Source organism: Lygodium microphyllum, chromosome 11 (assembly GCF_053477565.2).
Source record: "Lygodium microphyllum isolate KBCC chromosome 11, Lygodium_microphyllum_v1.1.10, whole genome shotgun sequence".
Classification (NCBI taxonomy): domain Eukaryota; kingdom Viridiplantae; phylum Streptophyta; class Polypodiopsida; order Schizaeales; family Lygodiaceae; genus Lygodium; species Lygodium microphyllum.
The window spans coordinates 99,961,234-100,105,412 of NC_141145.1; the positions used below are offsets into that span (position 1 = coordinate 99,961,234).

At 41.0% G+C, this 144,179-nt stretch overlaps 1 protein-coding gene across 2 annotated transcripts; it reads left to right on the forward strand.

The window, feature by feature from the left end:
- Nucleotides 1–9,412: 9,412 nt before the first annotated feature.
- Nucleotides 9,413–96,887, forward strand: NRPA2 (nuclear RNA polymerase A2). Of its 2 annotated transcripts, none has more exons than XM_087687910.1 (27): nt 9,413–9,673; nt 29,334–29,422; nt 29,546–29,665; nt 29,800–29,876; nt 30,049–30,112; nt 32,157–32,227; nt 32,312–32,389; nt 32,500–32,545; nt 32,643–32,823; nt 32,916–32,968; nt 33,189–33,262; nt 33,343–33,460; nt 37,647–37,734; nt 39,221–39,336; nt 55,081–55,208; nt 55,286–55,365; nt 80,977–81,230; nt 81,329–81,490; nt 91,664–91,825; nt 91,896–91,970; nt 92,090–92,193; nt 92,293–92,368; nt 93,532–93,672; nt 93,890–94,033; nt 94,266–94,478; nt 94,605–94,868; nt 95,200–96,887. In XM_087687910.1, the coding sequence occupies exons 1-27, from the start codon at nt 9,469–9,471 to the stop codon at nt 95,599–95,601; spliced, it is 3,585 nt and encodes a 1,194-aa protein (XP_087544036.1). In that variant the 5' UTR covers nt 9,413–9,468; the 3' UTR covers nt 95,602–96,887. The 2 variants fall into 2 exon arrangements, with proteins under 2 accessions (XP_087544036.1, XP_087544037.1); XM_087687911.1 differs by having other exon boundaries at nt 80,977–81,218.
- Nucleotides 96,888–144,179: the final 47,292 nt, after the last annotated feature.

Consider the following 144,179-nt stretch of genomic DNA (forward strand, 5'->3'; position numbering starts at 1 on the left):
AATAGGTGGCCATCACAATCATGAGAAGGGCAAAGTGATTTAAACAAAGGTCAAGATGCTTCACTTCATGATTAGGGGGTTCGAGGCTACGTCACAATCATGAAGCAACTTGCCCCTAATTTGGATAAGGCATCCAAGGCGAGTCATCAATAAGATGAGCATTTAGAATCATAGGGAGAATGAATCTATGATGATGATATATAGGGAGACGAAGGCAATCCTATTCTAGCACATCAAAAAAAGAAACCAACAAGGAGATAATGAGATTGTACATGCAAGTCTAAAGTTGAGATATGGGGTGCATGTTTTCCCCTAAGCTCTATATTCTTCTCTCTACTCTTGGTGCCTTCTCTTCTTACTAAGGCAATGCCAAATAGCATTCTTCTATGAGGTCCTTCTTGGTTATGTTGATGAAGGTTGCCCAAAAAGTAATAAATAAAAACACAAAAAAGCACTTTAGTACCCTTCTCTCTATCCTATCTGCCCCCTTAAGTCATGGCTACCCCTCTTTTTTCTAACCCCCTTAAGTCGTGATTTTCCCCATCGAGATCTTGATTGTCTCCCTTGAGGTCTTGAAATCCCCCCTTTTGCATGTCTACACCCTTTTTTGTCTGTCTAGGGTTTTATATGGAAAGCTAAGTGAAATGAAATAGCAAGGTTCATTTTATGTGTGTGCGTGTGTGCTCACTTTCAAGTTTAGTTTTGGTGTTTTCATTCTCCCTAATCCTATCTTATCCCACTCAATCCTTCCCAATATCAATCCATCGAATTGACCCCTCACTGATCTAGCCTTCCTTAACTTGTTGCATGTGTTTTGGAGCTAGTGAGTCATGAGCACAGGAGACGGTTCCTTGTTGTTCCATCCCACATTTGAGTAGACAAGCCTCATACTATGCCATTGGGTAAGAGTGTAAGTATCTTGATAGTCAATTCTGCCCTTGGTCCCATCAACGAAACCAAAATTTTAGCTATGCAACAATGGTACTTTGGATGGAGCTCTTATTGACTAAAGAGCTTCAACTACTTCATACTTAGTAATCTCTTACCTAGATTTCTTACACTCAATCTCCAAACCAACCATGCATTCTCTCTGCCTATCCAAGAAAGCAAGGATACATGACTAGCCTTGAGTCATAGCAAACTCACCTACTTACCTCCCATGTTATACTTGAAGCTTGAAAGATGTATAAATAGCACCACAATCCACATGATGTGTTTATTGAATATACACCTCACCTCCTTCATATCCACATCAGGCACACCATCATCAAGAGAGTAGGATGGAGAAGAAGAAGGAGAAGAAGTCATCGTGGTAGAGCTTTTCCCTACTTAGGTATGTTACTCTCGCACACAACTCTCCCCATGTGTAACTCAACTCTCAAACTCTCACCAATTGGGAAGAAGAGATGAGAAATAAGAGTTTTGGATTCTCAAGCCTACATACACACTCTCACTCTCTCCTTTGCTTGTGGTAATTGTAGGGCAAGATAGGGAACAAGAAGCAAGAAGAAGAGATTTCTCAAAGTTGCACACGTTTGAATGAGGCCTCTATTCACTTTTTTGACTTTATATGCTAGGGGTAGGGCTACGGTTTTCACCAAAGTTTGGACACCCTACCCACTTTCATGGCTTATAACCAGTCCTTCTAATGTTGCACACATATGACTTAGGTTAATTGATCCTAATTAGATAAAAGGTAAATAGAACTTCCATGCACACAATCCTAACATCTATTGTTGTAGGGGTTCTATCTTTGGAAAATATTATAATTTGCATGAGGGTGAGTTCAACTCTCAAATTTTATTACAAAATCACATTGTCATCATACTACAAATTCCTAAAGAAACTTGATGAAGCCTAAGCAAATAGTCTAACTTTCAAAAACATCTTTAACACTTGTCCTTGACCTTCTTTGACTTGTCTTGCTTTACCTTTGGCTTACTTTGTCCTTGTTACTCTTGTCTTGCTATTCACACTCACGCTCAATAAGCTCTCATAATTTCACTTCATCAAACTCACCAAAGCTCAAGCTATGGTGGAAGAAGAATAAAGAATAATATCAAGAAAGAGAGCCACTCATTAGTTTGAAAACACAAGCCTAAACTTTCATTACCTCTTTTGAACTTTATATACAAGAGTGATTAAGGGTTTAACCTTCTCACTTTAGCCTTTTAGATCATTTTATTTGAGTTTACCATTTAACTCTTAACCTAGGCATCCAACGGTGTTTGCTTGTGGGGTTTTACAAAGTTGAGAGAGAGAGAGAGAGAGAGAGAGAGAGAGAGAGAGAGAGAGAGAGAGAGAGAGAGAGAGAGAGAGAGAGAGCTTAGTGATCAAATTTATAATGGATTTTCATAGTTGTTGTGGGACCCACCAATAATAGAGATAAATAGCCAAAATAAATAGGCAAAGTTTAGGCTCCATGTTCCATAACGATGCTCTTGTTGCATTTAAATTTCATATCCACATTCGCCTCTCTTTTACTGCATTTTGTGTGCATCGACTTCTCTCTTGCCTTAGACTTTCTTTGTCTTGCACCATAGATGGGTTAACTTTCTTTTGCACTTGCGTAAAGTTCCATTCTCTTTGGGTTTAAAATATAGTGGTCCAATTCCATTCTTCCCAACTAGTAAATATAGTCTCTATTTTGACTACAATTTTTATGGACTTGCTACTCATGGGTAGATGTTATTGTTAATTGTGGGAGATGTGAAAACACCATCATATTGTTCCGATGGACATCTTTATTGACCATTGTCCTAGTTGTATAGGGGATTCTTCACCCTTCATTTCAATGTTGAGGACTTCTATATTTTAATACATAGTAGGCTATAGTTGTTTTAACAAGTTTCCCAAGGTGGCACATGGTGACTTAGTGCTTCTCCAATAAGCCTAGTACTTTATAGGTGTTTCTTAGTTGCTCATTCTTCATTCATATATTTATATGTGATTGTGTATCTACTTTAGGGGATTATGTCTATGTACAAAAGATTCTTTGCACTCTTATCCTCGAGCATGGGATGACTATTGATGTGTCCTTCTTCATTGACCACATGACCCTAGTCGAGCATTTGCATGTCCATTATGATAAGGAGGGACATGTAGGTAGTGGGTGTTTCCCCTTGGTGCCGATTTTTGGAGGTCTTTGGAGTATATTTTTATAATTGGCCTTGATCTCACATTTGCTACTTTGTTATTGAGACCCCATCTTTTGGAGTGGTCATTTGGGAGCATCCCAAAACATATCTACTTGTGAGCCCACAAGAGTTTAGGGGGGCATTGGGTCTAGGGTCTCTTTTTGGGAACTATGGTTAGTTGTTCAGTTGCCCATCTAATGCAACTAGTTAGTCACATGTGGCATCTTGATTGATCTTATGTGGCATCTCGCTATTGTCTATCAATAGACACCCTTGTACTATCTCACACCCCCATCGAGTTCATTGTTCATTAGTACCACTACTTGTCTCTTTTTGTTCTCTCCCTATTTGAATTGTGCTCTTGTGGCTTCCATCAAAAGGGTAGCTAGGAGAGGAAAGAGAGGAGGAGGCAAGGAAGAGAACCTCAAGTTGTAGGAAGATGTACCATAACCATTTGGAGGGCTATAATTTGTAGTGTTATGGTCATTGTACGAGATATTGATAGTTGTAAATGTAGAGCTAATTTATCCTAACAAGTCTATTACCCCCATGATCATCCTTTCCATAGTTTACAAAGGGATTTCAAGTCCCTCCATGTAATGCGTCCGCCTATTGGTTGTCCATCACATTTTTAGCGGTCCATCGAGAGACGAATCTAAGCAACGCTATCACTAAATTGATTGCTTATTACACATTCTCTATTTAGTAAATTTATATCAATAAACTAATGACTCACTTTTCTTTAAGTGTTGATGATGATCTAGCGTGGCCATGAGACCATTGAGAGACGAGTATTCCTAGTGCATCACTTAATGGGGTGATCAGAGCACTATGATGGGGATATTTGGTACAAGCAGTACAAGTTATGAAGGGGGAAGGAAGTGTCTACCAAGGGTAAAGAGTGCACACAAGAATCAAGGAGTTACACATAAATGAAGATGGATTGAGTTCTAAGAAGAGAAAGTACATTAGCATTGTGTATATATATTTATGTGTGCATCCGGGGACGCCTAGGAACCTTGTGTATAATGAGCATTGTATCATTTGGGGTCATTCTCTCCCTTACAAGTCAAGGTTTAAGGTCTTTTCTCTCTTAATGAATTAAGGAGAGAAGTAATTATTTCACTAAGAAAAACAAGAGAGGTAATTCTCTCACTAAGAAAGACGAGAGACGTGATCCTTTGGAAGTAAGGAGAGAAGTGATTTTCTCTTTCTAAGGTCTAAGATGACACAAGCTTTTGTGTGCAAGTCAATCTTAAGGTTGAGGCCCAAGGCAATCTAATGAACTCTCCTTATCTATGGCTCAAAGTGGTTGCATGGACCATAAGTTAAGAATAGAGTTTAAAAAGCTATTTTTCTTAAAATAGACATGGTGAATCCATTTTTGAAATATCTCGCAATAGAAATCCAATCTCTAAAAATGGTCCGCAAGTATCATAAAAAACGGCGAGACCTACAACTTTCATGTTGGACGTTTTTCCATCCAAGCAATGCACAGAGAGCTATTTCGAAATTGGTGTTGCAGAGTAGGTCCTGGAACAGTCACATCTTGCATGAAGATCAACCATTCCAATCTTGGCACTCAAGTCTCTCTCCAAGAAGAGAAGCTCTTGAAGCCTATAAAAGAGGAGGCTCCCTTTGGGTGTGAGAGAGGTGAAGGAAGCATCACTTTGCGTGCATGCAAGAGGAGGAGAGAAGGTGCAAGTGCTGCGGAAGCTATGCTGAAATCAAGCTCCAAGAGGAGATCCCTAAACATCTTGTGTAGGAGAGAAGGAGAGACTCAAGAAGGATCAAAAGGTGCCAACTTCCAAGTTGTGCAAGTCTTAATAGGTTGTTTACTATGCAAGGAACCGTGATCTTGTTCCCAAGATCTACAAGTTAAGAATTGGTTTATGTGTAACGGAGGAGCTTGATCCTTGTCAATAACATAACTCCACAAGAGGGGGGACTGGCCTATCTTCCAGTCCCTAGTGTGTTGTCAAACTCTCTCTCTCTCTCTCTCTCTACATCTTTCTTTTCTCTCACACATTCTTTCTCTATGCCAACATAATATTTACCATGTATCTTTTAAGTATATAAGAAGGTCGAGTGTGTATCTTAGATCTTATAACAAACGCTACCCGGCACTCCCATGGAATGTTATGGGGTTTGTTGCCTAGGGTTTCTCGAGTCCCTGCCTCGCAACAGAACATTCGTGGACAAACCCACTAGGATTGCCTTGAAATCTGGGTTCCTAGTGGTCAAGGTCTCCTAACAGCATTCTAGCATCGGGTTTTGGACATCCTACTTTACGTAAAGATACCCAAGCCGAAGCAGATCCATGCCGCACTTGGTTCAAGGAGAATGGAAAATGAGAGGGAATGCACTGCTCAACCTCTCTACCCGTGGGGCATAGTCCCATTTTGATCCCCTAAAATGGCACGAATCGGGTTTTTAACCTAATACTTTCTAAGGGTCGGGGGCACAGGTAAAACCTTGTGAGAAGCCTCCCAATTCTCTAAGGGTTTTCAACCTAACACTTTTTAAGGGTCGAGCGCTGGTAAAACCTTGTGAGAAGCCTCCTAGTTCTCTAGGACCACCCTGCCGTAGGATGGACCCGTTGAGGATTTCGCCCACGTGCTTCCCTTAGCTTTAGTTTTTTAATTAGGTCTTATCACATTTATGTGTGACATTCAAAATCAACTTCCTTAATTAGGCCTTTAAGGGAATAGGGTTTGTTCGCGTAACTTATAGCACCGACACGAAAACAAAGCAAGCAATCCTTTTGGCAAACAAATTCCTTAACTTATCCTTAAGTTAATCTTTGTCTCCTGCCCATATAGGAGAAATTATATGTTCCCTTCTGCCCTACAGAAGTACCCGGTCCAAATCACATGGCACCATAATTTCCATCCTTATATCTAGAATAGGATCTTCCAACGCCTCAGACGTTGGGCCCACGGCAGTCTTCAACTTCATTCAGGACTAGACAAGGGGTATCCAGAGGTCCACCTGACCCACAAGCGGCCTAGGAGTGAGACATCATTTCTGTGGTTTACCTTTTCACCACTCGACCTTCGGCCCGTGAATCGAGCAATGCCCTTCCCGGGTTGAAACGCGGTGTGACCTTGGAGATGTTCCACCTGTGCAAAATATCATTTCCTTAATTAATCCAATTAAGAATCAAGCACAATTAAGGCAATCAACCCTAATATCATTTTCTAAGAAAACATTTCTTTACCCTCATGACAATTTGTCATCACAGATCCTTGCCATGAATTTTCCAATAATCACAAGCACTTGGAATAATCATCCAAACCGCAATCCAACAAACTGTTGAATGTAAAAGCATGCTTTAACAACCAAAAAAACCAATTGTATTTTGAAACAATGCAAGAATAGACGTGATAACATTTCCATCGCACATCTGCTCTCCCCCATGGGATCAAAGACCGATTCTATGTAAAATTTACTTAACACACCCTTCTTTCGGCTAAGGCATATGCTAAGGTTTCAAACACTGTACAAGACGTAAGTCCTATCATTTCAATGCAAGATAATCAATCTAGCAAGAGCATTTATGCCTCTTCTCTAAGTGATATTTATCTTTTAGTCTTTCCCTAGCACAATACTATGCGAAACTTTTAACTTGACCTTATCTTCCTTTCTCCCAAGGCAAGGAATGTGAGACAAATTTGTAATGATGCAAGACTATCTTCCAATGTAAAATAATTCCCTGAATTATTGTGCGAGTTGTAATCAACTCATGGTTTGGCAGCACAAGATAAACTCCTTGACCATTACTTTATGCGAAACCTTCATAGGATGGATGCAAGACTTTAATACAAGATCAATTCGTGTACCATCGATGTATACTTTCGTATAATCCTTTCCATGCATGTACCATCTAGGTGCATAACCCTCAAGGTGACCTTACATGCTCTTCACGCTACATATGATTTTGTTGCATAGCACTGGGATGCAATGATTGTGTTTGGGTACAAGGGTTTGTGCGAACCTCAATGCGCCATATGTATAAATCTATGCAAGGTCATCTATGGTTGGGGAAAGAATTATCCTTTAATCCCATATGAGTTCATTAACTATTGAAAAATAAATTCATATTACTTGTTAAAATGAACTCATGTGCATACCAAATTGATATAACCTATGTCTCAATGAACAACGGAGATGGCAATTAGTACCTGGATATTCGGATACGAATTATCCATCCTCGATGTTGTATTCGTATTAGCAATAACACCTTGGTTGGTGGCTACATTGTTGGATGTAGGATTACCATTGGTGCCTGTCTCCCTCCGTTTGGGGGCCATATTTCCGACTTATAAATCTCTCTCTCTCTCTCTCTCTCTCGTCGGAGAGATAGCATGTCAGGGTGACTCTCCTCTATTGTGATGGGGGGTTAAACTCGCAGGAAAAAGGGGAGAAGAACAAACACGTGTGGTCACCCTCTAAGGAGAGGAAGAGAAGGACCTTGGAATATTCCTCTCTCTCTCTCTCTCTCTCTCCCTCCTCTCTCTCTCTCTCTCTCTCTCTCTCTCTCTCTCTCTCTCTCTCTCTCTCTCTCTCTCTCTCTCTCTCTCTCTCTCTCTCTCTCTCTCTTTCTCACTCTCGCTCCCTCCCTCCCCCTCCCCTCACTCACTCACTCACTCTCTCTCTCCCTCTCTTTCTTTCGGCAGCAAGGGGGAAAAGGAAGTAGTATATTCTTCTTTCTTTACGATTGGTGGGGGGTAGGCGTGACACTGGGCCCCTCCTCTTACTCCCTATCTGGGCGAGGTGGCTTGGGGGGGGGGGGGTGGGCCACGTGGCCTCCCCCTCGACATCATCGCCACCATTGTCTTCTTTGTCTTCTTTAGTGTCGATTCCTTCCTCCACGTCGACTACTTCCTCCCCGTCGTCTTCCCCTTCCTCCACGCTGACTACTTCTTCCTTCTCGTCATCTTCCCCTCGTCCACGTCATCTGCCGCCTTCTTCTTCCTTCCCCCTGCCACATGTCTGGCGATGATGGGGGGAAGGATTTAAAAAAATCTGAATTTCCTTTAATAAAAGGGGGGGGGGGGGGTGGTGGTTCCTACGCGGGAGCGCGGACATTACACTCCACATGCATACCAATGACCCTATGCTAGGGCCAAGTGCATTAGAGCTTTGGCTATCCAAATACCATTCAAATTGTCAGTGGAGTCCATTGACAAAGGAGAGAGAAGGACCAATAGGTTGTAGTGAAAGGGGAAATAAAAGGGATAATAATATTTGCATACAAAAGAATTAGGGATTTTGAAAATTGAATCATGATCATTACAACATTGAATGCTAGAGTGATGATGTTCTTAGGCATAGTGAAGGTGTTGATTATTGCCAAATCATTTTTGCCACCCTCTTTCAACAGTCAACAGTATGAAAATTGTGGACACCCAATCAATATACTAAATTAAGACATGGTTTTCAATACAAAAGGGTAGCCATCTTGAATGGTTGTTGTGTTTAGTTTTTTGAGATTTGGTAGATAAACTTTGACTGTTGTTGTCCTCTTTCAATATGAAAATTAGGGACACATGATCAATATAAATGATCTTGTATATACAATAGCAACTTTGATTTGTTGTCTAATTTGTAGACTTGATTAAATCTTTTGATAATGTGATTTTCATAAGGTGGTCTAGCTATAACCTTAATTGACTTCTTGGCTAATGATATTTATAGAATTGACATTAGGCTCTTAACCTTATATGGTTAATTAAATGGGAATATCGAATCCGTGTGTTTGATCTTGTATATAAAATACTAGCTTTGATTTTCTAGCTATAACCTAGATTGAAGCCTTAGCTAATGACATTCAGAGATGTGACATCAACCTCATCCTAATCTTACATGTTGAATTGACCTTTCAAATGTGCGGAAAATTGATTAGGCTTTGGCTAATGAAATTCATAGAACACACATTGAGATTTCTCACCTTAACTATAGGCTTGGCGAATGAAGTTCATAGAGCTGACTTTAAGTCTCCTAACCTTGAAATTAAAGGCTTGGCTAATGATACTCATAGAACTGAGATTAGCATGTGGTATGTTGATTAAGTCTCCTAACTATAGGCTTGGCGAATGAAGTTCATAGAGCTGACTTTAAGTCTCCTAACCTTGAAATTATAGGCTTGGCTAATGATACTCATAGAACTGAGATTAGCATGTGGTATGTTGATTAAGCCCTTTCAAATGTCTGGTTAGACCTTCTTTCCACAACGAATGCGATAAAACCTCTCGAAGGCTTTAAAACCTCCTTTTCAAAAACGTTTGTCACCTCTCGAGCCTTAAACCTCTGTTGAGAGGAGTCCTGTATGGGGGCCACGGGTAAGAGGCGCGGCGGCGACGGATATGGCGGTTATGAGGGCTTCTCTGGCGACGCGACAGCCGCGATGCAGGAGCTGGTCCGGCCTCACGTCGAGTCCTTCAATTATTTCGTGGAGCACGGGCTGCAGCAGTCAGCCCTTCGCCTCAGGCCCATCGAAGTCACCCAGCCTTCCACCAACACCAAGCTGCGCAATATCCTACCTGAGTACCTTCCTTCCTGCATTCTCTAGGAAATACACGATTTTACATGCTTCGAAAATAGGGAAAGAAGATGAAGATCAAGTATCAGTATACGCATTTGGTAAGGGCCTGCATCAGCTCAAAGTCAGCCGTTTGAGAAACTTTCTAGCTCCAGAAACCTTTTCCCCCCCTTCCATAAACATCTGAAAATGAAGATCAAGCTTGAAAAATAAGGAAACACATGATTTCACAAGCTCCAAAATAAGTTAAAAAGATGAAGATCAAGTATCAGTAAGCGCATGTGGTAGGATTGTGCATTTGCTCAAAGTCATCTTTTTGAGGAGTTTGCTAGCCTCAGAACTTACCCCCTTCCAAAAACACCTGAAGATGAAGTTCATACATAGCTCAAGCATCAATAAGCACATTTCGTTTGATTATATGCATTAGCTTGAGCTTTGCAAGCATAACTTTTTATATTTCTCCGCACATTTTTGTCAAAGATCACAGGTAGCTTTAGTATCGATAGGCTGGGTTTGGTGTGTACATGCATAAAATGCTCATAAAGATTCTTTCTCAGGCTAAGAGACCTGTAAAGTCAATGTGAAATTGTTCATTTGCAAGCAAAATGATTGCCATTTTGAAGTTTCCGAATGTTTAATTCTAGAAAATTGCCATACTTTTGCTTGTTTTGTTTGGCAAAAAAACCCGCCCAAGAAGTGAAGAAGCCGAATTGGGGTTTTTCATTCCTTACTGTGGCATAAAATAGTGGTAATTGCAATTTGGTTACCCTTTGTACCGATTTTTCTTTTGTTTTTTGGTGGGGGGATATATGTCTTTTTTTGTTAGTTTGGGGTATTTTGTTGTATCTCTCTCCTTGTGAGATCATACATCAATGCACTGCATACACACAAGAAAATGGAGTTGTTGAGGGCAAGAATTGATCGCTAATGGAGATGGCTAGATTATGTTGAAAGGGGAGTCTTGGCCTAACAAAATTTGGTTGGATGTGACTACAATAGCTTGTTATAAGCTGAATTGTCACTTAATGTGGTGCATGCATCAAATACTATTTTGTCCTACAAGGGATGGAATGCCTGAAAGCCAGCTGTCTCTTATATGCAGATAATTGGGTGTCTTGCTTATAGATTTGTGCTTTTAGAATAGTGAGAGAAACTTTAGGAAAAGGAAATCAAATGCATATTGATTGGGTACAGTTCAGAAAGCAACGGATATCTATTATAGCACCTTGCCATAGGAAAGGTTATTGTAGCAAGGACATTGAAAAAAAGAAAAAGACAAAACGCCTTTCCTGGAATGTAAGAACAGCCAATTGTTTGCTGTGAATATGTATTTGGTACATTGATGCTTTGATTTCTGATTGGCCTTTGAGATTTTTAAGCAGGTTCCAGCACATTTGGCAACTTGCCGTTGCTGATGTATGCCTTGATGTATCACCACTTGATCAAATTGAACATAATGGTGTAGGAGACCTAAGAGAGAGTTGCTATTTGGGAAGCAAATATGTAAAGATACCTCAAATTGCCTTTCATGCCTTCCGAATTATCATATTGTTTTGGCCCTGAAATCAGTCCCAAAAAGGGTTTTTACATTTTAGATGCCACTTGAGTAGGACAATTGTCTCATAATGTTCTATAAAAGGGGACTCAGTGCACTTTCATCTCAATTCTCTCATCTAAGGCTGCCAACTTTTCTTCATCATCTTCATCTTCACCTTCCACTAGCTACTGCCCCCTACCAAGCAATGCTATCATCATAGTTACCTAGAATGGGGAACGGGAACGGGACCCTTTGGAACGTGGGGAACGCCCAAGGTGGGGGAACGGGAACGGGGGGAACGTCACATGTCTTAAGTGCCCCAAATATGTCCTGCATGACCCAACCCAAAGAACGTCCCATTAATTGCCCCAATACCCCTCAATGCTCTAAATTGACCCAAATGTCCCAAAATTGACTCAATTACCCCCATAGCTCCAAATTGCTCTGAATTGCTCCAACTATCCCAGTTTCCCTTGAAATTAGACAATATGAATGGATGATTACCTTGGAATTGAGAATAGGCAGAAATTTGATTGTGATTTGCAAGAGTTCATAATGCATCAAATTTGAACTTTGCATGGACTCCTGATTGGCTTGTGGGCTGTCTTGACACTTTGAATATTCAGTGAGAGCGAAAGAGAGAAGGCCATTCTGTATTTGCCCAAAATAAGAGTGGGAGATGATATAGAGAGGTTGTTTAGAAACCTGGTAGCTTACGAGAGCCACTTAGTAGATAAGCTTCCTCTCTCTCTTTCTCTCTCTCTACATTTCAACATCAACATTACTTTTGGATGTTGATATTGACATGCTTCATGATGATCGTCCTTGTTCGTTATTCCATTGATGAGCATCTATATTCTAGCTGATGATACATTGTTTCGTTTATATTCTCTCCAGCTGATGAGCGTCTATATTCCAGCTGATGACAAATTGTTTTATTTATATTCTGTTCATGGGGCCCCACGTGTTATGTTGGGGAGAGAGAGAGAGAGAGAGAGATTAGTGTGTATGGGAGATTAGTGTGTGCACATTAGGCGCTGGAGATGGGTGAATATGTGGTAGGAGTGTGATACAAGCACAAAGAAAAAATGTAAAAAAATGTAAATTTTTGGTCAACAGGCGTGGAACAGCCGTTCCAAATAGGGAACGACAGGGAATGGTAGGGAACGGCAAGGAACGTTCCTTGGTTGTTTCACCTTCTCCAAGGGTCTGGAACGCGTTAGGCCGTTCCCACAGGCCAGAACGGCCGTTCTCTGTTTCTATGGCTATCCTTAATCTCCAGGTTGTCACCATCATCTTCAGCCTCTGCCCTGTAACTTGGATCTACTTCTTGTTGCTATATCACCTCAGGAGGTTGTGTTTGCATTAGCTGCTTGTCTCCATGCTACTGGTGCTTCATTTGGAGGCCGTGTTTCTTGTATATGCTGCCACCCAAGTGCTTCCACCTGCTAATTAGTGTCAATTCAAGGGCTAATAAATGCTTAGGAATACTTGGATGAAAATTGGCCTAGACAATTGAATTGTTGGTGGTAAAATTATTTTCTGAGAAAGAACTAATAAATTCTAGAATGCGTTAGGCAATTAGAAGGCTGCCACTTGGCAAAACCTTCTCATGGAAGAGAGGAAAGGGCTTTTTTAGGTTGTTGGAACCTCATTTTAGCATTGTGGAGGTTAGGAGAGGAGGAGAGAGCTGCTGTTGCAATTTTTGAGCTAGTGGTGATTAGCTTAGCCATTGGAGCTGTCAAAGAGAACACCATAAGTGAGAATAAAAGAGCTAATAGAAAGCATAGAGAGTACACCAATGAATTTATCATGAAGAGAATGAAATGAAATGAGCAATTTACAATGAATGCTCAAGCGAGCCACTTTCAATGTAGTTAGAGTGGAGTTGTAGACTTGATGAAAAAAGGGAGCGGGGGGGGGGGGGGGGATTTGGGTGCTGGAGGATGAGATGATACCATGAACAACAGGTTGATGTATATTGACACTCATATGGATCACAATGAAGAGCAGCTGGCCAGTACAAAATTGACCTTCAATCATTGAGGAATTGGCTCTCCCAAAAGAACAATTAAATTCAGATTAAATTGAGTCTTGAGGAGTTTTCTCAAAATAGTTAACCTGCCATGCTATTGCCAATTGTAGCTTGTGACAGCCGGGTTCGATTACTCCAACCCCTCCAACTGCTGCCACCCTTTTACTGCTCCAAACAGCATGCATTGCTGCTTAGGCACCCACGTGGCTGCATCGCACCTAGATGCAAGAGTTCTCAGCCATTCTACTTCCCAAAGACTGTTCCATACTGCCATGCTGATGTATGAAGCTTGTTGCACAGGCATCTCCATGAGATATGCAGCATTCTGCCCTCCAAAATGCGGTGTTGCTGCATTGGGACAGGTCACTCCAGCTAAATGCAGATCTCCTTTATCATTTTCCATAGAATTACAAACCTTTCTCCTTCCTAGTTTTGCATAGGCTAAGATGGGGTGAATCATGTGGTGTGCCTTGTTGGAAGCATCAATTGGAGTGGAAGAGAGAATGCTTGAAGGTTGATGGAGTCCTCAAGGAAGATCACATACATGCTTATAGAGATTTGATCTGACCTTTGGAAGTGGGATTGATATGTTGATTTCTTTTGGTAAGCTATCTATAGCTTACAAAGATGTGGCAATAGGAGTGAAACATCCTTTTAGGATCCAACTTGCAAATGCAATAGGACACAAACTATATTTGAGTCATGGCCACGCCCTAAGAGCTGGGGTCCCATAACTATCAACCTGGACCATCCTAGTGTATAGACGTGTTGGTCAATGGGCCAAGACCCAAAGATTCGTGATCACATAATGAATATATGCAATAGGGCCTCAAGTCCTATAAATAGGAGGAATGTCCAAGGATGTTACAGTTCCCTCTTATAACTGATTACTTTCCTTGGCAATATCCTCAGGATTGAAGTGGGAAAAATGACTCTTTAATGACCATGTCAACTCCCAATTAGCATTTGCCTCCAGGTGGTTTTTCCACTTGGCTAAATAATCAAGATAAACGGTCCGGTGCGATTGTTTAGTCCCATGTGTGAAGAAATACCCTAATGCAAAAACATAAATGAAAGCGTACGACAAAGCATAAACTCAAAAGAACATAGTTAGGGTAACTCAGAGACAATGCATTAATGGAAATTTGAATGAATGATTATTGAATATACAGTGCTCATGTAGCAAACATATTGTCTAGGGAATGAAATCTGTACCCCAAACTCTCGCATCTCAAGGACTTAGGAAGAGGTGATGAGTGGGAGAGTGTATTGTACTTTTGATAAATTCTGAAAAGCAACAAGGCAATCTTTGAGCATCGGAGAGCAACAAACACAGCAAATAGTGATGCTAGATCAATGTTGGATAGGCAGTGAGGAGAGAAAAAAATGGCAAATGTAGATTGTTGATGATGAAGTGTAGGGCAACAGTAGTAATGGTCAAATGTAGCCAGTACATGATAGCCAAGCAGCAGAGACAGCAAATGCAACCTCTTGTTAGGTTAGGCTAAACACAGCCCTCCAACGAGAGAGGTGATAGCTAGCACTAATAGACTAATGAGAAAACCTGCGTGGGAGATTGAAAACAGACGCCTGATGAATGTAGACAGCGATGGGTAGCTTCAGTTGAGATGTCCTTTGCGAACAACAAAGCTAGAGGACTTGAAACTCGCAAAAACGAGATTGAATACGCTTTCATAAAATAAGCAAGCTATCCTTATCACTATGGGGTGTCAATTACAAAGGAATAGACTAAGGGCGCGCAAAGCAAATATGGTGAGTATATGAAGAGGCAAAAAAAGTGGATAAAAAGCAAGCTAGCAAGCAAGGGGAGACAATGTAGGTGTGATCATGCTCATGCAAAATGGTATGCAATAGTGCCACTTGGATAGTGTTCTCACAAGGGAACTGTTCACTTGCCCAAGCGTCCTTTTACAATCATGTCATTTTGATGATGTGGATGGAGATACAAAGTAGAATATACATAATGTTTAAGAAAGAAACTGTAAACAACATCGTGTCACCACCAAGAGGTGAAAACTTTTACCTCTTAAATTGGAAGGGAAAGTTGGAGGGAATTAACCTCTCCCTGTCAAGGTAAAGAAGTAGGGGAGGGTGTACCCAAGCTGATCCTGGGTAATAAATATTGAAGCATTGATTGATTGATTGCAAAATTGTTCGATGAAGGCATAAACTGTAGGTAAATGGTGCAGAGCTGAACTTGCTCTTTGGTGAAGTGGAAGTGGACCTCCACATACCGTGTTTGTGGTGTAATGATTGGATTGCCCGCAAGGGCAATGGTACTTTGGTCATTATAGCAGACAACAATGGGAGTGTCGCATGGAAACCAAAGTGCCACTAGAAAGCTCTTTAAGTAGATAGCCTTTGTGGTACCATCAAAGAGATCCCTATACTTAGTCTCAACCATGGAAGTTGCCACTATCTCTTGCTTACGGCTGGCCCAAGAGATGGGTGCCATATACAAGGTAAAGAGGTAGTCACCATGGGATGTCTTTGTCAAGATTTTTTACCCAGTCATAGTTAGTGTATCCATGCAAACATAAACCGGAACCATAAGTCAGGCCATAAGAATATGTACACCAGATCAAATTACCTTTGTACCCAAAAAGTAAGATGACAAACCAAGGTCTAGTCATCTCAAAAGTAAGATGACACAAACGAAGGTCTGGTCATCTCAAAAGTAGAACAAAGTTGAGCCTTGGTTTTTGCTATGGTAATAAAATTTGAGCTAGTGATAAGTAAATCATCTATGTATAGCAAGATATAGTTGATCCCCTTTGAAGTAATGCGGATATATAAGCTTGGGTCATAAGGGGTAGAATGGTATTCGTGAGTTCTAAGTAACTCATCCATTCTTTGGAACCAAGACCATGGTGTTTGCTTTTGCCCATAAAGAGCTTTTTGTAAGCAAAAGACCTTATCTCCTGGTTAGCAGAAGAAAATCTAGGAGGTTTCTCCACATAGACTTTCTCCTCTCTAGATAACCGTTCAGAAATGTACTTGTGATGTCCACTTGATAGATTGGCCAACCGTAGTGAGCAGCTAGCACAACCAACATACGAAATGATGCCAACCGTGCAATAGGAGCAAATATCTCTTTATAGTCAATTTCTTACTTCTATCGAAACCCTTGTGCCACAAGGAAAGCCTTGTACTTGTCTAAAGTTTCATCAGCCTTTAGCTTGGCTTTTAAAATATGATCATCCACAATAAAAAAGTACAATGCGCCGTTTAAGGTGGCGATGGATGTTGGCCCTTAAAGATCAATATGAATCAATCTAAGAGGTGCCTTAGCTCTATGTAAAGACTATTGATGAGGGAATGGGATATGGTGTTGCTTCTCGAGTTGACAAGCTTTATAGATATCCCGTGATAACTTTAGGCGTGGAAGGTCGTCAACCATCTATCAATGTGACAACTCATAAAGAAAGTCTCATCCGAGATGTCCTAAGTGAAAATGGCAAAGAGGCTTAGTGCTTGTAGGCTTCCATGCAGTGGCTAAAGCTTTGAAGCGGTGAAACTCAGAGCCCTCGGCTGTCGGCTTGGAAAGAAATTGTGTCATGTGGTACAAGCCACTAGGTTGTGCCTCATTGCAAATAATCAGTAAACCAATTTGAGAGTCAAGGAGCTTGACTATGGTCGTTGTGAAAATGACTACTCGACCCAACTGACAAAGCTGCTAAACAGATAACAAGTTCGTCACCCCAAGTTGGGGGACATAGTATACATCATCCATTGTAGTGCGATTCGAGCTCGGTCAATGGCAAAACTAATGCGACCTTAAGCTCGATTCTTGATCAAGGAGTTGTTTCCAACTCAGGCTCGCCAAGTTGCAAGGGCTCGGGAGATGAAAATGTCCTCAATGGGGGTCATATGATGGGGGTAGCTATGTCAGAAGTGGATGTAGCAATGGAAGCACAAACAAATGCTGAAATAAATTGTTGAACACAAGATAGAAGAGGAAGAAAGAGAAAACAAAGAAGAACACTGCAAAGAAGAGGATTCAGAAGAATGCTCGGGAAATGGAATCCATATATCAAACACGAGAATGATGCATACAACAGTGAGTCACTGTTCATAGGCGCTAGCATTGACTCCCTTTCTCCACAGAACCTTTAGGTGATGATGTGATTGAATGAGAAGGGAGCCTGAAGGTTGACATATAAAGGACAAATTAAAGCCAATATAGGAGCAGATCGGCCAGCATCAAATGCTCCAAATAAGCATCATAAATAACATAATAGAATGCCTAATATACCTAGCCATGCTTGGCATAGGTCAGTCTCACACATGAACTATTTGGACTACTAACACACTCTCTCAGATAATGGGTGTTTTGATACAATACAATGTTACAATGATAAAGTCTAATTAGAGTCCACACAACAAAGAACCACCAAATCAAGACCATAAATATCCAAGTAGGGGGTGATCCAGCCACCACCAAGGTCCCTCGGAGAGAACTTGATGTTGATGTCGATCATACCAGCTTTTCAAAAATAGAGAGGAGTTGGAATATATATATTTGTCTGTCAACAATGTCTCACAGTAGCATATAAGACCATCTTGTCAAAAATGCCTCTGAACATACATGACTGTGGATTCCTTGCCTTTGGCCAATATCGCCAAAGTGTTCCCTCATGTAAGCTTGGACTAGGAGCCAATCATACTCTTTGTCAAGTAATAGCCCATCATGAACCTTGATGGCAATCCTAGCTTGAGGATTTCAAACATGCCATATGTTTATTGATGCATCAAGGAAGTCCCTCTTTGGAACCTGTGTACCTGTATACTTGTATAGATGAGACTCAACTACCCCACTTGACCACCCTCTCACACTCCCTTTTTGGCGTTGGAGAGTCGTGAAGGATGACCATATCACTTGTACTAGAAAGTAGGAGGACTGGCAAGCCCTTCTCATGGTCTAAAGAAGATGATCTTGTTTGCGCCTTGGTCTTGGCCTTGGCCAAAGGATTTGAGTTGAAGTTTGAGGTAGAGGATGAATCAACAGAGGAGTCTAGATCTTGTTTCTTCTTCTTCTTCTTCTTATTCTTCCTTGAATCCACTAACTCTTTTCAATCCTTGCGTAAATGGCCCTTCTTACCATAGTGATAGCAATGGGCTTTTGACTTCTTCTTGTCACCCCTCTGTGAAGTTGTAAAGGCCTCACTGGAGCCACGAGATTGCAATGGAAGCCTGCCCTATAAACACAAAGACATCTCATGCTCAAGCAGTATGGAGGATTTGTAGAAAATTGACGGGTGTTGATGATGCTTGAGGCCACAAAGCATTGGCCATTACATCAAACACTAGAGGGAGCTTGTAAGTTGTAGAGCACAGTCCCCATAAGATGAGCCTCTAGAAGGGCAAACTAGATGTGGCGAAGCTGGTCCTGTACTTGTGTGACACGAACTAAGAAAGACCAAATAGTATCCTTAGGCTCGAACTTCATTTGTTGGAGCTGCCCATAGAGGGTGACGGTATGCATAGATGAAGGAGCCTTGTACAACATTTGAAGCTTTGCCCAAATTGTGGGAGAAGTCTTGCAGGCGGTGATTGTCAGAAGAACTTCTTTGGAGATGCAACGAAGAAGGGCAAATTATGCACCGGTATCCGGAATAGGAAGTAAAGGAAAGAAGAGGAGGAGAGAGAGTATAGCCAAACAAACCAATAGCATAGACTAAACACTAGAGTTCACACATAGTGGATAAGAGCTGATCCCAAAAATACACAAAGCTGTAATCAGAAAAATCTGCAGTAAATAAGCCAAAATATGCCAAATCAACATTAAATGATGACACTAAAATTGAATGCTACCAGAGTTCAGCTACTAATGATGGTGTGCCATAGCCTTTGGAGTGGCAACTCCTTTGGCTCCAATCACCACAGCCATTGAAACTCTTGTGCACAAGCATCACCTCAACAAAAAATCCAAACATCAATATTGGACAAGAAACATACCTTGTCATATCCACCACCCACAACATATGCATCTCATGCACGCCCCTCACGCTACCAACGTCCCATACAACCCTAAACAAGATAAAAGCGTACCTATCAGGCGTGAACCATTACGGTTCCGTAAGCAAAAGTGGTTTTGTGCAACTTATTGAATCTTGTGCTTGATTGCAAGTTGATGCTCTAATACCAATGGAAAGTCCTTTTGGGATTCAACTTGCACATGAGACACGACACAAGCTATATTCATAAATATAAATGGATAGGACATTAGACTTGCTTGAGGCCTCCCAACCATAGAGCCAAATGGGCTCACCCTTGAGCTTAGGAGCTAGCAACACTTCGGGTCATGACTGCATCCCAAGAACTAGTGTCCCATACCACTAGCCTATCAAAAGATGACGTACCAGCGAGACAATAGGGTTTGCGGGGAGGAACACAGAGTGAACTCTGCAAACACTGAGAATAGAAGGGAAGAGAGAGAAACTTTGATGAATGGAATGATGAAGACCTGAATCATGGAGTGAATGTGATACAAGGGAACAAGGGTGCCGTAGCATAAGGAAGACGATGAAGACAGCTACGAGCCATGAACCGCAATGTCCTCTTGAAGGGGTGTGAGGGCATTGGAGAGGCTAGAGAGAAGAGGTGACGGACTAAACGAATTAGCCATGAAGAATGAGTGAGAGAGTGGTCTATAAATAGGCATAGTCAGTCTAGGGTGGTGCCCCTTTTTGGGGCTGCAAACCCTAAACACAAAACATAGAAACGTAAAAAACACAAATTGCGGATGAAGGGTGAAGGGTTTCTCAACACCCCCTCTCAAGCCCAAAAAGGTGAAAAAGAGAAGAGTGAGGTGGAGATGGAATGCTACATGCTGAAGAATGCTCATGCAATAGGTGCCACTTAGACAGCGTCCCTCGTGGGGAAATTGTTCACTTGTCCAAGCGTCCTAGTACAAAGATGATGAAAACATGCAATAAATAGGAGGAATGTCGGACTTTGTGTGGTGCCGTGAACCATAAGGATATGTTTGTACTCGATCTCGGGAGGTGGCTCCATGCTGACCAAGGGACGAAGAAGATCCACCTTGTAATTTGAGAATACCACGTGAAAGGAGACCTTTGAAGATAGTCCAAAGATTGGATGAGCTGTAGAACCAGAAACTCAACCTTGGGAGAGAAGCCGCTAGCTCAGTGTCTCCATGCTGGAAGGTATACGAAGGCCTAGCCACCAAGTCACTACTGAAGACCCAAGGGCCCCGATCTAGGAAGATCCTCTAGATCCTGGGTATTAGTAGAGAAAATGATTGCTCAAAGGAGAGCCACTCCTCGAAAGTGAAAGAAGGTGGTGTGTGAAGAACTTCATGGCACATAGGGTCCCTCTCTGAATCGGAAGGAGTAGAAGTAGGAGCCCCCTGTGAAGCCGAAGAAGAACTGGAAGCCCCCTCTGAGGAGGGCGAAGTAAGAAAATTCCCTTTGAATCTCAGTCTGAGAGAGAGGGAATCCAACCACTCATGGCTCACGGATTGTGAAGCATTAGATGACGAAGGAAGTGCCGCCGGTTGTGTCGAAGAAGGTATCTTGGGCTCGGACGAAGAAGCCGGAAAGCACCCAGAAGTGGCCTCTTGAACTTGAGTGGAAGAGGGTGGGGAAGAAGGAGGCTGAGGATGAGCCAAGGGTGGGTAATAGTCCTGGGCTCTCAGGAGAGTGGGCTGTGGAGGTGTGGGTGGTGGAAGCCACTATACTCGGAAGTGGGTGGGGGAAACCTACGCACAATGGGGTGGTCTCTAGGAGAGCTTATTGCCTTGTAAGGTCGGATACCTTCGTGTGCTTGAAAGGACTTAGTGCCTGTCGGTTGCGGCTTATTGCCTTGAGCATAATCTTTGATAGCCAATGCAGAACGATCTCTGAGGCCTAGAAAGGAGAGGTGGCACAAGAAGTACTAGGTGGGAGACGCATATACTCTAGGGGGGTGGGGAGTAAAGGTCAAAGTTGACTGTCTTTGGTGGGATGACCATTCGTGCCGTAGTAGGAACACCCATTAGATTGGTCATCTATTGTGGAAGAAGCCATGGGTACCAATGTGCCTTACTGAAGAAGGAAGAGGTCAGCCACAAACCACAAGCCACAATGTCCGCCTCAAGGGGTGGAAGGGTAAGGAAGGGTTGGAAGTGGGTTGAACCACCAGTGGTTGGGAAGAACCACCAGCAGTTATGGTGCCACCGCCGGTTGTGGGAAAAAGCCATCAACTGAGAAAAAATAGTGCTGATTGTGTTGCCAGCTGACTAGCTGAGCCACCAATAGCAGCTTGTGCAAATGCAAGGAGATAGGGGGAACCGCCTGTTGTAAACACAGATCAGCAGAAGGAAGAACCGTCAGTTGGCTTGGCAGAACCGCCAGTCTGCAGCTAGTGCCGCCAACAGCAGCCACTTGAAAAACGCAGGCAGATTGTGTGTAGTTGTCGGTAGTAGGAGCTGAGCTGTTGGCTGATAGGTAACAGCCGCCAGGATAAAGGGCGGAGCAGGCCAACAGTAGAAGACAGCCGCCAGGAGCTGCGCAAAGCAGGCAGAGGTGAGCTAGCTGCAAACGCAAGCTAGGCTGAGCCTCGTGCTAGTTTGGTTGTGCTGCAGGCTGCAAATGCAGCTTAGAATAGCTGCCAAAAAAGTGTTGATGTAGCGGAAGAAGAAGAGAAGTGGATGCTGAATCCGCCACTGGTCTTTGCCTTCACTGGAGTGGAGGATCTTCGTTGCTAGGTGAGCAGATCCAACTCTAATACCATGTCAAAAGATGGCGTACTAGCGAGACAATAGGGTTTGCGGGGAGGAACAGAGAGTGAACTCGACAAACACTGAGAATAGAAGGGAAGAGAGAAGAAACTCTGATTAATGGAATGATGAAGACTTGAATCATGGAGTGAATGTGATATAAGGGAACAAGGGTGCTGTAGCACAAGGAAGATGATGAAGACAGCCATGAACCACGAACCGCAATGTCCTCCCGAAGGGGTGTGAGGGCAATGGAGAGGCTAGAGAGAAGAGGTGATTGTTAGAGAGTCATTCCTTGAACAGCCGTGGGTAGAGCAGTACGGCTATAGTGCAATCGCAGGGGATGCCACGTCAGCAGGTCGGACAGGGTGCCACGTGGCACAGTTTGCAGCAGTCGGACAAATTTAAATGCAGCTGACCTGGTCTTTTTTGACCTTTTCTTTTTTGCTTTATATAGTAGTCCCTCAGCACATTGTGATCATATTCTGATCTTGAGATCTGTTGGCTGAGACAGACTGTGCTCGGGCTGACGGAGATCGAGGTCATCAAGTTGGAGACATACACAGATATTTCCTCTGTCCCCTTGTGTATTTCTGCACTCTTATACAACATACTACACTGCAGATTTTCTGCGTTTACACTGTCTCCTTTTCTTTCTCTCTCCTCTCTGTGTTCACTCTCTCTCAGTCTTTGTCCTATGTTTCCGCATCATTGCACTCTGACATGGTATCAGAGCAGTGAAGATGGATTGATTGAGGGCTGAGCCTATTCGAAGAGGAGATTTTAGCGCGACACAAGGCTGCATTTCTAGGATTCGAGAGTGAGCTGGAGGGCTGCGCATCGGATCAAGGCTGAAGCAAACGTGGGCATGCGGGAAAGGAGTCTAATTGGTGAATTTGCTGCAGGTTATTGTTGTTCGAAGGGGAGGAAGGCTGTGTTTGAGGCCTTCCATTGCAGATTTTATCTTTTCATCGCCTCCGGCAGGTAAAGAAAGTTTGGGCAGCGGAGGAACCAGCCCTAGAAGGCTGCATTTTCACAGTCAGAGGGGGTTGATTTTGTGTTTGTGTAGGTATTGCAGATTAACATGTCTATAGAGACTGATTTGGAGTTCTAGGCGATCATGGACAGGACCAGCTCTTCCATCGGATCAAAAGCTTGATGGTGACAATTACCGCATCTAGCGGGTGATGATGTTGGCCATTTTGGAGTCTTATGATTTGGCGGAATGGGTGACGGAGGAGATTAACAGGCCCTCGGTGAGGGATGAGCCCAAACTCTCTTTCAATGCTCGTGCGTAGTTGACTAGGGCCTAGTCTCATTGGGACAAACTGAATACCAGGATTCGATCTTTTCTGTTTCTGTTTCTGTCTTGCACCATTGCCATGATAGCTCACATCGAGTACTTGACGGTGGCTTGAGATATGGTTGGAGCTTGACTAGATGTACAACTGGATGACCCTGATGAAGAGGGTTTCTTTGGAGGTGCAGATGCGGACCTTGTTCGTGAATAAGTCTTCTCCGTTTCGGGAACACATCAACAAGCTTTGGCAGCTTCAGATGCAGGTTCAAAATGCGGGGAAGCCTATTTCCTCCGAAGACATGGTGATCACTTTACTGTCCCAGTTGGCACCATGATTCGGTACCTTTTATTCCGCTCTTATTGCATTAGGGCGGGAGTCGACTCTTCGGTGGGAAGAGTTGGTTCCTATGGTTTTGGACCAGGAGGAACAATTGAAGAGACATAATGCTTCCAAATCGGAGACATTGGTTGGTTAAGCCTCTCAGAAGAAGGGGAAGGACCAAAAGAAGAAGAAGAAGGACAACAAATCCAAGAAGGACAAGGAGAAGGAATCGACTTGCCATATTTGTGGAAAGACCGGTCACTGGAAGAAGGATTGCCTTGACAAAGACAAGAGGGATACCAAGAAGAAGGACACAAAGGATTCTGGAGCGGTGGGTATATCCTCATCAACTGCTTTTCTACACTTAGTAGTCATTGAGGACTCTACACCGAAGACTTCTGATGCTGCGATGACAGCTTTCCAGGCTCGAGAGTGGATTGTGGACAATGGTGCCTTACAGCACATGACTCCTGTTGGTGTTTCGCATTTGCAACCTTTGCGTGGGCAGATTCTCATTGGAGACAGCTCTTTTGTGTCTATAGTTGCGCGGGGTGAGATGCAGCTTATTCCAGATGGATGTGGTGGTACCCACACTTTTGAGGTGTTGCATGTGCTAGGTTTGGGGTATCATTTACTTTTGGTCCATAAGATTTGTGCTCTTGGCCTCTTGGTGGAGTTTGATAGTGATGCTGTTCGAGTCCTTGATTGTGGATCGAGGAAGGTTCTCTCTGCAGGGTATGAGGAGAATGGTGTCTACAAATTGAAGTCTTCTTTAGCTCTTACTTCTCTTCTTCTTACTTCTCAGACATAGTTCGAGCTATGGCATGCTCGGTTTGGCCACCTGAACTACGAGTACCTTCAGAAGGTGTCGCAAGTGTTGTTTGTCCGAGGATTGGCGGACATAGTGGTGAGCCATCAACCATGTGTCTCCTGTATTCATAGGAAATTGCATCGGGATGCGATTCCCAACAAAGCTTCTAGGCAGTCTACTTCACCCATGGAGCTTGTATCTATGGATCTTTGTGGCCCGATGAGGACCGAGTCCTTGAAAGGGAGCTTGTACTTCATGTTGATTGTAGATGACTACAACAGGATGACTTGGGCCTATTTCTTGACATTGAAGTCGAAGACTTTCTCTCACTTCAAGGATTGGCTTTTCTTTGAGGAGAACCGTTCTGGCCGGCGACTGAAGACCTTGCGTTCAGACAATGGAGGTGAATTTATGTCTAATGAGTTTGCTCATTTTTGTGCAGATAGGGGCATTCACCAGGAGTTTGCTAACACCAACACTTCCCAAGAGAATGGCATTTTGGAGCGGAAGAACCGAAGTGTGATCGAGATGGCGCACACCATGATGAAGCACCGACAGACACCTCAGTTTTTGTGGGCCGAGGCAATGGCTACCGCAGTTCACATCCTCAATCGATCTCCCACTTCGGCCGTTGACAGGATGACACTTTTTGAGGCTTACTTCGGGACTAAGCTTGATATCTCTTATTTCAGGATCTTTGGGTGTGACGCTTATGTGCACATTCCGAAGAGCAGCGTGATAGGTTTTAGGCGGCTTCTCGACGACAAGTTTTTGTTGGCTATAGCTCTAAAACCAGCCTTCCTTTTTGGAATGGGTGGTGATAACCTGATTTAAGAGTTAATTATAGCAATAAATAAATAAACATAAAATGAAATACACACTTTACCATAACATTCTTGGACAGTAGACTCCCTATTGGCCCCAAAACTGGCGCCCTTTGCGGTATTTTTGAAGCTTTTATTCAATTGGAAGGAGTACAACTTGAGATTCTTCAATCTCCTCCTGCTAACCAATTGCTCTTGCTGTCATAAATGACCAGCAAGCCTTTTGGGTCATTAACCCCTTGATTCACCCAGGACTTCTTCTCCAATTCAGCCCTTGACTGGCCAAATGCTGCCCCAAATCAATTCGGGATGGGCTGGCTCCTGAAATCCCTTGATAATCTTTAATTATCAGCTGCTGATTTCAGTCCCCGAGTCTTTAATCTCTGGCACGAATCCCAAGTTGATTGCTAAACCCTAATTTCTGTTGTAAATTGGGGTTTACTGCAGAAATTACAAATGAGCCCACAAAAAATGGCTGAAATCTCCTCCAAATGGCTGAGAATTGCTGAGAACGGCTGAGCATAGGCTGAAGGAGATGAGAGAATGTTGTAAAGAGAGGAAATTTTGAGATTTGTCACGAAGAACTGATCAAAATTAGTTGCTGCCCTACTGTACCAGCCCCAAACGGATGCACCAACAACAATAGGAGCATCAGAGATTGTGATCTTCATGAGAAAGTGCATCAGCAGCAATTGTCAGCTTCCCAAGGTCAAGAATATGCAATCTTCATCACCAAAATGGTCTCCAATGGGCTGGGAATTGGCCCCAAAAGCTAGCAGCAATAGTCCAACACCTCTTTCCAATAGCTCCAAAATGAAAAAAGGAGATTTCCCTCTCCTTTCAGCCCTATTTAGCCTTTTCCGCACTTGCATGGGAAAGTTTTGCCAAGTGGCAGCTTTCTTAATCCATTTTCAGCAATTTTCAGTCATTTAATTACTTTTCAGAATTAATTAATTCTGAAAATTAATTTAGCCCTTAATCCATGCCCAGAAAATTGACCTTGCCCATCCAAAAATTAATTGGCTAGGCCATTTGCAACCCAAAGTGATCCCATGCATTAATTGACCCTTAGGAGATCTATGTTGAGCAGCTTCCTGGCTTTGGATCCTCGGATGGGAAAGTTTATAGTTGAAGAAGGCCTTGTCTGGCCTCAAACAGGCTCTGTGTGCATGGAACGAGAAGATTGGCTCGTTTCTTCAGTCGAAGCTGGGATATCGGCACACCAAGGCTGATCCGTAGCTTTATGTGCACACTTCCGAGGTTGGTCGTGTGTTGTTTGTGTTACATGTTGATGATTTGATTTTGACAGGGGATCATGCACAGAAGGTCCGAGAGACCAAGACAGCTTTACATGAGGCATTTGAGATGACAGATTTGGGGCTTCTTAATTTCTTCTTGGGTCATGAGATTTATCAGTCTCAGAGGGGGATTTTCATCTCTCAGCAGAGGTACATTCAGGAGCTCTTGGCGACTTTTGAGATGGAGACTTGTCGGCCCATTACTACTCCTATGGATCCGAATTGGAAGGCCACTTTACACTCAAGTTCTCCCGTGATGGATGCGTCACGCTACCGTTAGTTGATTGGATCCTTGATTTGGCTTCTCAACACTGGTGTTGATCTTTGTTTTGTTGTGGGTCTTTTGGCAGGGTTCATGACTGAACCCAAATAGGTGCATTGGCAGGCTGCCCTGAGGATTCTTTGGTATTTGAGGGGGAGACTTCTGACTTAGGGATTTCTTATCTTGTAGGTACATATGCTTTTGATTTGGTTCTTGCAGGTTGGAGTGACTCGGATTGGGTTGGCGATGTGGACCACCGATGGTCTACTACAGGCTACTTTTTTTACCTTGGGTATAGGTGTTATCTCTTGGAGTAGCAAGAAGCAGCCCACGGTAGCCCTTTCTTCTACTGAGGCGGAGTATCGGGCTGCGTCGTCCACCACATGTGAGGTTTTGTGGCTTCGGAGATTGTTGGAGGAGCTTGGCGGCCCCCAGACTCGTCCTACTCTTCTGCGATGTGACAATGAGAGTTGCATTGCCTTGGTGCGGAATCTTGTATTCCATGCCCGGATGAAGCACATTGAGATCCAGTGTCACTTCATTCGGGAGAAGCTTTTGGATGGGACCATTGATGTGGAGTATTGCAAGACAGAGGATAATCTTGCAGATTTGTTCATGAAGGTGCTTCTCCAGGCTTTTCTTCGGCAACATTCTTGATCCCTCAATTTTCTACCCTGTCCAGGATTTTAGAGGGGGTGTTAGAGAGTCATTCCCTGTACAGTCGTGGGTAGAGCAGTACGGCTAGAGTGCAGTCACAGGGGATGCCACGTTAGCAGGTCGGACAAGGTGCCACGTGGCACAGTTTGCAGCAGTCAGACAGATTTATGTCCGTCGGCTGCATTTAATGCAGCTGACCTAGTCTTTTTTGACCTTTTCTTTTTTGCTCTATATAGCAGTCCCTCAGCACATTGTGATCATATTCTGATCTTGAGATCTGTTGGCTGAGACAAACTGTGCTTGGGCTGACAGAGATCGAGGTCATCAAGTCGGAGACATACACAGATATTTCCTCTGCCCCCTTGTGTATTTCTGCACTCTTATACAACATACTACACTGCAGATTTTTTGTGTTTACACCGTCTCCTTTTCTTTCTCTCTCTTCTCTTTGTGTTCACTCTCTCTCAGTCTTTGTCCTACGCTTCCGCATTGCTACACTCTGACAGTGACGGATTGAACGAATCAGTCGTGAAGAATGAGTGAGAGAGTGGCCTATCAATAGGCATAGTCAGTCTAGGGTGGTGCCCCTTTTTGGGGCTGCAAACCCTAAATGCAAAAAACACAAATTGCAGATGAAGGGTGAAGGGTTTCTCAACACAGCCCACACCATTCGGATGTATGAACGTGTTAACGAACGGGCCAAGAGTCCAAGAGTGGTGATCACATAATGAATGTGTGCAATAGGGCCTTGAGTCCTCTAAATAGGACTTGGCTGTGCTAAATGCGATGTATCCTTAGTGCATTTGCACCAAGTCACTTCATGATCACTGTGACCAATGCTACTGGCACCCATCTAGATGTTCAAGGATGTAACAAGGAGTGCCCATCCTTGTAGCCTTTATGAAGATCCAAAGGCCCTGAATTGAGCAATAGGATGCTTATGACGAAAAATAAGCTCATATAGAGTCAATGTTTGGAACAATCATGGCTGGAGATTGGTTGTGGATGCGTATTGTGTTTGGAACTGTGTCAATCAAAAGAGCTTGAGATGGTCCATGTTGTCCAATAATAAAGCGGATCATCTCTAACACTCTGCTTTATTCAGCCCCCTCTACTACCCTATAATCTATTCTTACATGGTGTGGCAATGTAAATTTGAATACCATGGAAGCACAATATTTCTGGAAAGCTCAGTGCATAAACTTACTGCTGATTTTTGTTCTAACTTTTGTGACTTTATGAGTGGATTGTCTCCCCACCATGCTTCTATTACAGAAGCTTTGCAATGACGGATTCAAGAAGTGCGTGCAAACATCTCTAGAGAAACACACTAGGTGTTGGGACTCTTACATGCAGGGCTCTCCAATCATCAGTCTGAGTGTGTGCAGACCACATGCCACTCTATATAAGGAAGGTGACTTGGCAACTGAAACAAGTGGACACCTTGGCATCAATGTGACCCTTGCCCAGGTTATCAATCGCTTGTCCTAACTCAAAGACTTCCCTAGCCTTAGAGCTAGTCTCATATGCCACTGCAAATCTTAGCCTAACCGTTGGGCTTGCAACACACACGTGTGCACATGCACATCAGTTGAGGTGGGTCTGCAAGATTGATATTCATTAAGTTCATAGGTTGATGTAAGAGTAGATTGTGTGATTGAAAGTCATCTGAAATTTGTGATTTATGCCCTTGGAATGGAAGTTGGGCTTTATGCCATTCACAGATCTTTCAACAATTTGTACAGATTTACTGTTAAGATCCTTGTCATGTGGGCTTGTTTGATTTCATTCAATGTGATTCATGCCATAGACAGAATAATGTTTGTACATGCAAAAAAGGATTACCTTAACTAGAAAGTGAACTCTGGATTGAGAGGCCTGTAATCAGCCCTCCAATGAAGGAAGACAGGGATAGGACCCAATTTTTAGATCAACGCTTGCGACCATTGGAGGTATTGGGCTTGTTATTCACATTTCTTAAATGAAGTCAAGCAGAGCATATGTTTTGGATCATGGACAAGTAAAGCTTGTTTGCTTAGCCAGCTTATCAGTTTCGTGCATGATACATTTTCCAGTGTCGACAAGCTGGGACTACTTATAGAGGATTGTTTACAGTGGATGTTTGTTTTCAATGGAACGACCAAGCAGTTATGCGCTTCAACTACTCATTTGGCCGCATACCTGTAATGATTATGGTATGATAATCCTTTTCTTTTACAGAATTTCATATACTTTTGTGTAGAGAAGTTTCCTTCAGTTTCTTGTTTGACTTTTATATGTCAGCTAAATAAAATGATTTGTATTTTTTGATTGTTTCACCTTTCAACAGTCCAGTATTTGCCACTTAAGGGGTGCTGATCATCGACAATTGATTTCCTTCAAGGAAGAAGGTTCAGAAATAGGCGGGTAACAAAATAATCATGCTCTTAGAAATGGTTTTTAATTGCTTATCTTCAAAAATATTTTTGAATAAAGGCTCTTTGCAAGCAAGCTATTTGTCTGCTTGTAGTTTCATACATTCATGGGATGGTTTGGTAAAGGAGTATCACATGCTCTTGAAGTGACCACAACTTGGCAGGTATTTCATTTGCAATGGAAATGAGCGCATAATTCGGCTTCTTGTTGTGACCAAGCGCAACCATGTAAGTCAAAATATGTGCTGCTTCATAGCTGTTTGAACTATAAGCCAATTTGTTGCCAAGCACTAAGTTGTGTTAGGGTCAGGATGCATTTAATGACTCTTCTAGCTTTAGCAGTCAGATTTTCTTTTATTTGTGCAATTCACACCCCCCAGGGAATTGTAACTAAAATCTTGATGTGTGTTGTTTTGTCCTATGCACCTTGGAGGCACCTTAGAGGATGTTAATACAGCCTATTTTCTTCTTTCCTTCCTATGTGTGTATGAGGTAAGAAAAATAGTGACCTCAGGAACTGCATAAGGCATATTCTAATCTGACAGTGGAATATATTTACAGTTTACCTCTGTGTCCTCTAGTGTCATGTGACCATCTGCCCACCATATATTTTGCAATTCTCTAAGATGATATGCAGTGCTTACAGTGGTGCGAGTCAATTTACCTGCCAAGTCTAGCAAAATGCCTAGGATGAAATCTTTTGCAGATGGATTTTAATAGCCTCACTTTAGTTCCTTCCCTTTATTGGTAATGAGATCCTCCTATTGCTTCCTCCACTTTGTAGAATATTTGCAGAGTACTGATTTTGACAGTAACATGATGATAGCTACATGTCTGGTAAGCACTTAACTGGGTGGAGAACTGTTAGCAGATATGTCAGCTCATGTGTGAGTCTGTGCATGCCAGATTGGGCTGGTGGGCACATTACTGATATTTCAGGCATTTTATTTGTGCTTTTTTGTGGCATTTTATGCTAGCCGGCCAGTTGTTGTTTTTGGCATATTTATTGCCTATATATTTGTGGTGCTCCTCCTCAGTCAGATCATTCATAACTTGGAGGTCCTAGAGGAGAGATGATCTAGTACCAATGCGTGTGTAGCTAGTGATTCATTGTTGTATGTGATTGTATCATGTCTTGGTATATGGATTCCGTTTCCGGAGTCTTCTTTTGAGTTCTCTTCTTTTGCAGTGTTCTTCTTTTCTCTTTGTCCTGTGTTCAGCAGTCTATTTCAGCATATGTATATGCTTCCATTACTGCATCCACTTCTGACATGGTATCGGATTTCAGGATCAAGGTTCTTGCTGCTGTTTTCTACTTTTTCAAGTCTGAGTTTTGGCTTTTCTGCTGCTGATTGGAGTATTCTTGCGGGTCCAACTGCTTTCCAGCCTAGGCGACCATCCTCTGCTCAATTGCACCCTGTTTTCCTGCAGATGGACTGCATTTATTGCAGTTGTTGACTGTATTTGTTTTGACTGTGTTTGGTCTGTTTCACTACAGTCTAGTTATTGTTGATCTTTTCTCCATGTGCTTTCTTTACTGCTTTGAGCCTATGAAATCCTTGTGAGTCTGCATTTTTGGCGTACTTTTCTCCTTGAAGATCTCGTCTTTCTTCATCTTCTTTGTATCTCCCTGATCATGGCTCCTCTTGCATCTCCTCCTAATGGTCAGCATGCAGACATTCTTTACTCTTCTACAGGTGCTATGTTGGAGACTTGCTATGTTCGGCTTCAGGTTTTTGTGCTTCAGATGTTTCCGTTTTAGAGAGGGGTGACATACGGCAGAAGAAGAAGAAGTCTCAATCCTATTACGGTGGCAAGAAGCGGGACCTCTGGAATGCTTCCATTCTTGCATCCACTTTCAGGACAGAACTTGAGTTTGCAGAGCATTATAATAATCTCCTATGCATTAACCTCCTCCTTTTATCTCATTCAAGAAGTAAACACTATAGCTGCCTCTGGTGTTCTAGTTTTCATACATGGTTGTCTTTTCTTTGAAAACATGCAATATTATCAACATAGTGTCATATAATCCACATGAAATTTGTTTGCAAAGCATATTGAGAAGGCAAAAAAGATTATCAGAGAACGTATTTTGTTTTACTTGTCATGAGATATTGCAAGTAGGATAAGAAAGGAGGAGGGGTATCCTTCTTTTATGGAACATCCTTGATGGTGCCTCTATAAAAATTTAAAGCAGTGTTAAAGTGGATGATATGATTCTGATCTCTCTTTTTGTGCTTTGTTGTGTATGTTTGAAAACAATGTTCATTAGGTTGTTGCAATAAGGAGAAATGGATTCAAGTCCAGAGGTCCATCATATACAGACATGGGTGTTATGATAAGGTTAGTGCTTGTTGATGGCCACTCTTTGTTTACTTTCTCAACTGTTTTGGCATCATATATGACAATCTCAAAGCTGACATATAGGTGTGTGAGGCCTGATCAATCAACTGTTACGATGCGGTTGTATTACTTGCAGTATGGGAGTGCTGCATTGGGGTTCTTGTATGTAATTTAGTACTGTACAACACTAAATGTGCTACTTTGACATTATTCTTGTAGTGCTGTTTTCTGTTATACACTTTTAAGGCTTTCATACTGGATATTTTAAGCAGGCTTCGGCGCCAGGAGTTTTTGATTCCTGTGGGAATAATCTTGAAGGTTTATCATACTTCTCTCATAGTGTCATGGATCAGTTGTTAGAAAGCCCCTCTCCATCAATGAATTTTACCCACTATATATCCTTTGATACTTGCAGGCTTTGTCCAATACACAAGACAAGGAGATCTTTGAACTTTTGACATCTAGTTATAATGAAAGTAATGTAGGTAAAAGAGGTGCAGTTGGGACACAATTGCTGATTCAGAGAGCCCAGATAATATTAGAGGAAGTTAACAAACTTGGCTTATTAACAAGGTCTCAGTGCCTGGAATTCATAGGTATATAGTGATCATTTAAGAAAGGTCAGGCATGTGTTCAGTTTTTAAATTTTGACACAGAATGGCTGGTAAAAAATTTCCTGTATTATCAGGGGAGCGGTTTGCTCCAGTGTTAGATGGAGTTGAAGACCAACCTTCAGCAGTGGTAATATTGCTTCTCCATTTTCCAGGCCAATAATAGTGAAAACAGAATTACTACAAAATCAGAATAAAAGCTTCTGCTTGTGTCTTTGTTCTTTACCGTGGATTGAGGACAGCAGGATACACTCCACTTTTGCAGTTTACTTATGGATACATCCAGTTTTGTGAGGTTTCAAACCTCATAGTTAATCATGGATGGTGATAAACATTATTATTCCCTGTAGGTTGGAGAGAGAGTAATTGAAGACTTTATTTTTGTGCATCTTGACAGCAATGTTGACAAGTTCAACCTTCTCATGTGAGTAGCTTTGTGCATTAATGACTTTCTAGGATTTAACACTTTTTCAGATTGGTTATATTCATCTTTCTGTACTACAGTTTCATGTTACAAAAGCTTTTTGCCTTGGCTGATCGTACAACAACACCTGACAATATGGATGCACTCCAGCATCAAGAAGTATTACTACCAGGCCATCTTCTTACCATGTATGCCAAGGCAGGTTATGTTTGTTGATTTCTCATTACTCTCCATTACTGCATCAGAGATGTTGCCGTAGTTTGTATTAAATGGAACTAAAAATCAGATTTAGAGCAGTGCCTACCTTTAGGCTGAAATGGCCCAGCCAATCAGCAAAACAGCTTTAGCACAACTCTCCCTAGCCTTAAGCACTTCATCAGCCTTGTCACATCTTTCAGTTCATAAGGCAACATTAGCACTTGCAGTCAATAAGTCAACAGCAGCAAGCCCTCTGTAAATGACTTGCAATAAATTAAAATCTCAAGCAGACTTGCATTTTTGAAGTCAAGTATCAGCCATCTCTATAACCTGCTTTATATGAAGTAGAATAAGAGCAGCCATAGTCACAAGCAATAGCCATTTCTAAGGCTGGAAATGGGAAAATGATGTTTTCATGTTACCATATTTTAGTAGTGATGTGTGTGAACAAAGTTAGCACTCTTGGGGCATTTTTTCCCCTCTTTAGGAGGGTTTTTTCACCGGGCCTTGTATATATGTCTATTCACTTTTAAGGCATGCTTAAGTTTTGTAAATATTCTCTATTGATACTTCTCAATACATTTTGAGTTGTACTCCCTCAAGCTTCTTTCTCTCCAAGCTGTGTACATGCAGTCATGCAACATAACTCCAACAATTGGTTCAGAGCAGGCTTCAACCTCTTGGTTAGAGTCATCAACATCCGTTGCTTGATTTTCTGCAATTGGGATGAGATTCAATGAGTGTTCATAGGTCAACATATACTAGGGAGTGCTTCTAAGGACTGGGCATTGTCAATTTTTTGATCTGGGTTCATTTTGGTCTCCATTTGCACCACTGCCGGTACTGTCCCTCTATATAGGCAATCTTTGGATCAAGTACAATCAATGGCCATGGCTAGAAACAACGATGTATTCAGTATGTTGGTTGAGGAAAAGTTTGATGAAACTAATTATCCTTGCTATGGCTTATATGATGCATTATGTGTTGGTTGCAAAAGGGTTTTGAAATATTATACATAGAATTGAACGACGTCTTGGTGGTGTTTTAGAAACTACAAGTACTTTAAAAGCAATATAGATTAGGTGCTGTTTGAACTTGGAGGATGTAGGAGGTTCCAATTTTGCTCCACTTAATGCTAGAGCACCACCATCACCTACTCTTGAGAAGACTCGTTGGAATGGTAGAGATGCAAAGTTTTGCTTTGATTGCATTGCTTGTTAAATGCACCGTGATTCTGCATATTTGCTCATGTAAGATAGCTAAGGATGCTTGGGGTACTCTTGCACATCTGTATCAGGAAAAAAATAAGGCCTTTGTTATTTAGTTGCCTAAGTGACTAGAGAGTGAACATATGGATGAAGGTGACTCCATGGATAATGTTTTGACAAAGCTCAAAGAGCTTATGGAGTAGTTGATTCTTGCAAATGAGATCTTGCTAAACAGTTCACTTGTGCAGATTGTTCTTGATAGTCTTCTTGCTTCTTATCAGATTTTTACATCTACTTTTCAATTGATAACGAAAGGCAATCCAATGCCATTTGATGAGTTGGTTTTTGTTTTGTTGCAAGAAGAACAATCTAGGCAAAATGGGTTCGTTATGTGTATTGTAGACCAATGTCTATCATTTTATGTGTTTTAGACACTTTAGATGGAGGGCACATTAGTGCTTTTTTTTTTTTTTTGGGCACTTTGACCATGTATAGACCCTATTTAGGATTTTGCCACTTTTGCCTATGTACAGGTGGCTTGTCTACCATCTAGTGCCCACATTGACGTGTAGAGCTGCGTGTTGGGGCTAATTGTTGCAGCCTTGTACCTTCAGCATTTGTAGTCACATTGTTCCTTCTCTCTCTTGCGCTCTCTCGGTGTCTCCTCTCTGTGTTCACTTTCCTCTTTTCATTGCGCACTCTCACATGGTATCAAAGTTGTGTGGGAGCTGGAGATTTCGAAGAGAAGCACTCTATTCATGGTTCCAACCATTTTGATCACCAGTTTGGGGATTGTAGACTTGCGTTTTGCATTAAATAGTGGAGGACGGCTTGTTTCCTGCTTGCTGCACCTTGGTGGCTATTATTCAAGCTGGGCGACCTGTTCAGCAAGTGATTAAGCCCTCCTTGCTGCATTTCATGTGCATGCAGTTTCTATAGGTTACTAGTGGATGTTTTCTTCTATAGCATACCAACGTTTTCAGTAGGAGTTTCTAGATCAGCTCTCTTTATCTGCGTTTTAGCAAGATTGGCTCTTAGTCTGAGCTGACATGAGGAGACGTTTCGGGGATCTTGGCCAAAGGCAGGGAATCCATGTTCACATATGCTTAGAGGCATTTTTGACAAGATGCTTATGTATGCTATTGTGAGGCATTGATAACAAACACAGCGAGGTGCTACGATTCTTCTCTATTTTCAAGTTTTGGTATAATGGACATCGACACTAGGTTCTCTTTGAGGCACCTTGGTGGTGGCCCCACTTCTTGGATATCCATGGGTCTATTCTAGTGGTCTTTGTGACTATGTCAACTCATTATCATTGTATTATTGTATTGTTTCAAATCACCTATGATCTAAGAGGGTGTTAGTAGTCTAGTCAGCTTGTGTGTGAGTCTAGGTTGAGTCAGGTATTCTAGTGATATTTAGGCATTTTTTAGCTATCACATTAGTGATTATTTTGGCATTTTATGCTGGCCGATCAGCATTAAATGCTGGCTGACCTGATGCATTATCTGCATTTTTTTTTTTTTTGCCTATTTATTTAGGCTCCTCCTCCACACAAACATTCATTCACTTGCAAATCTAGTGCATGCCTTGTGGAGAGGGTGAGTTGGTGCTAGTGCCCACTCACCTAGTGACTCATTGTTGTATGTGACTATCTCATGTTTGGTATATGGATTCCATTTCCCAAGCACATCTTTGAGTTCTCCTTTGTAGTGTTCTTGTGTTTTCTCTTTCCTTTCTCTTCTGTCTTATGTTTAGTAGTTTATTTCAGCATTCTTTCATGCTTCCATTGCCAGATCCACTTCTGACACATTCAGCCTGATCCTTGTCTTGCAGGTTTTGGTCATCACCCTCTTCCACTAGTTGTCCAGGCCTAGTGACTGTTGTTACATGGTCCATTTTGTTGACCAGCCTTCCACTATTGCCGGTGATCAGCAAATCATGACTATTCTAGAGCTTCTATGAAGAGATCTTGAAGAGAATGAAGACTTCTTACCATTTTAGCAGGTCGTGGTCAACTTTCAAGTCATTTTTGGTGGTATTTGAACAAAATGTAGCTCATAGACTTTAGTGAAGACTATAGGCTCGACTACTTTTAATGAAGCAGGGTTTCCCTTTTGTCTCTTTGTCCCCTAGCCCTTTTATCACTTCAAAGGCTTCTTGATCTTGCTTCCTTGGTTTCCTAAGTAATGAGAATTGGAAATGGTGGCAGGGTCCACCATTTCCATTTCATGTGGCTATAATGGCAGCACTAGCTTTTTTGGCTGAAACAGCTCTGCCAACTAGGAAAACAGATGCAGCATGACTCTACCTAGCCTTCAGTGCTTCATTAGCCCTATCACAACTTTCAGCTGATAAGGCAACATTACCACTTGCATTTAAAGTAACGACAGCAAGCACCCTTCCAATGACTTGCAATATATTAAACAGCTTAGGCAGCCCCACATTTTTTAAATCGTGTATCAGAATTTCTACAACCTGCTGTTGTTGGCCAAGGTGCTCTTTTCACTACATTTCAAGGTGCTCTTCTAACTCTATTTGTTGAAGAGCAGCTCCTCCACAAACGTTTCTTGAAATACAGTATGACTGTGTTCATCATAAATTATGGGAGCATTTCAAACTGCCTGGTTTTTTTCCTTGTGTCTGTAAATATCCTACTCATGTTCTTTTAGCAAGTTTGGCCCAATATTGACTATGGATTCGTTTAGCTCTACCATCTACTTTATAGATCTTTGTGTTACATAGTGAACTTTTGAATGCTTCAGGTTAGGTAGGATCATGTGTATCCGTTTCATTATCTGCCTTCTGGGATATGGAGGTGCCTTTCCTAACAGCTATACTTTTCTTATATGTGCATGAGATTATGATCCAAATTTTCATGCTCTTGGGTTTGAAATAGCCAAAATCTGCTTGTGAAGTAAAGAGTAGTTTCAGTTCAACAGGGCATCTGAAGCTTACTTGTGCCAAATTTTCAGGAAAGAATGCAAGATTGGTTATCCAGGATCAAGTCTGTTTTGGTAAAAGAGCTTGAAGACAAACCTCATGAATTTGACCTTCATGATAGTAAGGATGTACCATACTCTCAGTTTGCTTTATATGCAAAAGATACCTGCTGACCTTATGTTTAGTAAAAGCTTGTGCCTTTGGTTTGTTAGTTTCTCCTGCTTTATTTTGTTGAAAGATAGCTACTGAGCTTATATTGAATAAAAGCTTTGTCCTTTGGTTTTTCAACCTGTGAAAGAAAAGGAGGATGTCTACTGTATTAAAGATTGTTCCAGTTATCAGCAAATTGTTTTTGAGTACGATTCATGAACTGGTTCAGTTTCCCATCTATACTGATGTAGCTTGTCATCTCATTGTTCTTTCTTATTGTGTGATAGCTATTAGAAAAGTTCAAAAGTCAAAATAATATGCGTCTTTATGGTTGAATGGAGTTTTTCTTTTTCTTATCAGATAGCTATGGTAAAGACTTGGAAATGGAAATAACATGTGCTCTAAATGTCTAAAGTTGAGTGTTTCTCCTATCCAATAGCTGCAGAAAGAGCTCAATTAAGAGAGGCTAATGACACACTAGACTACATTCCACTATCTCTGCCAATTGAAAAGAAATCACTCAATTGTACGGTGATGGGGAATAAGAGAGATGCCCCTGATAACCCATCAGAACGCTAGACAACGGAGTGATTAATTGATTTATATTTGGCTGTTCAAATTACACAGGCAACATGAACAAACAGCAAAGTGTGCAAAGCAGGATAAATGCTCTTTTTGTCTAGAGAAACTATTCAAGGATTGATTGGCCATCAGGCATTGGAAATCCAAATCCAAAGCAGGCCTACCCTGTCTGACATAGGTTTCTCCATTAGCAGTCAAGACTGTTATATTTGACCATTCTTGTTGCTGCTGCTTTGCTTCCATCCACTTGGCACTTTGTTGCTGATGGTGTATTTAGCTATTATTGTTCATAGCTTGATTGGTGTCACACTCTCTGCTGTACTTAGCTAGGTTGCCTCGGTTAAAGCTGACATTCTTGCTGCAATGGAATCTCATACGCCAAAGACCTTAATTTCGGAGTTCATCAATCTGACTTTTATGTTCCTTTTATGGATGTTTGCTTCCCATTACCGTAAGGTTCATTCATTAATTTGCTGGTACTGCTCATTGGTCTCATCTACATATACAAATAAGACCACACAAGCTTGTGTTTTGATTCTGTAGGCCCAGCTATCTTCTAAGTTCAGCCTGTTTGACCTAGTGGCTTGGGTGCTTGCAGGAGCACACAGTGGACCTGTAAAATTCATGTCTCACACTGACATGTGACTACATTGAGCTGTAATTGTTGATGTACATATCTAGATTTTTGGATTGAAAAATGAAGAAACATTAACTGGAAGCTTAGATCTTGCATGTTAATACTTTGAGAATTTTCATTGTGTCTTTCTGGTAATTGCGAGTAATGTGCGTGAAGTAGAGAGGTAGTGTAATTTTTTCTCTCAGTTCATCATGTAGAGTTCTTCCTAAAATCATTAATTCATATCTTATTTTGCAGTGAAGAAGGTACAGAAGGTGATGGAGAAGGCGCCCTCTGTAGATATTGGTAAAAAGTTTGAGTATCTCCTGAACACAGGAAACTTGGCCAACCTACATGGGCTAGATCTTATGCAGGTCCAGTTTCTTACTTTTTAGTGTAGTTTCTTGGAACTATTGCAGAGCTGACCCTTGATGTCGAACCTGTGGTAAGCTCTAAACAGTACCGATCTTTGTTGCTTGTGGATGCTGTTTCCATGAGTGAAAGTTGCAATTCAGTGATAAGAATTGATGACATGGTCATCAATGGCTCTAGTTTGTCTGTCCAAGATGTCTTGAAAGGGCAGTTACTCAACTGTTTTTTGGTTGGCCAAATTTGCTGATCTAGGCAGGCAGCTCCAATGGCGACCTCATTGCTTCTCTCTTGCCCCAACAGCTATGATGTCGGCTCACTGCAGTCCAACTGGTAGCAGAAGCTAGTCGATATTGCTGGGAGGCCATTCTCATTAATGAGATGTGATCAAATTATAACATCCACATGAACATTAGGGAGAAAATGCAAGCTCTTGTAGCCTAAAAGGATAAGGCCAAGTTTTCAATCGAGACGGTGAAATCATGTCCTCCTTGCATGCCAAGTGTAAGTGTAGCATATCGTATTGGAGAGGACACTCCACATGCTTGTCCCATGGCCGCCACTGCTTGGTCGATGAAGGACATGTTAATCTCAGGCATCTCTCTCTAACAAAGCATAAACTGAACATAACATAGTTAGGGTTAGGTAACTTAGAGATAATGAATATAGTGAAGATCATAAATGAATGAATTCGTATAATACAATGCTCATGTAGAAAACACACTATGTAAGGAATATTGTACCCCAAACTCGTGTTTGGAGGATTGAGGCAGAGGTAATGAGTTGGAGAGTGTCATAGTCTTGATGGATCCTGAAATGCAGCAAAGCAGTCTCTGAAGATGTTTGGCAGCAGTAAACCCAGTAGTATGGATGTGGAATAGTGATAGATATGTAGAGGAGAGAGAGAACTACAAAATACAGCCTCCAAGGATTGGGTGACATGCAGGAGAGCAGTAGGAAGTGATAAACGCAGTGGGAAGTGTCAAACGCAGCCTTACTGCAGCAAAATGCGTGCTCTAGGTACAACATCCTTTCAGCTTGTGGAACGTGACGCTGCCTTGGTTGTCTATAAGTGTGCATTGGACCAGAGTGATGAAGATGCAATTTTGTATTTAGCGAGCCTTTGATGATATGGAGCATATCGAGGGTGTACTTTCACACCTGAAGAAGAGGTCTACCAGCCCTTGCATCACCATCCAGTACTCCTTCCAAGGTCGATAGTCTCTTTGATGGTCTCTTCTCCCTTGCAAGTGATAGCAAATTATGAGTTGTCGATGACTGTGATGCTTTGCTGCTTTGTTGGAGTGGTTGCCAGCAGTTGGAGATGACACAGAAGCAACACATGTAGATGATGTGGGCTGCTAGACTGTAATGCAAGCTCCTGGAGGGTAAGCAACAGCTGGTGACAACTCATGGGGGTGAGAATTGTCAAGGGGAGGTTGGAAACATGTGTTGGATGGGTATAAGCAATGTCTGGCAGCTTCTACCAAGATATTCTCCACAAATGGGGTAGGGCTAGCGAAGGTAGATCACTCAAAATCTGCAACAAATTAGGGTTTATATATGGGACACTAAAACTCTTTCGAATTGCTCCTAGTTTAAAAGGATGGTTAAAGTTTATTAATTAAGTTGAGTTTTGGGGTTTAATGAAAGCTAATGGTAATTTAGCTTAACAGCCCCTCTCAAGCCTAAATCTAGAACCAGAAAGGGACTGTAAACAAGCCTAAGCACTTTTTCTTTCTTTTTTTTGAGGCATCTCACCACAAAGCATCTAGGGCATTAGGCAAAAGGGTGCACATCGGCTGCTTTGTGACCTACCAAGATTATAGAGACGATGATTATCTTACGAAGGGAGGCTAAGTAATGACGTATATTCCCCCACTTGATCAGTAGGTAGTGTAATGAGCTTGCATCAATTGCCATTTTTAGCCAAGGCCAAGAACATTTTAAAGCATTCAACACTTTTGATTTGTTTCTCAAAGCGTAGGTCCAATAATGATGAGTCATATTATCAATGAAGGTAACAAAGTACAAGTATCATTCAATGGATTTGACATGCATAGTCCCACAAACATCACTATGCACAAGTTGTAATTTCTTATTAGCGCGCATAGATCCACATTTGGGAAATCAAGCATGATGCATTTTGCCAAGTATACAACTTTCACATATAGTGTGAGTAGGTGCTTTTAATGGAGGGCAAGCAAACAATGAAAATAGGCCACTCCAAAATCATAATGTATCCAAATCAAATGAATCTCATGATGTATCTCCATGCAACGGATACCATTCTAGATCATCCTACAATTGTAATGTCTATTGTTGGTACCAATGATATAGCCAAGGGGACAAACTTCTATGTCATTTGCTTACATCCTATTTTAGTCAGACCACACACTTATGAGTATGATAGGGGATTCAGAGGGGGCAATCTTATTTTGTAATCACATTGCTAATGATAGTGGCAATAAACGACTATACATCAAGATGGGATTTGTTAGCATATTTATGTGTAGGCATATAATGAGGTCTATGAGTGTGGATGGATAAGGATGGATAAGGTGGCAATCAACGAGGCCAGATACAAATGTGTGATATATCCCATAAGCAAAGACAAGTGAGTGTCTCAAGCTGAAAAAGCTATAAAATCATGTATTTGCTTAATCATATATCAATATTATTTTCTTGCATACATTCTTATAATGAATGGGTCTCTCTCATATCCTCCATAATTTCTTCAAAAGTCGACCATTCCAAAGATCTTGGATAGTCAGTACTATAGCATTGGTTGATTGATCGCTTTGGTCAATATGTTTGCAAATTTATCTGATGAAGGCACAAACTCTAGGCATATGGTATCTAGCTCAACTTGCTCTTTGGTGAAATGGAAATGCATTGTAACACACCGCATTCGAGGTGTAATGGTAGTGTTACTAGCTAGTGCAATCACACTTTGGTTGTCATATTAGAGGACAATTAGTACAACACATGTGAATTGAAGAGCCGCTAGTAAGCTCCTTAAGTAGATGGCCTTGGTGGTACCATCAAAGAGAGCCCTAACTCAGACTTGGCTGTGGAAGTTACCACTATCTCTTGCTTATAGTTGGCCCAAGAAATGGGAGCCTATCCAAAATAAAGATGTAGCCACCATGGGAACGTTGGGTGTTAAGATCAATGAGGATCTCCTGCCCAATCATAATTTGTGTACCCGTACAAAGATAAACCAAAACCATAAGTCAGATCATAAGAATAGGTACATCTCAACTATCTTAAAACATAAAGACATGCAATCCAGTGTGACATCCTTAGTGTAGTGAAATACTAACTGAGAAAACTAACTAAGTATTCTAAATTTGACCTAATTTGAATTAACTAAAGTAATTTTCCACATTGTATGAGAAAGTGACAAGCTGTATGCCTACACCTAGGGGGATACTTGAGAGTATTGAGAACACTATAGAAGTAAAACAAGGATATCCACTTTCAATCACACTATTTGAACTATACATAGATAAGATGTTCGACTACATTGATAGGGGAGGTGGAGTCGGAGCTAGCTAAGTTGAAGTGTTAATATGAATACTATTATTTGTTGATGATGTTGTACTTATTTTAGACTCATTAGAAGGCTTGTAGTGTCAGATGCATTACATATCTTTTGCAAAGATAAGAGATCTCATAATGAATCTAGGGAAAGCCAAAGTTATGGTATTCAACATTTTGGCAACATGGGTGACCCGATCTATGTATCCGTTCAAATGTGGGGGATATACAATGGAGTATGTGAGAGGATATGTATACTTGGGAGTGACTTTCTTTGGCATGAGACTTTCATTGAGAGGGGTAGTTGAGGCTTGGCTAGCGTGAGGCTATGCAACACTAGGGGCCTTGGAGAGCTAGTGCACCCATATTCAGCTACATGAACTTTGCACTAAGCTATGATTATTTGACACTCTAGTCACACCTACTCTTTTGTATGAGTTGAGGCTTGGGGTTCCAGCCTATATCACAGATGATTAAGGTGGCTCACTAATTAGATTGGCCTAGAGAGAGACCATTATGATAGTTGGAACCGCATGGTTATGGAGACACTCTTTCGAGTAATGACTATCTTACACAAGATATAGAAGCTCTCGACAATAGATATCTGAGAGTGTCTTTGACCTCCTTAGACAGCTACCAGAGGCAGGTAAGAGGGAATGTTGGTACTTACATATAACAACTTGGATGAGCTTACATGGACTAAACATCAATTGGTGTCCTACACTTCCTCTTAGTCATGTAAGCTGAATTCAGCCATTTGAAGAGCTCGATACATAGTGGAGATGCAATGGTCAGTGATGGTGATGGCAGATCGAGAGAAAAATGGGAGCAGCAATAGAGAGTAGTGGAGTGAGAGAGATGCATGATGTGTGGATACAATAGAGTGTACCTCTTTTAGGTTTTTGAGATAGATATATAAAAGTACAAGTGCTAAGGGTGTGTTCATACCCATGTACATATAAAAGGCATCATGGCCCTTTATTCCCAACAACCTTCCACCAAAAGGCAGTGTGCCGTAAGGTTGAGGAAAAGAATCAACTAAGTCTAAGTATGTACAAAGTTGAAAGACATGTACTATCCAACTCCCATCATCTATCGGCAATGAGCAAACCTCTTTGTTAGAAGGCCCCTTGTGAGAAGATTTGTAGGTTTATCATTTGTATGTACCTTGACAAGCTCAATTCTTTTGTTATCAAGTACATCCTTGATAAAGTGATACTTCACCTGCATGTGCTTCGTCTTTGCATGAAAGATGGGGTTCCATGCTAACATGATTGCACTCTGACTATCACAGTGGAGGATGGGGATCTTGGTAATTCCAAACTCTTCCATTGGACATGAAAGCCATAAAGCCTCCTTGCATGCCTCAATGGTAGCCACATACTTTGTCTCTGTAGTAGACAATGCAACACACTTTTGTAGCTTGTAGATCTAGGAAACTGCTCCCTCTATGAAGGTGAATACATACCATGAAGCAGTCTTTCTGCAGTTAGTATGACCAGCGTTAACAGCTGGCGATTCAGCTTGCAAGTTTGAATTAACAGCTTGTTATTCAAATGGTTCAGCATGCTGTCCTGCCTGTTTCGGCTGTTCTAATGGCACATTTTCTTGTTGAAGTTGTGATATAAAATGGGCAGCTTCTTGTTGATCAATTTGAGCATCATTCCTTGCATTTATAGGGCCATTTGCAGCAGGTATTTGTTGTTGTAGAGCGGGCACTCTTTACTGTCCTATAGGTATCTCTTCTCAGAACACAACTCTTTTGACTTTCTAAGTTTTTTCGGGCTGTTTATGGATGCAATCTTCTTGGAAGATAATGTCATTGTTGCGTATAATTTTCCTTTTCTCGAGATCCCATAACCTATATCCCATTTCACCCTAGTCACCATATCCTAGGAAAATGCATTTACAGGACTTTGGCTCCAATTTGTTGGATTGTTCCTTGGCACTTGTGCATGTGCATAGATGCCTCGTAGCCAATTACTCTCAAGTGTACATATGAAAGTGGCTTGGTTGATCACGCTTCTCGAGGGACTCTCCTCCCCAAAGATATGTTTAGTGATCGAATTATCAAGTGTATGGCTGTCATAACAACCTTTGCTCAAAATCCATGGGGTAACATAGTATAAGACCACATGGTACGGACCTTCTCCTGAATAGTCCTATTCATATGCTCTACAACAACGTTTTGGGGTGGATTAGAAGGGGTAGTGAGCTCCCTCTTTATCCCTTTGCTGTCACAAAAGGCTTGAAAGGCTTTTTCATCTATTCCCCACCATTGTTAGAGTGAAGATACTTCAATGTCTTGTTGGTCATATTTTCAGCAAGTGCTAGAAAAATTTTAAACTTATCTAATGTTTGGTCTTTACGATGGGTCGGATAAACCCACACTTTGCGTGTGGCATCATTAACAAACGTGAGAAAATATTTCTCCCCCCCCTAGAGGCAACCCTAGCATCTCACATACATTTGAATATACCAACTCTAAGAGTGAAGACTTTAACAAAAGAGACTTTTTATGTGACGTTTGAGCATGCTTACCAAATATACAATGATCACAATGGTCAAAATCGGCATACCTCAAACACGGCAAATAAGCCAACGAGAAAGCACTTTTATTCCAATTTGACTCATGTGTCTCGATTGGCCATGCCACGAAGACACACTTGGCTGCTTGGTTACGGTGACAACATGGTCATGCACACTAGATACATGTAATGGATATAGAGTGTCACTCTTAGAGCCTTTAGCGGCGATTCTAAATTCCTTACATATCTTCTATTTGCCATCTCCAAAAGTGGTGTGATAGCCTTCATCATCTAGCTGCCTTGTGCTTATCAAGCTTTTCTTGAGTTGGGGCACATGCCTCACATTATGCAAGGTAAACACTGAATCATGCTGAAATGCCAACTGCACATTACCAATCCTTGTAATGTCACATTTGCAGTTGTTTCCCAAGTGGACAACACCATATCTACCACCACTGTAGTTAGAAAGCCACTCACAGTGTGGTGTCACATGGAATGAGGCACCTGAAACAAGAATCCAAGTGTGCTTGTCATAATTAGAATTTGCAATCAATGACTGTGCACTAAAAGAAGAAGCAAAGAGTACATATCCTTTTTTGCCACAATGATGGCACACTACATTTTTTTCACGAGACTTGCTGTGTGCTTTATTTTCAGACGTGCCCTGTGTTGGGATCCACCTCTAGTATGTAATGCATTTGAAGACTTACTTGCTGAATTATTTTGCCGATTTAGCTCTTTTATGAGTAAAGAATTTGACATGGACGGTTAAAAGCCCCAAAATTTCTTTGTCAAATTGCTCAAATTGCATCAGACATAACTCTCGAGTAGATTCCACAATCCAATTTTGCCAAAATTTCACAAATTTTGCAAAAGCCCCAAAATTTACTTGGGGTCCAATGTGCTCAATTTGCATAGAAATTGTACTGCAAGTGCATATCAAGACCAAATTTGACTCAAGCTTTGCAAATTTTGCAAAAGCGCTAAGTTGCACAAGATTCAATGTGTCAAAATTTCAGGAAATTGTACTTGTCATTGTACAATTTCCACAAATACATGAAAAGTCCCAATTTCTGAAACCCGAATACACACAAAGGTGGAGGCTGAAAACAGTTTTTCTCTTCTTAGTTGTGTAAGCCAAAAAGAACTCTCATACAAAGAAATAAAAGAACCCTATATATGGGTCTCAAACCAAACTCAACTAACTAAGGTGGCATACTAACTGAACCACGAACTAGAGTAGATAAGGATAGCTGTCATCTAGCTATTATTCATGGGCGGTGTACCAACCGCAATGCAAATTTCACAATTTTTTCTCAGCTGAGTAAAATCTCTGAGCATATGTCGGAAGTCCCAAATTATGGGAGTAGATTCATGCACAATCGTTGATATTCATCAAACTATGCTTACGCGTACATGACAGCCCACAAAAATTGCCAAAGGATGAACTTGGAAATTGTCGTCGAAGCTGTCGCTTGATTGACGACCTGCTGCACGTGACCTACGCTCAACGTGTGCCTAAACTGTTGCTAGGGGAAGCGTGCTTGCAGTAACCGATGCTTTTAGCCCGATGCACAATGGAGATGCAATGGTCAGCGATGGCAATGGTAGATCGAGAGAAAAATGTAAGAAGCAGTAGAGAGTAGTAGAGTGAGAGATGCGCGATGTGTGGGTACAATAGTGTACCTCTTTTAGGTTTTTGAGATAGATATATAAAAGTACAAGTGCTAAGGGTGTGTTCACACCCGTGCACATATAAAAGGCAAGGTGGCCTTTTAGTCCCAACTCCATTAGGGTCGATATTTGGAGAGTTGAGATAGGGGACTTAAATCCAATTGCCTCTCCCTCTAGGACTGAAGATGGAGTTGTGGGAGCCAGTTTCTACAACTATCTAAGGATGGATTTATTGACTGACCATAGTTAATGGACACGCCTCTCCCATGATATGTGGGCTGCGATTGGACAGAGACACACCTCTTCCCACCAGCTAAGGACATAGACATGTAGATAGATAGATTCCCTTGCAGAGGATAAGATATGCCAGCTCTATGTGATAGAGAGCCTAAGATGAGGAGTATTGCATATGAAAATGTATAGTGTCCTATGACATGAGGGAGATATCATTGCCTCGTGTGAGGACAATCGATTGCTTTTCTGTGTCATGGAGTATGATGATAAGAGATGCCTAGGGCTTTTCCTACTAGAGCTCTGAGGGCTTTCAATTGCTTTGCTGTGTCATGGAGTATGATGATAAGAGATGCCTAGGGCTTTTCCTACTAGAGTTCCAGAGGTGCTGCATAACACTACTATGAGACAAGAGACTAGCTCACCCAAAGGGACCTAAGCACAAAGCAATGATGGATTTCTGCCAGAGATCAGATTCCACATGCGCTACTAGTTCAGCAGGCAGAGTCATCTCGCCGGACTGTATCTACCCCTGCGCTGCAGAGTCAGACTAGACAAGGTCATTGCTCTTTGCTGAGCATGGAGACATCACCCACCTGGTAGGCAATGGAGGGGCCCATATAGCTAGATCAGGGCCATCATTGGGAGGCGTAGGAGACTCACACCTCCACACGCCAGCAAAGTGGCCTTGGACCACATCATAGTTGGGATCATGTGCTGGCCTTGAGATTTAGAGAGGAGCTATTGTAGCTATATACATTTGGACATACAATCTTTATACTTAAGAGTCCTTAGATGTTTAGATGTTAGCCTTATACTAGGATGCATTTTTCTTTCACTTAATGATGATATGATATTGGACATCAATGTACTTTGGTCTTGTCTCATAGCCTACATTGGCCTTTTGCGGAGGTTAATACACCTCTATATGTGGGTGTGTGTGTCTCGTTTTTTCGTAAAAAGTAATTGTATTAATTACGAAAAAAATACAAGATTACTTGATTACAAGATACATGACGACAATCCAAGCCATTATGTGAAGAGGTTCTAAGTACTACAAGTTATAATGTCATGGCAAGGATGCGGAGGAAATTGCCATATGCCAGGGACGGAGGTCCTGCGTAGAGAGCAAATCAGAACGATGGAGAAGAGCTAACTGCCAATACAAGAGGCCCTTAAGCCTCACAATATGCCGCTGAACATTATAGGCGGAGTCAAACAGAAAAGCATTCCGAATGGTCCAGTTATGCCAACAGCCCCAGTATCGAAGAAAGTGATACATGAGCTTCATATGTGGCTGTGCGGGAGTAGGGTATTTGGGCTGGCCAAAAACCCAATCAAAGGGGCGCAGGGTGATACCAACCACCCCGCGCCAAACAGCCGACAAAAATAACCAGACTTTCTTAGCGACGGGGCAAGAAATAAATCGGTGGCGGGCGGATTCCATAGTAGTGGTGCAAAAGAAACAGGTGCCATTGGAGATTCGTCGCTTGGAAAGAGCCGAAGCAAGCGGAAGACCCCCAATCATCACTCTCCAAAGAAAGACTTTATATTTAAAGGGTGTCTTGTTCAACCAGCCCTCCATCACAGTTGCCCTCCACCATGACCGGGATTTACACAATCCCCATAAAGCATTCGCTTTAGTAACTAGCCATTGATGATCTTTAATCAGAAGATGATACACTTGGTTAGCAGAAGCTTTGCTCAAATTCAGCCGGCCTTGTAGGTCCCAATCCTGCCAGGGATGATCCGAAGCAAGAGCAGGAAAGGGTTGTCTGCTCTGGAGCACCGTCAAAAGCTGTTCCCATAAAGGCCTATATCCACGAGGGATCCTGAAAAGCCTCCTAGCTGTACGAAACGATATAAGCACATTGCGACTGGCAAGGGTGGCATCCGCAACCGAAGACAAACCCAAACGTGCCATCCGGTTGAATTGTGGTCTAAGCTCATGTTTACCTTTCCACGAAAGTAAACGCGAGACTGCCAGTAATTCCAATTGAAAAGAGTTAGTAGCCAAGCGATCCTCCGTTGGATGCCACTGAGCCTTTTGAAGGACGTGTTTCCAGGAACATACCAAATGAGTAAGCAACGATGAAGAAGAACTGGAGAACCGCGAATCAGCATTAAGAACATGCCACCAAGAACTCTGGATTTGGGTATTGCCATGCAGAAGCCCATGGCCCTCAAGGAAATAACGGGCTATAGCGACCCACGGATGATGATCCGAGCACATGGCGCGGAAAAGAGACCAACGAAGTGCCTGCATGTGAGTTTGGGCATCTAAAATAGCTCCGCCACCCATGCGTTTGGGGGTGCACGCATGCGACCACGAGATCCAGGAAATACCTGCATGCAATGAGTCCTTCTTCCATAGCATGAAGCGAATAGACTGAGTAAGAGCATTCAGAGTCGTTGTAGTCCAGGGCAACAATGGCAAGAAATATGTGAGCATTGGCAACATAATTATCTGGGCTACTTTGAGGCGAACATGGAAGGGCCAGGCCTGAGACTTCCAATACATAAACTTAGCCACCATTTTTTGAGAAATCCACTGCAGAAGCTGCTTTGGGGGAACATCAACACCCAAAGGGTATCCAAGATGCCTGACAATGGAGCCACGAGGAACAACCACACCCTGCCAGTCCAAGGACTGCAAATCCGACTCCGTGCAGCTTAGCATGGCTGATTTGAGCGCATTGATACGAAGGCCTGACGCCTGACCAAAGAGACCCCAAACATCCAATGCTTTTCGAAGGTTATCCTTGTCCGCACGCAAAATCATAAAGGTATCATCCGCCAGGGATTGGTTAATGAAGTGCTGTCCTGTAGGAAGCAACAGTCCGGCCAACTGAGAAGAGGCGGCCATATGTGATAACATGGAAAGAACTGGATGTGTTGCAAGGGCAAAGAATAAAGGGCTCAAAGGGCACCCCTGTCTGACAGAACGGGCAAGGACAAATGGCTCAGTAACACCTCTGTTCAGTATGACTCGCGAAGACGCCGCAGCACAAATAGTGTAGATTAGACGAGACATCCGAGCACCAAAGCCCATAGCAGACATAAGTTCAGCAACGAAAGACCAGTCGAGATAGTCAAAAGCCTTTTCCAGGTCCAGTTGAATCAGTACTACCTCCTGATTAGAATGCCTGGCATAATCAATGGCCAATTGGGCATTCAAAACATTGTGTAGAATATTTCGGCCCTTAATGAAACCATACTGGAGAGGGTGCACAAGGGCAGGGAGATGCTTATGGAGCCGATTCGCCATTACTTTGGAAAAGATTTTGTACATTGAACCCATCAAAGAAATTGGGCGCCACTGTGTCAACTTAGATGGCGAAGGAACTTTTGGAAACAGTTTAATAAGTCCTTGTTTCCATGAGGGAGGCATGATCTCCGTTTCCCACACCTGCTGAAACAAAGCCTGCAATGGTTTCGCCAGTTGGGTAGCGAAAGCTTCAAAGAACTCATTGGTGAGACCATCCCAACCCGGACTTTTATCTTTGGGCAAGTGTAACAAGACGTCCATAACCTCTACCTCACCAATATCTGACTCCATAGTAGCTTGCATGTCCTGCGGAAGCTGATTGCGGACCAGGTCATAAAAAACCGAACGGGCTTGAGTAATTTGGGCTGAAGGTGGAGAAGCGGAACCGAGAAGGTCACGGAAATAATTCCTGCACATATGCACAATAGTCTGTGGATCCAGGATAAGGTGGCCTTCTGCATCCTCGAGTCTGGTCATATTCTCTCGAGCAGGAGAGGCATGGAGATCTCGAAAGAACTTATGGGCCTGACTTGCACTATCTTGCAAAGTCTCTGTCAGATGTTGCAATTTGGCCTGCTGATACGATTTTAACTGAAATTCTTTAATAAGATCGGCCACCCGCATGGCCAGTGCAAGCAAAAATGCATCATCCGGAGTGTCCACCAGCAGGGAGCGAACCAAAACCAGCAGGTCCTCCGTTGCCTGTCGACGGCGCCGACAAAGAGATGCATGATAGATCCCATACTGCCGAGCAACCCGCTGCACATTAGAGAGCAATCTTTCAAATGACGCAGTGCCCTGAGAGGAAAAGTCCAAGAAGAATCTGTCAAGCAATTGCTGCATATAGCCCTGAAAAATTGCATGCTTCAAGTAGGACGAGTTGAAACGCAAAGGGAGTCTCTCCAGAAATTGCTTGAAAGGTGCAATGGGTTGTGCAAGCAACTCGAACTGCAGAGGGAAATGGTCCGACAAGGCATATTGCTGCAACACTTTTATTTCGAGCATCTCAGGCAGAAAATCATCATTCTGCATGATATATATACGGTCCAACCGCGACCATGTTGTTGCATACTGGGCCGAATGGAAAGTAAATCCTGTAGAAGACGGGTGTAGCCAGGACCAGAGATCTTGCTTAAGAACAGCAAGAGCCAACTCATGCCACATATGACTTTCCGGCGCATCCATTACCGAGTGCTCCGATGTGGACTGGGAAGAATCAACACACATATTGAAATCCCCCATGAAGAAGCCCCGTCTGCCAAGTGACAAGGAAGTCTGCAAAGTCTGCCAAAGCTCCCGGCGAGATAACGAATCATTCGGAGCATAGAGGCCAAGTAACCATAAGATTTCCCCTTCGAATAAAATTTCAACCACCAAAAAGCGGCCATGAACATCATTTTTAATAAGAACATGTTGATATTTGGCATGTACAATCATGAGCACACCCGAATAATGCATGGCCTGTGTTCCTACATAGAACAAATGAAAGCCATGGCAATCCACAACTTTTCCGGCGTCACCGTGACTCTTGTGCTCAACAGCGCACAGGACATCCCACTGATTCTCATACAATGCAGTCCACATGGCATGTTGCTTGTGTCGAGAACAAACTCCTCGCACATTCCACGTGGCTATTTTCATGTGTATGCAAAACACAATCAGGTACGAGGCACAGCTTGCCTCGATTTGACTTTGTCGGCGAGAATGTCCAGGACTCCCTCATCCAAGAAATCCGCCAACACCGCAAAAGAGTTCTGAGGACCAGATTTGGAAGTAGACGGCATATCTGCTTGCTTGGGGTTGGAACGTGGATAACGACGGTCCCACGGGGTAATGACGTTGCCTCTGGTATCAAAAGCCAGCTTTGCAGGTGGACCCTTTAGACGATCCGAATACATTTTCCTGGCGGGCTGAGGACGGGGGGCTGAGGAAACCATAGCAGGAGCAGAGCGCTCGGAAGACAACATTTCCTTCCTGCGCATATATGTACGCATGGAATCTTGTGAGGTAGTAGGCACAGTACTCTCCATGCCAGCAACAATCCTGTTGCCTTTTTTTGCACGTACTTCAACCCAATCAGTGGCACGGGAATCCAGACCCGAAACCTGTTGTTTACCTTTGGCCAGAACTTGGGGCGGGTGGATAATATCCAGCGACGGAGCATCACACACCATATCTTCCATGGGCGGAGCAACATGGCTCGCATCTGAAATGTGTTGCTGCTCTGGGCATTCAGCCATAAAGTGCCCCAACTGTCCACAGGAAAAGCAATGGCCTGCAAAATTGCCCCATTTCAAACGAAAGTGTAACGGATGCATGCCAGAGCAATTGAGGCGTAACCAAGCAGGCCTTTTCCTTGCAGTATCCTATAACATGCACAAGTGGTTGCGATTCACAGCCCTGAGACTGGGAGGGACCAGAACCGTGCCCACAGCGGCCATAGCATCCTTCAATAGCGGCCAATAAACAGCTGGACAATTTTCCACTTCTACCCACACAGGGCATTCACGTTGCAGGAGGCGCTGAAAATCTGCCATCGGGCGCCATGGAACCACATGAACCAACCGACGATCAAAAAACAAAGGCAATTTAGACATGAGAGCAGCACGGTGCGTCTCAGTTTTCAAGAGGACCTCAAAAAAACCTCGGGACCCAACAAAAATCTCTTCAACACATTCCCCTTGTAGCAGACTCTGCAGCCATTGGCGATTACGGGAAAGCAGCGGGATTCGACCAGTGAAGAAGAGTATCACAGCGCGATCATAAAACACCGAAAAGGAGCGTAGGACAGTTTTTGGGTCGACGGTAGCTTCCAGAACATCGTCAGGTGCAGAGTTAGAGAAGGCTTCCTGATTATGTTGAACATATTCGCCAAGTAGAGTGTTGGCAAATTCCAGCAGATGCTCCTAGTCCACCTCCTGAGAGTCCACAGAATCCGAAGCAACCTGCGCATAGGAACGATCCTGAATAACACCTATCTCTTCCGAGGTATGCTTGGTACGTTTACCCGCAGGCTGGATGTCAGGACCCGGGGGCATCTCTTCAGTGCACGGAACCATATCCTCCGGTTCCTCAGCATCATAATCCGGGCCAAGTGCTGCCACCGTTTGGTCTATGAAATCCAGATCCAAACCAGCCATCTTGTATGACGAGCTGATCTCGAAGGAGGACTGACGCACAGTGCAGATCACTGTCGGCTGAGGTAGAAATCTGCACCCCTGTAAGCTGGTTTCGCACACGGCGGAGGACGACCCTCGGGACGTCACACGAACAGGTTGCAGGCGTTAAAAGTCTGGGGCGACCACCACGGTGGCTGACTGGCGAGGGCAGCGTCTCTCAGGCGTCGACGGGGCCACAGCCACACTGACGCAGAGGAAACGAGCACAGGCAGCGCAGTTGGGCGGTCGTCAGGCGAGCTGGATCCGACAGGCACAGGCAAACAGGGGCGGGACAGGCGGGCAAGCTCCAGGCGTCGACGGTGAACACTGTCAGGGTGCGCAGGTCAGGCAAGGGCAGGGACAGGACTAGGCTACGTGGCGACGGGGCATCCTGGTTCGTGGGCGACGGGGCGCGCAGGCGACGGGGCGTGCAGGCAACGGGGCGCTCAGGCGACAGGACGCGCAGGCGACGGGGCACCCAGGCGCCGGGGCGCGACGGGGCACTCAGACGACGGGGCGCGCAGGCAACGGGGCGCTCAGGCGACGGGGCGCGGTCCATCATCTTCTCTCTCTCTCTCTCTCTCTCTCTCTCTCTTTGGGTGTGTGTGTCTCTCTCTCTCTCTCTCTCTCTCTCTCTCTTTGCAGTTGTATAGTGACATGGGACAGCCATTTTCTAGCTCCTGTCCCAGTCCCTTACTGATACCACAGTCTGAGTCTTGTCCCCTTGTGAGCCCCTTCTCACAGTGACACAAGATGGCTATTCCCAGTGCTCACCCCTTTCCCTGTTCCCGTCCCCAAATCATGTCCCATGTCACTATGCTTTAGTGCTAGCTTGCAGTTCTTTTGCACTGTGACAGGTCATGCTTGGTAGTTGCGATCAAATTCCTCCTTTATTAGTTCAGAAATCCTTGTTTTGAACCTGAATAGTGCATGCCTGTCAGTGCCTTATATAGTAGAGGCATGGAAATAGAATGTAAGCATGTAATGACATTTCTGCTGTTACTGAGTGTTCCAGGACTTGCATTTTCATGGGGTTGATGTGTTTAGTGTTCTCTCAGATTTCCTAGATCCCCTTGTGTTATCACAAGACCAGGTGTTGTCTCATCGTTACTGAAGTCAGTCTTCTCTGATTAACAGTAGTTCATTATTGATGGTCTCACATACTTGGTTGATATACTGGTTGCTGCTTTACACATGCAAGTTGAGAATGTCTTCTACAACTGTGCAGAGAATTGTACTTTAACCAGTTCAATCAAAGCTAGATTATTTCTCATTGAAAGACTGAGTAATAAATATATTTTGCTCAGTGTTTGGTGAGTCTTGAGAATTGGATTGATTGTGTTACAGTCAACTGGATTTACAATAGTTGCAGAAAGACTCAACTTTTTAAGATACATGTCACATTTTCGATCCATACATAGAGGAGCATTTTTTCAAACTCTTCGGACTACCACTGTTAGAAAATTGCTACCGGAGTAAGTTAACTTCTATGCTTGCATTTGCTAGCATTCTGGTGATTTAAGTTGTCCTCTCACGTTCAGTGTTTTTTCAGATCTTGGGGGTTCTTATGTCCTGTGCATACGCCTGATGGAACTCCTTGCGGACTGCTTAACCATTTGACATCAGCATGTAGTGAGTGTTCACTAACTCTATTGCTTTCTTATCTGTAATGGGTTCAACTGTTTTGTTATCCAATTGTGTCTTCTAAAAGAGTTCTACTGCCTGCGACATGTGAACATCAATGTTTTCTTCCATTTAAATCAGAAGAGGCATATGGAATTGAATGCATGTGCCATAATAAGGGATTGCACTATTCTTGGCTATGTTTGCAATGCTGAAGTACATTTGGAGCTTATGTCTCTTCTCCAGGAGCCTTCCTTTTCAGTATTTGAAGGCCTTCACCCTAAAGGACATTACAAACGCTTTGTTATATTTAGTGACTGCAGAATTTGGCTAAGTGTAAGTAATCTAAGCCAATCTTGAGTAGTCAATCGTGAGTATTTGGATTTTGTAATTAGTGCAATCTTGCTGTCAATACAGATAAAGAGAAAGTAGCTACGAGTACCTCATCATTCTCAAGGTTCTTCTGAGGAATAAACAAGAAGTTCTCGGCCTGTGGTTAGAGCGGAAAAAGTACAATCCATGTGTCATGCATGGTCCATTAAGACTCGGGAGAAAAGGAATTGAGCTTGTCCATAGACGTATAGTAAGATTTGATAACTAGTATGAGCAGCAACAGGTCATTTCTGATGTTCGTATTAAACAATTGACAGTGTTCAAGCTGTAGATAGCTTTGTATGAAGGATATATTTCAGTTGGAGTATACCCATTTGATCATATCAAATATTTTAGTGCCAAATCCAGGTTTTACAATTACTTGGAAGAAAAAAAAGACGCGAAACTAAAATAAATTGTTGAGAATGTGCATATAAGAAGGTATCCATCTGCAGCTTTGCCTTAATGGGGCTGCATGCATTCACAAAAGACACCTTAGATACTAGCAATCACAATAGATAAAAAGACAGCCTTCTATATCAAATACGGAAGGAGACCAGAGATTCTTATGCTCAAAACAATAAACATGAATGTATGCATCCACAGCTTAGGCTATATGGGGGAGCTGTACGCCTTCACAAAAGACACCTTAGATACTAGCAATTACCAATAGATAGAAAGTCAGCCTTCTATATCAAATACTGAAGGAGACTACAGATTCTTATGCTCCTAACAAATCAGCAATATCTTTTGAGCAGTACGAGTAAATTGATCATACCATCATTTTAGTGTTGAGCTCAAGTTTTCGTTTTTTCTGAGTGAAGTCAGACTTTCTACATTACTTGGATATAGAAAGGAAAAAAGTAAACGATGATTTAAATGAAGAAGTCATAGACCATTCATAGAAGATATCTTGGACCCTAAAAGTGTCCAGTGGGTCTAGCAGATAACCCCCAGATGAAAAAAGGAAGATGCATAGGATTCATTTGCTGAAAACAAACAAGCAATATCATTTGTGTATCTTAGCTGATGAAAACTGATGCTTATGCAGCTTCAGCATGATGTAGGGAAGCTTGTACAATGTGGCAGTGATAAAAATCAGCCATTTTATTGATCAACACATGGTTTAGCTTTCTGATTGAAAGTGAAATTGGGAGCAACTGCCCTATAGTTCATGACACATGAATGCTTGCTTGTTGCACATGTTTGACAGTTATCTGATGATGCTTGTTCCTTGTTGACCACTTCATGTAGTCCGAAGCTCTTGATAATTCTTAACCAATGATAAATATTTTTCTAGAGAGGAAAATTCTATAATGAAACCTTAGAGAAAAATCCCCTTGAAGTGAAAGTATGAGGTACAAAGGCAGCCTTGTAAAGAGCAATTAAGTGTATCATGAAGCACCCATGCCAGCATGAAAGCATCTCTCATCATCCTCTTGGAACCGCCTTATATACTTGCCTTGCCAGCTCCCATGGAGAGCATGCTTATGATATGTATCTAAATCCGAGGAAAAAGTCTTTGTAGTGTAAATGTCCTGGAGATCAATAGCATGGCTATTCCTTGTATATTCATTTTATTGGTTATTTTAGTGCCAAAATCAAGTTCCTTTTTTGTCCCCAAGAAAGCATCCAAGTTTTTCCATTACTTGAAGCAGAATTGAAATCAAGAAAATAACATTGTTTGATGAACATAGATTGGAAATAAGATTCCCGTTACAGTGCAGCCTAACAAAGCTGTGGCGGGAAGCATGAATAAGTAGGTACTTCAATTACTCGGAATAGAAGGGAAGGCAAGAAAATTAAAATTAGTTGATGAACTTGTCCTCTGAATGAAGCCCTTCAGCTAGAGCTCAGCCTGATTGAAGCCTTAGGCATGAAAGACACCTTAGATCCCAAGAGTCACTAATAGGTTCAATAGATAGCTATACAGATTAAAGAAAGTTAGAATTTGCCAATCTTGAGTAGTGCCCAATGTAATTCGTTTGGTGTGGATACTTATTAATGTTAAGGTAGGGTGTGTATGCCTAGTGTCTTAGGACATTAAAGTAGGGACACTGGGCTCTAGAGTAAGTAAACCGAACTCCAGTCAGTTGATGGAAGGTTGGTTGGGTCAACCCTTGCCCTAAACATTAGTTGCACTTTCACTCTGTCTTTCAGTTCGGCAAGTACACACTACTTTTTTTAACTTCAGCTCACACACTATCACTATCTCTCAGTTCAGCAAGTACACTCTACTTTTTTTAACTTCAGCTCACACACTATCACTATCTCTCGTTTCTCTCTTTTCTAGAGCTGGTGCCATTTCTCACATTTGGTTTGAGAGCAGCTTCTGTGCATGGATCCCAAACAGCCATTGTTAGCCGCCTGGTATTGCTCGTCATGTTGCCACCAGCTCTTAGCCTAGGGGAGGAGCAAGGAGGGGCTGCCCAAGCCAGGTTCACCCATTGCCATACTTGCACCCAGCAGCATCAATGCTTCCCTGTCCTCTTGCGCACCACCAACAGTCTGCTTGTGCTGCCAGCAGCTGTGCTTGCTCCACTAGTACCTGTGTTGATTAGTTTGCCAATTGTGTTGTGTCTTGTGCTGCCTACATGCTTCCTTTGCCAACTTGCCAAGTGTCACCATTGCGCCTCTTGCTCCACAATCGCTACCACCTGCCTTGACTTGTTGCAAACTTGCCGTCTTGCTATGCTCTTGCTTGCAACACCGCTCACCATGTCGGCAGCTCAAGCCACTGTATTAGTTGCACTAGATGCCACTTGTTTGGTCCATTGTGAGGTCTAACCTGCCATGTCAGCTGTGCAGCCAACTCAGCCCATTTTCCAACAAGTTCCGAACTCTATGCGTGCATATTGACGCACCCAACATTCGGGGAATTTGCCCGATTTGCAATGCTACGTGTGAACCAACACCGGAAATGCAAACATACCACAATTTCTTTGAGATTTGTGCAAGAAACTTGGGGCTTTTGAGTTTTTTGGCTTTAAAAAGCATCACAAGGTGCATTACAGTTGGTGGTTACTGTCAGCATGTGTCCCACGGCAACATTTCAACAGAATCTCAGATTGTAAGGTATATATTTTCTCAATTTCTTAAAATTTTGAGAAGAAATTTGGGGTTTTTGCTTGACACGCATTCAAAGATAGGGAACAAGCATTAGAGCTGCATTATCTTGGTGTGTATGTCAGATTTTCATAGTGAATTTTGGGGATGTTCAATAAAAATTAGTAAGTTTTAGCATTAAATTGTTGTAAATTGTCTTTTGGGCAAGTGTCTCGAGATGAGTGCAGCACAGCATTGTATCACTATAAATTGCAAGCTGAGTACTGATTTGTACAATTTTGGGCACAATTGTGAAGAATTGTGATAGTTTGAAAGTTTGGTACTTGCATTCTATTGGGGTAAAGGCACTTGTGCCTAACTGCTCATGTATTCATTATAGTGACAATACCCGCACACTTGTACATTGTAGATGGTGAGTGCCCATCATTGTCAGTTTATTCTTTATTCTTTCAATGACATTTGAATAAGGGAAGGCTGATCACACATTGTGACTATTGGAGTTCTCGCATACGATGTCTCTCTCTCTTGCTCTCTTGCTCCATTTGCCATATCTCTTACTTCCGTTTGTGTGCTTTCACTCGGGCTCTACCTTTCAATTTGTATTAGAGCCAATCATTTGAGGAGCTTCTTCATCCTTTGCTTCAGCTCGGATTCAAAGCTTCAACTCAAGGTTTCATGGTAGCCATTCTTTCTTTCTCTTGAGGTATGCATTGGGTCTTTCCTTCTTCCGGCTTGTTCGAGCTTGCTTTGTACTCGTTGAGGAGCTTCCCGAGGCTTAGTTGAGTCTTTTTGAGTGCTTATTGAGTTGAGGAGTAGCCATTTTATCCATTTTGAGTGGATATAGAGCATACTGTAAAACTTGTGGATAGCTATGGTACCTTGATAACACAGTTGTATTTTGGCTATAACTTTTGTATACGGTATTGGATTTAGGTGTTCCATAGCTAGAAACAAAAAGCATGATGAGAGCTACAGATCTAGGCACTCATAGACTTGGTTTTGTGTAGTTTTTTGTTCTTTGTTTTACGTAGAATAAAACAATTCTTATTTGGACGGCAAACAATGAATTTCATAATGCATGCTTGATGATTCGGGGATGTTATTTTGGTGCATGCATGGTATGGTTATGCTTTTGGGATTGATTTGAGTTTGAAGTAGCTTAGATTTTACTGTCATTTTAGCACTGTAATAATAGGGCAGCAAGCATTTATCGGCGAAAAACTTATGCCTAATGCTCATTGATTCTTGATGGGATACTCAGTGGATGTGTTGCTACTCCGGTCATTATGTATACTTCCCGATATGCTATGACATGCTTTTGAGCTAAGATTTGGGCTCTGTTACATTGATCTTGGATATGGTTATATGCCTTGGTTACTTTAGTAGCTTATGCTGTTACGGGCTTGAAGAATCTATTGGGTTTTATGCTCTCAACTTATGCTTCATGTATCTTGGATACTTGGATGCCATGCATTTGATGTTTTGAGCTTGCATTGCTTATTTGACATTTGATTTTGTTCTAGTGGGAGTTATTTGTGCTACTTTGGATGTTACATAGAGCTTTGGATTTATACAGTTGAGCTTGAGCTTTCATCGAGATCGTGGGACACGTACTTCGTGTACATGCTCTCTTGATATATATTGGATGCAGTTATGCTACAATAGGTTGATTTGATCACTTGACACTTATGTCTATTAGTATGTTATTAGTGATATTTATATGCTTTTAGGTTATATATTGAGCTTTGCTTAGTGGGTTATGCATTTTGCAGCTCTCCTCTCTTTACTCCAAGATCTCCTATTTGCATGATGTCTATACCTACCGCATGTATGGTTATTGACACATTGCAATTGTGATAGCCTTTAGTACTGGTTGTTCTTGGTCTTTCTTTCTTGGTTGCTCACACCTGGTTATTAGCATATTGTTGCAGTTAATTATAGTAGCATGTCATTTTAGTCTTATGTATTCTATCTAAGGGCAATCACTTGGATTTTATAGTTACTTGATTACAGTTAGTGAATAGCTCATTCTTTGGCAATTTCTCTTACTCAGCCCTTGATTTAATTGTGATTTTGGGGTTGTTTTGTTGTCATTTACAACAACCTGTTTGTCTTGCATTGTGCTTTCATGTCTTGCATTATGGCTGGTGGGTCGAATGATAGTGCTATCTTTAACATTGAGAAGTTGGATGGCTTAAATTACAGCTATTGGAAGGCACAAATATGATAGGTTCTAGTGTAAAAATTGCAGACTAAGCCATTGAGATGTAAGGGTATAAAGCTCGAACGCTGTGATGCAAAGGATTGGGTTGAATTGGATGATGTAAATCTACAATCATTTTGTCACTCTCTAAGCAAGTCTACTATAATGTTATCTTTGATAGACAAACAACATGGGAGTTACATGATAAGTTTTGTAATGTCTATGATAAGCAAAGCCTTGCCTCTCAGATATATTGCTTGAAGCAACTCATGGACCTTTGCAAGGAGAGGACCTCCATGGATGGCCAGTTAAATGAGTTTCATTCTATTTTCAATCACTTGTCTTTGCAAGGAATTGAATTGAAGGACAAATTTTCTCCCTTGTTTTTGCTCGTTACATTGCTCGAGTCATGGGACACATTTCGTACTATTATGTGTGTAAATATGATTACTGATAAGTTGAAATTGTAGGATGTAGATTGTGTGCTTTTGAATAAAGAGGTTAATGGAAAAAATATCGATACTATCGGTACCTCTCATGCTTTGATAGTCAGAGGTAAAGATGGTGGGAGCAGTAATGATTGCTATGAGAGAGACTCTCAGAAGTGTCGTGCTCAGTCACGTGGACATCTCATAGTAAGTCTTGTGGCCGTAAGTTCACATTGACTTGTCACTATTGTGGAAAGCAGGGTTATATTCGGCCATAGTACCATAAAATGCGCAATGACTAGCGTAAAGAAAAGAGAAAGGATAAAGTGTAGAAAATGAATAATAATCACAATATTGTCCCTAGCAAGTTCGATGTCAAGATTGAAGAGATTAATGTCATGTAGATTGATTGTGATAATGACTACATACTTGCAACTTTTTCTCTCGAGGCTTCGCAATTGACTGATGTCTCATCTACTTATGCTAAGTATTGATTGCTTGATTCAAAGGTTTCATTTTATGTCACCTCTTATCGAGAGTGATTTCACTTCTATTGTAGTATGATAGGATTTCTTACATTAGGTAATGACTTGGCTTTGAATATTGTTGGTATTGGAGATGTCCACAGTCCAACTATAGTTTTCTTCACGTAGTATGTTTTTTTTGCATGATGTACACCATGTTCCGTCTTTGACCAAAAGCCTGCTTTCGGTTGGACAGTTGAATGATGCATGCTATGTTGTATCTTTTGGTGATTTATCATGGAAGCTTACTCGTGGAAACCTTGTCCTGGCACGAGGTGCCAAGTCTGGCCCTTTTTATACCTTAGTTGTATTTGGGTCTATCAACTATGCTTTGGTAGTGGTTGCCGTACCACATGGCGTAATGGCTTTGTCGCCTTGGGCACATGTCATTAAAGGGAATGAAAATGCTTATCCGTTTGCAATATTTTCTGTCCCTTTTTTATAAGTGTTTTGATTCTTGTGATCATTGTCTTTATAGTTGACAAACTCGTAACTCACATAAGAAGTTTGGCATTACGCGCATGGGTGAGCCTCTAGCTCTTGTTCATGTTGATGTTTGTGGACCCATGGTCTGAAAATCACTAGGTCTTGTGAAGTATTTTGTTACTTTCATTGATGATTACTTGCATAAGGTTTGGACATACTCCATAAAGTAGAAATCAAAAGTCTTGGCTACCTTTCATTGTTGGCTTCCTTTTGTTGAGAACAAGTTTATGTATATGTTGAAACGCTTAGGATTTGACAATGGAGGCGAGTATATATGTAAAGCCTTTGAGCAATTTTGTGATGAGAGAGATACTAAGGTTTAGTTGATTGTCTCGTACACTCCATCCCAGAATGGTATGGTTGAGCGTATGAATAAGATGATTTAGGACCGAGTTCATAGTATGCTTAGTTAGACAGGCTTACTGCAACACTTTTGGACTGAGGCAGTTACTGCTGCTGCACATTTGATTAATGGATCCCCATGCACTGCTCTTGACTATCAGGTTCTAGAGGAGATATGGTTTTGAAAACCTCCATCATATGCTCATATGAGTATCTTTGGTTGTGAGGCTTTCTATCATGTTCCCAAGGACAAGCGCAATAAGCTAGATCTTAGGCCGTGAAATGCATCTTTCTTGGTGATGGAGACGTAGGTGAGATGGGCTATCGCCTATAGGATCCACAGGCTGGGAAGGTCATCCGCAAGTATGATGTGTTCCATGAGAAGAAAATGCATAAGAAGCTTGAGCAGGTCGTTGAGGTATGCAAAGTTATATTTTAGGAGGATTCTCTTGATACTGTACAACCAACTAGATGATGTTAGTTAGGAGGTACAGATCTCATAGTCTATTTTGCAGAAGTCTACTAGAGATAGATGTTAGCCTTATTGGTTTGTGTCCTCTATGGATTATGTTATGGTGTCAGATGGTGGTGAGTCTCTTATCTATGATGAGGCCATGTGCAGAGCTTATAGTCACTTTTGGAAGAGAGCCATGTAGTGAGAGCATGACTTACTGGTAAAAAATCATACGTGGGATTTGGTTCGTTTGCCTAGTGGAAAATGTGCTTTGCCATGCAAGTGGGTGTATAAGTTAAATAGTGTCCTTGGATGCCCCAAGTGAGCTTATAAGGCCAGATTGGTTGCTAAGGGTTTTAAGCCGGAGCATGGTATTGATCCGAATGAAGTCTTCGCTCTTGTCATCAAGATGACTATCCTACTCTTGATTTTGCCTTTGGTTACGCAACTCGATTTGGACCTCTATCTGATGGATGTCAAGACGGCTTTCTTACATGGAGACTTGCATGATGAGATTGATATGCAGTACTCTAAGGGCTTTATGGAAAAAGGTAGAGAAAACATAGTGTGCAAGTTGAGAAAGAGCCTTTATGGCTTTAAGTAGGCACCTAGGAAATGTACCACAAGTTCGATGCTTACATGCATTTAGAGGGATATACTTGTAGTGATATGGATTTGTATTTATACATGAAGAAGGCTTGTGATGACAGCCTTATGATTTGGGTGAGAGCAAGAAGAGATCGAAGCTCAGCTGAGAGTCGAGTAGACAGTGTAGGGTGTGAGAGCACAATACCCAATGCAATAATCTGAAGTGTAAAGTGCAAGTACAAAGTACAACCCTTCAACCTTAGGTTGTAAGAGGGTGTTCACACCCAAAGTGTGTAAAACACGATAAGTGTCAAAATTTGTGTAACATAGGCACATAAAGTAAAGGGAATAAGTATGGGGGAAAAACCCTCTTGTACGGAGAGTAAAAAAGTGCCCCAGTGTCCTACTGAAGATCACCGACACTCCTATGTGAGTGTAGGCATGAGTGAAAACTCAACAAACCCCCCTAGAGTGAAGAGTGATCAAAATACAAGGGTTATCCACCAAAGAAGATCAAATTTAAAGCATTGCGAAATGCTTCAAATTTGTCATGAGGAAGAGCTTTGGTGAAGATGTCTGCCACATTACTGGTGGTAGGATAATAGACAAGGTTGATATCTCCGGCATGTAGCCTCTCTCTGACAAAGTGATAATGGATCTCAATGTATTTTGTGTATGCATGAAACACTAGGTTTTGTGCCATTGCAATGACACTTTGACTGTCAGTGAACAAAGGAGTGGGTTCGGTGACAGATACATCTAGATCAGCTAGCAAGCGTCTAAGCCATACGCATTCAACTGTGGTAGTGACTGCTGCCTTGTATTCAGCTTCACATGACGATGTGGCAATAGCGGATTGTTTCTTGCTAAGCCAAGAAATGCAAGATGAGCCAAGAAAGAAACAATTGCCACTAGTGGAGTGACAAGTGTCATAATCACTAGCCCGATCAGAATCACTGTAAGCATGTAAGTGCAATGGTCTCCCCTTGGCTTAAAGTAAACCAAGAGTCCTAGTACCCTGCAAGTAACGGAAAACACACTTGACAACTTGCCAATGTGACATGCGTGGCTGATGCATATATTTGCTCAGGGTTGAAACTGCAAATTGTATGTCCAGCCTAGTGTTGCATAGGTAGATAAGGCATCTAACTGCTGGAGCATATGTGTGTATATCAAACAAGTCACTGTCATCATGCAATGACAACTTCAGTCCAGGTTCCATTGGTGAACAAACTGGCTTGCAATCCTGTAAGCCAAACCTCTCAAGAAGTTTATGAATGTATCTCGACTATGATAAACCAATGCCTCTAGCATCATGAATAAACTGAATGCCCAAGTAATAGTGCAAAGGCCCCAAATTTGACATCTCAAAAGTTTGCTGTAAATTTTGTTTTAATGTGGAAATCTGATCAACATGTGTCGCTGTAAGCAAAAGATCATCAACATATAGACAAATGACCAGCAAGGATCCCCCTCTTTACATACGTAAAGGGTAGACTTTGATGAACTATTTATGAACCCTTGGTTGAGTAAAAAAGCATCAATCTTTGCATACCAAGCTCGAGGTGCTTGTTTCAAGCCATATAAAGCCTTTTTCAGCTTATAGACCAAGTGTTTGGATCCCTCAACTGCAAAACCAATGGGCTGCTGTACATACACTTCTTCATGGAGTTCCCTATGTAAAAATGCAGTCTTTATATCTAGCTGATGCACAGTCCATCCATAATGGGCAGCCAAAGCAACCATAGACCTAATGGTGGCCATGTGGGAGGTAGGAGCAAATGTCTCCTCATAGTTGATGCCTTTCTTCTGTGCATAGCCCTTGGCTACAAGCCTGGCTTTATATTTGTCAATGGATCCATCTGCATTCCATTTTAACTTATAGATCCATTTTGTTCCAATGGCTTTATTCCCAATAGGCAAAGACACTAAATCCCATGTTTGATTCTTTATGATGGAATCAAACTTAGCTTGCATTGCTGCCATCCAATGCGCACCATGTTGTGCATCCTCAAAACATCTAGGCTCCTCATCATCAACTGTATGTGCTGCCATAACAAACTCCATGGTATGTGCACCATAATGCATACGAGCTTGCCTTCTAGTATGACCATCAATAGGGGCGTCCAAATGACTATCTTTCATAGTGTGTAAATACCATCTAGGTATTTGTCTAGCCTCTTGACTATGTACAAACTCTTGCTGAATTTCAGTTTCAGCACCTTGATGAATATTTAAATCAGCCATGGGCTGATTTTCTGCATTACCCAATGGAGTAGCTGGCTGAACATTTAAGTTCATTGGCTGAAACTCCAGCTGAATTACCAAATGAAATGGGCAGCAACCCTTCAAATATATCATTGGCAGCTTGATATGTGTCAAAACTAGCAAGGGATAATTCTGATTTTTCATCGAAAACCGCATCCCTACTGACAAATATCTTTTTAGAGACAAGATCATATAATCTATATCCTTTGCTCTCATTGTTGTACCCCACAAAATTGCATTTAACAGCCTTGTTATCCAACTTCTTTCTAAGTACCTTGGAAATGTGTGCATATGCAAGACACCCAAAATACGAAAATGCCCAACAAAAGGTTTCCGGCTATTCCAAGCCTCAAAAGGTGTGATATTCTTTAATGCTTTGGTGGGGCATCTATTCAAGACATGGCAAGCACACATAATTGCCTCCATCCAAAAACTCTGTGGCAAGCTCTTTGCTTTCAGCATACATTTGGCCATCTCCATGAGTTATCGATTCTTCCTCTTTGCAACCCCATTATGCTGTGGAGTATAAGCAATAGTGTACAGATGAACAATGCCCTTATGCTTCAAAAATAATTCAGCATAGAGGACATGTATTTCCCCCCTCTGTCCGAATAGAGAGTCTTCACCTTGCAGGTAGATTAGTTTTCAACAAGTGCTAGAAAAGCCAAAAATGCATCATACACTTCTGACTTTTTCACCAAAGACTAGACCCAACAGAAATGAGTAAAGTCATCAATAAAAGTGACGAAATAGTAATAGCCACCTAATGACTTTGTCCGCATAATGCCGCATACATCTGAGTGTACAATCTGTAACGTGGCAGTGGCTCTAAAAGCAACATCATGGGGAAACGAAAACCGATGCATTTTCCCCAAAATACATCCCTCATATAAGTGCTCAGGAGGTCTCTCCAAGAGAGGTAAACCATCAAGCATCTGGTTATGCTGCAAAAGCATTAAGCTACCATAGTTTACATGCCCCATGCGAGCATGCCATAACTTCGTCTGTAATATAGCATGAGTAAGAGTGGATGCTAAATAGGCTGATTGATCAACTGAAAGAGCATTCAACTCATATAACCCATGACATAGAGTGCCTATCAAAACCAAAGTCATGTGCTCCTTATCTCTCACCATGCATCTATTATCATCAAAAGTGACCTGCAAACCACACCGTGCCAAAGAAAAAATAGATAACAAATTCTTCTTTATACCTGGCACAAATAAGGTATTTTGTAAGCGGAGAATAGAGCCATCAATCGTTGTCAATCTAATCTCCCCAATACCTCTAATAGGGTATGATACATTGTTGGCACATTGTACAGACTTGCCAACTGGGGTTGTAATAACAGAAGCAAACAAATCTTTGGGAGATGTGATGTGCCTAGATGCACCACTATTAAAAGTCCATGTGTCTATATCCTCATTAGAGCTAAATGCTCTATTAGCCCAAGAAGAGTTATAACTACATGTGTAAAAACAATAGTCCCTGTCTCCAACAAAGGACGTTGACTTAATAGTAGTGGAAGGTGCATTAGAAATAGACATCCGTGACTCCTTCTCCTTGGCTATGCGCTTTCTACACTCAGTGATGTAGTGATCCGGTTTCTTGCAATAGTGGCACTTACCCTTCTTGGCTTGCGCGTCCCCTTGTTTCTTATTGCCTTGTGAAGTGCCTGAAGTCCTAGAGCTCTATAGAGCATTCTTTGCTTGGTTGCCCTTGCCCTTTTGTCATGCCATAAAAGCTTGCTCAGAGGATATAATATCCACACCAATGTTTTTTCATGTCTGCTCCTCTAAGAGCAAACTATCCAGCTGAAGGAAAGTAAATGGATGTGAGGCAATCCTCATGGTGAGGTTCAAGGCTGTATGAAAGGCCAAGTACAAGGGTGGCAATGAATTCAAGGTAGTAGATATCATCTGTGCATTTGAGTAATGCTCATCAACATTCATAAGCTACTCACACAAGTCTTGAATTTTATTTAGGTGATTTATATCTTTTGTGCTACTGATCTCTAGGGAAGTGATTGGATTGGAACAAACTGAACAAACTGAGTTGCCCATTGTCCACGTCCTCTTGGAGGAGGAGTAGCAGGAGCCACAACTCTGGGTCTAACTTCTTCACCGCTAACATAATCCCAAAGATTCTTCACAATCAGCAAATTATTCATCATGAAGGACCAAAGTGAATAGTTGTTACCATCCAACCTATCCTCCTTGGATACGTAAGTAAATACATCACCTCCTTGATTTGCCATGATAAACAATGCTGATCAAAGAGCAAAAGAGCAATGTCCCAAGTTGGACCAACATGAAAATCTCAAAATTTCCAGAAATTACAGCAAGTAATTTGCTGTAATTAGTGAATTGCAGCACACTCTGTCAAAATTGTATGAAATGCACGCAGTCCAAGGTGTAATAAATGCTTACTAGCACTGTAGATGCAAAAGCCCCAAAATTTCTTGTACCAAAATGCTCAAAATCAATCTATTTCAGACTAGAGTTGTACTACATGTATCAATGTCTGCTCAATACCCAAAAGCCCCAAATTTCTTGATTGACTTGCCAAGAAATCTCTACAATAATTGTGTCCTAGATACGTATTGAAGCTGATAGTGCCTGTCTTGGAAAAAGCCCCTCCCCAAAAGTGAATCTGAATTAAAAAATATTTTTTAATAACAAAATTGTGGCTCCGATTCTGAGCTGTTGCCCTAGCGAGTGCAGTTGGAGGTGGAACGGGAGGTGGGATGGTGGCTTAGGTGGTGGACAAATTAGTTGGCTGGTGAGCTAGGCCAGGCGATGACTTTGCTTGGCGAGGCGAGTTGGAGTGATGGCGGCAAGCACTAGGATCTGACACTTGTGGAGGCAGCTCAGAGGACAAAAGCGTTGACAGGTAGGTCGCAGCCATGCCGGTTGAGGATAGACGGGTGGAAGGGGCTTACTGGTAACGCCTCGGTCGTAGGCAACGTGGACTTAAGCAGGTTGAGATTGGGGTGGGGACTTAGGTGGCAGGCGGATGAGACAAGGCGGCACTGGCTGATAGTGTAGGCTGCACGGAACGGACTAGATGCAGGTTTCATGCTACTTGGCTGGACAGATTGGCATGTTGAGAGAGACACTATTGCTTGGCTGTGCTGGAGATGGAGAAGCTGTTGACAATTGTAGAGGAGTTGGAAACGATGCCTCTTAGGTCAACTGAGCTATGCTGATCTATGATACCAACTGTGAGAACATGAAGAGATTGAAGCTCAGTTGAGAGTTGAGTAGATAGTGTAGAGTGTGAGAGCACAACACCCAATGCAATAATTTGAAGTGTAAGGTGTAGGTACAAAGTACAACCCTTAAACCTTACGGTTGTAAGAGGGTGTTCACACCTCAAGTGTGTGAAACACGATAAGTGCCCAAAACTGTGTAACACATAAAAGAAAGGGAATAAATCAGGCGGAAAAAACCTCTTGTACGGAGAGTAAAAAGTATCCTAGTGTCCTATTGAAGATCACCGACACTTCTCTATGAGCGTAGGCGTAAGTGAAAACCCAGCAGATAATATGTTGATTGGTGGACGCTCATGATAAGCTTGGTGTCTTGAAAAATCAGCTCAAGGAGAGCTTTGAGATGAAGGATATGGGACATGCCTCCATATTCTTGGGATATGTATTATGCGTGATTGCTCTAAGGGTCTCTTGTAGTTGTCGTAGATGGAGTATATCTAGAAGATTCTTGAGCGGTTTCATATGTAGGATGTTAAGTCTATTTGTTGTCGTTTACCTTCTCATGTGAAGGAAGGTTAGGCCAATTGTCAGCAGTCTGATGAGCAGAAGGCCGAGATAACCAAGTTTCCTTATGCATCCGCAATGTACGGTATGATGTATGCCATGATAGCAACTCAACTTGACATATCATTTGGAGTAGGAGTTGTGGCATGCTATATGGCTACATGTGGCAAGCGGCATTGGGATGTTGTGAAGGGTATCATGAGGTACCTTAAGGGCATTGCAGATATGTGCATATGTTATCGTGGCAAAGATACAGGAGTCGTGGGATACACCGACTTCGACTATTCAAGACATGTAGACAGTAGGACATTCATCCTTGGCTATGTCTTCATCTATGCTGGAGGTGCTACTGCTTAGATGTCCAAGGTGTAGAGATGCATGACCCTATCTACTATAGAGGCAAAGTATGTTGCAGGCACTGAGGCTTGCAAGGCGGCTCTTTGGTTAGGCGGCTTGGTCATAGACCTTGGTATTACTAATGTGGTCTCTACATTGCATTCGGATTCTACGAGTGCCATTTAGTTGGCCAAGAATTCGGTCTTCCATACAAAGACAAGGCACATCAAGGTGCACTTTCACTTCATCAGGGAGGTAGTAGAGGACAAATCTATTGAGGTTGTCAAGATCTCAATTGACGAGAATCTTGCAGAACTACTCACTAAAAGTCTCTCAATGGAACGTTTTGCCTTTCTTAGGAAGATGATGTAGGATGAGATGACGTCTATTACTCATCTTGTTGTACTTTATGTATATTTGTACTTTGTCACTTTTTTCTTGTTCTCTCCTCAATAGGGGCACATTCATCTTTAAGTGGGAGGTTGTTGGGGGGTAAAGGCACTTGTGCCTAACTACTTGTATATTCATTACATTGACAATACCCGCACATTTGAACATTGCAAGTGGTGCATGCTCATCACTATCACTTCATTCTTTATTCTTTTAGTGACATTTGAATAAGGGAAGGCCAGTCACACATTTTGATTATTGGAGTCCCTACATATGTTGTGTCTCTCTCTTGCCCTTTTGTTCCATCCACCATAGCTTTTGCTGTGCTCTTGTTTTCAGTTGTGTGCTTCTATCGGAGCTCTACCTTTCACATTCCAATCGTGTGTGGGGATTTTTGGTACTCAGTAGAGTACATTTTATACTTTAGTGTGAAGTATTTGGCTGTTGATTTTTGTGCATCACAAGCAACATGGTAGGTTAGGGGCATAATGACCAGAGCAATATCGTTGGTGTACTTAGCAAGGAGGACAAGCTAGATGGCACTAACTACCCTTTGTGGAGCTTTATGGTGTATAATCTTCTTGTGGTGAAGGATTTATGCGACTTTGTGTTAGCAGATATGTCAAATCATGGTTGAGTTTGTGCATGCCAAAAGGTTGGGCACATTCTAGATATTTTAGGCATTTTTAATTTGTCATTTTGATGGTGTCTATGGCATTAATTGCTGGCCAACCAGCATTCAATGTTGGATGACTTGACATCATTTATGGCATTTAATGTTGGATGACTTGACATCATTTATGGCATTATTTTTTGCCTATTTATCTAGGCTCCTCCTCCATAGTCATTATGCAGCATCTATCATTCATCATCTGATAGGTTTTGGTGGAGGGAGAGAAGTAGGTGCCAATGGCTTCATAGCTAGTGGCTCACATTGGTTTTGTACTATTTCATATCTTGGTATATGGATTCCATTTCCCGAGTATCTCTTTGCTACTGAGTTCTTTGTGCAGTGTTTCTATTTCTTTTTCCTTTGTCTCTTGTGTTCAATAGTCTATTACAGCAGTTTTCCATGCTTCCATGAGTGCATCCACTTTTGACATGGTATTAACTTGTAGGCTCATTGTTCCTGCTGTTTTACACTGTTTCAGGTCTGTGCTTGTTTTTTTGTCTGTTGATTTGACCTGTTTCTAACTGCTGCTTCTGATTTGCACATAGGTGACCATTTTTTGCCAATTTTTGGCCTGTTTTTCTGCTATTTCTTGTCGTTTTACATTTTACCATCTGCATTTTCAGTTTTCTAGGGCTGTTTCAAGGCTGAGGACCTGTTGTGACCCTTCTACATCAATGTTTTGGTGTCTGTTGGCTGAGGCGACCTGTTTTTCTACAGGTCGACTCCATTTAATGAAGGTACTGTTTGCGTTTTTTGATCATTAATTGGATTTTTCTTTTTTGCTTCAGTGCAGGGCTGGGAAACAATATTTCAAGTTGGTTTTGGCTGTGTTTGGATCGCCTTTTCCTTTTGTGATACACTACTCAGCTTTAGAGAGGGTTCATGTGCATCCGGTTGGCGTGTTCTCATCACTACACTGTGGTTATCATTGATCTCTTCTCTATCTACTTTCTTTACTGCGTTGAACTCGTGCAATCCTTGTGAGTCTATATTTTTGGCACACTTTTCTCCATGAAGATCCCTTGTATGTTTTTATCTTATTTGTATCTCCCTCCTCATGGCTCTTTGGCATTTGCTCTTGATGATTAGCATGCTAACATTATTTCCTCATTTACAAGTGTTATGTTGGAGACTTGTGTTGTTCAGCTTCAGGTTTTTGTGAGGGTGTTATCACTTTTGGTGCTTTAGATGTTCCATTGTGAGAGAGGGGTGTCATTTGGTGGAAGAATAAGTTTCCATGCTATTATTGTGGCAAGAAGGGACATCTCCAGATGTAGGACATTAGTAGCTTTACGGTAGGCGTATGATTAGACGATGATGATTCTCTCGGCGAGTCTTCCTCATCTCCATGTCTAGGTTTAGGCTCTCGTTATGTGGCCCTAGTGATGGTTGTAGGGGTCTCCCTTCCAAATGGCTAGTATAGATGATGTGGTCATTCCTCACAGCTCTCCACTGTTAGAGAGAGAGTGTGAGAGGGTGGTGCGATGGGGTTGGAGAGCCTCATCTATACAGGAATAGAGGTGCACAGGGGTTGCAAGGGCCTCCCTTCCAAGTGGCTAGTATAGATGATGCAATCATCCCTCACAACTCTGGAGTGCCAAAGAGGGAGTGTGAGAGGGTGGTGCGATGGGGTTGGAGAGGTTCATCTATAAAGGAGTACAGGTGCACAGGTTTCCGAGAGAGGTTTTCTTGATGCATCAACCAATGTTTGGCAGGTTCAAATTATGCAACTGGGATCAACATCCAGGTTCATGATGAGCTGGTTCCTTGACAAAGAGCGGGTTTGGCTCCTAGTGTGAGCTCATAGGAGGGGACACTTTGGTGGTCTTGGCCAAAGGCGAGGAATCCATGGTCGTTTATATTCAGAGGAATTTTTGACAGGTTGGTCTTGTATTCAGGCTCCTCCTCCACTGTCCTTATGTAGCATCTCTCATTCATCATTTGACAGGCTTTGGTGGAGGGAGAGAAGCGAGTGCAAGTGCCTTCACATCCGAGTCACATTGGGTCTGTACTATTTCATATCTTGGTATATGGATTCCATTTCTTGAGTATCTCTTTGCTTTTAAGTTCTTTGTGCAATTTTCTTTCCTTTTGCAAATTTTCTATTTCTCTTTCCTTTGTCTCTTGTGTTCAACAGTTTTCCACGCTTCCATCACTGCATCCACTTGTGACACTGTGTCACTAGTGATCTGTAGTGATCATGTCTTGCATTTCAAACACCTCAGCGTAATGTTAGAGGACAAGTTGGTGGTATTGCTGCTGTTGCATTCTCTCCTCCTCCTACAAAGGATCAGCAGAGGCGGGACTTGAAGGATATACATGCCCGATCTTTGTTTGCATTATTAGTAAAAAGAGCTATTATTCAGCATATTTGGTCTTGTAAGGCCTGAAAAGCAGCTTGGGATGTGCTAGAATGTATGTTTGCAGCATGTAATGGAGTCAGGATATCTCATCTATATAGAGAGTTGGCTAATGCAAGTATGGATAAGGATGATAGTATGAGTGATCACCTCACACACGTACATAATGTGCATGAACAGTCATTGAATATTGATGAGGCCATTCATGATGCAAAAATGGTGATTATTACACCAAACTCACTTCCTAAGTTGTATTTTGGATTCTACACCTCGTTGATGTTGTCTTTTGGGGGAGGGGGGCAACAACACCTTACTTTTGTGGAATTGGAAGGCCTCTTCTTACAAGAGGAACAAACTTGGAAGAATGTTGCAATGTGTTCAGGTGAGGTGGCCATGCTCTCAAAATACAAAGGCGTGCAATGTATTCAAGCGATGTAGCCATGCTCTCCAAGCACAAAGACATGGGGAAGGAGAAGCATAATGTGAAAAATTAGTCAAAGGTTGTGGGACAGCCGTTAACTAAGGCTGCCCAAGACATACAAAAGTTAAAGAAAAAGGTAAAATATCATTGCGGTGAAAAGTTGGGTCATTATATTGATACATGCAGGAAGTGATTGGCCAAAGAAATGAAGAGAGACTTAGGTTTTTGGCTATCCATGAGGCATCAGCTAGCAAATCTTTTGATGGTGATGCTACAACCAATTTTGTGGAGAAGGATTATGCATTTTTAACATGCAGTTTTGATTCTTCGATGGCTGATTTAGTATTGAATGGAATTGAAATGCAGCACACGTGGTATTTTGAGAGTGGGACATCAAGGCATATCACTTCTAGGAAGTGTCTCTTTACATCTTTACATTAAGGCCTTGCAAGGAAGGGTGTTACATGTGTGAATAGTAGCAGTTTGATGTACGTGACATTGGTTCAATTATGATTATTGTTGCAGATGGCTCAGATTTCATGCTTCTCGATGTTTTATTTGTGCCTTGTATCACAAAGAATCTTTGTCTATATTTGCTTTCAATAGGCATGGCTTTCAAGTCATCTTTGAAGATGACAGATACATTGTGAGAGATAGAGAGATGAATTATGACCTCCGGTTATCCGCTACCCTATATAAGGGTTTTTTTTTGTTGGATACGCATAATTGACAGTCTCATAATGCTCTAGTAGGTAGTACTATTTCACTTGCAATGCGGAATGTGGAGCTTTGGTATGCCCACTATGGACACATGAGTTTTGGTAGTTTGATGATCCTTCAATAGTGTTAGATGGTAGATGCATTGCCTCTTGTGGAGATCTCACCTCCGCATGCATGTGAAGGATGTGTTTTGGGCAAAATGCACAAGTTTGCTTTCAAGAAGGATGGCATTGTGCGTGCTGTCTGAAAAATGCAACTAATATAGTCTGATGTTTGTGGTCCCTTGAGGAAACATGCACTTGGGGATCATCTTTATTTGACTACTTTTATTGATGATTACTTAAGGTATATATGAATGTATGGGTTGAAAGCAAAATCTAATGTGTTTATGCATTTTAAACATCTTGTTGTAAAGATTGAGGTTTAAATTGGCTTGAAGGTGCAAACACTTTGCATGGATAGAAGGGGGGATACATGTCTTGTGCCTTTGAGACATTTTTGCTTGAAAATGGCATCACCCATCAAGCCATTGTTAGGATGACACCTCAACAAAATGGTGTTGCTAAAAGGAAAAACCAGATACCTATGGAAATGACTCGTTGTATGCTAAAGAGTTTGGGGTTGCCACACAAGTTTTGGCTTGAGGCCCTTCAATGTGCGAATCATGTCTTAAATCGTGCACCCACAAAAGCACTAAAGATGATGAGACCATTTGAGGCTTGGCATGGTAAGAAACCCGTTGATTACTTTCGGGTGTTTGGATGCATGGTCTATGCGCATGTTTCGAAAGAGCTTCATAAAAAGCTCAATGCCAAAGCTATAGAATGCATTTTTATTGGCTACAGTTACAGAGAGCAAGGGCTATGGTTTGTATGATCCACACACAAAGAAAGTATGTGTCATTAGGATGTTATCTTTGCTGAAAATGCAGCATTTTCATATGATGAGTTTGAGGTGCCAGCCACCCATGATGAAGGTGATGCATTAGAGGGTCTTGTGCCACTTTCTTTGGGGTCCATGCTTGTTGTAAATGGCTGAACAAACTTGTTATAGCAAGCTTTTGCTTCGCCACATGCTCTTGGACAGTAGACACTTGATCTTGAATTGTCTCATATAGTGGAAGATGCAGTACAACATTAAACAATTGCTGTAAATGCAGCTAAAACAATCCCTAGATAGTTGTTACAAACTCTTTAGGAGAGTAAAATGGATGCCCCCTTACCTCAATGTTCTAGAGGGGCTGCTAGACGTGCATCACATCATACAGGGGCCACATTTGACTAATTCTACGGAAGTAGATGTTTGTGATGAGCATGTGTTCATGAGCTCATTGTTAGATGATGATCAGCCTACTTCCTTGGACGAAGCTCATCAATATGTCCATTGGATGTAGGCCATCCAAGAGGAGTTAGATTCTATTGCCACTAACTCTACATCGGATCTTGTTGATTTGACACTTAGTAAAAGGGCTATTGGCACAAAATGGGTTTTTAAACTCAAACGCAAGGTTGATGGCACTATTGATAGGTATAAGGCATAGTTAGTTGTAAAAAGCTATGCATAGAAAACGGGTATAGATTATGAGGAAACCTTTGCTCCTATATTTTGTATGAGTACAATGAGATCTGTTATTGGTATGGCTGTAAATCATGGATGGAAAGTATATTAGTTAGACATAAAGACAACATTTTTGAATGGAGATCTACATGAGGATATTTATGTTTCACAATCTCCATGGTTTGTGGTGAAGGGTTTTAAGAGCACATGGTTTACAAGCTGCATAAGGTTGTCTATGGTCTCAAACAAGCTCCTCGTGCATGGTACTCTAAAATTGATGCTTTTTTAGCAAGCAAAGGGGACACGATGTGCAAGGAGTTTTTTCAAGTGCATTAGCTTCACACTTGAGGAGATCGGATTTGCAGCCTTCGTGATCAGTACGGGAGGATTCGCTCTAGCCCAGATGAGGTGTTGGAGATTGCCACTGATGACTATAAACAAACTTTTTAGTTGGAGGCAGTCTCAGCCAGAGTACATCGTTGTAGACAGCAGGTCTAGGACTGCATTCCGTCCCTCGTCACAGAGGAGACGCTCCCTCCTAGGCCCCTTCACAAAGAAGAATTTAGCATGCACAGGATGGGCACAAATGCCCGGGTGAGGATGGTCTTTCTAAGGCCTTCTTCACTACCTACTAGGAGGTGGTGAAGGACCCCTTCTAGTCTTTTAGGAGATTTGCAGCTTAGGATGGATCCAAGTGGAGACTGATCATCTTGTTGTTAGTGGCCTATAAGGCATTGGTCAAGATGATCAGTAGTCGACTCCGCCCCATGCTTCCAAACATCATTCATGACACACAGATAAGGTTTGTCTAGGATAGGAGCATCCTAGACAATGTCTTCACTTTCTTCGAGGCGGCCGAGTGGGCTCATCACAATGGTCAAGGATTGGATGTACTCTTGGATTTCAAGAAGATCTATGATAGGGTTGATTGGGACTTCTTAGAAGGCACTATGGCGAGGTTGGCCTTCCCCCAGGAAAGGATCTGTGGGATTTTTGCACTTTACAGATCGACCATTAGCAGGGTTCTCATAGGTGGCAGGAGGGGGGAGGAGTTTCAGTTAGAGAGATCTGTTCGACAGGCTTGTCCTCTGGCCTCGTATGTGTTCTTACTCTTTGCGGAGGTGATGTCGTACTTCCTCTGTTCACGTGTGAGCGGACTACGTGGCCTTAGGCTTCCAGTGAGGGAGGAGACAGAGCTGGTAGACTCAGAGTATGCAGATGATATAGCCCTTTATGTAGAGGATGATAGGCTGATGTTGGAGAGAGTGAGACTAGCTCTGGAGGTATTTTGCACTGTAGCTTGAGCGAAAATCAACTGGTGAAAGTTGGTTGGTTTTCTTATAGACCCGGGCTCTAGCACGGAGTGGGGCGTTCACTTGGGGTTCAGATGGGTGTGCAGGGGACAGACTGTCCGATATCTAGGGTTCCAGGTGGGACTCGACATCACTCCTGCCCAACAGTTTCTTCTAATTCTTGGCTCTATTAGGCGGAAACTGACCTACTGGAGCATTGTTTACCTTTCCTTAGCGGGCCGAGCCCTGGTGGTTAGCCAGGTCCTCCTAGCGACGGCTTGGTACATAGCCTCTTGTTGGTACTTCTCCTTGTCTTGTGTAGTTCAGCTTTGTTGCCTAGTGCCGAATTTTCTTTGGGTCGGCTCAGATGGTTTGAGGGATTCCCGGGTCAAGGTGGCGTGGGCAACCATCATCCGACATCGGTCTGAGGGAGGGCTTGGGATCATCGACTTAGAGTTTCAGAGCCTGGCCCTTTTGGGCAAGCTAATGGTCTGTGGTCTCACACCAGGAAGGCAGATCTAGAAGGTTCTTTTGTAGGAGGGTCTCTAGGAGTGTAGACCGAGGCTTGATGGTGGTTGGAGGCCATCCTTGAGATGGATCTTCACGATTGCCCAGATCATGCCACCCAAATCTTCCTTCCTCCGCAACCTACTTCGTGTGTGGCAAGGCCTTCACAAGGCCCTAGTTCAAAGGCCCCCAGGACGCGAGGAGGAGATAGACCGCCAGCCGGAGATCTGGAACCCCTAGGTCAGAGATCAGGACAGAATACAGATTGGCGAGCGTCCCCACATCGAGTGGGTTGGATGGGAGGCTGGCCCTGCTCGTACTATCAAGACGTGGCGGGAGGTGTACAGGATGGTGGATCAGGAGGTGTTGCAGCCGGCATTAGGTTGTCAGCGAGGAGCTGAGGTGAGGGGGAGGGAGATTGACTCAGCAATCCCTCAGGAGTGGCTTGACCCCCTGATCCGAGAGCCAGTGGAGCCTGGTGAGGTGTGGGATGCTAGATTCTCACCGGCAGGTATCCCCTTACAGGTGGTAGGTAGAGTGGGCAGCTCTTCGGGATTTTCTTCACCGTGTAGGATGGGCCTCGTTTGGTCCTTGACAGAGGGCAGCAGGATGAGGAGCTTGTTGTCTTTCCTTGGAGGAGGATTCATGTGGTTGGTCTCCAAGGGAAGACCTGGCATCTGGACCCTTATGTGCCCTGGGAGGAGATTCGGGAGTGGCGGCGCCTCTGGATATGGGAGAGCATGCCACTTGATGGGCAGGAGTGGGACCTTGGAGAGTGGCTATGGCCGGCCACTGTGGTCGCCAAGAAGCCACTGAGGTTCTTGGAGTATACAGCTAGGATTGGTAGACATGTACTGATGCAGAAGGACATGGATTGGGCACCTCACATAGCAGATACTGGGTGGAGCACCGCATCACAGATGCCTTTCATTGGACTTTTTGGCTCCACCTGTGGGACATTTGGAGGCCGAGGAGGGTGTCGTATTTCCTTTGGCTTTTGGCACATGGGGGTCTGGCAGTTGGCTGGCCCAGATGTAGCAGGACGAAGGTTGTAAGCGCTGCCCACTACAACACTTGGAAACCCCAAAGCACTGCCTTTGGTCTTGTGAGGGGGCACATCTTGTGTGGAGAGGAGCTTGCCATATTCTCTGTCATGTGGCACCCAACCTTGGATGTATCTCGTGGGTGGCTTTTTGCTAGCAGGTAGTCAGTCTAGGCTGTCACCTTTTGTATGAGGCCGGGATGCAGGACATGATTTTAATCATTGAGGTTGGGTCTTGCACAGTGGTGAGCTTCGAGGCTTTACCTAGTTGCCAAGTAGTGGAGCCCACAGTAGAGCGATCAGAGGTATGGGAGATCAAAGGAAGTCTTACAAGATGGCACATCTAGAAGGCACGCTGTCAGGAGGTTTTTTGCGGGGAGTGCCTTTTTGTAGAGGCGACTTTGGCAAAGCTTTGGACTTCCATCATCCACTCCCTCCACGACTGGTGGGACCAGGTACAAGGCGAGTCTCGAGCTCGTCAAGAGCTCCGTCTTCTCTTTTTGCGCACTTGTGGTGGCCATGACCTATTCTTCATGATGCAGGCAGGCAGTCCAAGATGGTGATACACCCCCCCTCCATGGCTTCTTGCCCCTATCCCCCCCAGACCGCTTGAGAGGCTTGTATACATGATGGATTTGTGATTTGCATCAGCTCCAGCTAGTCTGTTGAGCATGAGCACTCCGTTGTAATCAACCTTTTGAGTAATATATTTAGCCACATTTTACTTGGAAAAAAAAAAAAACTTATAAAAGTGTCAATGTATGGTGTGTGCACCTAGTGTCCTAGGACATTAAAGTGGTGACACTAGGCTCTAGAGTAAATAAACCTAACTCTAGTTAGTTGGTGGAAGGTTGGTTAGGTCAACGCTTGAACTAAACATTAGTTGTACTTTCACTCTATCTTTCAGTTCAGCAAGTACACACTACTATTTTTACCTTCAGCACATAGATCATCACTGTCTCTCATTTCTCTCTCCTCCATAGCTGGTGCCATTTCTCACAAAAAAGAAAGCTTCAAGTGTCAAAACATGAAACTGCACTATCTTTAGAACAACTTCAAGAATGAAGCTTGGATAAGCTTTGCCTTGATGAAAGGAAGCTTTTAGAGCATGTCCATGATGAAAATGGTGCAGTTTGGCCACATGTTGAGGAATGGAGACAGGGTTTAGCCTTTTTTTAATGAAAAGTGAAGCTGATAGAAACTTGCCTACAGACACTGACACAAATCAACTGAAAACTGCATGTCTTGGGAAGTCCTCTTGTGCTGATTGCAATGGCTGTTATGTGCCTGACGATGACAAATGAGAATTGATTTGATCATTGTGTCATCTAGGCAGCCTTTTTGTGATGATTTTATTGACTGATCTAGGGCCAGAGGATTCAATCATAACAAGTTCCTTTTGAGTTTGTGTTTTGATCCTCTTTATAGCTAGAAATAGCATAAAATTGCTGTTCTGCACAAATTTCTTAGAGTTACATTGTGATCGGGATGCATCATCTTTAGACTGCACTTTTACATTTTTTCGTGTGAGCGTTCTGCTGGAAGTAGAAACAACTTCAAAGTTCATTGCTGAATAAGATGCAAACTTAAGTTCCTGTTGGGTCTCCAAATAAAGGTTTACTCATTTGTTGGAGCACAGCCTTTGATATGGTGTGCTTCGTCGAATATTTTATGTAGCTTCCACAAATTTCAGGTTTTTCAATCATTTTTAATGTTGATCAATTCTATTCTGAATATAGATTCATGGTGTCTTTGTGTATTTCTTGGGGAGTGGGTGGTGGAGAGTTTTATATGCTCTAGTCTCTTTGGTTGGCAGAGGTTACATCCGACATGGACTCAAATGGTGGATTAAAGGACTTTCTTCGTATAAGGAAGGATATTACTGCTGTCCTTGCAAGCTTGGGTATGGTTGTGACCCCACCTGCTTTAATCAGAGTGGGTCCTCCAGACTACTTGACTGTGCTTTTGGATGGGCGTGTGATTGGCTATATAAATTCTGATAGGACAGCTTCTCTCGTCGCACATCTTCGGCATATGAAGTCCTCAAAAAGTTCAGAAGTAAGTGCTATTGTAAGTACTGACAATGAGGTTGTCTGTCCGTCCATCTTTTTGTATGTATCCATTTCATCTGTTGTGCAAATTTCTCACATATTAAGTTACAACTTCAGGTTCCTTCAGATTTGGAAATCGCGCATGTTCCATGCACTTTTGCAGGTGCATATCCAGGCTTATTTCTTTTCACAACTCCTGCAAGAATGATTCGGCCTGTTAAGCAATTACTTGCTGATCGAGATGATTCCAGTATTGAAATGATTGGACCATTTGAGCAGGTATGCAAATTCGTATTATGATCTAGAGGTTGCTGGACTGATCCCTAATTTAGGGTTTCAGCAGTTGAACAGAGGAGAGAAGAGAGAGAAAAAAAGTGTGAGAGCTGTATGTCACTTGCCAGCCATAGCATGACCCCATGATAGTAATCAACGACCTTCATCCTAGCAAGTATGTGCTTGCCTGCCACTTTAGCCACTTGGATCTAGCACTTGTGCATATGTTTTAATTGGTCCTGTACTTTAAATGGCCTAAAGGCCTTAACATACGTCCCTTATGTGAGCTATTAGTCATGCACCTCTAAACCTGCTCTGTGTATATTTAAGAATCTGATCATGCACATGGAAGGGATTGCTTATCAAGGAGCTCCATTATGTCATCCCCTGAAGTAAGATTATTGGCACGCCCATCTTCTTCCTTAGCTTGCTTACATGGAAAGTTAGATGCATCTCACTTGTGGCAAAAAGTTGGAGCTTTAAGCCATTCCACCTATCTTCTTACATATCGTAAATGGATCACAATACTTAGGAGACAGCTTCGGACATTGTCTCATTTTCATGGTTTCAGATTGTTCAGGCACGGTTTGGACATTGTCTCATTTTCATGGTTTCAGATTGCTCAGGCACGCTTAGGTACATTTGCTTTTCTTCCTCAAACACTAGAGGTTAGTGGGCAGTCCCCCTCAGCAAAACTCTCCAAAGGCAACTATTAATCTTTCAGCTTTATTTACTTGGCACTATTACAAATGATTCTTGAACTAGGATGTCCTTATCTTTTTCAGGCTGATGAAAGTTCAACAAGGCTATAAGTCTTGTTAAGCCCTTGGCATCCCACACTAGGACTATCATAACACTCAAGAGTATTCAGCACAGAAGTGCTTAATGTTTCAGAGCACATACTCTACCTTTTGTAGAGTAAATGGCCTTTGTCTATTGGAAGATTGAATCCTTCTTGAACATCCCTTGACATTTCTTGTGTGGAGGGCCTTCTGTTTGGATCCCCTCTTTTGATAGTCTCCCATATGGCCTTGTGTGGAGGGCCTTGTGTTTGGATCCCTTGACATTCCTCTGTAATGAATTCAAGAAGATTAATGGTTGTGAATTGAGTAAAACGCAAGTCATTTACCATGGTGATCCTGCTAAGGGAATTTGCTTATATGGCATTATGGACCATCTTGAAGGAGTTTCGCCTGTCTTGCCTTTTCTGTCTTCAGATCAATTTGATTGGTAAGCCACTTACTACCTTCCTAATCAAACACACTCATACCTTGTGGCACCATGCAAGTAGTGCTGCAATTTTTTTGAAGCATGTACTATTGAGTACAAATCCCTTTAATAAATAAAATAATTCTGTTGTCTATGGTTAAGTTTCTTGCTTTCCAAAGCTATTGTTCAACCTGCTTGCAACAAGGCGACACCTATTGCAAAGTTACTTGTATCCAGTTTATCCCCAAAGGGTTTGTTGGATCCACAATATTTACAGTTGGACCTGTAGTAAAAGATACATTCATCTTTTCAAAGTTCCCTTTTTGGTTTATTCCCCATTTGAAGTCGTGCATTGATTAGCTAGAGGCCACAGTTCAAATGGCCTTTGCTGTTGGTCAGACATGCCCCTTATATATGCTATAAGTTATGTATCCTTGAACCCTGTACATGTATATTCCATAAAATATGCATAGTCACAATGCATTAAGGTGTTTCCCCTTAAATGTCATATTTTGCACTTGTGTAAGTGACAAGACTTGACAAGTAATGTCTATTTTTCAAATAACATCACCATGATGACACTCTGTTTTGTTTTACTGTTTCTAGATGTACTTGAGTCTTGAGGTTGACCTGACCATCCTTCTGCATAGTTTTGTTTGTGAGTACAAGAGTTCCAACTGCTTGAATGAAAATCTAGATGTCAGCAGCTTTGAATGTGTCATTCAAATTGAAGTTTGTTACAGATGATTAACGAAACATGGAGTTGATTAAGTGCATAGGGAAGAGGCATAGCCACTGCAACACTGTTATGGACCTGTGGAGATTGCAAGGCTGCTGGCATCTAATAAGGAAGTGCCATACTGAACATGACTGGAAACTTCGTGGGTTAGTGCCTGGTGCATACTTTAATTAACATCAGGAATGTCTTAACAGAGAACATGGATGCGACTGTGGACACAGTTGGTATTTCATGCTTTTCAGATACTGGCAGGAATTGCCAGAATGCTCATGCTTATCCTAACCCTTGTTACATTTCTTTCCTTTTACACGCTGAATCCAGAATGCTTTTGCATATAGAATTCAGACATTTGCAATGAACTTTAATAGACCAATTGTTCAATATCTATAAACTCTTCTGTGACTGCTGTTTCCTTGCATTAGAAGCTCTTTTTGGTATGTTTATTGCATTCCTGGCCTAAATTATTGAATGGTCTATTAATTTTATCCTGGACCTGTTTATTATACTCCCATAGACTTATTTACTTACATTTGTTTACTCGCAACATTATATTTTTTCCTTCTCAACATTTCCAAGAATTTTAAGTGTCTTCGTCTTCTTCTCACTCTGCAGTTCTTTGTCTCAATCTGTGCACAGAGGCCCACTTTCTGTTGTTCCAAATCTTCTTTGTTTATCTGCAAGGCCTCTCTATGCTTGATGGTGCCTTTTGTGTGTTTTTAGTACTCATGAGTCATGTGCAATACTATTAACATTAAATATTTAGTACCTGTTTGCATCCAGTTGCCTATGTGATCAGCTCACAGATGTTTGAAAATTGTGTAACTATCACAAGTACATAACTTGTACAGATCAATTCTAATTGTACCATTGCTTTGTGACCCAAATAATTATTGCATTTCTGCAATGCTGTCAAGCATTAATGGAGTCATGACATATCAATTTTATAGCTTATTCACAGATAAGCTACTTTTTACATACTGAAAAACTTCACATTTTCAAACACAAAAGATTATACTCTAGAGAAGCAGTCAGTCTCTGCATCAAAGAAATGCAAGTTCATTTTGGAGTTTGGCAGCATTATGGCCTTGCTTTAGCAAAACGCTGTTATGCACAGAGTATGCAAAATCAAAGTGTGCAGAACGTTTCTCTCAGGCAATTTGGAGCTCTAGAACTTTGTTTTTAGCAGAGGAAGCAATTTTGGCAGGATTTGTTTTCAGCAGGGGAAGCAATGTTGGCAGGATTTGAGTTATCATGGTTTGCTTTATAGGCAAGGCCAGCTGAGGTAGAGAACTGCGAAGGAGCCACATGTGGAGCTGGGCATCTATTGAGACAGCAAAAGGAAGGTTTGCTCATCCTGTAGATCAGGTTGCTAGCATGAAGAAGTGGTGGCCTGACGGTAAAGATGGTTTGGCAGCAAGATGCAGAATAGCTGATGATGGTGGTGATGAGACACAGCTGGGTGACTACTTGAACCGCAAAAAATGCAGGGCAGTAGGCAGCAAACAGGTTGCATCAGTCTGTAGATTGAAAATGCAGGTTGGGCAGCATATCCAAACAAGGTGGCAGGCTGGGCAGCAGCCAGCTGAACGGGGTGGCAGCAGGTCAGCTCTGCATGATGTTAGAGATTCAGTCATCCCTTGGATGGACACACGCAGTGTATAGTTGTACAGTTAACTTTCAGGAAGATTTACCCATTTCTTGGTTGAGATCGAACACTTTCATGCAGTTGCTAGCTGATTCTTAGCGTCCTGCGCAGTTGGGCTGGCCCTACAAGCTGAGTCGGCAAAACAGGATGCCACGTGGGATGCAGCATATTTGTGCAGCATTTTTTAGTTGTTTTTTATTACTGTGATTATTTTATGCAGCAGTCGACCTGGTTTTTCTGCTGGCTGACCTGTCCATTTTTTTCCTATCTTTGATTGCTTATTTCCTAGTCCTTCCCGCTTGAGTTTTGCAGGTGGGGAGAGATTGTCAGGGGAGATGCACTTGCGAGCCCGTTGTACATATTTTCTTCCTTCATTTCAGCATTCATTCACTGCAGATTTTTACATTCTGCATCTCTCTCTCTCTCTCTCTCTCTCTCGCCCCCCCTCCCCCCTCTTTCAATCTGGTCATATTCTTCCGCATTCGCTGCACTCTAACATGGTATCGGAGTAGCATAGAATGGCTGATTGATTGCAGACAGACCTGAAGAGGAGATTTCAGTGTGAGAAAAGCCTGCGTTTTCAGTGTTTGAGGGCGAGCGGGAGGACTGTCCATTGACACAAGGCTGAGAGGTGTGGAGAAGTGTGGGAAAGGAGCAAAGTCGTTGATTTTTTTATAGATTTTCACTGCTCGTGAAGGAGAAAAGTCTGCGTTTTCAGCCTTTTGATGCAGAATTTGCATTTTCATTGTCTGGAACAGCCGAAACGGGTTCCGGACGAGCGGAGGAAGCCTTAGTAGGGTATTCTTTCAAAGTCAAAGGGGGCTGCCCTTGTTTTTGTGTAGGTTATTGAGGTGACAATGTCTTCCAAGCTCGATGTGAAGTTTCATGCTATTATGGATTGTAAGGCTCCCATGTTACCCACTCTTCCTCAAGATCAGAAACTCAATAGGGAGAATTATTGCATTTGGCAAGTAATAATGCTTGCTATCTTGGAGTCCTATGATTTAGCAGAGCTCGTGGCTAAGGCCATAGACCATGGTAGCCCGGGTTGAGCATTTAACCATTGCTTGGAAGATATGATTGGAATTGAACCAGTTGTACAATTGGATGACCATGATGAAGCAGGTATCTTTGGAGGTATAGATGCGAACGTTGAAACTATGCAAGTCTGCTTCCATGTGGAAGCATGCCAATAAGCTTTGACAAATGTAGATGTAGTTTTAGAATGCAGGGAATACGATTATCTCAGAGGACATGATAATAACTCTTCTCTCTCAGTTATTCCCTCGATTTGGTGCATTTTATTTGCCTTGATTGCTTTAGGGTGCATGGATACCCTTAAGTGGGAGGAGTTGGTTCCAATGGTCTTGGATTAGGAGGAACAACGCAAAGATTAGAATGCTCAGAAGACAGAAGCATTGATAGGATAGTCTTCTTAATAGAAGAGGAAGAACAATAATAATAAGAAGAAGAAGGACAAGAAGATCCAGCAAGACAAAGCCAAGAAGTCCACTTGTCACATTTGTGGCAAGACAGGTCATTGGAAGAAGGATTGCCTTGACAAGGATAAGAAGGATACCAAGAAGGAGAAATCTATGGAGGACTCATGAGTGACGATTGCTCCTTCATTGACCACCTTTCTGTAGTTGGAGGTGATTGAGGATTTGACACCAATGACTATTGATGCAACAATGATGGTTCTAGAACCTCGTGAGTGGATTGTGGACAGTGGTGCTTCACATCATGACTCATTCTACAGATGGTATTACTTACATGTGTTCAATGCATGGGTAAATTCTCATTGGTGACCCAAATTGAGTTATATAATACTCGGTTCGCCCACCTCAATTATGAGCATCTTTGAAAGGCAATTGGTGGTCAGCTTATTTGTGGATTATTAGAGATTAGGGTGAGCTGCTTGCTATGTATGTCTTTTATTCGTGGCAAGCAACATTAAGATGCAATTCCCAGCAAGGTTCGTGTAAGGGCCAATGAGCCCTTGGAGCTTGACCTATGTGGATCGACGAGAACAAAGTCCCTTAAGGGGAGTTTATACTTTATGCTCATTATTGATGATTTTAGCAAGATGACATGGGTGTACTTCTTGGAATTGAAGTCTAAAGCATTCTCACACTTGAAGGATTGATTAATCTTTTAAGAGAACAGGTGTGGTAAGAAACTCAAGACCCTGTGTTTCGACAAAAGAGGGTAGTTTGTCTCAAACAAGCTAGCTAGGTTTCGTGCAGATCGTGGCATTCACTAGGATTTTGTCAACATGAACACACACGCCTTAGGAGAATGGCATATTGATGTGAAAGAATCACACTATGATCGAGATGGTGTGGTATATGATGCAGCATTGGCAAACACCCTAGTGTCTTTGGGCCAAAGCATTGGCCATGACTATCCACATCCTTAATTGATCCCCTACATTGGTTGTGGTTGATATGACGCCTTTGGAGGTTTATTTTGGTTGAAAGACGGATGTGTCTTATTTTAGGGTGTTTGGGTGTGATGCCTATGTTCACATCTTGAAGAAATAGAGAGAAGTTCGAGCCGGCTTCCGCTTTATGGGAGATCTACATGAGTTGAGATCTTTGGTTCGTGGAGTTTCCAACTATAAAGGGAGGTGTTGAGCATCATGTACTAGGAGATTTGGGTGCCACTGTTTTTGGAGCCTATGGCTCTTGAGGCTCCACCATAAGTGGAGGAGATTGCTTTGCCACTAGATTCACCTTTTGAGTCGAGCCTATGGCTCTTGAGGCTCCACCATAAGTGGAGGAGATTGCTTTGCCTCTAGATTCACCTTTGTCGGCATTGGTGGATGTTTTAGAGACCTCATTAAAGGCAAAGTGATGAGGGGAGTATTGGCCTCTTGCTCATTGGTTATGTGATACACTCTATGATGCAGAGATTGAGGGAGTTCCCAAGTAGTATTAGTTGTAGGATGGCTCGCGGCAATCTCAGAGGAACTAGACACATTCCATTGAGCTTGTTTGTACTAACCACTGTTGTTTGATGTTATACAGGATAAGAAGCCCACCTTCGCGAAGGAGGCTTTATAGTCACATCATTGGAAAAATGCTATGGAGTAGGAGTTGGAGGCTATTGAGCGGAATTGCACTTGGGATCTTGTGCCATGGTGCATTCATAGGAAGGTGATTGGAGTCAAGTGGTTCTTTAAGACCATGTACCATAGTGATGGTACTCTGGATAAGTACAAGGCTCGGCAAGGTTTCACGCAACAGTCAAGAGTGGATTTCTATGATACCTTTGCACCTACCACTTGAATGGCTGCGATTAGGGCCATTCTTGCCTTAGCTAGCTATAGGTGATGGCTGGTTTATGAGCTTGATTTGATGTATGCATTCCTTAATAGTGATTTGAAGGAAGGAATTCATGTTGAGTAGGCTCTTATCTTCTCCTCATCCAGTGACAAAGCTTACAAGTTGAAGAAGGCTCTTTATGGCCTCAAACAGGCTCCACATGTTTGAAATGAGAACATAGACTTGTTTCTCCAAGGGAAGTTAGGGTATCAACATTCTTCTTTTAATCCCTAGTTGTACGTCTACGCCTTGGTTGGAGGCAAAGTCACTAGAAACGTTTCGTCCCATTTCATGTTTCAAGGTTTCATTTTGCGTTTTGTCTTGTTAGCTACCTCGAGGTTTCAAGTTTCGAAAAATATCATTTATAATAATTAGAATTACTATATATTAGTAATATTAGGGAAATAAGAATAGATCCAATATAGTGTTATTAGAGAAAGAAAACGAATTCATTTTAAAAAATGCTTATTCCACCTAGATCCTAGAGTCAAAAGTCAAAAGCCTAAAACAAAAGCATCCATTTCACCTACTAATTGGGAAATTACCATTCATGACTCACAAATCAATATGTATAGGCTACAACATACATGTAATACATAATGTAAAGTGAAAGTAGAAAGTGATGTTCATGAGTGATAACCTTGTGGGAAGGCATTTTTGCTTCAAATAAAAGCCCAAGGTAGAGGGAAAAATGGAGTGTGAAAGAGGTGCAGGACAAAGAGGAGGAAGAGATGAGGTGGAGATGGAGGAGGATGAGATGGAGGAGGAGATGGTGGGGTGTGTAAGGAGGAGGACAGAAAAAATGTAGGCTATAATAGAAAAACAGATTGCACGTTTTTAATAAAAGAAACTCTTTAAAAAGCTTTTTCGTTTTACGACTTCGTTTCATGAAATGAAACAAAGTAGGAAGAGATGGAGGAGGTGATTGGGCACACAAGGATGGTGGAAAAATTATGAATCACAAAAGAAAATTAGGCCACATGTTCTTTCAATAAAAGACAACCTTTTAAAAATATTTTTATTTCGTAAAACTTTTTTTTTCATTTCATGACTATGTTTCGCAAAGAAAAATGAAACAATTCTTATGTTTTGAGGTTTCGTGCTTCTCCATGACGAAATGTGTTTTTTGGTTACTATCATTGGAGGGCACACATTGTTTGTTCTTTATTTGGGCAATTTCATTTTGATAGGTGACCATGCCTAGAAGGTCAAGTAGACAAAGGAGGCACTATTCGAAATGATGGATATGGGCCTTGTCTGGTTCTTGGTTGGTCATGAGATTTGACAGATGCTGAGGGGGGTTTTCATTATGACAATGGGAGTTGCATTGCTTTGGCATCAAATACTGGTATTCGATGCTAGGTCAAGGCACATTGAGATACATTACCATTTCTTTTGGGAGAAGATCTTGGATGAGACTATTGATGTGGTGTATAGCAAGACGGGGAAGATAACTTGGCATATTTGTTTACAAAGGCTCTTCCTTTGGCCATTCTTCAACAACATTCTAGATCCGTGAGCCTTATGTCGCACCCAAGATCTAAGAGGGGGTGTTAGAGATTCAGTCAGGCATAGGCAGCGACAGTTGTAAAATCATCGTTCTTGGGTAGATTTACACATCATGGCTGAGGTCAGACAGTTTTATGCAGTCACCAGCTGATTCTTAGTTCTTCTAGGCAGTCGGGCAAGCCATATAGGCTGAGTAGGCCAAGCAGGATGCCTTGTGGTATGCAGCATATTTGCACAGCATTTTTGAATTGCTGTTATTATTGTGTGCAGCAGTAGGCCAGGTTTTTGCTTGCTGAACTAGTCATTTTTCCCTATTTTTCATTGCTTATTCATTGGATGGCCTGCCCAAGTCATTCCCACTTGAGTTTTGCAGGTGGAGAGATATCCTCAAGGGAGATACACTCGACCGTCCATTGTACATATTTGCTTCCTTCATTTCAGCGTTCATTTATTGCAGATTTCTGCATTCTACTGTCTCTTTCTCTCTCCCTTCTGTCAATGCTCATCTTCTTTAAGTCTTGTCACACACTTATGCATTCGTTGCACTTTGACAGATGGCAGGAAACATGCCACTTCCGCAAGGTAGCATCCACTAGGCAATGGAGAGGTGAAGGTGATCAGCAATTGATGAAGATGACGACTAAATGAATGAATGAATGAATGAATGAATATGTGCTGACAATTCCCAATCCTGTGTGAAAAATTGGACATTTGTCTTATTGTGCACCATAAATGCCAAATAAGACAAATAGAACCTTTTGGGGTTGTAAATGGGGACCAATGCACTTAATGACTTTGGTTGTTCAACACATGGAAGCAATAGAAACAACTGGTGAACATCGAAAGAGATGAACATGAAGGCAAGAACACATGAACTCAATGATTGGAGAAATGGGCCATGGAATCTATATACCAAAGCATGAGGAGATGACAAACCACGGGGGCTATGTAACACCAAAGTGCTTTTAATCTCCCCCTCTCCACAAAATGCAGATGTCAATGAATGCTAGAGAGTGGAGAGGAAATAGGCCAAGGAACAAGGCCCGAGACAACTGAGCCAGCCACAAAAGGCTGCCCAATAGCACACTCGAGCACTCACCCAACTGATCCAGCCACAAATGTCTGTCCAACTGCACACTTGAGCACCCACCCAAGTGCCCAAATACAACCAGTAAAACCTGTGAAATGCACTTATGCTATAACAATTGCAGCCCATTGGATTGTTTATTCACTTGACCATTGCATTTATGTACTTAGGAGTCCTTCATAGGACTTTTTATACTTCGTATCTTACTTTGGGGATTTTTCTGAGTGCTATTGATAGAATATCCTTTGGCATTTGAGAGAGAGAGGGTGATGGATGTATATTGGAGTGCTCTATAACTGCTTCTATATGGTCTAGAAATGTGCAAGAGCCAAGAGGATTCTTTTGAATGCATTCCTGCTCTTAAGTGCTTTCATGTGTAGTACATGTATTTTAATGAACCAATATGGTTTTGTCCTTTTCATGTCTCCCCTACCCGCAACACCCCCTCCTAAAATGAAGAAAATAGAGGAAGAAGAGAAACCTAAAACAAGACCATACAAATTGTGATTTGATCTAATTTGGAATAAACCAACTTGAAACACGTTCATAATGCTCATCAAATCTTACTGAATTGGAGCATCTTGTGTTAGCTAATACCTCGCTGTCTTTGCAAAAGTTTCTTGCTAAGACATGTTACATAGGTAAGGTCATTTTGCTCTGGCAGGTTTACATGGAGATAAGTTGTCCAGATGGAATCAATGGAGGTCGTTCAGATGTTCCTGCTACTCATGCAGAGTTGTCTGCAATGTCAATGCTAAGTGTAGTTGCTGGTCTAACGCCTTGGTCAGATCACAATCAAAGCCCACGCAATATGTATCAATGTCAGGTAAATACTTTCTCTGTGTAGTACTTGTCTGTTGATGGTTCAGTCAGAACTGAAAGGCTGGGAAATGCAGATGGCAAAACAGACTATGGGATTTCCTTCACAGACAATTCAGTTTCGAACAGATAATAAACTATATCGCTTGCAGGTAAGGATTTGAATTGCTAGTTTGTGTTAGTAGGTGTTAAAATCAAAATTTTTCCAGGCCATTGTTTTGACCCCTAGACTTTTAGGCTTGCACATTTAATGCTATTTGGTGTTGTTTAGACTCCGCAAACTCCTTTGGCTCGTACAAGGCGATATGTGAATTATCATATGGATGAGTTTCCAACAGGAACAAATGCTATTGTTGCTGTGCTGTCATATACAGGGTAAATTTCTGTATATTTCAACATTAATCAGGTCTGTCATTGTGAAAAGGACTCATGTAGCATAATTTGAACATTGACCTTGCCTCTCTGCTTTACTAGATATGACATGGAAGACGCTATGGTAATAAACAAGTCCTCAATGGAGCGTGGTTTATGCCATGGACAAATATACAAAGTAAGTGGATAGAAGATTGTGAATAATTTGTTGTTTGACTTTGGTTTCTTCAGGTTTGTGGATCTATTTGAAGTGTGCATGGTTGCATGTTTGCTGAAGTCCACTGTGTTTTCTGGCCTTAATTCTTCTCCTATTGTCTAAGGCTTTGCTTTGAATGTGTCTTCTATGTAAACAGGCTTATTTTAAGTTGGATAAGAATCTTGTGTACTAGAATATGTGCAACTTGGTTGAAGCTTTAGATAGTGTTTTACAGGCAGGCGCCTGTCCATGGCGAAGAATGTGAACCACTGCTAGAGGACGCTCCAGGTCCACTAATATCTTGTGACTGTTGCTGTGTGGGCACTGACCACGGCCAGGATGTAGCACAAGTTAGAGCAAGAAGCTCACACACAAGCCCATGTAGCTTACATTCTATAAATGTGGGTTTTCTAATATTCATCCAACAACGGGATTTATTAGTTTTATTTGTACAAAGGAAATTGCAAGGGCACAATTGAATGGAAATGAGTCTTTTAGGTTCTGCAGAATGGATATTGCCACTGCTATTTTGGACCAAATATTCCAAATACAATTTCAAAACCCATATTGTGCTTCTCGTATGGATTGGCTCTGAATGAGAAGGAAAGTTTCAGGCATTACTGTAACAAACAAGAAGCCAAAGATTGCCATTAAAAAGATTGGACATTATCGATTAAAGAATTAGCGAGTTGGTTTCATCAGTTGTGTATCAGGTGTCTCTTTCATTAATCATACTGCATGGGTAGGCATGATTAACATAGAACATTAGGGAGCATTGACAATCATCTGAAAACCAGAGTGTATCCCTGATAGGTAAGCTACGTATTTTCATTTGTTCATTATAGAGTTGTTCTTAAGTATTCAAGAACCGACATGAAGATCTTTAATGGGTCCATTCTTCAGGCATAAACGTTTAGTTAAATTAGGTTTCTTATGAATGTTTGGTTCATGCTTCCTAAAGGATCCCCATGGTTTCATGCTGAATGGCAGATATCTTTCAATAGAATCCCTGCGGTAGGTTGTGTTTGATTACTGATATTTTAGATATTTGTTCTCATGTCTTATCTTTTTAATGTGTCCTAGTTGAGCTTCCACTTGTGGAGTATGGCCAGTAAGAAAGGTCCTAATATTGCTTCCATTTCCAGACTGAGACAATTGATTTGACCAAAACACAGCAGAAAAAAGATGGGTATGTCAATAGGTTCTCAAGGGGAAGCACAAGTGCAGGGAAGTGGCAGTTGGATGCAAAGTATTTAGACGTTGATGGGCTTCCCTACATCGGCCAGGTTGTTTCTAACTAGATGATGTTAAGTTGAATATGAAGTGTGCTAGTTTTTTTGTAGTGCTTGGAAATAGAGGCACTAGTAGCTCTCCTGTTTAAAGTCAAGAACGAAGTGTGTCAATTGTTTTGTAGTGCTTGGAAATTGAGGCACTACTAACTTTCTGGTTGAGCAATTTGATGGTGTAAGTTGTACAATAACATGACTCCTGATGGCACTGCAGAGGCTGAAAGGTGATGATCCTTATTGTAGTGTTGTCAACACTATGACTGGACGTGCAAAACTTTTCAAGATCAAGGTGTCAGAGACCGCTGTCGTTGATTATGTAGCTGCTATTGGAACGGGTCAAAAGGAGCCTTTGCAGAAGGTGATTACATTCTTGGTGTTCTACGCTGTTAAAGATTAATGTGTGATGGGTCTTTTGTATATCCTTAACTCAAATTCTCAATAATTAGCTTCCTTAAATATTTTCTGTGGTTCTCCTTCAAAATGTTACATAATGGAAGCTTCCACCAGTTACCTTGCAAGAGGCTTGAGGAGGAAGAATAGAGAAGTATTCTGTGTGCTGAATCCTTGTTTGGATGTGTCTCTAATTCCAGGTCACAATAAGATTACGGCAGGAAAGAAACCCAGTTATAGGTGACAAGTTTAGTAGTCGGCATGGGCAGAAGGGTATCTGCTCTCAGTTATGGCCTGATATTGACATGCCATTCTCACATGTTACTGGCATGCGGCCTGATATAATTATCAATCCTCATGCTTTTCCATCTCGGATGACTATTGGGATGCTTTTAGAGTCACTGGCAGCAAAGGTAATGCTTTCTGCTTTTTAAAACATGCAACTTCTTAGAATATCTGCTGTGGTTTATTGAAGCATGTGGCATGCTCCTCGGATGGATTTCCCTCAGTTGAAAACTAAATACCATTTTCAAAATCAGGGTGGGGCTTTGGAAGGCAAGTTTGTTGATGCTACACCATTTCAAGGTTTTGACTCTGCAATCAGTGGAGATGGCGCAATTCTGAAGACACAGAATGGAACAATAGCTAATGATTATGGGAAAATATTACGGTCTCATGGTTTCAACTATCATGGAACAGAGGTTATGTATAGTGGGGTTTTTGGTACGGAGTTGGTATGTGAAATATACATTGGAATTGTTTACTATCAGCGTTTACGACATATGGTGTCAGACAAGTTTCAGGTTTGTTTTCTGCAAGCGCCATGACTTTTGTGCTATGAGTGATAAGTTTTGGGCTCAAAACCTGCAGTTTAAAATCACTTTCAGAATCCTGCAGGGGAGTCTTTTTTGCATCTTCCTTAATTAAATCAATTGCTAGCTTAAAAGTGACTTCATTATTCTTCCATCAGCAGAACAGTAGCTAGATTTTGTAAGAGCAGGCAGATGGAGGGTGAGAAAACCTGTGTGTTCATCAATTTTATATAAAACAACCTATCAAAATAAGGGTGGGAAAATTCTATCAGTCCCTTTTCTGATCATTTGTTTCTTCTAACTGATGATCATAGTTGTGCAGGTTCGGTCAAGGGGAGCTGTAAATCCAGTAACCCAGCAGCCGGTAAAGGGTCGCTCTGCTGGAGGAGGCATTCGTTTTGGGGAAATGGAGCGTGACTCTCTTCTTGCGCATGGAGCAGCATATCTACTGCATGACAGGATGCATACATGCTCTGATTATCACATTGCAAATGTTTGCTCTCTTTGTGGCAGTTTAATCTCACCAGTGACTGTGCCTCAAACAAAGCCTGGACAGGTAAATGTTCCACTGGTGGGAAGACGCAGCAAAAAGGTAACATGTGGCTTTTGTAAAACAGGTAAAGCAATCGAGAAGGTGGCTATGCCTTTTGCTTTCAGGTACTTAACAGCTGAGCTTGCTGCTATGAATATAAAATTGACATTGGAAATGTCTGATGATAAATGACCATCCTAGCTCAGTGACAGTGATTCTACACTATCACCTGCCAATGTCATAGAAAACATCAGGATGGCGTTTGTCAGCATACAAATGGTGTCAAGACCTTGAATCAACGAGACATAACTGGGTCAGGAGAACGTTATAGCAACTCCAATAGAAGATGGAATTGCAGCTTGCTCATAACAGTACATTGCTCTGAAGTTGTCTTCCTGCATTTAAGATAAAATGTTCCACACCAAGTTGTGCGTCATCAGGCTGCTGGACACGGATAGATGCTCACATCTGTGCAAGTATGTATATATGGCAGCTTATACACACTCAGATTACGTTCCTAATCATCTACTGGGCTTGGAGCTAGCCAGGTGATTAAGCAATGCTCAAATGAAGCTACCAGCTGACTGCTGAAGGGTTACTTCCACATGCTTAGCTTGGTATTTGATGAGTGACAAGGTTGCAATGCTGTATGATATTCTCCTGTAGTCTCACATGATCACATGAGGTGGTTTTACAATTGAGCAAAAGAGAATGGTAATTGCTTTGAGACATTGTCACCAAGTACACATTGGAGATAGTTTGCAGAAGTGATGATGCTTGTGTGCTTTGAATTCTTGAAAATGATTGTAAGCCCTGCAATGAATGCAAATATAGCGAGGTGATATTATATATAAAGGGCTTGCTTAAAAGTTTTGGGATACTCTGCAGTTGGGATATATAGGTTGGATGCCCTCCCAGGAATCAACAAAGCTGCAACCTTACAATGGTTGTTGGGATGCAGCTTCCTGCTTCTGAGACAAAGGATATACGATAATGGTTTTGTAACGAGAAGTCAATCCTTACCAATCAAACTAAACTCCAAGTTGTAGCCCTGACTAGCTAGCTCTCCTTATGTGCTTTGAATTCTTGAAAATGATTGTAAGCCCTGCATTGAATGCAAATATGGCCAGGTGATGTTATTTATGGAGGGCTTGCTGAAAAGTTCTGAGATACTCTGCAGTTGGGATATGCAGGTTGGATGCCCTCCCAGGAATCAACAAAGCTGCAACCTTACAATGGTTTTTGGGATGCAATTCCCTGCCTCTGATACAAAGGATATACGATAAGATATTTGTAATAAGAAGTCAAGCCTCACTAATCAAATTAGACTCCAAATTGTAGCCCTGACTAGCTAGCTCTCCTTGTTATTGAACTGGTTACAATACATACATGAATTATTGTATGTTTTGAAAAAATCCTGATTTGTTTTTTTTCAATCAATGAAAGTCTGGAGAAGGCATCATGTGCTATCAATGAAAGTTTCAGCTTTCAACCCTCCTTTAAAATTGGAGCCATAAAGTGGATTAGGAGAATTTCAGCTAGCTTATGCCTTTGTGTTGAAACTCGATGAAACTCTCAGACTGGGTTTAAATGGTACGTGAGAATTTGGTAAAGTAGTTGATTGGAATTTGATTTCTAGTAGAGTAAAAGGATCTTAGCAATTTGAAGTGAAATGTTTACATTCGAGTCAACTGGCTTGCTTGACCAGTTACGTGTCAGGAAGGACAACATGAGCTTGTAAGCTGTGGCTGCCCTTGCAAGACGGGCAATGTGTTGGGAGGAGAGAGCACTGCAGAGAGATCTGGCAGCCATGTAATAAGATGTTATATATAGGAACCCCAGGTGATCACATCCTTTAGCATCCTTTGCCAGTATGTTGTGTATGGGTGGTTCTTTAAAGTTTTAACTTTCTCAGCACAGTTGCAAAAGCATGTGCAGAGACTGTTTTGGTGTGGTTTGGCCCAATACTACAGGGAATCTTGTTTCGCAGCAGTTGAGTCCAGCAAGGGAGTGCAGACATGCCCCAATGAGGTAATAGGGTTAGCTAGAGGTTTTTACAGGAAAAATCTAGTGGGACCAAATCTTGACGTGGGTCTCTTTTTGTAGGGAGGTTTGGGAATGTATCTGGAGTCGTCATCATAGGGAGATCAGTTACTTTGTTTTGTCACTCATCACTGAGTAGGAATTGCTTCCTAGGAAAGAATGACCTTTCCACCTTCTGGGGCAAGGTGTGTTTTCTGCTTAGGAGCTAGCCTCTCAACTGGCTTAGTTTGTTTCATTGTGAAGAGGAGATTGGCAACACCTATGCTGGCGGTAACTCTGTCTGTCTTTTGTTTGTGGCCTACAAGGCCCTACTACAGATGATTAGTACTAGATTACACCCCTTTTTAGTAGAGATTATCCACTATACTCAAATAGGCGATAACTTTATCTAAGACAAATTCTCCATCTTCTTTGAGACAATGGAGTGGGACGAACACACTTGTCAGGACTTTGGGCTTTGTGAAACCCTACACCACTGCTGAGTGGGACTATTTGGAGGTTACCATGGTAGATAGAGCGATCATAAGTAACAGAGAGTACTTCCACCTGGAGCGATTAGCAAGTAGTGTTCCTTGGCTCTTTGTGCTAAGGGGCCTTAGGTTCTCCATGTATCCAAATAGAGTTTGGCTCAAGTGCGCAGATAACACAACCCTCTGTATGTAGATGACATTATGGTGCTAGTGAAGGATGATGTTAGCCTTGGAGGCCTCTTGCACAATAGGAGCAATAGTCACTTTATGTCAGTTGATTTGCTTATAGGCCTCCAAGAAAGTTTATTTGGGCTTCTGATGGGTCACTTTAGGGAAGACTAATATGTGAAGAGTATGATGGCCATGCCCTCTAGGGCAAGTTGGTGGTTTGAAAGCCTTTACCATGTGAAAGGGACTATGGGATTCTGAGGATTTTTTGATGGATTTCAGCCATGTGTGGTGGTGATTGAAGGTCCTCCTTGCACTGTTGCTTGTATGGTAGTGCTTGCACAAGGTTGAGGAGACACCCTCAAGTTGTTGTTAGGAGATTAATAGGTAGCCAATCAGCTGAAATGGGCAATGCCAAGATTTGGAGAGCATATTTGGTGGGCGAGATCAACTAGAATTCATAAGTTGGTTTTTCTTTTGGCCCTAATTTCACTTGGGCCTTTGATGGGTAACCCAAGGGTAGATATTATATAGCTTGTGTTCTAGGTGGAGCTTGATATCATAGCTGACTGATAGTCCATGTGTGTGGTGGATTGCATCTTATTGAAGTCAGCATATAGAATGGTTGATCTCTTATATTAGATATATAGTTGACCGATAGTCCCATGTGTGTGGTGGATTGCATCTTGTTGAAGTCAGCATATAGAATGGTTGATCTCTTATATTAGGCATGTTGAAGTCAGCATATAGAATGGTTGATCTCTTATATTAGGTATATAGCTTTGTGCTAGTGCTTGCCAACTTGTTAGTTGAGGTATGCTTGTTGGTTTGAAATTTTATGTGGTTCAACCAAGTTGATCAAAGTATTTCAAAGCTAAGAGTAGTTTGGTGGGCTTGGTTTGGTTGCTTAGGTATCATAACACTCATAAGAAGAAAGTATCATATACTCTTTTAGACACCTTTGGAGGTGTGTTTGGAACAACTAGCATTTGAAGAGGGTTCGCTTATGATTGACGGCTCATGGAGGTCTTATAATTGATAGTTGGTGTAGATGGAATACTATGGGTGCATGGAGAATGAAAAACATTGTTTTATAGTTGTTTGGAGATGGACTTACAAGATTTTGAAGGGAGGAGCTCGAGTGGAAGCACAAGCAAGCGGAAGCAAGACAAATGCGAGTTATGGAGGATGGAGCGAGGGAGCAAGAGCGAGAGATCCTAGATGTGGGGACTCCAACAGTCACAATATATATCCATCTTTCCTTATTCAATAGTCATCAAAATAATAAAGAATTTTGTATCTGTGATAAAGGCTCGTCACTTGCAATGTATTGGTGTGCATTCATGGTGTGAAGAAAATGTACGACAATATAGCACATTTATCCCCAACCATTTTCCATTTAAAGATGAATGATGTACCTCTAGTGAGAGAGAGCAAGTGATAGTATAAATGTGCACAAAATACAATAGGATGAGAAATAGATGTAATTTAGTTCTTCGTGCAATGAATGATTCGATCTTTTTTAATTTAATAGTCATTGAAAGGCTAAAGAATAAAGTGTCAGTGGGATTACTTGTAGTATACAGGCGTGCGATCACGTTGTACCACCATGGACAGTGTGAAAAACTTGAGTGCATCGTTATTCGGCTTTCTTATTGATCTAGAGAGTCAATGCCATATTAGTCATTAGTGTTAATGTTTGTAGTATGGACGGTTCAAAAATACTAGATTCTTGGATAAGTTCAATCTACTTTTGATATTTTGGATATTATTTATTGTAAATATCTTAAAAAGCTGTAGAAAACTTATAGAATGGAGTGACATGTAAAAAGCAAGTTGCTTTTAGCTACTTTTGGGAAAGCTCATAAAATAAAAGACTGGTGAAATTATGCGCGGCACGCGATCATAGTTGACAGACAACAAACAGTACTTCGTATTAGGAGAGAAAAAAGAAGTGATATGGAAGAATTTTGAGTAGGTGTCTTGAAATTTTCATTCTTTTAAAGACAATGGAACCATCAGATTTGTTGTCTGAGCAATAGAGAAGAAGCTAGTGTTTAATGCACATTTTTGGTCTACAAGAGAGCTCCAGGAGATCTAATGCTTGGAGATTGCTTCTGAGAGTGTCGGATAAGAAATGCATTTATCTTCTCAGGTTCTATCAATCCATAGTGCTTTATTTGATTATGCTCTGTCTTCAACTTGTGTACGTCTTGTCTATTCTTTCTTTTCTCTTCTATCTCTTTTCTACTTCTATCTTTGATCCCCGGTGGATATGACCTTTCAACTTAAACCCCTCCGACAACGTTGTGTGAAAAGAATACATGGCGGAGTAGGTGTATATGTCTTTATTCCCAACCGCTTTCACTTAAAGATGAATGCGTCTCTAGTGAGGAGAGAGCAAGAAAATGTGATAGTATACATATACATAAAGTATAATAGGTTGAGAAATAGATGTAATCTCATCTTATGTACATCTACATACATAATGAGGAATAGAATACTACTTACTTAGGTTGGTTATGTATATGCTTCTTATGAAAAATAACATCATGGCTATGGATGCCATTTTTAGCTTGCGTATCCTATAGGGGAAAGCCCATCACATTTGCATTGTCATAACCAAGAAAGATACATTTCATTAATTTAGGATTTAACTTATTGTGTTTGTCCTTGGGAACATGGCAAAAAGCCTCACATTCCATGATACACAAATGAGCAAATGAGGGAGATTTTTCAAACCATACATTGTTTGCAACTTGACAACCAATAATAATATATGGGCATATGCTTATCTACTGTATGGTAATAGTACTACCTTAAAAATGTTGCAATAAGCTTGCTTGGCTACTAAGCATACTAGGAACTCTCTTGAATTGTCATGTTCATGAGCTTTGCAATATCATTTTGGTATGGGATGTAACGGGTAATCAATTGACCCTCGATACCCTACTCGTCACTAAATTGCTCAAATGCCTTAGAGATGCATTTACCTCCATTATTTGACCTTAGATATTTCAGTCTATATACAAAGTGGGTTTCAACAAGAGCAAGCCAATGTTGAAAGCTAGCCAATATATCCAATTTGTAATTTATGGGATATACCCAAACCTTATGTGAATAATCATCAATCAAAGTGATATAATACTTTGCGTAACCTAGGGACCATGTACATTAGAATGAATAAGAGCCAAACTCACCCATGTGCATACTGTCAGACTTCTTGTGAGAACTACACGTTTATATGCCATAAAGACAATGATTACAATAATCGAAAGATTTTTAGTCAAGGGGTGGAAAATACTATAAACGAGAATTTTCATTCCTTTTAAGGGTGTGTCCAAGGTGACGATGCCAGAATTATATATGTGGTGTGTCAACCACTTCCAAAACATGGTCAATAGGCCCATATACAAGTAAGGGATCGAGGCTCGTAGTATTGACACCTTGAGAAAAGACAAGATCTCCACTGGTTAACTTTCATGTGGAATCACCAAAATGTACATGATACCCTGCATCATCCAATTGTCTAGCAGAGAATAGGCTTTTGCTCAAAGTCAAAGCATGGTGTACATCATGCAAAACAAAATTGGTGCTTGAAGCAAATTATAGGATAGTATCATTAATGTCAATAATCTCCAACGCTAAGCGATTTCCTAGTCTCACATAACTTGTTATGTTGCGATAGGAATGAAACCAATCCCCATGCATAGCAAGATGGAAAGAACCTCGAATCAAGTAGCCAACACTGAGAAAAAATAAACGAGGTATCAACCAACTTACTAGTATCAAGAGAAGAACTTGCCAAGATGTAATCCTTATCAAACTTATTCTCCAAGGCATTTATCTCCTCAAATTTTACGTTGGACTTACTACGAACAATGTTGTGACCATTAGACTTATCTTGCACTTTGTCCTTGCTATTCTCCTGGCGGTTATCATTGCACATCTTATGACATTGTGGCCTAATATGACTCTGCTTCCCATAGTAATGACATGCAAGAGAGACCTTACGATCATGGCACTTACTGCAAGATTACCCGTGCGACTAAGACCTTTGTGAGTCTTGATTATATGATGGTCATTATAGCTCCTACCATTATGTGTGCCCCTAATAGCCAATGCATGAGGAGTATGGGTCACATCCATCTTTTTTTGTTTATCTCCTTTGTAAGTAAGGTACCCTGAAGATCATGGAGTTTCAAACCATCTCTAGGCATATTAGCACACATGCCACTACAAAGAGTATCCCATGACTTAGGAAGTGTCATAATCAAGAACAAGGAAGGGAGATTATCCTTAAACTTGATGGGTTGCGAAGTCAACTAGTTGAAAATCAAGTGAAACTCATTTAAATATGCGGACACACTAGTCCTTCATGTGAAGATTCATGAGTTGTTTTAACCAATATATCTATGAAGTAGGAATTTACTTGTTATAATGATTGTATATGTTTCCCATAATTGCTAAGCATTGCCATAACATTGAAATACACTTGTTTAGACAAATGACAATATAAGAGTGGGTTTACATAGCACGTTCAACTTATCCCAAGTATCATGATCAATGCCTTTGGGCTTTACACTCTTGGTTTTCAAGTGCTTGAGTTGCTTCCTTTGAATGAGTATGTGTGATATATACATGTTCCAAAATGTGAAATTTTTGCCATTGTAGTTTTCAAGATTAAAAATAGCACTATAATTCAAAGAACTATTCATAATGATAGTATACTAATGTAAAATCTAAGAGAATTGGTTGATGTAAATGATTGGAAATCAATCCCCAAAAATTTACCAAAATAAGGGAAAAATAGGAGGGAATACCAAAGTATAGAGTTGTCCACCAACTGCAAGCAATAGATTGCCAAAGTACAACATTTTCTCTCCAAGACAATGTTGAAAAAGCTCCTATTGCCAGAGATATCCAAGTAGCAATCGGGATACAAAGAATGCAAGTGGCAATGACTAAGCATAGACCACCGATACCAAAGACCATCATGAACTCAAATTGTTAGCAAACCACATATCCCACTATACATAATTGATAAACTATTGACAAAGGCAAGTGCCAATGTCGAAAGCATATGGAACCAAACCAACCCACAAGCGAAGGCAACCATGTCCAATAGCATACGAGAGAGCATGTACATTAGTCCATAGTCCTATTGTCTCAAGAGATCAAGCTCAACTGTATAAGGAATCTAAAGCTCTAATACTAATAGAAAGTAGCTTGCATTGAAGCAAATCCAAATGCCAAATGAGCAATGCAAGCCCAATACATCAAGTACATGACCATTCGAAATCTAGGATTCACAAAGCATATAGCTAGGAGCATAAAACCTTAATGGATTGTGAAGCTTATAATGTCAATGACTAAAGTAACTGAAGCATGAAGCCAACATTCAAAAGTATCCAATGTGGCTGAAAACAAAGTGGTAAAGCAACTCATAATCATATCTGGGTCCAAGTATCAATGGTAGACATTAGTACTACTACATGCAAGTAGTTTACCTAAATAGCATCAAGCCTCAATAGGCATAACCTTTCTAGTTAAAAAGCTTGTTGTCCAAATAATGTACAACATTAAATATTCTATCAAACCCAAGCTAATGCAAGCTCAAATACATCCAAAGGAATTTGAAAACACCCACAAGTGATCCAACATCAATACATGTGCATATAGACATTAATATAAGTATGAATGAGCTCCAAACTCTGAAATAGAACTATCCTAGACTTGTATACAACAAGTCTACCATATATAACAACGATGATAGAGGTTGGGGAGCTTACAAACAATGCTTGGGAGAAAATGCAGATGGTGTGGAGGTGCCAAAGGGTTTCCCGAGTGCTAGAGAGTGTCCAGGAGTTGGAGTAGTAGTGTTATCTAACCAAGAAATAGGGTAGCATAGTAGGCATATTTCACGCTAGCTATGGTAATCCCTTTCTGCTCTTCTTACTCAATTCTAAAGCTTAAACACTAATGAGCAAGGCCTATTGTAGCCCTGGAACAAGTCGTAAGAGGTAGCAAAACATTGTGGAAGTCAATGCATACCCTCGAATGGTTGGCTCTGATACCAATTGAAGGGAGAAGCATGAGCAAGCGCAAGAAAGAGAGATGCGAGTAGCTGTGGAGGATGGAGAAAGAGAGCAAGAGAGAGAGACACACAAGTTGTGGGAACTCCAATAGCCATAATGTGTGATTGACCTTTCCTTATTCAATAGTCATTGAAAGAAGAAAGAATAAAGAATAAAGTGACAATGATGGGCACCCACTACTTGCGATGTATAGATGTGCAATTATGATGTGTGAAGAAAATACAAGGAGGTATAGGCACATGTGCCATTACCCCCAACATATTTATCATGGAGAGTAGCTTTGGTAGGGTTAGTTACATTGGATAACTTCTATTGATAGGATGTGAGCTAGGTTGGGATTTGTTGATGAGGCTATGGTCTTTAGAGTTGGCCTATGTTCAATAGTAGGCCTAGATGCTTTAACCAATTGTGGAGTGCTAGAACTTTAGGTGTCACCATCAAGGGTTTGGGAGCTCATTGAAAGCCTAATGAGATTGCACACTAAAGGTTGGTCTCTACCAAGGGTAGAGTCCTTCAATGCATGTCACGTTAATAGAGATTTGGTCCTCATGATACATTACACATGTTGTGGGAGTCCCTGAAAATCATGGGGTCAAGAGGAGCTTCAATAATTTATTTGTATTGAGGCTTACCATAGCCTAGATTTCACACTAGAAGTTTACAACCCTTGCTAGTGTTGCACTCCCATGCCTTCCATTTTTCTATAGTCCTTCCAAAATTGCATTGACCACTTGGGTTGAGGATATAGGTTTTCAAGATTTGTGTCAAGTTGCTCCCTAAACATACTAAGAAGGAGGGTTTACATGTTGGATGCATATGTTTTTGATTAGAGCCTTGACATACAAGGAATAACTAAAGACAAAAGTTAATTAGTTTGTATAAGTTAATGGCTAGATCACTTGAACATGAGAATTGTCAAAAGGCATATAATGAAAGTCATTTTACAGGAAGGGATAGTAGTGTGCTTATTCTTTCACAAGTTTGAATGTTCACAATTTTCACTTGTTCACTTCTATCTCTTTTGAAAGCTTCTCAAACCTATAAACTTGGTAACATTTGAATTGATGAATAACAAGCAAGAAGAGAAATATAAAGCTATAGGGTATTGGTTATGCTCTATTCATCTCTAAGTTGCTTCTTTCATGGTTTCTCATTTAGTTACAATTCTATATCATGAAAGCGAGGGGGGGCGGGGGGTTTGTGCTTTTACCATTTTGATCTTAGCATGTACTAAATAAGGTCATAGCAAGCAAGGAAAGTTTGAAATGGTGCCAAGATTTATGGTGGCTCATGTATGTAGCAACATATTTTGCAAGCACCATGTAGGATGTTAAAGGAACAAGGACCAAAATCTTACATGTTTGCTTTTGACTTTAAGAATGTTTGCAAGTTTTAACTTTTATGGAAACTTGTAGCCCTTACCTCGATAGGCACGAGTCATATGTGACACACAATTTTTCATCGCACCTTAAATTTGTTTAAAGGAATTTATGTTGAATATGTGCAATCCATTTGGGCACCTTTTTGTGATGTTCTCATCCTTAGTTTGTATGGCCTAAACATGTTCTTAAGGATGATGACCATGTAATCTAATAGGCCTTTAATAATATTTATCATAGGACATTGTGCATTGGATATGCATGCTTAAATTTCAAATCTCACTTCTAGGAGGATTCAACTAAGTGAACATTGCGTATTCCTACTTATTTTTCACTTGAATGATTTTCTAGTGAAATACTATTTAGGTCTCATTTTTCTAACATCTTGTGGTCTTGATATTGAGATTTAAGCTACTTATTGATGCTTCTAGGTAAGAAGATTTTGTTAGACCTATACATTGATAGATAAATTATTTTATAATTATTTTATTGGCTCACATGCTAGGCCTTTGCCTCTAAAACAACTAGTTAAGTCTTTAGATGATAAAGAATAGTTTTAAAATATACTAAATGAAGGTCCACAAATTTGACTATGCTTTTAGGTATGGACCTAATTAGACTTTTTCCATCCTATTCCTAGGTTCCAAGTTGTATCACATTATATCTTGGTCTAGTAAAACACCATAAAATAGTATACTTGATAATGTAAACAACCAATCCCTTTGATGCCTCAAACTTTACACATCTTTCTATGCATTAAGTTTATCACATAATGTGCTAGTGTAAGAAAAACCCTTGACATAGTATACTTGTGAAATAGCCTCAACTTATATAAATGATAATACAAAAATGATTGTACATTGTCACATGATGTTGCCATGTACAACTTATGGCACCTTGTCCTTCCAAATATTTGCACATGCAAATATGGATAGCTTGGTAAGGCTTCACTATAATTTGCACTTCATTAACATTTTATCAAAAAGCACTAAAAAGAACACAACCCTTGTGCATTTTGACCCATTCATAAGTTTAATTGCTAATTTGAGAATTGTTCAAGTTGTACTTGGTCACCAAGGTTTGGTTTGATCAAATAGTATGTTTCAATTGCTAATGTAGAATTGGTTGAGTTCTTGATAAAAGATTTGTTTTGTACCCAAACATCACATAGATATAAATAACTAGACCTTCTTAAGGTCCATGCAAATGTTTATAGGCAAAGTAATACATGAAAAATGTGTTAGGCATAAAGACAAGGATACCTTATCAATAGATAGTGCCACTAAGTGGAGATACTTAGAAAATTGCTACCAACTACTTCTCCATAGCACTCATGTCAAGTTTAGTTCCTTTTGGTAGCATGAAGGTAGTCCATACATGGCTTTGCAGGCGAATAGGTCAAGGGAGGAGCAAAGATATACCTCAAAGAATAGGCAAGGACTCCACTTGTGGATCATAATTTCTTTACAAGGGTTGAAGGAATGGAAGGAAGGTTATGATGATGCAGTCAAGAGAAGGCCAAATAGACTTAGTTTGTGCTTTTCAAATGAGCGTGGCTAACACTTTGGTGGCATATGGATTGATTTCAGGGGGAAAAATCTATTATGCAGTGGATGCCTGATAAGATTTCCATAGTCATAAGCCATGCTGGCCATAGCCTAGCCAAGACATGGAAAACACTCATTAAGATGTGATAGGAACCATATTTGTTGTGATAAAGAAAATGAGACCCCGAAAATTGGCTGCTTAGGTTGTTTTATAAAAAGATTATCGAGCCGCTTTTAAGGCATAGCCTTGTAGCCTTACTTCTCCTGATGCTTGCATTACTTTTACCTTTTTCCAAGCATTACTTTTTCTTTTTTCGATAATATGATCAATCATGTATGCATTAAAGAAAAAAGGAGTTTGCTAATGAGGTCATGGCATAGTGGTTTGAGTGTGGATTGAGTTACATCGGTGTGTGGGTTGCATCCACCAAGGTATAATAATATATTTGTTTGTTTCCCCTTTAAAAATATGAGTTTGTATAAAACTAACATAAATTAGCCATACTAAAGTTGTGTAAATGAACCATGTGTAACAAATTAATAAAATGAAGATGCTTTTATGTGTTCAAAGAGTGGGGTAGCATGCCTTGCTAACTAAAACAAATCCATCAATGTAAGTTTGAGACCCTGATCTCGACAACAATTAATCCTTATGGTTGGGTGGACTTGATAAGCTTTCCTAAACATTACATAGGGATACTAGAATGGACCTCCCTAAATTTTGTAGGATAGAACTACCTTAAGGGTGGTTATGGGAGTTGAGTGTGGTTGAGTGTTGGTCCTAATGGCCATGGATTTCAAAGATAGCTCCACTCTCTTTGAGCCAAGTGTAGTGATAGCCCCCTCTCACCTTTGATTGGTTACCTAGTGACCCTTCTTAGGTGGGTGTTAGACTACTATTAGGGGTGATTGTTGCATAGTTCCCAACTGAAATAGCTACAATTCCCATGCCCAAGTAGTCTATTGTTTGTTGAGGGGATACTAGATAGTGATGTGCATGGACTCAAGTTTTGATTGACTACTAAAGGATTCCTTTAGGTTTCAAAAGAGGCACCTCACACGACTATAGATAACTAAGCATATGAGTTTGACTATAGAAGGGATAGAAATGTATGTTGGTAAACTAGCTCATACTCGAGTGAAAAGGAAAGCTTTTCCAGAATCAAGGATCTCTTTACCAAGTGATTCTTAGATATTGGCTATGAAGATAACTTGATAACCATGCTCATGAATGCAAAGCAGGAGAAAAAGAATCAATATGCCATTTTATGTGTAAGATTTGAGGTTACTTCAAAATAATACCCTAGAAGAAAACCACCTCATAAGAAAGACATCTCATGAGATTTTATCAATGACATTCAAGACAAACAACTATATCAAGATATAGCTAGTAGGGAAAGGATAAGAGTTGAAAACCTACATATGGAAAGGTAGCTTGAACAAAGTTTTTGATAGCCCACATAGAAAAAGGAGTAGGGAAAAGCATATTCTTGCATGCACAACCATATGCTAAGTGGATAGGAGGAGCACTTAGGATTTTTCTCTCTCCCAATAGATCCTAGTTCTTAAGTAGCAAATTGAGGCTTGATGAAGCTAGTTGAGATCTCTTAACATTGGGCTATGTGGGTTATGTGAGAGCAAGCTCACATTCATTACACAAAGGTTTATGTGAGAATGGATAGATGATTGGAAGAGAGAGAAAAAACCATGAACACTAACAAAGAGAAAAAAACACAAGACTATAGGAACTCTTAATGAAGGAGAAATTATGGAAATCTACAAAATGAAGCATGAGATGTATAATAAAATACCACCATGGTAACGGCACAATGATGGTTGTTAGTAGTGCTTTTAGGTTCTTGCACTCCAAAGATACAAGATGATGTGATTACACAAGAATTAGAATATACAGAAGCCTTAGTAGGATATTTGAAAAAACTAGGAAAAACTCAAAATGAGATGCTCAAGTGCCTCTATTGTTGGGGATAAAGGCACATGTGCCTATGATGCTTGGTATTTAGTCCACACATTGTGACCGCACACGTGTACACTGTAGGTGGAGGGCACCCATCACTATTACTTTATTCTTTATTCTTTCAATGACTATTGAATAAGGGAAGATCAGTCTTACATTGTGACTGTTGGAGTTTCCACATCTTGTATATATCTCTCTCTCTCTCTTTCTCTCTTGCTCCATCCTCCATAGCTTATTTATCTCTTGCTTCCATTTACTCATGCTTCCAATGAGGCTTATCTCTTCAATTGGTATAAGAGCAAACCATTTGAGGAGTTTCTTTATCCTTTGCTTCAATATCGATTCAAAGCTTTAGCTCAAGGCTTCATGGTTGCCATTGTTTCTTTCTCTTGAGGTACACATTGAATCTTCCGTTCTCCCAACTTGTTCCAACTTTGCTTGTGACTTGTCCGAGGAGCTTCCAAGGGCTTAACTAAGCCTTTTTGAGTGCTTACTAAGTTGAGGAGCCATCCTATGCATTTTGAGCGCATACAGAGCATGCTGTAGAAGTTGTGGATAGCTATGGCAACTTGACATCACTTTCATATTTTGACCATAACTTTTGCATATGATATCAGATTTAGGTTCTCTATAGCTAGAAACAAAGAACATGATGAGAGATAAACATATAAGCACTCACAAATTTGATTCTATGTAGTTTTCAATTCTATGTTTTACACAAAATAGAATAGTTCTGGTTTGGACAATAAACAATAGATTCCATAATGCATCTGTGATGCTTCGAGGATACTATTTTGGTGCTTGAATGGTATGGTTATGCTTTGGGATGCTATATGTCTACGGTGATATCTAGCATTGATGTATGAGCTAGGATATGGTTAATGACATTGTTGGCACTTGGATTTGAGCTACATTTGATGTACTTGGGCTTTGGTCAGTTGCTTTGAGCTTCCATGGTTACTCACTTATATGTATTGAAGCTTCATTAGACACTTATGCTCGTGGATGTATTTTTTATGTGCTTGGGCTTCTCGAATGATTTGATGCATATATCTTCAACTTTACTTGCTTACTTTTGCATTTTGGATTTGCTTCTAGTGGAAGATGTTTGTACTTACTTCGTAGAGCTTGGTCCTTTGAGACAGTGAAACTCTTGGTTCATGTATATGCTCTCTTGCATGCTATTGGATGTAGTTACCTATGCTTGTGGGCTGATTTGATTCCTTATACTTTGACAACTATTTGTACTTGGTTGCTACATTTCTAGTCGTATTTTTCTACATATCTCAGATTGGTATTTAGATATCCTAGTGGGAGCTTTGTTTCTTGGATTTTTGCCTAGAGTTGGATTGGCATATACTTTTGTCTTTATTTCAATATTTCTATAATTATAGTTTTTAACATTGTCAGAGTAGACATTGTACTTTAATAGTCTACTACTTGCAATTAGTGGACAACTCTAGACTCTGGTATTTCCTCCTGTTTTGCCCTTGTTTTACTTGAGTTTTGGGGGACTGATTTGCAATCATTTACATTAGTCCATTATCTTGGATTCTATATTTCTATATTGTCATTATGGTTGGTTCTTTGAATAATAGTGCTATTTTCAATATTGAAATACTTGATAGCACAAATTTTACCTATTGAATGATATAGATATGGTAAGTAATGGCTCAAAAAAAGGTAGATTAGGCCTTTGAAACCAAGAATGTAAAGATTGAAGGTATTGATCAAGATACTTGGGATGAGTTCTTGGATAAGCTATGTAAATCCACTCTTACATTGTCACTGTCTAAGTAGGTTTATTTCAATGTTATGGTACCAAAGGATAATTTTTGGAAGTCATGGGAAAATATATGCAATCTTTATAACAAGCAAAGTCCTACTTCATAGATATTTTGGTTGAAATAGCTCATGTATCTTTGGATGAAGGAAGAGACTAGTGTATCTATGTATTTGAATGAATTTCATTCTATTTTTAGCCAAGTGACTTTGTAAGGCATTGAGTTTAAGGATAATCTCCCTCTCTTGTTCTTGCTTGTGACACTTATTGAGTCATGAGCATGAATGTTGCTCCAAATTTGGACCCATTATAGTTGGTTATTTTATCATGATTCTTTTTGTTTAGAAAAGGAGCTAGGATCATCCTCACGTTATACAAGTGCCATTGCTGCCCCAACAAAGCCATACTTTCAATTTAAATCTACTACTTTTATCACAAAAATTAATTGATCTATCTCCACTAATGAGATGTTGTGCTATTGCTATAATTGAAGATCATGCTTTGTAGATGAATAAATGAACCATTGCTGAATTGTCCACGTGAAAAACTAGCACCAACACTAGTCAAATTGAAGCTACTTTAAAGTCACTAGTTTTTTCGATCAGCTAGTAATGGTCATGCCTAATGCTATTTACAATTGTCATTAGCTATTACTATTGTTCAAGATAGTATCGAGTTTTTCATTCACACATTGAAGATTCATGTGATTTACTATCAGATCTATTGTTTTCCTAAGCTCACAACTATCAGATCTATTGCTACAATGATATGCTTGTCATTCCTATAGATCATGACCAGGAACAAGCTACCTATGTTATGCTGATCTATGTACTTAATGTTCAAAAAACACATTATTAGTTGGAGCTATAGTCCATCCAGTGGGCTACTTCAGATCTACTATTGCTAATATTGGCACATATCACTTATGTAAGTTTATTGTAGGTAGTTGATGTATGAAAATGGCAACCTATACCTCACTATTCATTCCAACTAATGCTACCATAAAAGGGCATCATTTGTCATAGTTGAGATATGTGTTGATTTTCTTACTATTCAATGAAAAGAGATAGCAGTAGTGTTGCTCTCAGCATTGCCAATGTTTTTCGTACTGCCATATGTGCTAATATGCCTAAAGATGGCTTGAAACTCCAAGATATTGAGAGTACCTTACATAGGAGAGAGAAAAATATGTGGATGCATCCTATACTTTTCATGCATTGATTATTAGGGACAAACATGATGATAAGAGTGGTAATGATTGCCATTGTAGAGACTCACAAAGGTCTCAATCTTTTGGGTAGTCACGTAGTATGTCTTGTGGTTGTAAGATCTCTCTTACATATCCTTACTGGGGGCAGCAGGGTCATATTAGACCATAGTGCCATATGATGCGATATGATAAGTGCAAAGAAAAAGGCAAAACCAAAGTGCATGAATAGTTTGATGATTGTAGCATTGTCCCTAATAAGTCCATGTAAAGATTGGATATATAAATATAGTGTAGCTTGAGTGAGATGATGAGTACATCTTAGTAGCTTCCTCTTTTGATGTTTCTTAGTTGACAAATGCTTCATCTACATATTCTTAATGTTGGTTGCTTGATTTGGGGGTTTCTTTTACCATGTTTTGGCTATGACTGACATACCTCATATATCTTTAAAGCATTGTCTCATTGGGTACATGTTCTTAGAGGAAATGAAAATGCCTACTTGTTTACATTATCTTTTGCTTCTTGAACACAAATCTTTTAATTCTTGTGACCATTGTCTTTATGGCAGTAGCCAAACATGTAATTCTCATAAAAAGTTTGGTTTTATTCATATGGGTGAGCCTTTGGCTCTTGTGCATTTTGATGTATGTGTTTCCATGCCCTGTCAGTTATTGGGTGGCACGAAGTACTTTGTTATATTCCTTGATAATTATTTGCATAATTTCTGGGCATATTCTATTAAGTAAAAATTAGATGTCTTATGTACCTTTCATTATTGGCTTGTTTTGCTGTTGAGAGCTAATCTAGGTATATGTTGAAATACTAATTGTGTGACAATGGGGGTAAATATGTCTCTTAATACTTTTGAATAGTTTTGTGATGAGAGAGTAATTAAGCATTGGTTGATCACCTCCCTAAAACCCAACCCATAATGGTATTGCAGAGTGTATGAACAAGACCATCAAGAAAGAGTTTGAAGTATACTTAGTTTAGTAGGTTTATTGCATCATTTTTGGGTTGAGGCTGCTACTACTCCTATACCCTTGATAAACAAATCATGTATTGCTATTGGTTGTCAAGTTGTAGAGGAGGCATGGTGTGCAAAACCTTTGTCATATTCTCATTTGTGTGTCTTTAGATGCATGACGCTCTTCATTAGTAGCTACATTTCGAGGGGGCCTGAGAGATTTACTAAGGAATGCATGTCTTTGAGTTTAGCCCTTTTGGTTAATTCCTACATTGAGAGGGGGAGTAGATAGAAAATGATGATTACACTTTTAGAACCTGTTGTTAGTCATATCTTCCAAAAGGCTCATGCAAAAAGTTGGCAAGAGAGTAGCCCTTAACATCAGGTAGGTCATTACATAGTTGTATATCCCTACATTGACATCAAAATAGAGGAGTTGTAGGTGCTCTTCTTGGGCTTCATGTCTTCGCTTTAGTAGGATTCGCAAGAGGTGGATGTAATTGCAAATGTTAAGGAAAGCAAGGTTAGGACATGCCGTGAACTTGTCCAAGAAGTGAGTGATTTGGGGGGGGGGGGGGGGGGGGGTTAGAGGTGTTGTGCCCCCCAAAGGTAACACATTCTTCAGGGTTGGCAACATTGAAATTGTAGATAAAAGGAAAGTCATACCTACCATGCTTTTCCCGATCAAAATCCACACCGTGGCTCCACATTGTGGTGCCTCGGGTAAGCCACGTAGGTGGAATCATCCCTTTTTCTTAATATCGAGTCTTGCATTAAATCAATTCCGCAATCTACACGAGAAGACGCCTCAATGTTCCCAACCAACAAGAAGCAAAGATGCCTCGTAAATAATATTACGACGGTTCGCGCATAATTTTTTCTACATTATATTTGATTTAGCATTCCTGATTCCATTTAATGCATCAAAGATCGCATTGATTTCATAACCACAAGACAAATCTCAAAAGCCTTAATTGGTAGACAAAGAACACGCAAGAAGGAGCATGATATTGAGTAAGTTAAGTATCATAGAGTATGGCATGACTTTATAAACTAGATAAGCCATGAGGTAACTTGGCCAAAAACCACCAAATGAAGTCATTTTGAAAAAAAAAAACGTTTTTGAAAAAATAGGCTAAAATTCATGACTTTTTTAATGCCTGGAGGGAGAGAAAGTATTTTAAAATCATCTCGATGAACCTGAATGGCGATGGTCCAAGGTGCACAATTTAAACTTGATGTACAATTGGGCTTTAGTCCCCGACCAAGAAGAAGGAACGTATTAGAACTTGGAGAATGATGAGCAGTTAGACAAAGATATTTCTGACGACTAATATGAAGACTACTGTTCCTTCAGTGTGATGAGAGCAAAGAAAAATGCCTTTAGGATAGAGAAAGGAGCCATGCGCATGGATTGTGATTGGACCTGGTTGGAGCACATAGGTGCAATTGACTATGAGCAAGCAGGCCTAGCCCAACCAAGTGCCGTAACACTACTAAAAATAGACTCACTTTTTGAGCTATGGCCACCAAGAGAGACTCCTTCTTCTAGTGAAGACATGGAGTTTGATTCTGAGTTAGAAGTCAGCTCGGAGAGTGATCTGGAGATACCTCAACCTCCCAAGACTAGACATACCCAAGGAGACCTACCCATCCACCTAAGGCACTGAAGGTTTAAGGGAGAAACAATAAAAGATGCTTGAATGCACGCAAGCAGAAGACCAATGAAAACCGTAAGACCTACCAAAGCGATTCACAAAATTCAAAAAAAGAGATAGCATAGTGATCTTGCTAGGAGACGAATTATAAGGGCAAGCAAGTGAGCCAAGAAGGACCCACCAAGGTCAAGGAGGTCAATTTAGCCAGAGAAGGGGAGATACCCCAACTTGTCTTTATAGCCAATGACTTGACTGAGGAGGAGAAAGAAAGTCTCACTGCTCTCTTAAGAGTGTATGTAGACATCTTTGCCTGGTCCCTAGAAGAGCTCAAAGAGGTAGATCGGAGTGTAGTGACTCACGATATACCCATGACACTTGACGCAATGCCAATCAAGCATCGACCGTATCCTATGAATCCCAAGTACGCCCATGCTGTCAAGGAGGAAATTGACAAGCTAATGAGAGAAGACTTCATCTATGAAATTGAGCACATAGACTGGGTTTCCCCCATAGTCATCATATTGAAGAAGAATGAAAAGATTAGAGTGTGCGTCAATTACAAGAAGGTAAACGCTGCTACGAAGAGAGATAATTATCCATTGCCGTACATCGAGCATATACTTGAGAGAGTGGCTAGCAAAAAGGCCTATAGTTTTCTAGATGGGTTCTCTAGATACAACTAGGCACAAGTGCACCCTAATGATAGACATAAGGCAGCATTTGCCATTGGGGCATCTTTGCTTACATAGTCATGCCTTTTAGGTTGACTAACATGCCAGCTATATTTCAACGACTTATGTGCACTATATTCAAAGATATGCTTAGGAAGGAGTTGGAGATCTTCGTGGATGACCTGTATGTTCACTCTACTTGGGGGGAACACTTAGACAAACTCTGAGTGGTATTTGAACGCTATCGACTATATCATCTCTCGTTGAACCCCTTGAAGTGCAAGTTTTGGGTAAAGCATGGATGTATCTTAGGGCACGTAGTGTCGAAGAACTGCATTGCCACAGACTCCTCAAAGGCCAAGGTCATTGTCGATCTTCCACCCCCAATCGATTACAAGGGCGTTCAATGCTTCTTAGGCCATACAGGGTATTATCAGCGGTTTGTGTTAAACTATGCATTGATTGCTAGATCTCTATACAAGATGTTGATCATATTCAAATGGACCGAGGAATGACAATATGTGTATGAGGAACTGAAAAAGGCCCTGACCAAAACACCAATTCTACAAGCCCCAGATTGGACACTCACGTTCCATGTGCACATTGATGCTTTCAAATTTGCCGTAGGAGTTGTGTTGTACTAGCCTGGTGAACACAAGCTAGATTACCTAGTGAGATTTACTAGCATATAACTCATTGAGACTAAAATAAATTACTCAACAATGGAGAGAGAGGGCTTGGCCATTGTGTTTGCTATAAAGAAAATTTGGCATTATCTTTTGGCTATGCCTTTTACCTTCTTTGTTGACCATCAAGCCTTGTTGTACCTTGTTAATAAACACATGGCTATGGGTTAGACTCCCTTTAGGTTGACGTATGAAGTTGAGGCACTTCTACCCTTACAGTTCTTCGTTCCTAGCTTGAGGATAGCTCTTCAAGAGAGATGGGATGGAAAGGAGGCATGGATGGAATGCCTGGTTGAGATCAAAGGCTTATAAAAAACTTGGCTTCTAGCCATCCATGCGCTAATATGTGAGAAGACAAGATGTAAAAGCTGGTTTGACAAGCATGTCAAGCAGTGAGACTTTGAACAAGGCTTGTACTTGGTCAAGGGACATTAAAAAAATAAAGTTTCGGGGGCTAGGTCATTTTAGAGTTAACTGAAAACATAGAACTCAAAACCCTAGAAGGTGAGGGCATAGGCTTCTTCAATGGCAGCCACATAGAAAGTACTTCCCTCCCATGTACCCACTATATGAGCCTCCAATGCTAGCATCCCCTTATCAAAAGATGACATACTAGCAAGATATTAGGGTTTGCGAGGAGGAACACAGAGTGAACTCGGCAAACATGGAGAGGAGAAGAGAAGAGAGAAGAAACTTTGATGAATGGAATGATGAAGTTCTGAATCATGGAGTGAATGTGATACAAGGGACCAAGGGTGCCATAGCACAAGGAATATGATGAATATAGCCACGAACCACTAACCACAATGTCCTCCTGAAGGGGTGTGAAGGTAGTGGAGAGGCTGGAGAGAAGGGGTGACGGATTGAATGAATTAGGCATAAGGAATGAAAGAGAGTAGCCTATAGATAGGCACAGTTAATCTAGGATGGTGCTCCCTTTTGGGGCTGTAAACCCTAAATGCAAAACGCAGAAACACAAAAACACAAACTGTGGGTGAAGGGTTTCTCAACACCCCATCTCACGCCCAAAAAGGGAAACAAGAGAAGAGTGAGGTGGAGATGCAATGCTACATGCATTAGGTGCCACTTGGACAGTGTCCCTCGTGGGAAAATTATTCACTTGCCCAAGTGCCCTAGTACGAAGATGATGAAAACATGCAATGCATAGGAGGAATGTCGGACTTTGTGTGGGGCCAAGAACCATAAGGATATGCCCGTACTCGATCTTGGGAGGTGGCTCCATGCTAACCAAGGGACGAAGGCAAGAAGAAGAGGAGGAAGAGGATGTAGAGGATCCCGAAGATCCAAGATTTCCACCGAAAACGGAACCTGCAGTAAAGACTAGTAGACAGAGTGAACTACCACACTTTGGACATGTCTCCATAGTCTCGTATTCTCCTCAAAACAATATGCAATCGTTGATACATGCATGGATGTTATTGTAGTCCATGCCAAGCTTCCGTAAAACATGTCGTGCATCATCACGAGACTCAGGCATGGCATTTGTAGGTGGTAATATATGATATTTCAATAACCTGAAAAAAAATCATAAAACACCTTGAAAAAGCACAAATGTTTGTAATAATAGTACCGAAAAAAAAAATCAATGAAGCATATGTACAAGGTACCTGAACAACTCGGTCACACTCATATTACTCCACCTGTATTTTGCTTGCATACTTAAGAGTGCAAGCAGTGTCTTCAGCTGAGATACTCGGTACCCATCATGTAATGGTATGGATGCTTCCTCTCTAAGCGGATCAGAAGTCTCAACATCCATGGGATTCAATGCATCGATCATTACCTCCATCTCAAGCTCCAAGATTGTAGGTAGGTCTGGAAGGTTGCATGTCTCCTCTGGCATTGACAGTATAGATTGGCCTTGTGAGTGGTGGATTGGCTCCTGCACTCCATCCATCGCACGCCCACGTACTCTTCTAATTGGCCGCAAAGGGTGCACTCCTCCTTGGGACGAGACACCACCTCCCTAGATAGAAAATTTGCCAGCGAGACCCAATCTTATTGTATATGGTATTCAATTAGCTTACGAGCACAATGTATGATTGATATTAACTTCAAATTACCGTTTGTTGAAAATCCGCAATCGCCTGATCAATGATCTCAGATTGAAACTCACCAAATCGTCGTACGTATTCTATAGACAATCATCGTTTTCGTCTAATTGCCAGCTTGCATTGAGAGCAAGGACATGGGACACGCTGATTAAGATACGCCTCGCGATCTTGAACAACAAGACCTTCTTCGTTTTCCATTTTGTCTACGTTACAATAAAAAATTTGTTTTTGTTATCATTCTTTTCTTTTCTTAGATTGTTATCCTCTCCTTCCATCTCTCTCTTTTTCTATGACCTAGCATATAGTATCATAGAATACTAGTATTTAGTACCTAGTACTCTGTACCTAGCACATAATATCATAGCATCTTAGTATCTAGCACCTAGTACTCTAGTATCATAGTGCCAAGTACCCAGTACTATGATACTATGTAGCAGGTGCCAGGGTACACTCTCTTTCTCTCTTTCCCTATTAGGTTTAATGATTTTTTCTCTTTTTCTCTCTTCTCTCCCTATCTCATTTTTTCTCTCTCCTCTCCCTCTCTCATTTCCCTTTCTCTATTTCTCCCCCTCTCTCATTTCTTCTCCCTCCCTCACCCTAATCCTCTCTTTCTCTCTTTCCCTATTAGGTTTAATGATTTTTCTCTTTTTCTATCTCCTCTCTCTCTCTCATTTTCTTTTCTCTCTCCTCTCCCTCTCTCATTTCCCTTTCTCTCTTTCTCTCCCTCTCTCATTTCCTGTCCCTCCCTCACCATGACCCTCTCTTTCTCTCTTTCTCTATTAGATTTAATGATTTTTTCTCTTTTTCTCTCTCCTCTCACTCTCTCATTTTTTTCTCTCTCCTCTCCCTGTCTCATTTTCCTTCCTTTCTTTCTCTCCTCTCTCATTTCCTCTCCCTCCCTTACCCTGACTCTCTCTTTCTCTATTTTTCCATTAGGTTTAATGATCTTTCTCTTTTTCTCTCTCCTCTCTCTCTTATTTATTTTTCTCTCTTCTCTCCCTCTCTCATTTCCTTTTCTCTCTTCCTCTTCCTCTCTCATTTCCTCTCCCTCCCTCGCCCTCGCCCTCACCCTCACCCACACCCTCTCTTTCTCTCTTTGCCTATTATGTTTAACATCTTATCTATTTTTCTCTCTCCTCTCATTCTCTCTTTTTTCTCTCTCCTCTCCCTCTCTCATTTCCTTTTGCTCTCTTCCTCTCCTTCTCTCATTTCTTCTCCCTCCCTCTCCCTCTCTCATTTCCCTATTATGTTTTCGTCTTCCCCCCCTCTCCCTCTCCCTCTCTCATTCCCTCTCCCTCTCCCTCTCTCATTTTCTCTCTCTTTTTCTCCCCCTCCCTCTCTCATTTCCTCCCCCTCCCTCTCCTATTTCCTCCCCCTCCCTCTCTTTAATTTCCCTCTCCCTCATTTTTTCTCCCTCTCTCATTATATACAAATTATACAAAAAATAAATAAAAAAGAGAGAGAATACACTCTCCTTTCCTCTCGTTCTCTCATTTCATCCCCCTACCTTTTCCATTTTCTCCCTCTCCCTCTCCCTCTCTTTCTCTCCCTCCCTTCCCCTCCCTCTCCCATTTCCTCCCTCTCCCTCTCCCTCTCCCTCTCTCTCATTTTCTCTCCCTCTCTCAATATATATACACAAATCATATAAGCAAAAGTAAAAGAGAGAGAGAATGCACTCTCCCTCCCTCTCCCTCTCTCATTTCCTCCCCATCCCTCTCTCTCTTCCTCTCCCTCTTTCTCTTTGTCTCCCTCTCTCATTTCCTCCCCCCTCTCTCTCTTTAATTTCCCTCTCTTTCTCTCTCTCCCTCTCCCTCATTTCTTCTCCCTCTCTCATTATATACAAATTATACAAAAAATAAATTAAAAAGCGAGAGAATACACTCTCCCTCCCTCTTGTTCTCTCATTTCATTCCCCTCCCTCTTCCATTTCCTCCCTCTCCCTCTCCCTCTCTTTCTCTCTCTCTCCCTCCCTCCCCCTCCCTCTCCCATTTCCTCCCTCTCCCGCTCCCTCTCTTTCTCTCTCATTTCCTCTCTCTCTCTCTCTCAATATATATATACACAAATCATATAAGCAAAAGTAAAAGAGAGAGAGAATGCACTCTCCCTCCCTCTCCCTCTCTCATTTCCTCCCCATTCCTCTCCCTCTCCCTCTCCCTCTCCCTCTCTCATTTCCTCCCCCCTCCCTCTCCCTCTCTTTCTCTTTCTCTTTTTCTCCCCCTCTCTTTCTCTTTTTCTCCCTCCCTCTCCCTCTCCCTCTCTTTCTCTCTCATTTCCTCTCTTGAACAATCAAAAGAAGGAGAGAATTTAACCCTAAACAAGTAAAAGAAGGAGATAATGGACTCACCGATGAGATATGACAAGGGTTTGGCGGCTCCTCTTCGTGATGAAGGATCCTCCTCTCCTTCGCGAACGGCGGCGGCGGCGGCGGCAAGCCTTCTTCCTCTCCCTCTCTCACCCTATGCAAGACAGTCGCTCTGTCTCTCGCTCTCCCTCTCGAAGTGTCTTATGAAAATGCGCGAAATGAAACGCGCTCGGGTTTCGGCCCTGTTTTTTTTTCCTATGGGGTGTCGCTAGCGACGCCGCTATTCCTGCGTCGCTACCCACCGTCGCTATACCTCTCTTTCCTTGTAGTGCTCCCTATTCGAAGTGTTGTCTACTACCTAGACTGCGATCGCGGTGTGTGCGATTTTTCGCAAATCTCTTTTTTTTTTCTTTTATAAAATCTCCAAAACTAACTAAAATATCACTTTTCTTTTCTTTTAAATAACATCCAGTTCTAGAAATCTCCATATCTTTTTAGGACAATATCTAAAACATCTAAATTATGCTAGTTTTGCCCAAAAATCTAATATTTTTGGACTATTCAAACTATACACAGTAATAGTAGTGATTAATATGTCTCATAAGTCTTGTTCACGTTGTAACTTCCGTGAAGGGTGGCTACGGTCCTTGTTAATCCAAGAAAAATATTGAATTTACGACTCGATTTTTTTAAAAATATATTTTTAATGAAATAAAAATTGTTAGCAATTAACGTTAGTTAATTTTTACCTTAGTTAATCTTTAGTCAGTAATCTTACTAACTTATTAATTGACTAACTAATTTTTGAACTAACCAACTAACTTTTATTGCGTGAAAATATTACACGGAAAGAGAAAGTGAGGGATTATATGTGAGAGAGAGGGGAGGGGTTTAATTTTGAGAGAGAGAGAGAGAGAGAGAGAGAGAGCGTGTGTGTGTGTGTGTGTGCCTAGGCCCTACAATGAGAGATAGAAGAATAAGAGAGGGAAAGGGCTTTTAATTAAGAAAGGGAGAGGGAAGAGAAAAAGAGTGATTACAAGTGGAGAGAGGGGAGGGGAGGGGGCTTTAATTAAGAAAGGGAGGTTTGATCAAAATAATATAGTAGTAATATAGAAGGGACGAGTGACTATAGATATACATGTGACTTGGCTGTGACTTGATTTGGTTGTGACTTGGGTGAACTCCTTAGAGGGCGGTCTTTACACTTGTAAATTGGTGAAACCATTCTTTTATGGATGCATGTGTGGATATAGTGGTGGCGGAAGTATGACTACGACTAATAAGCAACGGCTCATGGAAGCTTTTCGCCTTTCTGTCAAAAGAGAGCACACTCTCTCTCCTTTCGTTCACAGGCAGAGCACGACCAAAATTCTCTCTTCTCTCTCTTAGCTAGCTACATCAAAGGGTGGGCGGTTATGGCTATATATGGTGGTGGCGAAAGAAGGATGACATTGGACCGAGGACAACAACACACAAAGGATGGCGATAGACAGACGACAACTGCAAGTAGCCCCCCCTCTCTCTCCTTGGTGGGCGCGCAAAGATCAGCCCCGTCTCTCTCTCTCTCTCTCTCTCTCCCCCCCCTAGTGGGCAAGCTACTAACAGTAGCAATGGCAGATGGCCACGACGGCAGATGGCGGCAAGCGACAGTGGAGTGGATGGCGGTGGGTGTCGATGCAATGGATAGGCATTAGCAGAGGTGGAAGGTGGTAGAGCCGCGTTCGACAAGCCATTAGCATGGCTGTGTGTGTTAAAAGAAAAATATTACACACACAGTCAAAATTGTACTTTGGGATAGAGAAAGAGAGAGAGTCGATTGCAAAAAAATGAGAGACTTAAAGAAAAGAAAGATAAATTATAAAGAGAGAGAAAGAATAGACACAGAGAGAAAGGAAGTTGCCTGTTGGACACAAATTGAACAATTCTTTTGCCTCTTACTAAAGATGAAGAATTGAGAGAGAGAGAGAGAGAGAGAGAGAGAGAGAGAGAGAGAGAGAGAGAGAGAGAGAAGAAGAAGAAGAAGAAGAATTGGGCAACAAAGATAGGAGAGAGAAAGAATTCACGAGACACAAATAGAGAGAGAATTTAGGGGAGAGAGAGAAAAAGGTTAGGGGAATTTTTTTTAGGAGAGATATGGAGAGAGAGAAAAATATATAGAAAGAGAGAGAAGTTTGGGAAAAAAATTATATTATATACACACACACACACGTATATATACACTACATTATTATTTGAGCTACAGGTCCGAGAAAGTGTCAAAGCACCACAGTGCTCCCAAACCTAACTCCCAAACCAAACCAAAGTGACCATTTATGTCACATGATTGGGGGCAGACTCTCTCTCTCTCTCTCTCTCTCTCTCTCTCTCTCTCTCCCCATTGTAACATAAATGGTCTCTCTCTCTCTCAGGTTGTAAATTTGTTTTGATGTATTTATTGGTTTAAATAGTAAGTTAGTTAGTTAAATAGGTTGTTAGTTTTGTTGATTTACTTTAGTAAGTTTTTTACTGTTAGTTTGTTTTGTAAGATATGTTAGCTTATTAGATTAGTTAGTTTAAATTATTTTTGTTTATTATCTATCGAATAGTTTAGTTAGATTGATTAGTTAGTTTAGTTTGGTTAGTTAGTTAGCTTTAGTTTAGTAAGTTAGTTTTGTTTACAATCGTGTTTATTTATTTAGATTGGTAAGTTTTTAATGTTAGTTAGTTTAGTTGGTTACATTAGATTACTTAGTTTAGTTTGGTTTAATTTACAGTTGGTTTAATTTTGTTGTTTTGGTTTAGTAAGTTAGTACATATAGTTGTTTAGGGTTAGTTTAGTTTTTTTGTTTTAGTTTACTTTAAATTATAAGTTAGTTTAGTTGGTTAGATTGTGTGTTATATATGGATATAGTTTAGGATTAGTTTCATTTTTTGTTTTAGTTTATATATGTGTTATGGAAGAGAGAGAGAGAGAGAGAGAGAGAGAGAGAGAGAGAGAGAGAGGTTGGTTTGCTTGGTATAGTTTAATTTATTGGCATTTTGGTTTATTTGGTGCAGTTTGTTTGTGAGGATTGGTTGTCTAGCCAATATTCAGGTCGGTGATCTCTCTCTCTCTCTCTCTCTCTCTCTCTCTCTCTCTCTCTCTCTCTCTCTCTCTCTCTCAAGTTGTAAATTTGTTTTGATGTATTTATTGGTTTAAATAGTAAGTTAGTTAGTTAAATAGGTTGATAGTTTTGTTGGTTTACTTTAGTAAGTTTTTATTGTTAGTTAGTTTGGTTAGATACATTAGCTTATTAGATTAGTTAGTTTAAACTAGTTTAAATTATTTTTGTTTATTATCTATCGAATAATTTAGTTAGATTGATCGGTTAGTTAGTTAAATTTAGTTTAGTTAGCTAGTTTTGTTTACGGTCGTGTTTATTTATTTAGATTGGTAAGGTTTTTATGTTAGTTAGTTTAGTTGGTTACATTAGATTAGTTAGTTTAGTTTGGTTTAATTTACGGTTGGTTTAATTTTGTTGTTTTGGTTTAGTAAGTTAGTAGGTTTTAATTGTTTGTGGTTAGTTGATTAGATTAGTAAGTTAGTACATATAGCTGTTTAGGGTTAGTTTATTTTTTTTGTTTTAGTTTACTTTAAATTATAAGTTAGTTTAGTTGGTTAGTAGATAAAGTTTAGGGTTAGTTTAATTCTTTGTTTTAGTTTAGTTTACTTTAAATTTAGTTTACTTTAAAGTTTATGGTTAGAGAATGATAAGTTAGTTTAGTTTAGTTAGTTTATTTAGTTATTCCAATTTTTTGTTTGATTTGATTAGTAAGTTAGTTAAGTAGTAAGTTAGTTTAGTTGGTTTAGTTTAGTAAGTTAGTAGATAAATTGATGATTGATTAGTAAGTTAGTAGGTTTTGCCTTAGATTAGTTGCTTACCTTACTTTAGTTTGTTTGTTAGTAAGTTTTTTATTGTTAGTTAGTTTGGTTAGATATGTTAGCTTATTAGATTAGTTCGTTTAAATTATTTTTATTTATTATCTATCGAATAGTTTAGTTAGATTGATTGGTTAGTTTAGCTTGGTTAGTTAGTTAACTTTAGTTTAGTTGGTTAGTTTTGTTTACAATCGTGTTTATTTATTTAGATTGGTAAGTTTTTTATGTTAGTTAGTTTAGTTGATTACATTAGATTAGTTAGTTTAGTTTAGTTTGATTTATGGTTGGTTTAATTTAGTCATTTCGATTTAGTAAGTTAGTACATATAGTTGTTTAGGGTTAGTTTATTTTTTTAATTTTAGTTTACTTTAAATTATAAGTTAGTTTAGTTGGTAGGTTACTTTAGTTCAGAGGTTGGTTAGTTAGTGCATTGGTTGGTTGGCTAGGTGTAGAGAGAGGGAGAGGGAGAAGCAAAGAGAGAGGGTTAGTTGAACTTTGGCAATATTAGACATGGGAGTTTTTGCTGTCTCTAAATTTCGAGAATATTTTATATATCCCTCAAGGCTAATGCGTGCTTTTTATCCAGTATGGAGGCTTCTACAGCAAACAAGAATATGTCTGTAGAAGATATTATACAGTGCACTCCTAACGTGCAAATGAATGTACGCAAAATAAAGGAGGTCACAAGGAAGAAGGATGTTCGTTGCGCACCTAAGCATGTTGCAGGGCATGATAGTTCCATTGGTTCCTTAAGGTTTATTCGTTGCTTGGATGGGATTGAAAAGCAAGTGAAGACACTATTTCGGCATCAAAAAGCTTCGATTTTAATTTCTGAGAACATTGATGACCGTCTACAGAGGATTGAGAGAATGTTGAAAGAGAAATATGAAGGGCACCTTGATGATAAAGTAACGATACATGGCGAGTTAGAAGAGATTAAGAGTTATATAGGTGACATTTATGAACATATCTAGAAAAATTGGTGCTTGCGTGCTGGATCTTCGAATGATCAAGAAGAGAAGTTGAAAGATATTCTTAATAGTGCAGGTCGTATAGAGGATGAGTATGTGAGTTGATTGCACACAAGAACGAGAGCTTAGTTGCACCAGAGAACATTGCTCTTGATCTGCAACTTACTTCTTTGAAAGTTTATTTGAATAGATTTTCAGCAATGTTAACACAAATGAATCGCCGTGCAAGCTCATCTTTTGGCACTGGAGATCATTGCCCTTGATATGCACTAGAGAACGTTGCATCTTTAAAGAGTGGTTCACAATAGGTTTTTGGCAATGTTAACCAATGCTTCTTTGCCGTGGTTTGCTTGGTATATGTAATTCCTGCAAGACTTCTTAAATGAATTGTTTGATGAAAATTTTCATTTTGAAACACATCGTATGTGTCTTGCAAATTATAAAACTATTTTTAAACCATTTTAATAGTCCCTCTTTCTCTCTGTTTCTCTATGTTTCTCTCTCAATTACTAAGGAATTTTGCTAGTGTACTTTTGTAACTTAGATTGGATTAGATACATAGAATGATTGCAGCTTTGATATGTTGGGAAGTTTTGTATAGTTTGCCTCTCTCCCTCCCTCTCTCTCATACTTAGGTGGCTTATGTGTTCTTTCATGCATTTAGGGTTTGTGGTTGCGAATGTGAGTTGGTAAGTTATTGTGTGTCCTATGGGATTGACACCAATAAGTATTTCGAGACTGGGGACACCTTCGTATATAGAACATGTTCTTTTCTCTCAAGATTGTGCAGATGTATGTGAATGAAGATCAATTGGCATGGCCTTTAGGCAATGCCGAGGGCAATGCGTGGTTGGTACTTGGTGAGTGCCATGTGTGCATGATAGTACTCATGTGTAGTGTACATATATTTTTTCATGCATTTAGGGTTTGTGGTTGCGAATGTGAGTTGGTAAGTTATTGTGTATCCTATGGGATTGGCACCAATAAGTATTTCGAGACTGGGGACACCTTCCTGTATAGGACATGTTCTTTTCTCTCAAGAAGATTGTGCGGATGTACATGAATGAAGATCCATTGACAAGACCTTTAGGCAATGCATGGTTGGTACTTGGTGAGTGCCATGTGTGCATGATAGCACTCATGCATAGTATACATATATTGTTTCATGCATTTAGGGTTTGTGGTTGTGAATGTGTCTATCACTTATGTCTTGACGTTTGGTGTGCAAATAGCTTTGAGATTTATTTGTTGTGCAACTCTTATGTTCACTTTAAAGTTTGGTGTAGCCATGGAACAAAGCGAAGCTATAGGAGATATTCTCGACGTAGTGCTTTCGACTCCATTGAATGTAGTGGATTCAGTTGAATTAAACAAAATGACAATGACATCATCTCTTCGACGTTTGCCAGCTTGGAGCTATTCGCATGGGTATGGAAGATAGTTTTGTTAATTGTGATTGCATCAGAGTGCTACTATATATATTTTTAGAGATGATTGTTTATATATTTCATTGCAACTAACGTATGGGCTCTAATAGAATGAATGTGCAAAAAATGAAAGAGGTGGCAAGGGGACAAGAGATGCATGTTGATAAATGTACAAGAGCTACAAAGATTCAAAGAACCATGAGGGCACAACAATTGAGCCGTCATATGAACGGTCGCATCTAAGGAGACTATGTGTAACGGATGTGTTGCGGAAGGATCTCTTTGTATAATGCAAGAATTGCTTAGGTTGAAACTTATAGGTTCGAATTGTCTTACATATTTTAAAGTGCATGGGCTAGCACTTTTTATGATAATATTTGCTTTCTTTTTGTAAAGTCTACATGGAATGTACTAAGATGTATAACACTTTTGATATAACAAAGCGTATTTGAGTAAAATGTATTGAGTGTGTATGACGTGATGTCTCTTTCTTGATATTTACATGGAGCAGATTTGATAGTCCAATGATGGTTGGTATATTTAGATTTGATATATTGCGTACATCGAATGTACGCAATACATTTAGTTTTGAAATCAAACCATGCCTTTGATAAAGTGTATTGATAGTCATTTCTGCGGTTGCATGTTTACTTTCTTTTGTTAGTTAATTGAAATGGATTAATTGTGCATGTGTTTATTACCAAGGTTACTTCTATCTTAGCAACCAGGCTCTCTCTCTCTCTCTCTCTCTCTCTCTCTCTCTCTCTCTCTCTCTCTCTCTCTCTCTCTCTCTCTCTCTCTCTCTCTCTCTCTCTCTCTAATGAGCGAGCGCAGCGTCTTTATAGACAAATACATTGAATGGGTTGTAGGCACTAACTCAAATACCGTGGCAATGGTTTTGTGTCTTGATATTTAATCTTAATATTTTTTGTGGCCAACCGATCAATATGGGGTGTTCGCATTGAGCAACTAGTAGAGACTATGTGTTGCGTGTTCATAGGGACATGCTTACATCCACAAGGTATGAGCGACGACAAGTTGCTAGACTTAAGGCTCAGAAAGGGATTTTAGATCGTGGTAGATCCATTTGAAGAGATATTGAAAACTTGACATTCCATCAAGAGATTCTAAGTGGTCATCGTGAACTAGGCCAACCACAGTTTGGTATAGATGTGGCTAATGTTTTGCCATCACCAGATAGAACCATTAGGGATTTCAAGCCCCGTGATAGTTTGGTGTGGATTTGACGAATGCTTTGCCATCAGTGGGTGGTTGCAATGGTCTTAATCATGTGACTTTCGAGTCACACGTTAATAATGTTTCAATGTCTAAGTGCCAACATGGGGGAAATCTTAGTGGAGTGGTTTGTAAGAGTGTGTCTCGCCATGTTGAATTTGTAAATGGGGATAATGAGCCAGTTGAATAGCATGTTGGTTTAGATTTTGGAAATCACCACAATGTGGAAAATTCCGTGGCTAATGAGTCACGTGTTCATAATATTGTTGTTTTTTATCCCCAAAGTGGTGGATTGTGCTCCATTTTAAATGCTTTGCTTGCAACAAATATTCACCCAGCAATGTCAATACTACTATTTCAAGAGCCGGATGTGCATTTCATGGGGAGTCTTTGTGTGATGTGTGAAAGGTGTTCAGCTAAGTTGTGGAGATGCGAGACTCGAGTGCAAGGGTCAATTTTGTTTGGAAGGCACTATTGTCAAAATGAAAAAGTAATGTTGCCACCATTGCAACATCCACCACAACCATTGCATGATTTGTTGCATGGTATGCACCGTCAGAGTAGGATATTTAAAAACAACATACGAGCATATAACAGTGCTCTTTGTTAACCCCAAGTCAAGAAGGCGAAAAAATGAATGAAAAAGCAGGAAGAGGATGGAAAAAGAGCAAAGACACGCTGTCGTATCGCTACATGCACACCGTGTTAAAAAAAATTTCTAGAGTGTGCCTTCCTTTTAGATTTAGAGAGCCAATGCCATTTTAGACATTAGTGTTAGTGTCCATGGTTCAAAAATATTAGATTTTAGTCAATTTTTTATATTCTAGATATTATCTCTTGTAAAAAAAATCCATAAAACTACAGAAAACTTCTAGATTAGGATGACATGTAAAAGAAAGCATGTAGCTTTCAGCTAATTTGAGAGGATTTTATGTAAAAAGAGAGATTAGCAAAATCGCGCGACGCGCGATCGCTGTTTTTAGACAGTAAACAGCACTTCGAAAGTGAAAGATGAAGAAGGAGTGATCTGGCACGATTCTGGCCAGGTGTCTTGGTATTTAACCCCCCTTTCGAAGCCATTGGAAGCATCAGATTGGCGATCTGAGTAGCATAGAGGAAGGTATTATTTTGTACACGTTTTTATCTATTAGAGTTATATTTTCTTATAATGCTGAAAGAAACTGACATGCTTCATCTCTGTTAGTATTCTTCTATATTTTCTAATTCTTTTTGTGAGTATTCTTCTACATCTTCAATCTCTTTGAATCCCTTCTCTTTCGTCTACTCCTCTCCTTGAATCTACCTACACCCTGCTGTCTCTTATCTTCAAGAACTTGGCTTGAAACCTTCAACCCTTCTCTTATCTCTACCATCTCCGAAGTCTAAGCTCTTGAACCCCCATACATTCTTCTCTTGCCAAACCCCTGTGGTGACCTTCAACCCTACGCACTGGAACATTGCTGAACCCGACGTGAAGGTCGGTGTAAGAGAACTCCAAGATGGGGGATTCTTCATGAGATACTCTACAACAATTGGTGCGCATACTACAGCAGACTCAGCAACAACAAATCCAAATGTTACAACAACAACAACAAAGGCAAGACGAAGAGAATATTGATTCCATAGCCATCAAGGCCCTAGAGGAAGTTGGACGTGAATTAAAACAATTTAATGGTCAAAATGTCTCTATTTTTATTCACTTATATGTTGAAAAATGCTCTTCTTTGGTGTATCACAACATGCATGGAGCTGTAATTTTGCCAGACTAGCCAAGCATGGTCTTCAAGAAAGAATCCATGGTCTTTTTTAACAAGATGCGGATTGGGCTGCATTCAAAAAAGCCCTCCGCGAAGAATTCTTCTTAGAAGACTCTAGCCTAATGACGAAGAAAAGTTTCACTGAATGGGTTGAAAAACCCAACAAAGGTTTAGCTGCAACAGCTCTATACCACGAGTTTGAAAGTAAATTTGGACAACTTGATGCTGAAGACCAACAAAGTATGGAAGGTTAGAAGATTGAATTATTCTTTAAGGCTGCAGATCCCATTCTGCAAGAGAAGCTTGCTGATCGCCTAGAAGATGCTACCTCCGAATCAAGAGTCAAGACTGCATGGACAAATGTTACTGATGCAGTTAACATGATTGTTCAAAGAGAGCGGATGCAACTAAGATTGGGCTCTACTTCAACTTCAACAACTCCATTGATGGAGCTTGTTCCACCTTCAAAATCCCCTATTCCTTTGACTAATCAACCAGCTCTTTCTTCTTCTATTCCTTCTAAAAATTATGTAATGGATGAACTCATTAAAAGCATGCGTGACCTTCATCTGAATCTTACAAAAATTAGTTCCAAAGTACAGAAGCTGGATGTCAAAGTCGAAGAGCAAGGATGAGCATTAACTCAAAGACCCATGAGAGAAGGCTTTAAGAGGCATTGTATTTGGTGTGACAACCAACAGTATGACAAGAGGGAATGTTCTGCCTTCCGTGAGGCTGAAGCACAGAAGCTCATATTTTGGAAAGACGGAAAAATTCATACTGTTGAAACTGGTCTTCCACTGGAGCCAAATTTTGGCAATGGTGGAATGAAGAAAAGATTAGAAGATTTAGCTGTAAAGAACGCCTATGCAGCAATTGATGTAGCTACCTATGGGCTGCAAATTGAGCCAATTAAATCAAGTTTGAAAGCATGTAAAGCTAATGTGCAATCTAAAGTATGGATGTAGGCACTAGATCAAATGGAACGTGGTAAAGCAGCCAAAGAAGATTTGGCTAACGCCAATCAGTATATTCAAGGAATACCTGGTTGGAAAGAACCGGTAGATTCTTTTTTTGCCTTTGCACATTTGGCTGATACCAAATCATAAAGAAGTCTTGATTGAAGAAAAGAGAAGAAGAGAAGATGAACCAGAGCCTTCCTCTTTTGGCCCTCCAAAATGTGCAACTAGAAGAACACCCGAACAACCAAAGCTTGCTGAAAATATAACCCCAGATCAAGAGATGGAAGATGCGCCACAAACAAAGAAGACCGAAGAAAAGTAGAAAGGTAAGCAGCCAGGCTACAAATTGCAGTCTAACGTACAACCGATCTCAAACGAGTCCTAGAAGAACAAATTCTAGGAAGCAAAATTGAATTCACCTTAGGCGAAATTCTTGAAATTTTCAAACGTGAATTCCATGATGTAATTATTAATATAATCAAAAGGAAAAGACAATATGTTGGTGATGAAGAAACAATGCATGTTTTTTTGCAAGTTCTACAAGTTTTTGTGCAGGATGAAGAGAAGCTGACTTCACAAGGAATTAAACTTGAAGCAGTTAAAGAATTAATTGTAGCAATTGAAGATGAAGATAAAGAAAACATGAATGCAAAAATAAAAGAAGTGAAAGCTGAAAATGTAATGGTCAACTGGTTCAAACCAGTTGGGCAGCCCATCTCTCAAAAAGAAGGCCGTCTACAGCACATGCATGAGGAAGAAGAGGCTCGGTTCATTCCAAGCAGTCCCTACTCCCGTACGCATTGGACAAAAGCAACAACGGAGAAAGTCGTCAAAATTGGAGAAAGAGAAACACCATGTATTGCACTCTTAGACCATGGCTCGGAGATGAATGTCATGGCAAGGAGACTCTATGAAAGTGGCGGATGGCCCATAAATGTTGATCCAGGTTGGCGAATGAGAGTTGTAAACAACTCTTCTAGAGAGTTATATGTTGCATGTCCTAATGTGTAGGTAACTATTGGAGACATAAAAGACAATTTTCATTTTTTTGTTCAAGACTCTTGTATTTACCCTATCATTCTTGGGCAACCTTACATTTCTGAAGCCCGCTTGGAAACAAAAGCTCTTGATGATGGTTCTTCCTATGCTTGAATTTGAAGCAAGGATAATGAACGAGCTGTCCAATTTCTTACTGTATGTGTTAACCATCATCGAAACAGAGATCGACTGCGTGATTATCTTGTGTCTCCTAATGCCCGAGAATTCAAGGGTTTTCGAGCTGCACTACTATAAAGGGAGGCTATGGTAGTGCGTCATGTAAAAAGATTGAACCTCATCATGCAACAGAAACTGTGTCTCTAGCAAATTTATATTTATGTACATCCAATAGTATGGGCTATTATAAGTCTGTTCCGGCCATGACTAAGGTTGAAAGAAAATATTTATGTCATGCAAAAAGGGAGCTGAAAACTTATGATATGATGGCTGAAAATGAAGATATTTCAGGCATTTTTTTGGACTAATTACTACTGACACATTGACTGAAATATATGCAACTGCTCATGCAAAAAATCAGGTTGAAAATCAGTCCATAGAAATATGTACATTGGATTTTTATCAAACAATTCAAGAATTTGTTGAATAGGAACATAATGGTTTACTCAACAAGGCTGAAGCACAAGTGGAGACAAAATACAAGACAATGGATAAGAAAGTCAAACACGTGGTAGTCCCACTGCCTTTCTTGAAAGTGAAGGGCTTGCTGTGATAGAGCAGCAAATCAGCCAAGTCTTCGTGATCCTTCCAACATTGGTCACAAGTTCACATTTGAAAGTATAAAAAAGCTCAAAATAGGTGAAATTTTTTTTTTCTTTCGCCGGCTTAAAAACACTCTTTTATGCAAATGCTAATGAAACATGGAAAAGCTTTTGCTTTTCAACCAAGTGAAATAGGCTATGTGGATCCAAATATTGTGGTTTCTATGGTCATTTTTACGGTCCCACATGTGCCTTGGAACCTCAAGCCCATTCCCATTCCAAGGGCGCATCTGTCCAAATGATTGGAATTTCTAAATGAGAAGATCAGAATGAAGATTTTAGAACCTTCTTCAGCACCTTACTCAAACCGATGGTTTAGTGTGTCTAAGAAAAATGGATCTTTATTATTCATTCAAGATCTACAGCTTGTCAATCATGTCACAATCCAAAATGTTGGTTCGGGTCCTATTGTTGATGAGTTTGCTAAAGCTTTTGCAGGTAGAGCAATTTATTCTATGGGAGACCTATATTCAGGATATGACCAATTTCAACTTTCATTAGAAAGCCGAGACATCACCACAATGAAGACACCTCTTGGATTGGTCCGCATGTGCACTCTACCACAAGGTGCAACAAACTCCATAGCCCATATGATGAATGCCATGCACAAAGTCTTAAGGGACTTTATTCCACAACTTACTCTTCCATTTCCTGATGATGTACCTATCAAGGGATGTGAAGTCAATGAAAAGAATGAGGAGCTTGACAAAGATGGTTGCAGGACATTTGTAGTTAACCATATTCAAGATTGTGACAAGATTTTGAAAAGGCTAGAAGAGGTACATCTTACCCTTTCTGGAGCTAAGTCGATTTTTGGAGTAGAAGAAGTCCTAGTGGTCAGTCATCTATGTGGCCCCTATGGACGCAAACCTTCTCCAATCAAGATAGATTCCATCAGCAGAATGCAAGAAAAATGTACAACTATTTCAGAGGTGAGAAGATTTCTTGGCACATGTGTATTCTATCTCATATGGATACCACATTTTGCTCATGTAGCCGAAAATATTTATCAATTATTAAGAAAAAACCAAAGATTCTCTTGGAATAAAGAGCATACTCTCACTATGCGTAAATTAAAGAAGCTATTAATTTCAGCCCTCACTCTCAAAAGGACTGACTATTCAAATGGTCAACCCATTATCCTTACTGTGGATACAAGTCCCATTGGGATAGGATGGGCTGTTGGCCAAGAGGATCTTGAAGGTAACAGGTATGCAATTCATTTTGGAGCAAAAGTTCTCAATGAACGTCAAAGAAGGTATGCACAAGTAAAAAGGGAATTGTGGGGAGTTGTAACAGCATTAAAGTGTGATCGTGAATACTTTATAGGTGCTTCCGTAGTGGTAGAAACTGATTGTCTTCCGCTCTTGGGCATGATTGCTAACTACTCTACACCCGACATTGCTATGCTAAGATGGATTGCATATATTAAGTCATTCAACCCCGAATTAAAGCATATTGCAGGAAAGGTGAATCCAGTTTGCTGACATGCTATCACATGCAAGATATGACAATCAAGAAGACCTGATGGAAGAAGATGAAGCTGAAGAATCTACACTTGCTGAATTTCATTCCATGGCTGCTGAAAATACCTTTTCAGTTACTGCATATACTAGTCCAAAGCTGAAAACAACAGGATGGTCAACTAGAAGCCATCATGCTCATTGCATTGTTCAAGTTCTAGTTCATTTCCTTGAAGAAGATTATGAAGAAGATTGGCTAAAGATCGTTTGGCTAAAGATCGGCCAATATTTGAGCACAATGAAGAAGAAGGAGACTTGGACTGATGAGGAGTTCAAACATATTAAGAGGAAAGCTTATGGCTTTTTTCTTAAAGAAGGACATCTATGGAAGCATGCAAAGAAGAAGAAAGGAGCACATGTCCGAGTTTTAGGTAACAAAAGATTGCAACAATAGGTAATGAAGGAATTTCATGAAAGCCTGTGGGCTGGCCATAAAGGCATATGGGGAACCTTTAGTAAAGTCAAAGAAAAATATTGGTGGCAAAACATGTATCGGGACATAGCATATTTTGTTGAAACCTGTTATGTGTGTCAAGTGTATTCTATGGTCAAGCATGGAGATGGGTTACAACCAATTTATCCTTTGTCTATACATTATAGATGGGTTATTGATCTTGTAACCATGTCTATATGAATATGGAATATGCAGTATTTAGTGCTTGCAAGAGAGGATCTAACCAATCAAGTTGAAGGAAAAGCCTTAACAACCAACTCCACTCAAGCTGTTTGTTGTTTTTTGCTTGAAGAAGTGTTTTGTAGATATGGATGTGTGTATAAAGTAACTGCAGATAGAGGAGAGTTGGATGCTGATGAGGCACGCAACTTCTTTGCTCAATTGGGTATGCTTTAACTTCATCCTACAACCCTGAAGGAAATGGAAAGAGTGAGAGTGGTCATCAACCTATTCTCAAAGATCTAGCAAAGTCTTGTAGAGGAAAGATCAAAGAATGGCCTAAAATGCTACCTTTTGCATTATGGGCTGACCGGACTACTCACAATTCAGTGACTGGCTATATGCCAACTAAACTCATGCATGGACAACAACCAATTATGCCAATTGAAGAATCTATTTTCACATGGAGTCTTCTACCTTGGGAGGAAGGCATCAGTAGAGAAGAGTTGCTGACTTTGCACATATGGCAGCTAGAAAGAAGGCCTGAAGATGTTCAAGCAGCTATTGAGAAGCAAAAGATAGCAAGACTAAAGAACAAAAGAATATTTGATAAGTGACATCGACTTTGGCCAAGAGCAATTTAAGAAAATGATTGGATGCTTATCTATGACAATAGCCTAGAAAATCAACACAATGCTTCTAGGAAGATGGTAAAGCATTGGTTTGGCCCATATGTGGTAAAGGTCGTTCATGACAATGCCACATATTCATTGGGGCTGAATTGGATGGAACAAGCATGAAGATACCCATAGTTGGAATAAGAATCAAGCTCTTCAAATGAAGAGAAAGTTCAACATATGAGCTAGAAGACTTAAATATAATTCAAGAGCATGAAGACATAGAGGAAGAAGAAGAGGCAGAAGATGAAGACATTGACATGGCAGAAGATACTTCTTCTGACACTGCAAATCTGTAAGACTTTGGCATATGCCAGAGGATGTGCAGGTTAGGAAGGGGTGGATGTCATGTCGCTACGCGCACACCGTGTTTAAAAAAAAAATCTAGAGTGTGGCTTCCTTTTAGATTTAGAGAGCCAATGCCATTTTAGACATTAGTGTTAGTGTCCATGGTTCAAAAATATTAGATTTTAGCCAATTTTTGATATTCTAGATATTATCTCTTATAAAAATCTAGATATTATCTCTTGTAAAAAAAATCCATAAAACTACAAACAACTTCTAGATTAGGATGACATGTAAAAGAAAGCATGTAGCTTTCAGCTAATTTGAGAGGATTTTATGTAAAAAGAGAGATTAACGAAATCGCGCGACGCGCGATCGCTGTTTTCAGGTAGTAAACAGCACTTCAAAAGTGAAAGATGAAGAAAAAGTGATCTGGCACGATTCTGGCCAGGTGTCTTGGTATTTAACCCCCCTTTCGAAGCCATTGGAAGCATCAGATTGGCGATCTGAGTAGCATAGAAGAGGGTATTATTTTGTACACGTTTTTATCTATTAGAATTATATTTTTCTTATAATGGTGAAAGAAACTAACAGGCTTCATCTTTGTTAGTATTCTTCTATATTTTCTAATTCTTTTTGTGAGTATTCTTCTACATCTTCAATCTCTTCTAACCCATTCTCTTCCGTCTACTCCTCTCCTTGAATCTACCTACACCCTGCTGTCTCTTATCTTCAAGAACTTGGCTTGAAACCTTCAACCCTTCTCTTATCTCTACCATCTCCAAAGTCTAAGCTCTTGGACCCCCATACATTCTTCTCTTGCCAAACCCCTGTGGTAACCTTCAACCCTACGCGCTGCGACAACATAGGCGGCCTCTAAAGCTAAGCTGGGGCCAAAAGCATAATTTTAAATGAAAGGCGCCTCAAAAAACTCCAAAAGCTCGTGTAAAAGAGCACCAGGCTCCCTCCTATGCCAATTGTAAAGTATTAGACGGGTGTAGGCTAGAGGCATGAGGCTAGAAGAGGGAATTAGAGAAAGGACCTTGCCACAATGGCCGGTCATATAAAAAAAGGGGATGGGTGTCCATGGGATTTTAGGGCTTGTATATAAAGTTCAAAAAGTGAATGAAAGCTCATTCTTTGGTGTGTGGCTAACAAGAGCTCCCTTCTTCTTCTCTTCTCTTCTCCTTGCTTGTGTGTGCTCTTGAGAGAGGGAGTGTGAGAGAGTGAGTGTGTGGGAGTGAGGGATCAAGAGGGTGAATCTCTTCACCATCTCCTCTTCTCTTCTCTTCTCGTCTCTTCTCTTACGCGCGCGGCTATGGGGTGGATGGAGCTTGGAGATGGAGAAGGCTTGAGGATGCTTGAGCTAGTATCTAGGATCGTGGAGCTACCGGTGTGTGCGAGAGAGAAAGCAACTTATATCGGCATCAAGGTAAGCTCACTACACTCGTAGGATCGACGGTGCATCGGCTAGGTGAGAGATAGCCATTAGAGCTTGCTTGGAACGCTTGAAACAATAAGTGGTCCGTGGGTCTTGGCAGTTGAGTGAAAGCTCCCACACTCTTGCATTTGTATCACTCAAAGCTAATGTTGATGAGCTACTTGTTATCGGGAATGGTTACACCTTTACAATGCATGGCTCTGTTTATCACCGTATAGGTACTTTACTTCCTGATGTGCAGCGTCAAGAAATGCCAAGATTTGCACAACTCTGTGTTTATGATACCGAGCATGAGTTGCTTAATAGGCTGGGGGTTATGCTTGATTTATTACCAAACTTGCTAGGGGAGCTTCAATGTATGATGCATCAACACAACATATATGCACATGCTTTTAGGTCAGTGGGTTTGCAATTGCAAAACAATCCCGTGCAAAAACTAAGAATGAGTATTTTTGGTGTTCAAAGAACTAGTAAACAATATTCTGCTCGTGCAACAACTGAGGTTGCAGCTATCATGCCAGGGCAGGCTGACGAGGGTACTCTTGATCGTCAGGATATTCATGTTTACACTCGGGGTGATCGATGTATTGCTATTTCAAACTTTCATAGAGCATATATGCCAATGCTATATGTCCTCCTTTTTCCTATGGGAGATGATGGTTGGCATGTAAAGGTTCCCTACAGTAATGTTAGTGTTCCTGTAAACATATATGAATTGTCCAATAAAAATTGTGTTACCCAAATGTAGTTTTATGCATTTTGTCTTCAAGTGCACGAAGATACTGAGATGTGCATATTGCGTGCTGGTGGACTATTGCAACAATTTATTGTTGATGCTTATTGTAGTATAGAGCAGTGTAGGTTAACTTGGTGTCGCCAGAATCAATCAGTGTTGCGATCGAAGGCCTACAAAGGGTTGGCAGACATGGTGGGGGCAAACGATAATGGGCCAATGCAGATTGTTGGTGTCTCTGTTGGCAAGAGGATAGTTTTACCGTCGTCATTCACAGGTGGGCCAAGACACATGTATCAATTATATCAGGATGCCATGGCTATAGTGCGATGTAAGGGAAAAACTGACCATTTTATAACAATGACATCCAATCCAAAGTGGTTGGAGATAACTAATGCTTTATTGACCATGCAAAGTGCTTATGACCCCGTCCGGATTTGACTGCTTGCGTGCTTCATAAAAAGCATGCTTATTTAATGTATACGTTGTTGTGGAAGGATCACTTTGGAAAGGTTGCAGGCTATGTTACTATGATTGACTTTCAAAAGAGGGGGCTACCACATTCTCATACTTTGCTAATTTTAGAGCTGTCTTTCAAACCTTCTGAAGCATGTCACTACGATAGACTGGTTTGTGCTGAGTTGCCCAATAGAGTTAAGTTTTCAGCCTTATTTGAGACAATTTCAAAGTGCAACATTCATGGCCCTTGCAGAGGATTGAACCCCAAGAGTCCCTGTATGGACAAGGGTAGATGTACTAAAGATTACCCATGAAAATTAGTGGGCATGACAATGGTTGATAGTTCTAGCTATCCCATTTATCGAAGATGAGATGATGGAAACTCTGTGATCATAAATGATAATGTTATTGATAATCAATGGATTGTTCCATATAATTCATTCTTGAGTAAGAAATACAATGCACACATAAATGTGGAGGTGTGCTCGACAATTGCATCTATTAAGTACTTGTATAAGTATGTGTACAAGGGGCATGATCGTGCAATCGTCAAATTTTATGTTGGGGTTGATTCAGTCCGGAATGGTGGTGATGTTCATGAGGTGGATGAGATACAAAGTTATTTGGATGCATGATATGTTTATGCCTCTGAGGCATGTTGGCGGATCTATCATTATGCATTGCATGATGAAAAGCTTGATATACAACGTTTGCAGGTACACTTACCTGGTGAGAACTATGTGGTGTTTCGGGATATAGATAGTATACTAGATGTTGAGCGGAATGAAGACCTCCAGAAAACTACTCTTACTGAATGGTTTGTGTGCAACCGCATTCATCCAGAGGCTAGGACTATTTGCTATCTGGACTTTCCAGTGTATTGGGTGTGGAATGTACATCATAAGATGTGGACTAGAAGGAAGCGTGGGAATACATGTGGTCGGATGTATTTTGCGGCGCCTACCTGTGGTGAGCTCTACTATTTGCGGATGCTTTTAACAGAGTGTCAGGGATGTATTTCTTTTGAAGATTTGCGTACTGTTGATAGTGTGATCTATGATCATACTTTTAGGGATGCTTGCATTGCAAGGGGCATGTTGGAGAGCGATGATGAATATGTTGTGTGCTTAGAAGAAGCTGCCTCTGTGCAAAACTGGTGCTCAAATCCAAACTTTGTTTATTGCAATTTTGGTCTTTTGTGAGCCAGCTCGGCCTGGCCATCTATGGGAAAGATTTTTGGTGCCAATGGTAGAGGATATCATGTATAGATTGCAGCGACAGCAAGTGCACGCCTCTCTTGGTATTCTGCAACATGAGGCATCTAACATGGCTTTGTTGCATCTGCAAGACCTTTTACATCATGTAGGACGAAGACTCTGTGATTTTGATGGGTTTCCTAAACCTCATCAACCAAACTCACAACTGCATGCTAACCCTCTTTTGCAAGATGAATATGCATACAACATATCAGAACAATATAGGGTTTCTGAATCCATAGAGGGAATGTTGAATGAAGGACAAAGAATTGCCTTTAGTGCAGTCATGAATGTTGTTGATACAGATACTAGGGATGTATTCTTTTTGAATGGTCCTGGTGGGTCTGGGAAGACTTTCCTATACAAATGTTTACTTGCGAAGGTGCGCAGCGGGATGTATTCTTTTTGGATGGTCCTGGTGGGTTTGGGAAGACTTTCCTATACAAATGTTTACTTGCAAAGGTGCGCATCAGCGGTTATATAGCGTTGGCAATAGCATCATGTGGCATTGCTGCCTTGCTTTTCCTAGGTGGTTGTACATCTCACTCGCGATTTAAAATCCCAGTAGAATTAAATAATCGATCCATTTGCAATATTCCTGTTCAAAGTGACCTTGCTCGGTTATTGAGACAAACGAGCCTTATTTTGTGGGATGAGGCTCCTATGACCCATCGATATGCCTTCAAAGCGGTTGATAGAACTCTAAGAGATGTTATGAGCTGTGATAAGACATTTGGTGGAAAAGTTGTTTTGTTTGGGGGAGATTTTAGACAGGTCTTTCCGGTTGTGGTAGAGGGAACACGTGAGGATATTGTTAATGCTGCATTGTGTTACTCTGATTTGTGGCGTTAGATAAGGATGCTAAGGCTATCTAGCCATATGCGAATGTCGACAACTGGTAGTGTGGTGGACAATGGGTTCATCTGTTGGATTCAAGGAATAGGGGATGGAGTGGGTGTTATCGAAAGTTGTAATAAGTTGTGTGTTCCACCTGGCATGATATTAAAAGGGCAGTTTACCGAAACACTGATTGATAGTGTCTACAGTGACGTGTCCAATATGGGTGACTACACGTGGTATTTTAGTGAATGGGCTATACTTGCCTCACAAAATACAGAGGTGGCTACTTTGAATGATCGTGCATTGCAACTAATGCCAGGGGAGGTCAGGCAGTATTATAGTGCAGATTCAATTGCAGAGAGACTGACGACTCATTTTTGTACTCTATTGAGTATTTAAATACATTGGACCTTGGAGGTGGATTTCCTCCTCATTTATTGCTTTTGAAGATAAATGCACCTACTATTCTTCTTAGAAACCTAAATCTAGGAAGGGGTATGTGTAATGGTACGTGATTGATACGTAGATCTTTCAATAGGAAAGTGATAGATGCTCAGATAATAACAAGGGCAAATGTGGGCGAACAATTTTTTATTCCCCGAATTACTTCTGTTTCAAATGCTACACAATTGCCATTTACTATGAAGCGGAGACAGTTTCCCATCCAGTTGGCATTCGGTATGACAATCAACAAGTCACAGGGATAAACTTTGTTCATTGTTGGGCTTTATCTAAAGGCACCAGTATTTACACATAGTCAGCTGTATGTTGCATTTTCAAGGGTAAAATCTTCTCATGGTGTGAAAGTGCTATTAGGTGAAGAGGATGGGGATATGACCACAAACATTGTATACAAGGATGTTCTTCGAAAGGTGCAGTAATGTGCATTGCTTTCTTTGTAGAGATGTAGTTATTGACGACTATGTAGGGACACTGGTTTTGCATATATGTGAATTGCTCTCTGTTGCTTTCTTTGTAGAGATGTAGTTATTGGCGACCATGCAGGGACGCTGGTTTTGCATATATGTGAATTGCTCTCTGTACCCTGTTTGGTTGGCGTATACTCTCTTGGAAGTATATTTTTTTCATATTTAACTTTTGCAGATGCCTACCCTAGAGTGGCACTATTACCCAGCTTCTGACTATTAAAAGGAGCTACAATGCACGTTACTTACTGTAGCTCCTAATGATATCATAAGAAGGACACTTGCAAGGGTCATTGAGCGTTTATATGATGATGTTAATATCGACATCAAGCTCCCAGTTTTTATTGAAGTTGTACATTGTGGATACACGCAATGTTTTTGGGTGCATATGTACGAGCTTGACCATAAGAAGAGATTTCAACACTCTCATACTGATTGTTAGCTATATATAGCATGTCTATATATAGTGCCCCAGGTCCCCTCTATATATTCCTATCATGTGTGCTCAGTTGACACACTTCTGGGGTTCCACTTCTGGTGTCTCATATCTCTCTTCCTTTCGTCCCTCGTCTTCCTCACAGTTTCCAACATGGTATCAGAGCGAGGTTCTACAACATCACAAAGAGCTTTCCAGCATTAGTGTTTTACGCTAGATACATGTTGTTGGCATTGTCTTCCAATAATCCAGCAGTAGCTCTAGTGATGGCGCGGGGCGCGACACCGCTGCTTGCCAAACAGAACAAGGGTTTTGTGTTGCTGCCTGAAGGAAGCAACAGGCTACAACATGCTTGCCAAATAGAACGAGGGTTTTGCGTTGCTGCCTGAAGGAAGCAACATGCTACAACAGCAGTAGGCTGCATACATGGCTTTGAGGGCTTTCATCGTTATCTACATCATCTGGCCTTGTAGCTTGTAGTCGTCATGCTGATCCTACTTTTGTAACTTGCCTTCCGCCATGGTGGGCCAGCAAAATCTGTAACCGTTGCCCTAACCTTAACCCTAACGCAAAATCTAAAGCTAATGTGAGGCTTGATTCCAAATGCAGCCTTGTCAAGCGTCATTCTGCCCTTGCCATAGCCTTGTTCGCTTTGTTCTATCTCGAGGATTTGTGCACAAAGTAGACCAGAAGCCAGCAACCCTGTGCAAGCGTTGTTTTTTTTTCCACCACCAGCTACACAGTGCTGCATCCGGAGCTCCAAACCTCTTCGAGAGAGGACACAATCTGCCGCCTGCGGCAGCTTGGCTTCACAGATGGCCCCTCTCTGGCCATTATCTCGTCCATGCCCAATCTGCCCCTTGATCTACCTCAGAAGGTTCAGATCTTCCTTTCTGAAGGGTTCCCCCCAGTGCGCCAGGGATTCTCCAACTCCGAGTGGAGAACGTCAAGTAGAAGCTGCAACTTTACAAGGACCTCGGGCTTGATTGTACATATCTTAGTGGAAGCATTCTCCAGTTAACATCGAAGCTGGAGACATTAAAACGACATCTAACAGAGTTTCAAGAATTAGTGTTTCCTGAGAAGGTGATGGCCACGGTTGTGAAACGACATCCTTCCATACTCACAAGTGATGTTCAGAGATACGTCAAGCCTGCATGGCACTTATTGAGAAATATACTGGATTGCAAGGTGAGGCCATGCACAGATTCATCATGTTTAATCTTCCACAGGAAACCTTGTAGGCGCTGGACATAGTGTTGAGGGAAGTTGCATCCAAGTACTTTGTCCCAAGGGGCAGATGTTTTAATCTCTCAATATGTATCTTCACTGGTGGATTTGTATGATGTTTCTTCACCGACTGACGTTTATCGGCTAAATGTGAAGCTTTAGAAGATGCCCACAGATTGCTCGAGTATTTGCCAAACAAAAATGTAGTGGCCTGGAATGCAATGTTGGCAGGGTATGCCAAGCATGGCCATGGCTTGCTTGCTCTTAAACTCTTTCACAAAATGCAAGAGGAGGGAGTTTTTCCAGGTGCTTGTACATTTTCAAGTACCTTGAAAGCATGTGGCAGCATTGAAGACCTTGATCAAGGCATGATAATACATAGTCAGATCATTATCAGTAAACTTGAAGCAAATTTGGTTGTTGCAAGCACTCTTGTTGATCTGTATATAAAATGCAGGATGCTGAAAGATGCACTTAAGGTCTTTAATAGGTTAAAAGTCCGGGATCTTTTGTCCTGGAATGCTATAATTGCTTGTGTGCAGCATGGGGAGGGCCATTCTGCACTTGAGCTCTTTGAACAAATGCCTTGCTGATACATGAGCAGATTATTAGGCTTGGATTGCAATCTGATCATGCAGTAGGAAACACCTTAGTCGACATGTATGCTAAATGTGGGTGTCTTAACGAGGCACGCAATGTGTTTGACAATTTGGTCTATCAAGACATAGTGTCATGGAACACGATGCTAGCTGGATATGCTCAACATGGACAGGGTTTTCTGGTTCTTGAACTATTTGAAAGATTCCAAAAGAAGGATGTAAAGGGGGATCAAGCTACCTTTTCATCTATCTTAAAGGCCTGTGGTATTGCTAATGCCACAAGGCAGTGTATTCTTGGTGCCTTCTCTTCGACTACCCTGATCTATTTATATTCTTTCCAACTGATGAGGGTCTATATTCTAGCTGATGACACATTATTTCGTTTATATTCTTTCCAACTGATGAGGGTCTATATTCCAGCTGATGACACATTATTTCGTTTATATTCTTTCCAGTTGATGAGCATCTATATTCCAGCTGATGACAAATTGTTTTATTTATATTCTGTTCATGGGGCCCCACATGTGTTATGTTGTCTATAGAGCGGCGTCACGAACCGTCTCTATAGACCTTGTGTTGTTCTAATGTCACTGTAACGTTTTTCTTTAAGTTTTGATGTGACAGATATACTGCTTACATCCCAAGTTCAGTT

Coding starts and splice junctions, on each gene's coding strand:
- NRPA2 (XM_087687910.1), top strand. CDS start 9,469: ATGGGGGCCACGGGTAAGAGGCGCGGCGGCGACGGATATGGCGGTTAT. Junction 91,826..91,895: donor GCAATATGTATCAATGTCAG/GTAAATACTTTC, acceptor TGGGAAATGCAG/ATGGCAAAACAGACTATGGG. Junction 94,869..95,199: donor TGGTGTCAGACAAGTTTCAG/GTTTGTTTTCTG, acceptor ATAGTTGTGCAG/GTTCGGTCAAGGGGAGCTGT.